The 144,179-nt window shown below is 40.6% G+C and overlaps 1 protein-coding gene across 1 annotated transcript; it reads right to left on the bottom strand.

Moving 5' to 3' along the window:
* Nucleotides 1-27,732: 27,732 nt before the first annotated feature.
* Nucleotides 27,733-110,337, bottom strand: DLGAP2 (DLG associated protein 2). Its single transcript, XM_032216422.1, has 10 exons — nt 109,321-110,337; nt 100,544-100,755; nt 81,842-81,989; nt 77,031-77,250; nt 52,228-52,577; nt 48,589-48,674; nt 45,030-45,445; nt 36,263-36,354; nt 30,879-31,031; nt 27,733-27,951 (listed from the first exon to the last, which is right to left on the bottom strand). Exons 1-10 carry the CDS (start codon nt 110,320-110,322, stop codon nt 27,733-27,735), a joined length of 2,898 nt encoding a protein of 965 aa, XP_032072313.1. The 5' UTR covers nt 110,323-110,337.
* Between the last annotated feature and the right edge of the window lie 33,842 nt (nt 110,338-144,179).

The following is a 144,179-nucleotide window of genomic DNA, read 5'->3' as shown; positions in this document are numbered from 1 at the left end:
AGAACCAGTTTGCATAGCACACTGAAGAGGTCTGCGTGGGGCTGCAGTGGCTGCAAAGCACGGCATGAGGGGCAGAAGTCCCTGAGCCCAGTGGGGCAATGCAGCTCCAGCAGCCCTCGCTAGGGGTTCCCCTTCCTCTGCCCAGCCCTCCTTTGCTCCTTTGTATTGTATTTAATAGATTTATAGGCCGCCCAATCCCGGAGGACTTCGTCAAGAAGCGGCTTTTGGGGCTAATGGGGCTTGTGTTTCCAGCCCGACAGCCCCCGCTGCTTCTTGACCTCTATTGCAGTCCCGAGGAGCCGAGGAGAGCGCGAATGTTCTCGGTGCTCTGGGAAGCTGCGAAAGCGGCTGGGAGAAGCATGCGACTTGGTTTAGCCTCCCTGGACGTCGCACCAGCCCCAAGCGCACTGATCTCGGCATTTTTCGCATCGGGGCATGCTGCAAGAGGGAGGGAGTGAAGACCTTTTCCGTCCAGCGCAAAGGACTTCCCCGGACTTGCTTTGCTGAGCACGGGCAACAGGCCTACATCTCCACCACGAGCAATCTGGAAAAGGTCTTCACTCCCTCCCTCTTGCAGCATGCCCCAATGCGAAAATGCTGAGATCAGTGCACTTGGGGCTGCTGCTGTGACATCCAGGGAGGCTAAACCAAGCCGTGCGCCTCTCCCAGCCACTTTCGCGGCTTCCCAGAGCACTGAGAACCTTCGTGCTCTTCTCCGCGAACTCCTCAGCTCCTCGCGACTGCAATAGATGTCCAGATGCAGCGGGGGCTGTCGGGCTGGGAACCCAAGCCCCATTAGCCCCCAAAGCTGCTGCGCCAGCAAAGAGCTTACTTATCGCCTCGGCAGGCAGCAGAATTCTTAGCGGCATGGTGCAGATGGGCGGGGGGAGCGAGCGGATGAGTGGGGACCAGATGGGTGGTGCCCGGGGGTGAGCAAGCGAGGGGACGTTCCACTGCTGGAACCGGTTCTAAATGGCATGCTAGATTTGTGAAACCTATTCTAGCGAACCGGTTAGAACTGGCAGGAACCCACCCTGGTACAGGGTCTCCTTCTTGAGCAGGGGGTTGGACTAGAAAACCTCCAAGATCCCTTTTAAGAGCCAAGGTGGCGCAGTGGGTAGAGTGCAGTACTGTAGGCTACTTCAGATGACTGCTAGTTCGGCAGTTCGGCTGTTCAAATCTCACCGGCTCAGGGTTGACTCAGCCTTCCATCCTTCCGAGGTGGGTGAAATGAGGACCCGGATTATTGTTGGGGGCGATATGCTGACTCTGTAAACCGCTTAGAGAGGGCTGAAAGCCCTATGGAGCGGTATATAAGTCTAACTGCTATTGCTATTGCTATTCCAATTGTTATTCTGTCCTGTTTAATTTACCGTAACTATGGAGGAAGAAATTGAATTCCTGACTGCTCATTGTGGAGTACAACATTGAGTCCGTTGAGAAAACTATGGTTCAGTTGACTTGAGGAAGCATATTGCATAAATGCAAATGGAACCTAAGTGTTAATCCAATGCTATACCTCCCCCTCCCCCAACTGCCCCTCTTTAGCAGCCCAGGGATGGTAGTGGGGAAGACATCTTGCCAGTTGTCCTGGTCTGTAGGAACTTATAGAAAACGTCTTCGGCTGACTTGCCACACTAAAGCGTGCAATGTCCTGTTCCACACCCTGATCAAATCACCCCTGTTACAATTATAATATCCAGTCCGAAATCTTGGTACACGATGCGTTGTCGCTGGTGCAACTGGCTCAAATCCATGCAATTTCTGACACGCCACAATTAGAAGCTTTCCAGCTATGATGTTTCACGATCCACGCTTCTGGGTATTATGATCTAATCTACTCATCTTAACTCATGAAATGAAAACCTGACAAACATGTTTAGGGATCTGGTTTTGCAGATATACTTTGAGGATGTTTTCATTTTCATTTAAATCCTCCATGAACACTTGATGTGTGTAAGTACTTTGTACTTTTGCATGTAATGATAGTCTACTTACTACGTTTGCATAATGTTCAACCGTAGTATATCTGCCAGGGATTTATGAAAGCAAAAGAGGTAGTCTTAAGTATTGACCTAATTCTTAGTCAGTCCAGTCATTAATTGCAATATGTTTAGGTCATATCAAACCTAATGTATATCTAGTTCACTTAGTACAAAAATGCTTTGTACCAATGTTTTTAAAGTTATTTTACTAAATTCTCTTGAAAGTCTCCCAAAACATTGGGAGGATAATCTGGATTTTCAGTTTAATGAAATTTGTTGAAATAATGTGTGGCATAAACAATCTTTAAACTTTTAGCAAGCTCCTGGGTAATTGTAGCCCAGTCTCCAACCTACCTTTTTCAAGGAAAGTGGTTTGAGAAGGTAAAGAGCGTACAGCAGCAGCAAATGGAAGGATCCAGAAAATCTGGAAGGATCAGATAATCTGGATCCTTCAGAGAGGCTTCACTTCCAGGCATGAGGTGGAAATTGCTCTGCTCTTTCTTGCTGACCTAGGAGACAGGGCTGAGATTGGAGAAGTGTTGCCCTTCTAGTTATTTTGATAGCGTGATAAGTTTTATATACAAATATATTGTATTTTTTATACAGGTAGTCCTTGATTTACAACAATTCATTTAGTGACTGTTCAAAGTTACAGCGGAATTTAAAAAGATGATGTATGGCCATTTTTTTACACTTACCACCTTCGTGGCAGCCCCATGTTCATGTGATGGAAATTCATATGCTTGGGGGGGAGGTTGGGGTGGAACCTGGGCCAGTCCTGGAGTCTGGGGAAAGCTTTGATGAGGGCTCTGGTTTGGAGGCAGAGATGGGGCCAAAACTGTATGCCAGTTATCAGCTGCCTTCAAACATCAGTGAGGCAGAAGAACAGCTGGAGCCTGTTCCCAGTGTGCTCATGCACAGAGTTGCCAGACAAAGGGAAGAGCTAAAGAACAAGGGTCGACTTGGGAGTAAGGCCACAGGTGGACAATGAATGGCCCCTCCCAGAGGAAATAAAAGAGGAGCGAAAGGGGAGTGGAGTTTGCAGGAGATAATTAGTTTGATTAATTGGTTCGCGACTCTCAGAGACTCCTTGCCAAGTTTTGCAGATCTCGGCCTGGCAGCTGTCCAAGCCAGATAAGGTCTGTGACTGTAAATCCTCCCTTGAAAGACTTTGCTGGATGTGGATGAGCAGAATTCATAGTAAATTAATAAAAGGGGGTTTTGTCGGGACCAGGCGTTTGCTTCATACTCTTGGGATGCCTAGGTCAGAAGAAGGACATATATGGTGGCATTCTGCAAAAATATTGTGGATTGGGCTTGGGTTGAAATGTATTTAAATCTGGGTTCTGTCGTGTTCATTGGGCCTGTGCAAAGGGCTTTGATGTGCCTCCCTGAAGCCCTTTATGCCGTGCAGGGCATGGTGTAGGGGAAAAGGTGGCGCAGTTGCCTTTAGTGGAGCTCTCCATGTGGTCTTGCAGTTTCCTCCAGCATCCGGGAGAGCCAGGAGAGGAGGCACCGAAGCTTCTTCCAAATTTTGCAAATGCTAGAAAAGGCAACGGGCCACTTGCCTTCACTCTTAGAAGCAAGGGAGCTTGTGAAGCAGCTTTTCTTAGCTCAGGGTTCCCAACCTTGGAAACTTCAAAACCCCTGGGCACCAACCGCTGGAATTTTCTAGCCACCATGGGAAATTCTAGGAGTTGAAATCCAGGGGTCTTGAGGTTGCCGAGATTGGGAAATCCTTACTCTTTGTCCACGCACCGGTTGGGAGATCTCCCCAGCTCCTATGTTTGAGTGATTGGGGTTCTGCATAATCTATAATCTGTGGAATATGTAGAACAGTGTTTCTCAACGTTGGCGACTTTAAGTCCTGTGGACTTCAACTCCCAAAACCGTTTGAAGTAACAACAGTGCTGAAAAAAAAATGACTTATGACTGTTTTTCACAACTATGACCATTGCAACGTGTGATCAGAATCCAGATGCTTGGCAACTGGCATGTACTTAGGATGGTTGCAGTGTCTCATATGATCATCTATTGCAGTGTTTCTCAACCTTGGCGACTTTAAGTCCTGTGGACTTCAACTCCCAGAATCCCCCAGCCAGCGCAGCTGCGCTGGCTGGGGGATTCTGGGAGTTGAAGTCCACAGGACTTAAAGTCGCCAAGGTTGAGAAACACTGATGTAGAACCTGAGTGGATCTAGCCAAAGGTCACTTATGTGGCCGGCCACAATTCAATCAGCCGTGGCTTAACACGGTGTGTACTTGGTCCGCTGGTGATAATGAAATCAACGTGTTCTTGGGCAGGTAGGGAAGAATTTAAACCTTTAGAGAATATGAATAGATCTTTTAGCAGAGAGCAGCAAATATTTAGTGAGCGCTAGAAGCAAGTTGGCAGCTAAGAATATTTTCAATATTGTATTTGTGGTTAGGCTTCAAGAGGAAGTTGGCAACAAAAGGCAGCTGAAACTGTGGTTTCATATGAAGTGACTACAAGTTAGCGAGTCACTTCTATTTTACATTTTTGTCCTTTTATAATGGATTTGTAACCAATCACATGTATAACCGTGTGTACATAAGCTAGTCTTTCCTTGCCGTTTGATTATAAATATAGCTTTTTTTCCTGGGTATTAAGCTCTGACCTGTGAAATCGTATAGAGCAGGTCCATGTCTGTGTGTGTGTGTGTGTGTCCTGACTTTGCAAACCAATAACAAAGTTTTTGGGCAGGAAGTACCCATTTGTGTAGTTTGAATAGTGTATGCAATGGGACTCATCTTGACAAGGGAAATAAGAATCGTAGGTTGCAGATGGGGTAGAACTGGAGTCCCCTCTTATCAGTGGTGGGTTTCAAAAATTGTTCGAACCTACTCTGTGGGTGTGGCCTCTTTTGTGGGAGTGGCTTGCCGCCCATGTGACCAGATGGGAGTGGCTTGCCGCCCATGTGACCGGATGGGAGTGGCTTGCTGCCCATGTGACCAGATGGGAGTGGCTTGCCGCCCATGTGACCGGATATGAAGATGCCGACGACACTTGTCAGAACCACCTTAAATTATCTCACACACAGCACTGGCATGCATAAGAATAGGATGTAAACTTGTTTTTCAAAAGGCATCTTTGGTTTGCGTCAAAACAACTTCAACACACGCAATGTTCTGATTGCACCACAAACACAGTAGTCATCCTTACCTTTCACAGAGGCACTGAGTTTTATAAATAGGAGCATGATAGTGTAGAATCATCATCTCCAAGGACCAGTGGTGGGTTTCAAAAAAATTTTGGGAACCTCTTCTGTAGGTCTGGCCTGCTTTCCGGGTCCACTGGTGGAACCTCTTTATAGCAATAGCAGTAGACTTATATACCGCTTCATAGGCCTTTCAGGCCTCTCTAAGCGGTTTACAGAGAGTCAGCATATTGCCCCCAACAACAATCCGGGTCCTCATTTTACCCACCTCGGAAGGATGGAAGGCTGAGTCAACCCTGAGCCGGTGAGATTTGAACCGCTGACCTGCTGATCTAGCAGTAGCCTGCAGTGCTGCATTTAACCACTGCACCACCTTGGCTCTTCCAACCGGTTCGGTAGATTTGACGAACCGGTTCTACCGAATAGGTGCGAACTGGTAGGAACCGACCTCTGCCTCTTATGGATGTTTGTCCAACAATTGTGGCTTCGGATGATTGTGGCTGTCTTAGTTACAGTGATGACAGGAGGTGTACGGCCAAAGGAAAACCCCAGCTTCCTCATGAGTAAGCTACAACTAATTCTTTTGCCTGCAGGCACTTACGCTCAGGAGTTGTAGCTCTTCTGCTGAAGAGAAGGGAGGTGTGGAAGTGGGAGAAGATGGCAGATACCAGAGTAGAAAGAAGAACGAAGAGTCAGAGCTTAAGAAACTTCTTGGGAAGGAAGGAGGGAAGGAAGGAGAGAAGGAGAGAAGAAAAGAAGGAAAGGGAGGAGGAAGTGAAGGAGGGAAGGAAGGAGGGAGGGAAGGAAGGAGGGTAGGAAGGAGGGAAGGAAGGAGAGAAGGAGAGAAGAAAGGAGGGAAGGAAGGAGGGAAGGAAGGAGAGAAGGAGAGAAGAAAGGGAAGGAAGGAGGGAATGAAGGAGAGAAGAAAGGGGGGAAGGAAGGAGGGAAGGAAGGAGGAAAGGAATGAGAGAAGGAGAGAAGAAAGGAGGGAAGGAAGGAGGGAAGGAAGGAGGGAAGGAGAGAAGGAGAGAAGAAAGGTGGGAGGGAAGGGGGAAGGAGGGAGGGAAGGAAGGAGGGAAGGAAGGAGAGAAGGAGAGAAGAAGGGAGGGAAGGAAGGAGGGAAGGAAGGAAGAAGAAGTAGGATTGTTGTAAAATAAGATGGGTTTATGGGATGGTAAGAAAGCAACTTCAATTATATTGTCAACTGTAGGGGAGAAAAATTGTTACAAGTACATATTATTAATAACAGTTATGAGATCATATAATTGTGAATGTATATATGAGAAATAAAAATTAATTTTTTTTTAAAAAAATAAGAAACTTCTTGGATGAGAAGCAAAATGTCTTCAAGGAAAAGAAAGTCCAGTTGCCTTTTCAAAAACCACCAAGGGACCCCCTTAGTGGGGAGGTAACAGCATTCCATGCACTTGCGCCGTTTAGTCATCCCGGCCACGTGACCACGGAGACGCCTTTGGACAGCACTGGCTCTTCGGCTTTGAAATGGAGATGAGCATCGCCCCCTAGAGTCGGGAAGGACTAGGATTCCCGTGCGGGGGAATCTTTACCTTAAATGGAGTGGAATTCCAGACACTTTCCGGATGAGAGAGAAGTTCCCTGAAGATGGGCTCCAACACGAGTTTGGAAGTTCAGAAGACCCCGGGGACCGACCCCGATTGGTTCCTGCAACATTATCCTGGGATGGGTATATTCGCTATCATTTGCGGAACTGCAGAGTCTAGGAAGGGCCGGAGTCTTCTCAAAGCAAGGAAGGCATGGCCAGTTTGCCCGTTTAGCTGAGGCTGGGAGCCTCTTGGGGCTGCTGGCGTGTCGAAGCTATCGAGCCTCAAATTCCCGCTGCATGTCCCATTTTCCTCCCTAAATTTGAATATTTTCTGTTGGAGAATTTTTCTTTTGCATTCTTTGTTTTGGATGCTTATTCTCCAAGGAGGCTGCTTGGGTTTTAACCCTGGAGCTTAAGCGTCTGGGAAGAACAAACTGCAGCTGGCTTTCTACAACTTTGGAGTTCAGTAATTGTTTGCTGTTGCTCACTGGTCAGCTTCTCTGTCTACAAGGGACTTTGCTACACTGGTGCCAGCAGTGGGATACAGAAGAAGCCTAATTAGTGGCCCATCCACTAAAAGAGCCAAGGTGGCGCAGTGGTTAGGGTGCAGCACTGCAGGCCACTTCAGCTGACTGCTATCTGCAGTTCAGCGGTTCAAATCTCACCGGCTCAAGGTTGACTCAGCCTTCCATCCTTCCGAGGTGGGTGAAATGAGGACCCAGACTATGGGGGGCGATATGCTGACTCTGTAAACTGCTTAGAGAGGGCTGAAAGCCCTGTGAAGCGGTATATAAGTCTAACTGCTATTGCTATTGCTATTCACAAAGTGTGCAATGCAACTGATCCATGGAAAGCAGACCAGCGAGAATTCCTCAGGGTGGTAAAGTAAAATTTTGTGTTTTAGATAAAAGTAAAGGTTCCCCTCAAACATATGTGCTCATTGTTCCTGACTCTAGGGGGCAGCACTCATCTCCATTTCTAAGCCAAAGAGCCAGCGGTGTCCGAAGACGTCTCCATGGTCATGTAGCCGGTATGACTAAACGCCAGAGGCTCATGGAACGCTGTTACCTTCCCACCAAAGGTGGTCCCTATTTTTCTACTTGCATTTTTTTACGTGCTTTCAAACTGCTAGGTTGGCAGAAGCTGGGACAAGTAACGGGAGCTCACTCCGTTACACAGTGCTAGGGATTCGAACTGCCAAACTGCTGACCTTCTGATCGACAAACTCAGTGTCTTAGCTACTGAGCCACTATGTCTCTGTGTTATAGATACAGTAGAACTATGTCCTAAAACTCCAACTTACTCTAAGTTGGTTCCGCAGCAGCCACTTGCTATCAAGCCTTGAAGTGTATTCAGGCCACTTTGATTTTTCCACTGCTTCACAGCTTGCAAACAGAGCGGGGGAAGGAAGGGAGAGATCGGGATGTGTATTCCAGATGACAAAAAAGAAACGGTCTCATGGGTCCCAAGGACATTTTAATCAGTGTTCACCAAATCTTTCCACAACAACAAGTGACCCACCTAATTGGGCAATGTGACCTATACTGATGGGGGGAGGATCCTATACTTTAATTATACCGAATTGCCTGGGAATTCCCCAGACCTGGTTTTGCTTTCATTCTGTGCTGAAATGATACACTCGATAAAGTTTTGCACTAAGAGATTGGATCACCTCAATGGTTCTTGGTTGCTTGGCTTCGTCATTTGGCATTTGAGAAAGACAGAAAAGATACAGAACGACAGAGCTGGAAGGGACCTTGGAGCAGGGGTGAAATTCAGCCGGTTGTGACAGGTTCTGAGAACCAGTGGCAGAAATTATGAGTAGTTCAGGGAACCAGCAAATGCCACCTCTGGCTGGTCCCAGAGTGGGGTGGGAATGGGGATTTTGCAGTACCCTTACCCTGGACTGGGGTGGGAATGGGGATTTTGCAATATCTTTCCCCTGGAGTGGCGTAAGAATGGGGGTTTTATAGTAACCTGCCCCTGGAGTGGGGAGAGAATGGAGATTTTGCAGTATCCTTCCCCTGCCACGCCCACCAAGCCACACCCACAGAACCAGTAGTAAAAAAATATATGAATTTCACCACTGCCTTGGTGGTCTTGTAATCCTATTCTCCCCTAGTCTTTCTTTTCTCTCTACTGTTACTCACAACATATGTTTGCTGTTCTATTTTCTGTTACTCGCAACAAGAGGCTTACAGGGTCAAAACTCAGATCTCCTCAAAAGTCCAGCGAAGGCTTTTAGCCAAGGCAGAGTTTCATAAGATGGTAGAAGGGTTCAACCAGGCATTCGCCTTCGAAGCCAAAGTGAGGTAGAAGAGTTACAACCGAGGAAGACTAGAAGAAAACGTGGTGTTCAAGCATTAAGAACTTCCTTAGACTGGGCTGTGGGTGACTCAAATTCATTGAAGGAGAACGCATTGAATGATTATTCAGTGGGGAACGAACACTAAAAAACCAAAATGAAACATATTTAATAAAAAAAAGAACACATTACTTCATCTTTCCAAATAACAAACATTTCCATGTGTTAATTGTTCCCTAAACACATTTTATTTGTCTTCCTCTTGGATGCAGTGATGGTATCAAACCCACTCAATTTAAACCACTCTGGTTAATAAGGAAACAAAGAGTTTATTATGGTAACAGCCATGAAGGATTTTCTAGCTAAACCAGCTTGTCCGTAGACAGGGATTCGTGAATCATTTGTCTAGGAACAGCAGGATGGGATCCAGAATAGAATTTTATGCTTAGAACAACTTCTGGATTCTCCTCTTGAAAAAAGGCTGAACTAAAAAATTTGAGGCGTGTAATGGTGTATTACTATACAATATTATGATGGAAATGGCTGCAAATTGTAACCAGGTCTACATTTCGGGCCAAAAATAAGTTGGTTTTTTTAAAAAATAAATAAATAAATTGCTATATATGTATACTTCTCCGTTTTTTTAAAAAAAGGAGGATATATGTTAAAATTAAAGATGTTTATTGAAGTGAAATTAGCAATACCATCAACATAAAATGGAGCCCGTTCAGAGGCTGAAATCCACCAAGTAAATGAGATGAAGAGTGTGGAAGAGAGGAGAGAGGCAAGAGGAAGAAGAGAGGGTTAGAAGAGAGGGCGGAGGCGGGAAGAGAGGGAGAGAAAGAAGGAGTGGAAAGGGGAGGTAGGAGGAGGAGAGAGGAAGGGGAAGTAGAGAAGAGAAGGATGACAGCGGGGAAGAAAGGAGATAGGGAGGAGGAGGGGAGAGGGAGAAGAAAGTGATGGATAGGTATATGGTACATGGAGAGCAGAAGAGCCAATGCTAGTTCTTGGGGTGTTTGATGGTAAAACGAATTGACATAATATTTAATAATACAAAATAGTGTTGGTTATGTAACGGAATACATGTGGTTATTTGTATGAAAATGAAAAAAATAAATAACTTTATTACCCCCAAAAAAAGGCTGATTTGGGGGTCTCTGATGCTGACTGTTGGCCTGGTAGGGCAGAGGGGTGAAAATAATTTCCACACTTATGCAAAAAATGAGAGTGGGATCTGATTCTGGGTGGAATTTTGCATTTGTTTATCTTTTTCTTATTAGAATAATTCTACAGCTGAAGCGATGCTGCAAAAATCCAGATGTTCACTAGGTGGCAACAGGAAGTTAGATGTTTCTATACAGGTAGTCCTCAACTTACAACCACAGTTGGGCCCAAAATTTCTGTTGCTAAGTGAGACATTCGTTAAGCGAATTTTGCCCCATTTTACGACTTCTCTTGCCACAGTGAAATGAATCACTGCAGTAACGTGGGTGTTAAAAGAATCTGGCTTCCGCATTGACTTTGCTTGCCGGAAGGTCAGAAAAGGCAATCACATGGACGTTATAAATATGAGGCAGTTGCCAAGCGTCTGAAGTTTGATTACAGGGCCATGGAGATGCTGCAATGGTTATAAGTGTGAAAAATGATCTTAAGTTATTATATTTTTTAGAGTATAAGACGCACCGGAGTATAAGATGCACCAAGATTTTGAAGAGGCAAATTAAAAAAAAAAAGTTTTTGCACTCTGCAGATCTCCCCAAAATGGCCCATTTTTCACAAAAATGGGCCCGTTTTTTTGTCAAAAAAGGGCATGCATAGCCTTTAGGAGGTTTATAGAATGCTCCTGGGGGCTCATGGGCGCAAAACTGAGCAAAAAACAGCCCATTTTTGCTCATTTTTGTCCTCCCCAGCCCCCCAGGAGCACCCTGGAAGCCTCCTAAAGGCTATGCACGGCCATTTTTGCAAAGGGGCGGGGTTTGGGAGGCCAAAAATGCTGTATTCGGTGTATAAGATACACGCAGATTTTCACCCTCTTTTTGGAAGGAAAAAGGTGCGTCTTATATTTTGAAAAATACGGTACTTTTTTCAGTGCACTTCAAACAATCGCTAAATGAACTGTTGTAAGTCGAGAACTACCTGCAACCTGTTGTAGTAACCCTATCTGTAGGCCTGTTCCTGACTTCCTTTTTTTAATGAAATGACTAATCATGTTGTTTCACTACAATAGCAATTATCTCTACTTAATAAGGATTAATTTCATCCGCTTTTGCTACCCTTCCCCTCAACATTGGCTTAATGAGCTTGCTGATTGTTGCCTCACCCTGTATGTACACAATGGAATGTTTGCTCTGATCATTTCTCACATTTGTAGAGTAATTGAGCCCAGAGTGTCATACCTTCGCTGCTAGGCTTGTGACTATAAATTACATGAATAATTTAAAAAATCTGACAAATGTCTCTGCAAAAAATCTTAAAACAGCTCTTGAAGTTTCTCCAAGAACAAATAAGTGATCTGTAGTATTTGTAATTGTCTCCAAGACACAATGAATTCTTGTATACTTGATGCACAACAAGAACTTTAAGTAGCCTTGGCTGGCATTCTTTTGACATGACTGATGACATAGAAAGATCCCAATGCCATCTGCTGTTCCTGGTGTCCATCGGGGCCTGATTATTTCTCTCCACACAATGAGAATTCAAAGAAATCAAGTGCTAAAAATATAGTAAATCAAGTTGGGGGAAAGGTGGGATTAGTCCCCAAGAACAATTTAAATTATTTAAAATTAGATGTGGCCTTAATAGGCTCATTCCTTTCCCCCATATCTCCGGAAATATACCGTAATAATTAAGCTTTTAAAAAAAATCCAGAATATGCCATGACTAAGACTTGGGAAAGTTTTCAAATGAGTGGGATTGTAACGATTCATATTCTCTTATAAATAAACCAGATGTAACTTCTATTTAGGGAAAAAGCAGGAGAGCTCCCCGGTGAAGCTCTGCATAACACATGCCCAGCCATCCTATGGTTTCCTTACCAGTAAATGGTGCATCATTCTGAAACAGGATAAGATATTATAAGAAAATAAATAAAATATAGCCACATCTCTCTTACCTTCGTACGCTTACAAACTGTTCTTGTTTTTGGCCATGATCAGGTTCATTGTGCCTTTTGTTGTTGATGTTCTCTCTCTCTCCCTCCCTCCCTCCCTCCCTCCCTTTCCCTCCCTCTCTCTCTCCCTCCCTCCCTCCCTCTTTTTCATCCAAAGCCTCCTCGCCACTTTTCTTGGTTTTCCCTTTCCTCTTGATTTACTTACATTTCTTCCCTATATTCTATTTACTTTGCCATTTGATTTTGATTCTCTTTATATGACCCTCTCCACAGCCATGTTTGTCTTCAGTCCGTATTTATTCCTTATCTACTTATTCTCTACTCTCGTGTTACTCTACGTACTTCTGAAGCGAGTCGTCCCCAATGCATTCGATTTACTTTTATGCTTTCTTGCGATGCTGAACTCTCAGGCTTTAACTGAGAGGCCCTGAGCCCCAACCCCTCCAAGGCAGAAAGCCTGTCACTCTGTCTCAGCCCTAGGAAGCGGGCAATGGCAAACCACCCCCAAAATCTTGCCAAGAAAATTGCAGGGACTCGCCCGGGCAGTCGTCAGGAGTCCACAATGGCTCAAAGGCATATCAGAAAATAAATAATGCTGTTATTCCAAGCTAATTTTTGTTTTTTTTTCATGGTGTTCAGGGGGGGGGTCAGAACAGGTAGGTAGGTATTGAGAGAGGGGGGGAGAGGGAGAAGGAGAGGAAGAAATAAATAGATAGATAAATAAATAGATAGATGAATAGATAAATAGATAAATAAGGTAGATATATAGATAAATATGGTAGATAAATAGATATGCAAATTTAACTATTTGCCTGCCACTTATGTATAACTTCCAATAGTTCACTCCATTTTTCCTATCTTGGTCTTGGATTCATTTCCCTTTTGGGGAAATCGCATCATAAAATCTACCTAACATTTGTGGAATCATTCAAGTTCACAGTCACCCCAAAGAACAGGAATTCCTCCTTTAATGGCCATGAGGGGATCGTTCAAACTTGCAATGTTACTGAATGGGTGGTAGTTCCGATTGGTTCTCGAAGTCCCAGCTGTCAGGTGTCCTGCAGTCATATAATCTCCATTTGAGATCTTCCCTGCCAGCTTCCCACCATCAATGGTAACTGGGGACTGCTGGAAGTGCTGTTGATAAGTGGCCTGGTAATGCGACGTCATATGTTACCACCACATTGCTTAATGATGGAAAATACAGCCCTCATTACCATTATTAAGCAAGAAGCATCTGTAAATGCACATTCATGTCCCCAACTGAGGCACCACAACATCACCACAAATTGTATTCGGCCATAAGTACAATGGGCAGGCAGAGGAACATTCTTCATTTCTTCTTGCACATTTGTGAAACATCCTGTGTTCACAAATACTTCCCCCCATCATTTACTATATGCTGTTATTTACATGCTCAGCAACCCATTTCAACCATATGAGTAGAACCCATTCCATAATTCTATTCAAATCTACTGGCTTTATTGGAAGCTTTTTCTGAATCAACAAGCACAAGGAGATTCTCTATGACGCTTCCCTACTATTCTCGTTGAACAAAAAGTGGGTCTGCGTCAGTGGTGAAATTCAAATTTTTTACTACCTGTTCTGTGGGCATGGTGTGGCTTGGTGGGCGTGGCTTGGTGGGCGAGGCAGGGGAAGGATACTGCAAAATCCCCATTTCCCCCCAATCAGCTGGGAGTCAGGAGGCAGAGAATAGATGGGGCAGGGCCAGCCAGAGGTGGCATTTGCTGGTTCTCCGAACTACTCAAAATTTCCGCTACCGGTTCTTTAGAACCTGTCATTACCTGCTGGATTTCACCCCTGGTCTGCGTGTCTCCTGCTCAGCATAACCAGCTTTGTATTTACCAGATTTTTCTCTATCCTAACCCTTTAGGACAGGGGTAGTCAACCTTTTTATCTCTGTTAGTAGTAAAATGTTCTAACCGCCCACCGGTTCCACAGAAATGGTGATTTATAAAGTAGGGAAGTAACTTTACTTTATACAATTTATAAAGCAGAGTTACAGCAAACTCCTCCCGCCCACCGTGAAAGCTGGAACGGCCACTAGAGGGCGGTAGGGACCAGGTTGACTCCCACTGACTTAGGAACTTTCCGAAAAGCGGGGAAATCAAAACCCATCTGTATTTCAGGAGCTCCCTCTGGTGGCCGCTGCTTTGAACTTCAGGTTGGAGCCTGCAGCATATCTGCTTTTTTTAAAAAAAAGATTGGTTTCCAAGCAAAAAGCTGATTTATGCACATTTCCTCTCTGCAGATGGCTACAAATTGGAAAACACTCAGGCACCATAAGCACGGCTTATTTCTAGTGGTAGCGATATCATTTTAACTATTGTACCCTCCACAATTGTATGGATATCATTTTGGATCCTAGCCTTCTTGTTTGATGGCGTTTTCTTGTGACTCAGCTGTTTTGCTATCTGAAATGCTCTCAGAGCTAAAATAAGCATTGCCGGAGAAAATGCAGTAGGGAAACCTATATATTTTCCATACGGATTGCCTGAATGGTCTTACTATATGCAGAAAAAAGGAAGAGAGGATTTGCTGAGCTAGATATCTGGATTCATAATATTCCCTATTATATAATAAATGGAGGAGGAGGATGTTCTAACCGAGGCTTCCCAAGAGCATGAAGCAAATTCCTTGTTCTGACAAAAAACCCTTTTATTAATTTACTGTGAATTCTGCTCATTCGCATCCAGCAAAGTCTTCCAAGAGAAGATTTACAGTCACAGACCTTATCTGTCTTGGAGAGCTGCCAGGCCGATATCTGCAGAACTTGGCAAGGAGGCTCAGAGAGTCAGGAACCAATGAAGCGAACTGTCTCCTGCTAACTCCACTCCCCTTTCGCTCCACTTTTATTCCCTCTGGGAGGGGCCATTCATCATCCACCCGTGGCCTTACTCCCAAGTCGACCCTTGTTCCTTAGCTGTTCCTTTCATCTGGCAACTCTGTGTATGCACACCCAGGCTGTTCCTCTGCCTCACTGATGTCTGACTTCGAAGGCAGCTGATAACTGTCGGGCAGCCCTGGCCCCCTCTCTGCCTCCAACGCAGAGCCCTCATCAGAGCCTTCCCCAGACTCCAGGACTGGCCCCTCTTCCTCCCCAACCTCCTCACTGTCTGAATCTGCTGCCAGGAGGAGGAGGAGGAGGAGGAGGAGGAGGAGGAGGAGGAGGGGGAGGGGGAGGAGGAGGAGGAGGAGGAGGAGGAAGAGGAGGAGGAGGAGGAGGAGGAGGAGGAGGAAGAATATCTGCAACACCTTAAAGAAATTGGGCAGGCGAAGTTTACTACATCATGTCCATTTCTCAAATTTTATCAGAAAGAAACCTTACTTTGAAACGGGGAGACAATCTGGTCTGGAGATACAAAGACAAAGGCAATTTCGTGATGCTGTGTCAGATAAAGATGGCAGCTGTTCATGGGGTTTGTTTGGGCCAGTTAGGGAGATGGGAGCCAAAGAACGAACCTCGCCCTTTCTTCCTCCTGTCATTGGAAATCTCAAACTGCAAGAGGCCTTGGAGAAAAATCAAAGTGGGAAACACCAGGTGTAACGGTGTCTCTTCCCTGGATCCTCTTTCCTGAGATTTCTTTCCACTTCCAATCAACAAACCCTGAACCGTGGATCAGCAGGGGAATTGCAAGGAAGGGCTTTCCCGTGGGAGGGTCTTGCAGGGGAGAACTCAGGGTGATCAGCTGATCTTCTCTGATCAGCTGAGTTCGGACTTGGATCGTTTGTTTGTTTGTTAAACAAATTTCTGTAGCTGCCCAACGTGCACTTATATGACTTCAGATGCCTACAAAAATTTTAAAATTCCACCATACAATTAAAAAAAAAACATTTTAAAAAGTCCAGCTCCCCCCACAAGAGCAACAAAATCAAATCAGTCTCTATTTGTGGTGCCCAGGTCTTCTGATAAAACCCTGCTTTTAGGACCTTTCAGAAAAGCAACAGGGCAGGAGCCAGCCATTCGTTGTTGTTGTTGGTGGGGTTGATTTTTTTTCCATTAAGAAGGAGCCACCACTAACAAGGCCCCTTTTTGTGGTCCCATCAGGTAACAATCCTTAATATATTTGCAATCTATAACGTGCCCTGTCTTCCGATTCTGATGGGCTGGAGGAATGTAATAAGGGAGGAGTGGTCCAGCCATGAAATCCTCTTACCTTCGCTACCGGTTTGGAACTGGGAGTGCTCGTGCGCGGAACTTCTGCACATGCGCAGAGGGTTTGTGATGATGTCTGGGCAGGTGGGCGGAGCCTCCTGCCACTGCCACTACTGGTTCACCCGAACCGAGGCGAACCGACAGAATGCCACCTCTGGAGGGGTCCTTTAAACAGCTTGGCCCCCAAGCTATGATGCCCTCAGAAATATATTTTCACTCTGTTTTAAACGATTGCTTGTATTTTTTCCCCCAAACTTGGTGAGAATGGACCTAATTTTCCTTCCAATGCTACCAGGGACATTGTTATGAATAAAAAGTGTTTCATGTCTCATTTTAATGCCTGCGGGTAATCTATCTTTGAAATGAAATAGGGTGTTAGGCTGTGGTCCTAAAACTACGTTTCAGTGAAAAGTCTCAACAAAACTAATACTTAGCTACGTAGGCTATTTTAGTTTAAAGGCTCTGTGGAATTACTATGATGATGTGACAATTTGAACCCAATCATTACATGTCGTAAAAGATTTTGCGGTGTATTCATTGGCCCCCTTTTTAAAACAATTGTCTAAACTATACTTTGCCGTTTAGAGCAGGGCACGAGGGCAGTTGCAGGAGGAATTGATTGAAACATGTGTGTTCTGATCAGCCGTTAGCCTACCGCCTTGTACATAAGCCACAGATTGCGCTCATCAAAGGTAGAGGGAGGGCAAGCACTGAGACCAGACGGTATTAGACACCCCCCCCCCCCCCACGAACTGTCCAGGACAACTGCTGCTTTTCAAGCCACCCAGAGCTCTCCATGGTGCTGAATTAGAGTGAGGGAAGACTCTGGGTCTATTTAGAAAGAACTCCATGCCTGGAAAATTTGTAGCTGAATGACAGGTTTTGTTGGGCTGACTGAAGGGTAAAGGCTATTCAAACAAGGAACTTTATTTTACAAAACAACAACCCCAAACCTTAAAGGTTTTCAACAGTAAAAGTACATCTAAAACGAACATAATTTTCTTCCCCTTCCTACTTTCCTTACTGTGGTGGAATGTAGTCTGGATCCCCAGGAGGGTGGGGCAGTGTTCCAGAGGAGCAAGATACAGCAAAGTGTAAAAGAGGCTCAAAACAGCCCCTAGAATCATGATGGCCGACCTATGGCATGTGTGCCAGAAGTGGCACACAGAGCCATCTCTCCAGGCACGCCAGCTGTCGACCGTTACTTTTCTGGGTTCTGTCATGCACATGCATGCCAGCCAGCTGATCTTCACGCATGCGAGACCGCTGGAAACTGGAAGAGCAGCTCCCTGGTGCGCATGTGCACACCAGGAAGCTGAGCTTCTGGTTTCTGGCACGCACATGCGCTCTGGCCAGCTGGTCTTCATGTGCACATGCTTGCTAGAAACTGGAAAACTAGGGGACCAGTGTGCATGCGCATGCTGGAAACTGGAAGCTCATCTGGGGAACTGCTCTTACAGTTTCTGGCACTCCTGTGTGTGCGCACAAGGGAGCTACTCTTCTGGTTTCTGGCACTGCCCCGCTGATGCCCCCATGTTTTGGCACTTGGTGCCAAAAAGGTTCGCCAACACTTCCCTAGAAGTTCTCGGGATATTTCTTTATTGATGCTAGTAGTTTGTTTCACTTCAGCAAGATTTCTGTCTGTAGGTCAGGAACACAAAAGAAGAACACTGCTTTGGAGTAACTCAAGTGTGTTTCCAGGAAATGTGCTTGGGTGAAGCACTTGTTTAGCTCGAAACCACACTGTGCTCCTCAAATAATAATCATCACCTTCTTCTCCTCCTTCTTGTTCTTCTTTTTCTATATATGTGCATGTGTGCGTGTGCGTGCGTGCAGATGACTTACCCTCCAGAGAAAAATACTGTGGCGGTAAGACCCCCCTAACATCCCTCACGGTATGTGCTCTGTTAAGATACAACCTGTTGTGCCATATGCCATACTGGCTTCTACTGTTCAGCACAGAGGAGTTGCCAGGGTGATGGCTTCACAGTACTCCACAGGGTAAGGGCGAAAGTCCAACATTAGAAATTACGTTTGGTCCAGACATGTCCCCCATAATACCCAGGCAACGTTGGGTTATCGGCTAGTAAGACAATAATAATGAACGTGGTTATTGACCAAAGAAAAATGTCCATAATTAATGGGCTACAAATATCCTGTCTCCCTCACTCATATTTGACACATAAGTTGCATAAATCACGTACCTCCCTTTGTGTATGCACAAGAAGAGTGTTCCAGTCCACCAGAGGGGTTGTGGATGTGCAGGAGCATTTGCGAAGCACCTCTTTTCAAACTGTTGAAGCAGCTACTGTACATCCCCCCCCCCCCTTTACATAAATTTGGCTACTATGGAAACCGTTCCCAGCAGGGTCTGCCTGTGTGGGCTTGCAGAGTTAATTTTCTCTATATTTCCCCAAATACAACTGATGAAATGTTCCTAGTTTTATGGGGTGGCGACTAATTCTGCTTTATTTTCTGTTTGTGTTCAAATGTATGTTAAGTGGCCTGACTGTGCTCTTTGCTAAAGGCGCACACTACAAAGTGGTTTGTGCCAATGCTCCAGTGAGATATCGTCGTTCCACTGAATGAAATCGCTAAATTGATTATAGGTATTGTATTTCTTTGATGGGTCCTTTTGATGGGTCCCTACTTCTTGACTTGTATTTGTTTAGTGACCTTTCAAAGTGACAAGGGCGCTGAAAAAGGTGGCTTGCATCCTCACTTACGACCGTTGCTGCATCCCCATGGTCACGTGACCAAAATCCGTCTTTGCAAACGTAATAAAGGTATTAAATTGTTGCAAAAGCTTGCATCAGCCATCTGACGGAAAAGCCGCGGGTCATCTCAGAAATTCCTCCCGCAAGCTGCTTTTTAGCCTGCTACCAAAGAAATAAAAATCCTGTATCTCCCATGTAATTATACTATAAAAATAATCTATATTCATATTCAACCATAGGCTCCAGCGTCTTTTTGCTTACAAGAATACAACTATTTTGTTGTGTCCTTGTCTGTCCAAAGGAAAATGATAGGTAGGGATACTAAGGGTATCCTGTGAGACAAGGGATGGAGGAAATAAAGTTTCGGCACATAAAAACACTTCTTAGTTAACCGCTTGTGTGGCCATTTTGCCAATGTCCAGCTCTCTTGACGGATGTTTTTTTGAGCGTTCCTACAGTACTTTAATTGCCCCCAAAGTTTAGGAAGCCTAAATTTAAGTTCCCAAAAGATTAGGAAGTTTTACTTTACAGGAAATTTTCCAATTTAAAAACAGTCTTTCTTAACCTAGAAGGAACCCACAAGCAAATTAAACAAAAGTTTACGCATATATCTATCTATCTATCTATCTATCTATCTATCTATCTATCTATCTATCTATCTATCTATCTATCTATCTATCTACCTACCATCTATCTATCTCTATCTCTATCTCTATCTCTATCATCTATCTATCTATCTATCTATCTATCTATCTATCTATCTATCTATCTATCTATCTATCATCTATCTATCTCTATATCATCTATCTATCTATCTCTATCTATCTATCTATCTATCTATCTATCTATCTATCTATCTATCATCTATCTATCTCTATATCATCTATCTATCTCTATCTATCTATCTATCTATCTATCTATCTATCTATCTATCTATCTATCTGCACAGGTAGTCCTCGACGTACGACCATAATTGAGCCCAAAATGTATGTTGCTAAGTGAGACATTTGTTAAGCGAGCTTTGCCCCATTTTGAGACTTTCCAGCTTAATATTTGTTAAGTGAGCCACTGCAGGTGTTAACGTCAGTAACGTGATCATTAAGCTGACTTTGCTTGTCAGAAAGATCGCGAAAGGTGATCACGTGACCTCAGAACACGGCAGCCATCATACATGCGGATCAGTTGTCAAGCGTCCGAATGACGACCGGAGAGGCGCCGCAGAAGTGGTGCAATGGTCATAAGTCAGTTTTTCCAGTGCTGTTGTAACTTTGAACGGTCTAGTTTTGATAAAACTAGAACAGTGTTTCTCAACCTTGGCAACTTGAAGATGTCCGGACTTCAACTCCCAGAATTCCCCAGCCAGCATTCGCTGGCTGGGGAATTCTGGGAGTTGAAGTCCTGACATCTTCAAGTTGCCAAGGTTGAGAAACACTGAACTAGAAGAAGGAGATTTAATAACATTTCTTCCAAGCTACGGCTGCTGTAGCCTCTCCATGATCCCATGATTGCCCCTTGGCAACCAAGTCTGCTTTTATGACAGTTGCGGTGTCCCGCGGCCAAGTGATCACGCATTGGCCCTCGTAGCCAGCTTCCAACAAGCAGTCCATGGGGAAGCCTATGGGAAATCGCAACCACGTGATGCTGCCCTTAATGAACAGTGGTGTTTCATACACGAAGTGGAACTCATAAATCTACGACTTCTAGTCTCACTTTAGGCACGAAAGCCGGCTGGGTGACTTTGGGGCACTCACTCTCTCCCACCCTACCCCACCTCACAGGGTTGTTTTGTGGGGGAAATGGGGGGAAGGAATACTAGATTATGTTCAACACCTTGAGGTTGTTTACAAGAGTAATTAAAGTGAGATTAAAAATAAATAAAGCAATAAATCAGGCCTGGATGTTTCCTTTTACTCCACTGTTTAACAAGTGTGGTTGGTGAGAACTACCTGTGCTCTGCCATCTAATGGTGATCCGGTATATTGCAGCCTTGGTACGATTACTCCTTATGATGTTCCAATTCTGATGTATTCTCAATGTTAATGATGGAAAAAGCCAGTTATGTCAAAAAATTTAATTGCAGAATTATTTACAGAATATGGTCATAAACAATACAGGAACCAATTAAAAGAGGCAGCTTCATAAAAGAGCCATGGGAGGATGGGGAAGTACATCTGTTGTTGTTTTTTCTTCTTCTTCTTACAATTAGCCGAGAAAAGATAATGAAAAAAATAAACCCCAGGAATAAAACAATTGGCAAAGAAGTTTCAAATAAACAACATTTTTTTTTTGTTAAATGAGATATTACCGAGAAGCAAGAAATTATTGTAATGAAACATTGCACTGTATATTCTGTATAGATATCCGGCATGCCTACCAAACAGAACGGCTCAAAAGAACCATAAAAGCATGAGAAAAGAGAATTACATAAAATAGTTTTTCTAGTAGTGTAGATTTATACAGATGACAAATATTTGGCACTCAGTTTGTCCTCATTGTTAGCATAATGCCGTGTGTGTGTGTGTATAAATCTTTAACCATAAATTAAATAACTATTTTCCTGTTTCTAACATTCCTTGAAATTCTATAAGAGGAATATGATTTGATTTGATTTAATTGCCAGGCCACCTTGGATATTTTGGTGCATCATTCAATAAGTGAACCCCTGTTTATTCCTGCACAGAAGAAGCTGTACTATAATAAGAGTGACTTTTTGATTTATAGGAAAGAACAGTTCCAGTCTAGTAGTATTTGCATGGATTTTAGAGAGTTTTTTTGAAAGCAATCCACTGTGATCCTTTAAAAAAAAAAGTAATAAATGCATATAACGGAGGAGATAATGCAGATATCTTGAGCCCTTAGAAAGTGAAAGGGTGACAAATAACCAAAGTTCAGGGGTAAATTAATTTGCAGATGCGAATGTACATCTCACAGATAATTGTACATTGGGAAAGGGAAGAAAGATGGATAGGACAGAGAATGCAAAATTTCAATAAGGGCTTCATCCACATTTGTCATTAAGCATTGAGTACATTTTGCAGAGCAGGGAAAACGCTCGGTTAAAAAAAGAGCAGTTTTTATAGATTCAAATTTATATTCAGACCAACCCTGCTGTGATTATAGTTCGGTTGGAAGGAAAAAAATGGCTGTGATAGACTCCTAGCTAGTCTTGGCTGATTTCTTTCTTTCCCTCTTTTTATTTCATACTCAGTATGAAGCCATTTGATTATGAAAAGCTTTTTTTATATTACTCACACATCTATTGTATCAGCCGTCTTAAAAAACATGATTAGGAAAAGGATGCAGAAAATAAAGCAAAAGGAGCTAAGTTTATCTTTGGGGCTTTTGCCAGTGCAATGCTTTCTCCCTTAATTAGTTTTTTTCATTCTATAGTTTAGAACTTAATTTTATATAAATATTCATGCACTGTACAGGGCCAGGAAGATGCAAGCAAAATGTGATCAACATTTCAGAACTCCGTATCTTATTCAGAAAGAGAACTATGCATGGAACGGATACCCTAATTTCTTTTTCTGATTACATCATCTAGCTGATAAATCTTCCGTAGAAGCCCTTGTGAGTAAATGGAGCACAGACTTCTAGGGCTGCCCCATAATTAAAATGTACAAAAGGAATGAATGTGAGAAACGGAATTAATATATAAATGATGCAAATATTAGCAGCGTACATGAGGCGCTGCTAATTAGAGAAACCTGCATGATGATATAATTCCCAGGTGCTAAGAGACTCCAGTTGCAGTTGTGCAAATGCAAAACTAGTGCAAAACATTTTTTTTTAGAGAAATGGAATTCCTAACAGTCCTATTCCTCCAGCATCTTAACTGGATCAGGAGGGAGGGCTGTTGTTGGGTTATGGAAATACCAACAATATTTTGTCTTCTGCAGGGTTAAACCTCACATGATTGGTTATGTCATATGTCATCTTTATCCCACCAATTGGCCCATTTTGCCTAACTAATCTTCTGGTGAAAAAGAGCCAGGAGGATGTAACAGTGGAGAGGAGAAGACTCACTGATCAGCCCTACCAGTACAGGAATCAACGGTCGAAGGCAGCACCTGAGTTATATCTCCTGCTGCTTGCTTGGCCAGTGGAGAAGGAAGGCTGCCTGCATCAGGAGATCCACCGGAGGGTAGCAAAGTAAGAATTTAGTGGTGATCTGTACTTTTACAGCCCAGATTAAACAAGTTTGTTGAAACTAAGAAATTAAGGAAAGATTAAGGAAAGATACCATTATTATTTTCTTAAAGGGGGGAAATCTACTCTAAGCCAATCTTATCTCAACTTGTTTTGAATATCCACTGTCAATATCCATTTGTGCAGGGATGAACAATTCTGCAGGAAGAAGAGCTCGGGCAGGGGAAGAAACGAACCAGAATAACATAAGCATCAGTTGACTTCTAAGAAACAGACAGTTCAGAATTTTTAGCGGATGACAACATACAACTGACCATGTTTGGGCCTTGAAGCCCAGCCGGGGCCACCCTAGTTAGCAGTTAGGGGGGGACTCCTCCAGAGAAGCAGAGCGCTAGGTTAAACTGGAAAGACTTGCATCGTTTTTGCATCGTTCTTAAGAAAACTGCAAGTATCATGTTCACTTTGAAGCCTCCTTTACATTTCTAGAAGAGGGGAATCTTTGACTAGATGTGTGGCTTCTGGAATACACTTGATACCAATCTTAAGTGCTTGTGTGTGACAGTGTGTATAATAACAAAGCAAATTCCTGTCTTTCAAAATGCTTTCGATGAATGTTTTATATAAAAACCATGTCTTTTTTTCTGAATTCAACATATATGTGCTGTAAGTAAAGTAGGTAAGAGGAAAAATTAGTTTGTTGATAAGAAGCTAAAAGCTACCAAATACCATTTAATGATATTTTCATCTTTGCATATTATTCCAAGAAAGTCCTTTCGGATAAATTATGTAGTAAAATCGCAATGTACATACAAAATATTTTATTGTAATTGGCTATTATTTTGTCTATTGTTATTAGAATTAGAGCATTTTATTTCCCAAACTCGTTAACTCTGCTGTGTCTTGAAACAGGAATATAGTCATATTTGAAATGGAAGTAATTAGTTTTCAATGGTCCTGCAATATACAGTTGTATTTTATACTGTTGAAAGAGTCTTTAAATCAAAAGCACTGCAAGTCATTCTCCAATATATTACTTTTCACATTCATTCTAGACAGGGCCGAATGACTTGTGACACACGTAATAGAAACACTAATTTTTATCTCCCTCTCCCAAATTAAAAATATAATACATAAGAAGCATGGCTTATTATTTGCCATTATTGTTTTAATCTTTCCTATATAAAAGAGATTAAATATATTGCACTTAAAAACTCAACTTGTGAACAGGTAACATTTCATTGGAATGGGCAGAAGGCATCTGGTTTACATTTTAAAGATTTTTCTTTGGAACAGAAGTGGAACCAACGGGGGACATTCAGTGGCAAAGGCATTCCTTCAACATATTCCCATCACTGCCTCAGCAACATACAATTTAGCCTAGAACTTTCAAAAGAGCCAAATTTACCCTTCGTACATTTTGCCTTCCTTTTCAATGAGAGTATGCTTTTAAAAATGATTTTATGGGGGGGAAAACCCCCAAAAGAACTTTAGACTATTTTGAATAACATTTTGTTTGTCCCGGAAGTGAATTTTTCCTTTGGGAACCTCTCTTAATTTTTTAGGGAAAGGATAAAACTATGTTATATTAATTGTATGTAAATTAGATATACACATTTTTTTTTAAAAAAAATATTTGCTGGAGCTGTGGGTGTTTATATGTGCTTTTTCAATCTAGCATATACACTTTTTGTTGTCCTCATTGCTGGTACACTAACATACATTGCAAATAGGAGAAACCGAATATTGAATACAGAAGCACCTAACTGTGCAATCACTAATTACAGCTCCAGCAAAAACAGTTTAAAATTTAATGAAATTTTTGTGCAAACAATATTGGAGGGCATTGATGTGCAAATACGGTGAGCTGTTCTAAGCTTTCAATTTCATAGCTAGGAACTTTTTTTTTTATCTCTGGGTATGTGCTATGGTTGTGAATCAAATGCAGATCATTTTATCACCATCAGTCCCTTATCTACATAAGGGAAGGAAGGAAGAAAAGCACATGTGATTTGGCAATATTTATAAAATAAAATAAAATGAAATAAAAACATAGCAGCATAATAGGGATGTAGCAGAAGGAGAGAAAGATATATTTCAAATCTGCTGTCTCAAAGAAATGCACATTTTATTCATTTATTTCCATGTAGTTATTTCTAATTAACAGCTCCATTTGAAATAAAGTTATTTTTAAAGATGCCTTATCCCTGCAGATATTCTTGCATTTAAAACAAAACTATAAGCAGCATTGATATTGTACCCTACCCCAAAATCAATTTATTTCCAAGTGCAGAAATTATTTTAATACTCTGTGGATGGGAATATCTTAATCATCACAGACTAATAGTTCAGGAATATTAATATTTCATTATTATTGTTATCATTGTTGTCTTTCTTTCTTTCTTTCTTTCTTTCTTTCTTTCTTTCTTTCTTTCTTTCTTTCTTTCTGCTGTACATTCCTCATGGGTTTTTATTTGTTTATTTATTTTTTTGCTTCCAAATGCAATTTAAGGCTATTTGGTAAATTCTACATAAGAGATCAGGCTCAATTTACACTGTTCCCTCCTTCTCAAACATTCAACTCTAAAGATTTGTATCTTGAAGCTAAACATGCTTATATCAGCTTTGCCCTAAAACAGAATGCATGCTTAACAAAATATATTGGAAGAAGGGGGGATGAGGGATGGGAACCCTTATGTCTTCTCTGCTTCCTCCAACAGCAATCTCCAACATCTGCACTTGAGATACATTAGGACTAAACTTCCCCATCGTTTGTGCAATTCTTATATAACACTGCTATTGTTCATGCAAACTAGCATGATGGGAGATGTAGTTCAACATCTGCGGAGGGCACCTGGTTGGAGATTGCTGTTAAAATGTCTTGCGTTTTTCAGTCATGTGACAAGCTGAAGGGCTCGCAAAGTACATATTTAAAGTGCTCACCAAGGTGAAGAATCAAAGTGCTGTAGGCTAGTTTAAATAGCGGTTCTGTCTATGGCTAAATACATTTTGCTTAACAGACTGATAACAGAAACTTGACTCTGTTCTAATATTTTGTATGACTCTGAATTCTGACTTCAGTAGCGGCGGGATATGGTTGTTTTTTTTGTATCTTCACCTGAAAAGATTCAAAAACTTGGATCACAGCCTTTGAGAAGGCAAAAACAATGACGCATCGCTCTCAGAATTTGTTAAACTTCTGTGTAATTTCTAGCTTTTGCTGTGATGTTGATCAAGAGCTTAGAAACATGCTACCTTTCTTACATTCTACTGCTAGAAGCCACATGTCTTTTAAAACATGTTCTTTATGTCCGAAACAATCAAGAAACTTTTTCTTATCTTTAATTCATACTGCATAGGGAAAAAAAATCCTGGAAAAAAAAATACAAATGTAAACCACAGTTCACCTTTTTTTTTTAAACCTGAAGATTACCATTGAAACTGAGATATACTTACCACTCACATTCACATTTCTTAAACTGGTTACAACATCACAACTGGTATTTTAAACAAGCAAACTTTTTGTGTGTTTTGTTTTGAAAGGATACCCTGGAAACTCAATTGACCTAGCATTTTGAAACCTCAAATATTACGCGTAGCATCGCTTTTCAAATTTAAGTTAAAAAAAAAAAGTGTTCACAAATGAAAGAAGTACAACATAAAAGAACTGCTTAAAATGTAATGAATGTTCTCAAAGAGTAAATAGAGCTTTCACATCTTGCTACAGATGATCGAAATTCTTAAGGCTTTCCTTTGTTCCTCTTTCTTCAAGTTCCTTTGCGTTTTTCCCTTCGGATTTCTTTCGGGGAGAGATTTTTCCCCCATGGGAAATGATTCCTATGCTTCTCTGTTCGGGATGAACGTTGGGAGTTTTCATGGCTGGATATTTCTGTTCATCTCCAAAAACTCAAGTGTGAGAGGGGAGGAGAGACCCGGTGCGTGTCCGGAGTAACCAAGAGAAGCAGAATTGCCGAGCACGAGGGGCAGGAAATTCTAATCGGGTTCAAGGCAAAGAAACTGAAGTGGGAAGGGATAGGGGAAGGAGGAGAGAAATGGATTCTTTCTTGTCTTGCACTTTCCATTTGTAGCACCTTCTACTTGAATTAGCTAATGCCTCTGGTGAATGGAGAGATGCACCCAATTCAAAGTTTGTGTTTTTGTTTTCTTATTCCTAGTTATCGCATCATTTATAAAAATATAAATAACCAAAAAAGTAAGCTGGGTTCCATCTCAAGAGGTGTTTCCTGTTGTCCTCTGAGAACGTAATTTTTATAAGTAAGGTCTCAACAAGCCCTATGCGTTGGAGCTGACTGGTGTAGTCCGATCCTAACAATACAAAAAAGAAAAGAGCAGGGAGGATTCTTGCAACGGGCTCAGCAAATTCTGAGGACACAAACCGCATCCTGTTGCGTGTCTGGCACAAAGGAGACAACCGCAACAGGGCAGGGAGGGGGAAAAGAGCAGGGGAGGGGAGACCAGCTGTACAAGGACTTGCCTGGTTCCGTCCTTTGTTTAAAAAAGAGGAAGAGACGATGCAGCATCTGGGTCTTTCTAAAGCCTCGTCTGGGCTTCTGGAATATAGATCTCAATGCTGTCTGCACGCTCCGTAGCAGAGTTTTGCCGGAAAGAGGCTGCCCGCTTAGCAGCCATGAGGCGCCTTCGAGCTTCTTGGCGCTGTCGGTCGGGCAGATCCAGAGACTTCTCTCGGGTGATGGGGAATTTTCCTTTAGGGGGCTTCTTTGGTACAGGCGGAGGAACCTTTCTCTCTTCCTAAGAGGCAGGGGAGGAAAAAAGACATGAGGCACGAAAGGGAGGGAGCCCGAAGAAGGTACAGCAGGGGCCTCCTTCATTGACGTTCCCTGTGAGGCGTCCACGGTGGCCACTAACCAACGTTAGCTGAGTTCATGAGGACGAGGGACAAAAATGAGCATTGCCACACAGGTTCTGCCCCCCCCCCCATGGATTTATGTGCGACGCTGAGACCTGTCATGGTCTCTGTTTCATCATGTTGATATTATCGTGGTTTTTTGGTCTGCATTGCCCTGCAGGTTGGAGCATTCTCTCTTTCGTTTGCAACCATCACATATGTTTTCTTATTTCTGTTCCAAATATGCATTAGGTCTGTGATGGTGAACCTATGGCATGCGTCCCACAGGTGGCACGGGGAGCCCTATTGGGTGCACACCAGCTGTCAGCTCCGGCGCACATGCGCGCATCGGCCAGCTGGTTTTCCCCATTTCTGGAGGGCCAGGGTAGGCCATTTTTACCTTCCCCAGCCTCCAGAGGCCTTCCTGAAGCTTGGGAAGAACGAAAAAGGGCCCTAACGGGAGAACTGGAAGTTCAGTTGCTGCGCGGGCAGAGCGGAGTGTTGCTGTAAGGGCGGCATGCCAGCAGCAGCAGGCTGGGTAGCTCGCTTGTCCGCAGTTCTGCTGGCTGGCATGGCTGGCTGACTGGACACTGCCCGGAGTGCGAGGCTGCCCGGAGGAGCTGCCGCTGCCTCTGCAAAGTGCCGGTAAAGGTTGGCCCAAAATGGGGGGGGGGCATGTATGGTAGGTGTGCGCATGCGTTTGGGGGGGAGGTTCATGGGGGGTGCACACATGCGCAGGGGCTGCGTATTGCATTATGGGTGCTGGCATGCGGGAGTTTTGGTGTGTCCGTGTGCGCTTAATTTTGGCACAGAAGAAGCAAAAGGTTAGCCACCACTGCATTAGGTATTAATGGACCATTAATTAATTAATGGTAGTAATGGAAGTTCAGAAAAGAATTTTATTAATCTCCCCCCCTCCCCTGCATCTGTCTGTCTGTCTGTGTCTGTCAGTCAGTCAGTCATATCTAACTATCATCTCTATGTTTTTCCCTCCCTCCCTCCGTCCTTCCCCCCTCCCCTCCCTTCATGTAGGAGAAAGACTATTCCATAGAGCAGATGCTCCGACAGAAGAGGCCCACTTCCTATGTCCCATTAGGTGCCATTGTTTCTGGGAATGAATTTGTATCATGCTGTTTCTACTAGATCCAGGACCAGCAGAGATAAAGAAACAGGTGGCCTCCTTGTACTCCCTACCAGTCAACAGAATGGAGCACTTTTTATTTAGCCCCACCGAAATAACTAAATCCATCTGACCAGAGTGGATGCAGCTAGAAATACAAATTTGAAGTATTTAACTTTCATGGAAGAGAAAACTAAATTTTAAACTCTCACACTGAATTTCAACGTGGCTAATATTTAACTGGCTTTATTAAGAATTCTCAGCCTTAGAGGTGAAGTGAAAACCGTACAAAGACAAGTTTTATATACTAATGTGTTTCTTCACTATAAATGAGGTAGCAGCTGTCTGAACAGTTCCCTGCTCCTCCTTTACTGAAATCCTGGCCAGGCTGTTGACTGAGCAAGTATTCTGAGAGGAGCTAATAAGACTGTGTTCTTTTTAATATTCAGGATTCATTTTGCTTCGCATAGGGAGATTGTTTTAACTTAAACTAACAACGAGCTGACAATTCTCCAAATTAAATTACAGTAATAGTCAAAATGTTGCAAAATCATCAAGCATTAGCCAAGATCTTATGAGATGGTTCTGAAAAATATGCATCTCAACATGAAATCAAGATGACAATATAAGAACTCGTGAAAATTCTGCAGTTTAGCGGGATTTCAGGGCATAATTGGACCAGGTAATTTTACCAAAGATATGGTTAATCCTTAGTACTTACTTTTCACATTATATTTCTAATCTTGGTCTCAGAAACTCCAAATATTCTATCCAATAGCAATTATATACCACTTCACAGTGTTTTACTACCCTCTCTAAGTGGTTTACAGAGTCAGCATATTGTCCCCAATAATCTGAGTCCTAATTTTTCTGATCTTGGAAGGATGGAAGGCTGAGTCAACTGTGAGCTGATGAGAATCGAACTGCCAAACTGCTGGCAGTCAGCAAAATGATCACTGATCCCTCCTGTGGGCAACCCGTGGCAACCGCAGGTCAGTGGGGCTACAGCTGATCTGATCTTGCTGGAACTTTTGATATTGCCAATGATATTATTTTACAGAACCATTTCTGGGGATTTGGCGTTATTTTGCAGTCACTTGCCTGCTTTTTGAAAGAGGAGTCCCAGTCAATAGTAGCGCCTTCGTCCTCTCTATTACAGGGTGGCCCAAGGTTGAAAATTATTTCATATCTATGGTAAGCTTTTGTGTAAGGCCACCGTCTGTCAAAAGGCCAAGTATCATCAGGATACAGGTGATAGTTGTATATGTTGTTCCTGAGCTAAAGAGGAGATGAGGTGAAGTCTTATCTCAGTGCCAGAAAATTGGGATTAATTTGCCTTGGGAAATAGTTAAGCCATGAGAAGAGCCAGCCTGTGGGTTCGATTGTTAAAGCTGTTCCTTGAAATACTGAGTTGAAAGGGTATGTGTGTCTCTATTGTTTTTTAATAGTTGTATTTTAATATGGTTTTTAAAATTATTTTCTAAGCTGCTTTGGTCTGAGTAGTACATACATTCTAGAGGAAGGAAGGAAGGAAGGAAGGAAGGAAGGACTTCACTGTGGTATTATGTATGCCAGCATGCCAAGAAATACCTGCCATGGTCCTTGCTGTGTTCCCTGAACTTTTGGAGAGTCTTGTCCAACAATGATTTCACAAGAAAAATAATTTCAGGCTTAGAAATCTAAGAAATGCACCTCAAGGAACTAGCTTACCTTTTTTTCGGGCGATTCTATTATTTTCCATTCATTCAGTTTCATCTGATGCAGTTCATCAAACTTCATACTGACGTCTTCAATTGAGAGTTGTAACAAGTCCCAGAATCCTGCCAGGTCCTGTGAAGTTGGTCGGGGCATAGCACTGGGATCCTGCCACGTTCAACAAACAAAGAAAAAAAAACCCAAGCGTCATTTGTTTGAAAACTCGGGTGTAGAACATATTTGGCATTATATAAATGGTCAAATGTTGGATGGAAGACTCAAGCCATCAACGTTCGGCTCCTTGCTGAATGCAGACGTTCAGATTAAAACATACCAAATACTTTACTTTTTGCTTGAAAACATCCAGGAAAGGGAGACTTCTCTCAACCTCACTTGGTAGTTTGGCTGTGGAATTAGCCTTAACATTACAAAGTTTGTTCTACAAACGTAACTTAAATCCGTTATTCTGTGGCCTTGGGTTGTTAGAATCCCTTCGGTCCTTGGCAAGAACTCTCATAACCTTTATCAAGATAAGGAAAGCGATTGGTGAATTTCTCCTGAACTTCACTTCACCTCCCATTGATGATTGCCTGCCTTAAATAAGTTTAAGCTCCTATAGGTTAGAAGGTACAGAAGTCCTCTGTTTACGACCTCTGAGTTTGGCTATTTCGGAACAAAGGTCTGGCATTTTGTTGAAACAATCTGTAGCACAACGACCTAATTTTTCAGCCTAGTTGTTTCCTTAAATGAAGCGTGCCTTATCTGCTTTTGTCCACAAGAGGGCGGTCTCGTGCTGCTGAACTGAAGGTATCTCTAACGTCATGTCTGGCTCCAGACTAATACAATTTTCTCAAAAAGGCAAAAGCAGTAAGAGAGACGCTTCATCTTGAGGCATCCTTAAATGTAATCTTACTCAGGAAGTTATGTATCTTAAAATAATAATAATAATTACAGCAGACCGAAATAAACGGATTATGTCCAGAGGAAGACAGCTAACAGAAAGGGCCTGGATCATATTAGCACAGTGTTTTTCAACCTTGGCGACTTTAAGTCCTGCGGATTTCAACTCCCAGAATCCCCCAGCCAGCCAGCTGGCTGGGGGATTCTGGGAGTTGAAGTCCGCAGGACTTAAAGTCACCAAGGTTGAGAAACACTGTGTTAGCACATCTGTATTGACTTACACAGCGCTTTGACCCCGGATCTCATTACAATGGCAGCATTAATCTCTAGTAGCATGTAGAAAAATCTTGTTTCGTCAAAATATGATATGAAAGGTACTTAGTCCATCTTTCCCTAGCCAGCAACCTCAAGGCATGATGGGTTTCAAAGACATCACTTGTCACTCTAACTGGAATAATGGGATTTGCACATGCCTAGAGGTCATCAGGGAGACACGCTTCAGAGGTGTGTCAGATATGCATTTGCATGTGAACATACAGTATATCTGTGCTAGCATTACAAATTTGTGAATGGAAGGAGGTTCGGCAATTTATCATTAACGCAGCATTGACATTAGTGGATGGTAATAAATGCAAGCGTTAGGTTAGGCCCAGTTTTTGATTTCTTAAAGAGCAAAGCTTGGCCATTGGTCTGCATTTGGGGGTTTTGGGGGGCTTTCCCCCCCCCTTAATTTGCTCTGGATTCTTTTAGAACCTCCCCCAGATTCAGAACAGGCATTTAATATACAGTGCTGCTGTTTAATATACAAATCGATTTTGATCAGTTTTGGGATTCCTTTATTTATTTATTAAATTTATTAGCGACATTTATTATTATTTTTTTGGTCTTGTTCTATGAATGCAACTCAGGATAATATGTTCTATAATTCTATTAAATGGGCTAAAGATACCACGTTTGGAATTGCCTAGAGATTTATAGAACACCCTTCATATGAATCCACAGGCAAGTGTCGACTGGCAACCACGCGGAGGAGAGCCTTCTCGGTAGTAGCTCCGACCCTTTGGAACGATCTCCCCGTGGAGATTCGCACCCTCACCACCCTCCAGACCTTCCGCACAGCCCTCAAGGCCTGGCTATCCCGCCAGGCCTGGGGATAAAGATTCTAATCCGTCCCCACCCGAATGATGAATGAATGTTGTGCTCTATTTTACTTATGTATTGTCTCATGTATTCCCCTCCCTATAAATTGTAAGCCGCCCTGAGTCCCCTCAGGGAAAAGGGCGGCCTATAAATAATAAACAAATCAAATCAAATCAAATTAAGCCTCTACAACTTGGACTGTGTCCCACACTCTCCTCCTTTGGACAAGTTCAAAAAAGTTGGGTTCTGTGTTTCTTTTTCCAAAGGCCTGGTTTCAAGGGAATTATGGTTAAATGAAACATGTGAGCCTCAGCTTATTCAAGAATGATTCATCATCTACCTAAAAGGAGTTGAAATGTTTATGTTGACTGTCTATAACAATCTGGACGAATAACTTCTATCATTTACATTTTCCTTAACTCCTTGAACTTCTGAATAGTAGTTGACGCAGGTCTGTGGCAGCCCTGGGCCTTTTCTGTGTTTTAAAGGTAAATGCATGTATGTGTTATCATGATGTATCTTCACATCCTCCATCTGAGACTCCTCTTGGCTATTACCAGCCTTAGATAGCAGTAGCATTTAGCAACAACAGTAGCATTTAGACTTATACACAGCATCTTTTGGGCGGGTTGCAGCGTCAGCATATCGCTCCCAACGACCTAGGTCCTCATTTTACTGACCTCGGAAGGATGTAAGGCCAAGTCAACCTCAAGCCCGTCGAGATCGAACCTCAGGCTGTTGGCATCGTTTGCCTGCAATACTGAACTTTAACCACTGTGCCACTGGGGGAGGTAGCACAACTCACAACCACATCTCATTACCCCAAATGATCCCCCTGTGCATTTCCACCCTTTCTGTTGTTGTTTTTAAATGCTAATCCTATTCCTTTTATTTAGGAGCTCAAGGCAGCCTTCACACGGCTTCCGCCACTATTTTTGTTCAGAAGACCAAGAGTCTTGTGAGGTCTGTTGAACTGAAAAAGAGTAATTGGCTCAGAGTCAACTCAGTGAGTTGGGTTACTACTACTACTACTATGTGACTTAACAACACTGGACAAGCTTGCAGACATTTCATCACCCAACCAGAGAACTTTATCAGTGCTACTGAGTGTGGGATTCACTCCCTTTTTGTATGCAGTACTATGCCCTGCCAGTGTTGGTAGACCTGTGGTTCAAAGCACTTTACAATTCTAATGTGTGTGGAAAACTTACAGTTTCCACTGGTCTTTTTAGGTCAGTAGTGAAGAATGTGCACAGAAAAAATGTGGAGAAGCAAAAAGAAAGGGTTAAATCCAGTTATGAAAGCTTTGCTTTCATAAAAAGTGCCTCTAATTGTATGGATATTTTGATACTCTCAGTGGATGTGGAGGAACTCCCTGGGATACCCTAAGGCTTAGCAGCTACAAGGAGCTGTAATGAGGAAAAAGTGAAACCAGGTATGATTTCAACCTGCCCTAAAGCCACCCAACTGTCCTTGTATCCTGACTTTGGAGCCAGGCCTTGTGTTCTGCTGTTATGACGCACATATAATCACTTGTGGACCCAGGTCGTTGGGGGCAATGGGCTGACTCTGTAAACTGCTTAGAGAGGGCTGGAAAGCAATGTGGAGAGGCATAGAAGTGCTACTGCCATTGCTTCTCCCCACCCCTGACAGGTGTGGGAGAAAAGAAGGATGGGGAGAAGGAGACACAAGGACAACCTGTCACAGGAGCCCATCATGTTAATTCTAGGAATCAAAACCCAGCAATTGTAACTAAAGACGATGTCCAGTTGCATTTCACATATCTATGTTTCCTTGAAACCTTGGTTTGGTTTAATCTTTCTGGATAGCAAATTTCAAATAGACATAGACAGAAAAAAAACGCTTTCTCATGCTGGTAAAGGTTAAATTGCAAATATTACTGAATGATTGATTTTAAATAAGACAGACTTGTAGGTCACATCCTCTAATGCCCCCTCAAAATTTTATTTAGTTCTAGGGAAAAAAAGAAAAACAAATGAGAAAGTAACGTTGTTCTTTGCTGGCAATATTGACCAGCAGAAGCCTTCCTCATATCTAATTTAGCAGTGAAACAAAGCTAATTGTAAAACGTATTGTGGGCATTTAGTTTGGACAGTAGAACATTTGATTAATTCTTGTAGTTTGTCAGCTTTTTAGATTAGCAGTATTGGCTCCTGATTATCACAGTCCATGGGAATTTGGTATTTATGCCGGGGGAATAAAGTTACTGATTGAAGCCAAGAGAATGCACAACTAGTTCTCATTTCCAAAATGATTTTGGTTATTAAAATAATTAGTGATATCATCAACAACATAATGCAATATAAAATTACAATACAATAAACATACACAAAAATTATTGTAGATGTGCATTTACCCACCTGCTAATATCCCTTGAGATCTCATTCTTTGCTTACAGTTTTTAACTACAAAGTTATTGCCTCTGACTAAAGTTTAAAACAATAGCAATGGATTTCCAGAGTTTCAAAGGTAGGCAAAAGCAGACTTTATATACAAGGAGCCTTTTGGTCAAGGAATGGGAATTCTTGTTCCTCTCCTTTGAACAATAACTTTCAAAATCCCCTTGGTCCAGTATATTCCCCAGTATAGTCTTTGCGCTGGAAAGAATGGGGAATCTATTGCAGGATGGATAGATGAATAAGATAGATTACTATTTTTAATATTTTATAGACCCAAACAATCTGTTTTGGGTTGACTGTATTGCAAGACAAAAATTGATAGAGCTTTATAAAATAATCTTCGATGCCCCCTGAGTCCTTAAACGGTTTTGGAGAAATTATGATTTATTCAATGTACTGAAGATTCACGCTCCACCATTCTGGGTGAAATTCCTGATTCCTTTTATTTTGATAGAACACATTTTCAAACACAGTATTTATAAAATAATGGAGTGCTTTTTAAAGATCAGTTCCTAAGTCGTGCCCTCACAAGGTGATTTCTAATATAAAAATGTATATTATCAAATACAAAAAAGATACCAAACATTATTTCAATGCAATCTTATTGCAATCCTTCTCACTTTATGCCCAGACCAAGACATTAATGCAGACCATGCTGAGTTGCCATGAATTCCCAGATGATTTTGAAATGCTCATTGGAAAATTGGAGCCTTCCTCTTTAAAGCTCCGGCAATAGTTTCTGCACAGCAGGATAAAGAAATAATGAAGCTTCTATGCACAAGTTATGTGTGCAATTGTCTGCTTAGCAGATGTGGAATTAAATGTCCTCTGACGGAAATTAATCTCCAGATGAATAATAAAATAGTAGCATTTAAAGTTTGAAGAAAAATAATAACTAACTTCAGTTATACTATGCAATGTTTAAAAATGTGAACTTACCAAATTCTGTTGACAAAGCCAATAGAATTGCTGGAATTTTTGTGACATTAGCAACTGTGCACTTCCTACAGCACTTCGAATCTTACCTAGAACTGAAGATGAAGGGTAAATATTAATTTAGATCTGAAGCTAGGAAACAACCAATATATTTGTATAGCCAAGGCATAATCTAGGGGGAAAAAACATTATTCTTGCTCTGGTTATGAATTCAATTAAGTGTGCAGGCTTTTCAAACTGTATTCAAGAAAGAAAATCAGAGATCAGCTCATCTTAAACAATATTGGAAAAAGCCACACGAGAAGCTTTATACACTGTATACTGTTTCATCCCCTCAGAAAATAATGTAAAAATCCTGGCTGTATTGAGTAAAATCCCTATTCTCTGCAGATCTATTTTTTATGGAAGATCCAGGTGTTTCTGTCACTAACCTGTCAAGTTCAGTGTTTACCAGATATTCATGTTTTGTGCTGACTTTAAAAAAAACCTACTACCTACAAAATATAACTGTCCCAGTGTAGAGAGAAGGATGGGCAAAACTCTACCAAAGTCAATAACAGCTTTCCTCCTAACTCTGATCCACTGGATCCTTAATAGGTTCCTAGATTTGTTTTAGCCCAGTGGATTCTACTTGTTGTGTCACACACAGGATATCTAGCTTAAAGTAGTTTAAACATTTGCAGGGATAGTATGGACCACATTTTTATATTCCAGAAACTAGTCTTTAAAACTAAGAAAACCTGCTGAATTTTTCTAGATAATTGTTATTTATACATCAATTTAATACGCAGATATTAAGAAAACAGTGGAATAAAGAATTAGAGGTTTGGATATTGTCTAGAAAAGGGGGAATGTCTTAATTTGTATAGCAAGCGTGCCCATGGACCTCAAATTATAATTTATACAGCAACAAAAAATATTTAGAATTAGAATTCATTGGACTCCGTTATGTTTTTATTAAAAAAGAAGGACTGTCAGAAACAGCATTTTGTTGGAGAGGCAATAGGAATAACCCTTTTTTAAAAAACATGTCTCTACAATGTCTCATACTTATCACATTTTGGGAGAAAACAGTGGAATATGTAAATATAAATGTGAGACAAAAGGTAAAACTTTCAGAGGATAATATTCCCTTGAATTATATACCTGGCACATTAAATTACACAATTGGACATAGTAAATGGATTCTCCCTGCCTTTATTATGGGCAAAAGACGGATATTGCACCATTGGAAAGATACACGCATGGCCCCACTTATTAAAAGACCTGATAGAACTTGCCTCTTCCGAGCGGATTGACGATATCCCTGGACTTTGTATACATAGATATAATGAATACAGAATACAGTAGGCTAAAAACAAATATATGTTATGTATTAGAAATATATACATACTTGAATAATATTTTTGTTAGACAAGTATATATAGAATTGTAACTATTATTAGAATGGCACATATTTTCTTTGTTCTTAGTCATCTGTCATTTTTTTGTTAAAACACTTTTATGTCTTCAGTATATTGCCATCCCCATTATATTTGGGTTTTGCTCTTTTTTTCCTTATTAATTAAAAAGCAAAACAGATAATTAAATATGCCAGAAATTAGTAAAGTGACAGGGGAGAGTAGAAGGTGATTAAAGGTCTAAAACTTACACTTACATTTAACAGGACTGTTTATGGCTTTGCATTTCAGTGATTTCTTATCTGTTCATCACTGGAAATGATACTTGGATGTCAAATGATTACTGAGACAACCGGCAAAATGGATGCGCTGGGATGACCGTTGCACAGTTGCACAGGAGAAGAACATTGAGAATCCATTTTTCCTATTCTTATGCCACATTTTGAGATCTTGTTATATATTCAATTTATCGCTTATTTTCAAAAGAATTATTCTCAGAAGTGTTTTTTAAAAAGATATGTTTGCCCAAATCTAATTAAATTAATTAATTGTATGTTAAAATTAACATATAATTAATTTTGAAAGATGACTTATGCAATACATGATGTTTGAGTTGTGGGTGTGCAGACAGATACACATGTATGTAGAATACGCCGTTCTTTATCACTGAGCACCTAGCTTCAATATTAATTATGGACAAAAAAATAATCTAAAAACTTATAATAGTTTTGCAAACTGTACAACAATCACCAAAGCAAGGGAAGTCCATTGTTCTTCAACCAATAGCAACCCTTCTTCTCCCATTCCTTTTCACTTTTGCCACAGGTTGGTAAAAAGAAACATATCCAGCAAAGGTCTAAACAATTTCTATTTGGAACCTAAATTTTCCCCATGTTGTTGGGAACCCCACACTGTAAAATCATGTTTCCTGTCCCATATAGCTGAATAACAGCTAATGCTACTGTACTATGAAGATGTGGGTTGGTGTTGTTGTTGTTTGCAAACTTTCAAAGCCCCTCTCCTTGTGCAATAATCAGCCTCACATTTCTATGTAACCGGTCCAGAGAATGAATTACAAAAATATACTACTGGTGACACAAACGTTTCATATATGTCTTCTCCATTCATACATTATTAAGAGAAGAGCGATCCCATAACTTTGACAAAAATTGGATGTTATCCATGAATGGCTATTCCTTACAGTTAATCGTTCACAAAGAACATTATAGGGGGGGGGGGCAATCACCATCATGTCTGTGGAAATCTAACACCTCCTTTCATGGTGTAAAAAGGATACTTTACGAGCGCCATCAACACCATCACTAAGATTGTTGGTCCGAAGGTATGAATTGCTGATACTTTGAGACTGGTATTTTCACTATCCCAGGTATACATTACAAGCACGCATCTTTTAATCAAAGGGCTACAGGTTGGCCATGTTCTGTAAAAGCAACCTGACACACCCATTGAATCTGCAGTGGGGAATAATGAAGCACTATTGTCGGGGGCTATATATAAGCAGCAGCTTCAAAAGTATTCTCTTGAAACAGCACACATGAAAAAGTTAATTAACTGCACGTTGCAGATGTATAATTAATAGGGGTACATGGACACAAGTCCTGGAATCCCACTGGCATGGATCTTAATGAAATTTGCACTCACAAAAAACTGCTGACTTTCAAGATGCATCTCTGCTTTGACGACTGCAAACGTTTATTGGGAGGAAAAAAATCACAGAGAAGAACAAGAAGCAGAACCGAACTACAGTATTTGATAAATCGCTACCTCAGAATTACAGGGTTCTAGCTGACATTTTCGTCGAAAATGCGTTAAGAGTGTGACATGGTTCTATATACCATGACTTAATTTTCTAACAACTTATTTCGTAAAATTTCTAAATAGATTCACCACAAATAGCAAAATGACAAGGTTCTATCTGCACTGTGGCATGAAAACCCAGAACTACGGGGTTCTATTTGCAGCAGCCAATAGCCATGCTTGGCTGCACCCATGTGACAGAGCAAGGATGGAGTCTGCAGCGCTTAGCGTTGCCTCTGTTTCTGGACATGTCCATTCCAAAATAATGTCTCTCTTCCACGATACGGAAGCAAGTTCAGATTTATTTGAACCAAGTGGGTCGAGTATGTTCCAGAAACCAAGATGGCCAATTGGACATGGAACTTTTAATTGAAAACGAGTGAGTAGTCTGTGCTTTAAGTCTATACACCATTCACTAACGCTATTGCAATGCAGGCCCGGAACAACTGTGTTATATATATACATACATACATACATACATACATACATACATACATACATATTATGATAAAGGAGGAGAACTTTGTGGCTTAGTGGTTAACACATCTGCCTAATATGTAATACAGCCCAGGTTCGAATCCCAGTAAGGGTATGGCTATCTGATGAGAGCTAAATAGCTTGAAATAGATCTATACTAGTCTCCCTTTATTTATTTATCAGCACAAATATAACAAATGTAACACAAAGGCAACAGTAAAAAATATTGGGTTTCTTTCTGTCTGGATGGTCTCTTGTGAAGAGCCGAAGGACAGAGAATGGAAGTAGTGATCTTCCTCCCATATTTGGGCATACCGGGGGTTGTAACTTTAAATAGATACCTTTCACCCTGGCTTGGCTGATAACGGATCAGAGCCTGTGGCCTAATGGCTAAGACGTCTGCCTAACATGTAATATAGCCCAAGTTCAAATCCCAGTAAGGGTATGGCTAGCTGATGAGAGCTAAATAGCTTGAAATAGATCTATACTAGTCTCCCTTTATTTATTTATCAGCACAAATATAACAAATGTAACACAAAGGCAACAGTAAAAAATATTGGGTTTCTTTCTGTCTGGATGGTCTCTTGTGAAGAGCCGAAGAACAGAGAATGGAAGTAGTGATCTTCCTCCCATATTTGGGCATACCGGGGGTTGTAACTTTAAATAGATACCTTTCACCCTGGCTTGGCTGATAACGGATCAGAGCCTGTGGCCTAATGGCTAAGACGTCTGCCTAACATGTAATATAGCCCAAGTTCAAATCCCAGTAAGGGTATGGCTAGCTGATGAGAGCTAAATAGCTTGAAATAGATCTATACTAGTCTCCCTTTATTTATTTATCAGCACAGGCCTTAAAGGGGCACTGAGTGAGAAACTCTGCTTTTTGGTAATGCCACTTTAAATGGATGGCCCCCATATAAGAAATGTAAATAAAGGTTCCTAAATTTTGTTTGGTGTTAAATGTCAAAAATGCAAAAGTAAGATGGTGTCTTTGAGTTGACATTAATAAGTAAATATTTTATTTTATTCCAGGCAAGAAATGGAGGATGTTGCCAATCCTCCTACGTCTACTGAGGATCACGTAAACACTGACACACCAGTAGCAACATCGGAAAAAGTTATGAGGAAGAGACATAGATGACCCAGAACTTGGAAGCCAATATTAGGGGGAAAAAATGTCAGAGGGGGGGAAGAATATGTAGACATGGGAAAACTGTACCTGCTAAAAACAATTAAGTCATGGCAAGGACTGAGAAATATGCAGAGTTGCAAATTTGCTTGCTTTACAGCAGTGACAACTGAGGAACGTGAAGCAATATTTAGAGCCTACAATGCTATGAGCCCTAATGAAAAGTTACATTACATTGGAAAAAGTACACGCAGGGAATCAGTGCATCGTCCCACACCAAAAACAAAACCTTCTAGGAGCAAATTCAGTTTTTTCTACCACATGTACATAGGAAATGCAGCAATTGGTGTTTGCAAGGGTTTTTATCTAGGAACATTGGCAAATCAGTCAAAAGCCAGTGTACAACTAGCATAGCCGGAAAGATTTAGTAAGCAGACAGACAAGAGGGGGAAGCACCCTGGTTAGCAATTCTTTGCTACAGACAAACAGACCGTAATTGAGCATATTAATTCATTTCCGAGGGTGGAGTCACGTTAATGTCTTGCTAAAAGAACTGAAAAAGAGTTCCTCGCATCTTCATTGAATGTAAGACTCATGTACGGGCTGTATAAAGGAAAAATAGCGGAACAGGAACTGAACCAGTCAAACACCATCCAACTGTATTCAACAATGAATTTAACCTGGCGTTCCACGTACCCAAAAAACCATCTCTGTGGCCTTTGCGAGGAGCATAAAACTGCCTCTTCAATTGGGCAGGTAGAAGAGATGCTACAAGAGAAATGTGATTTGCATATCCAACAGAAGAATTTAATGAGAGATCACAGACCGGAGAAAGAGGAGACAAAACTAGATATGTTTGGACATGGAGAATGTCATCTCTTTTCCAAAATCTGGTACAAGCAGTTTTTTTTACAAGCATAAACTTAACTTGTACAATATGACTACTCACACATCATATACAGGACAAGGGTACTGTGCCATTTGGATGGAATTAATCGGGGGACGCGCTGGAAACGATATAGCTAGTGCTGTGGTGCAAATTTTGGAAAATGTAGTGCAAGATCAACCACATTTAGCGCATCTAACATTAGGGAGTGGCAGCTGCATTCCACAAAATAGGGACTTTCGCATGTCTTTTGCAATAACAGATTTTCTTTGGAATCGTCCAAACATTGAAAGCATTGAAATGGAGTTGTCTGTACCAGGCCCCTCTTGCATTCAAGAAGTGGATAATATGCAGAGCATAACTGAACGTGCTATGAATTCTTTCCACCAGTTTCTTTCCTAAGATTGCTGAAAGAAGCCAAGCGACGCCAGCCATTCAAAACCATCCAGAGGAAGCCCACCTATTTTAAAAATTGCTCCATGTGTCCAAAGCAGTTTTCAGCACACTAGTGTGCCGTATGCTAAAGTATCACAACTAATATTCACCCAGATCCATTCAACAGTAAGGTTCAAGACGACCTTCGCTGTGGATGATTGGGACACGGTCCCCCTCCGTGCCTTTGAAAAGAAGACAAGGCGTGTTTGCGGGAAACCTGCTTCCCCAACAGCGCCTGCCGCATCTGTTACATTCCCTCTGCCTAAGACAGGCGAAAGATCTATACCATCTGAAGAGAAACCAGAGTATAAACTCTAAGACACAGTTACAGGTACACACAGTAACCAAAGCAAAACACGATGACATAGAAAGTATGTTCAAATGGATGCTAAAGTCGATAATGACTATTACTGCACCATTTTGAAGAAACTGTTATGCAAAACTTTGGCTAAATAGTAATTCTCCGTATTAAGACATATGCATTTACATTCTTACTGAACCTTCAAATAGTAATTTACAAGCATTTTATGGTCACAAAAACAAATCTGAGTTAATATCAAGTTGAATTCAGTGCTTTTTTCAAAAATTTTTTTATTGAACTTTGTAATTCTCATTTTTATGGTGAAACTTAGTGTGACAAGGTTCTATTTGATTTTCGGAGCCTCCCGTATGACCCCAAGATGAGTCGCCATCGGCCTCATTTTTTTTTTCTTGCATGCACTATTTGTTGGTAGGCTCACATACCAATTTTTATTCCTTCTACATACAATGGGGTAACCAGTACAATTTTTAAAATGTTTAAGACTCTTTTCCCAGCAAATGGTCGCGATGCACGTAGAACCCTGTAATTCTGAGGTAGCGAAATGCCATCCAGTTATATCTCGAAGAACTAAATTAACAGGCACACAAGTACGGACATTTCAAATGCACAAATTTTCCTACAAAATCCACTAAGCACCCAATTTGACCATATAATGGCATCTGACTTGAGCCGCCTGAAGGTTATAACATCTGCTCCCGAAGGTGCATTCACCTTGTTCATCTGTTGATTGACACGCTTTTCAAATTGTGACAAATTCTAAAGTTTGTTATAGCAAATAAACAGAACAACAATGTTGGTGCTAGCCAACAAAAGATGCCAACAAAAATTGTCATTTCGCATAATGTTATTACCCTACCACAAATACACACATTATATGTGATGAAAAAGCATGGAAGAGAGTGTTCACTGGAAGATTGAATAAGCTTACATGGGTTGACACACTGCCCCAATGTCTTTCCTTGCTGAAGTGACCGCCATTTCTTTAAGCATATTTTTGTATGTACATTATATTTAGGCTACAGTTGGTAATGAGCCCAACTGAACATAATAGTGTTCGGTATTCAGTAACACTTATGCATGGGATATCTTTGCAAAAAAGAAAAGAATTCGTATCCCTCAAGATGGCCTTTTATACTGGGGACCTGGACCACACCCATTCTGCCAGAATGTAGGGGGTGGGCAGAAATGATTGGGGACACAAATGTATCTTAGATATCCAGGTCATAAGCCAAACAGAGCTTTATAGGTAAAAATCAGCACCTTGAATTCCACTCTGAAGCTGACTGGCAGCCAATACAGCTGGTGCAGCAGTGGTGACACATGGGCACACCAAGAGGCATCTGCTACTGGTTGCACATCTGCTTTCTGAACCAGCCACAGCTTCTAGGTGGTCTTTGAGGGCACATTACACTAATGCAATCATGAGGTGATCAGCGCATGAGTAACCTATCTGGATTGGAAAATTATGATTGGTGGACAACAATTTTATTCAGAATTACTATTAAGCAGTGTACGAAAAGCTAGCAAGCCTTTAATAAGAACTTAGAAATAATAGAATCCATAAAATATGTTAAGCTTTGAAACGATATATATTTCTACTGGGCTTTTGGCGTTAATTTGATCTATTTTTCTTTAAAGCCAGCAATATATAATGAAGGCAAGAGTCAAATACTTCCTAATCTAATTCTTCCTCTCTCCAAAAGCTTCGTGTATTGTCTTTTATGTCTGGAATCCCACCTGAACTCTCTTTCATACCTGGAAGTCCGTACTTACAAGGAAACATATTCATGGGATTTTATATAGAAACGTCGGAGTTTCGGCTTTTACAAGCAAAGGAAGTCCACTAGGGAAGTCCCTCTGCAGCGCAGTGGCAGAGCGCATGGTCCTTCAAAATTTCCCCATGGATGGGAGAGAGGGTGGGGGGGAAGGCGAAAGGGAAGGGGGGGAGCGGATCTGGAGAGAGGAGTGGTAGAGGGGGAGGGGAGGTAGGGTAGAGGGGGATGATGGAGGGAAGATAGAAAGTTGGAGGGTGGTGGAAGAAAGGTGTATGGGGAATGGAAGAGGTATATTGGGCTTTCATTTTCTGGGGCATTGTTGACAAGAGAAATTGATGCAATTATTGTTTAATACTGTATGGTGCATACATGTGAGTGTATGAAAATGAAAAATAAAAAATATATATAGAAAAAAAATGCCCCCATTTTGTCCAACTCCCAAAATGCAATGTGATAACAGACTCACTACAGAAATGAATAGATTAAAAACTATAAGATAAGAATAAGCAGTGAAAGATATGTTCTTACTTTCTTCAGAAAGATCATTTTCTTCTGCTTCTCTCTCCATCTCTTTGCACCATCCTTCCATCCTTTTCGTCTCGGTGTGTAGCAGCTTCATAAACCATGACCCGTCCCGTCGACACGGAGACATCCGTCCTGTTTCAATGGTGTCCATGGATGGTTCCAACCAAGGCTCAGGTGGTGGGAGATTGGAGGTGTCAACCTGGGTCCTGTAATCTTCTCTATAACTAAAGAGGCCTTGTGTCCGCACAGTTCTTACTGCACCATACTGAGTGGGAGTACTTGGCTCTGAATGCCGCTGGAAAGACCCCCCAAACTGAAGTCCCTTGTCCTCCATCGTTATGTGTCCAGGAAACCCTTCGAGTTCTAAATCGGCTTGAACAGCTGCCGTTACACTGTTTGAGCGCTTAAATCGTCCATGGCTGGAGTAAAATGGAAAAACAACACAATATACGATCCATACATTGACAATATTCTATTTATGAAAAGAAAGCACCATCTATACTCTACTATTTTCAGGGTTTTAAGAAAAGCTTTAGAAATATTAATAACAATGGATGTAAAGATTGAAACGCACCACATGAATGGGCTGCAGTCTTTATAGGATAAATGGTTATTAATGGCCCAAAGCAAGATACGAATCAATATTACTCAAACTTCATTTGGAAAGCAAACGTTGATTTATTCTCGCAGTAGATGTTAGAAGTGTTTTGTAAATGCTACAGTGACGCATTATCACTAAACTAAACAGAAATAAATGAGTTAAAAAACATGTGGTTTAAAACACAGGGTGCAGATGATGGGGGTTTGAGAAAAGATTGTCATTGTTGTTTTGGAAACAATAGGTATCTGTGAGCACATGGCTATATCTGTGTGTTTCTCAACTTTGACAAATTGAAGATATGTGGACTTCAATTCTCAGAATTCCCAGCACGAAGTTGAAATCCACAGATCTTCAAGTTGCCAAGGCTGAGAAATTCTGATCTTATGGGATGTAATGTAGTGAGGAGATGAATTCCCAGGAGGGAGGGAGTGAATTCCAGAGGAGTAAGAAGCAATTCATCCTAGATATTATCTGTGAGCAAAAGAGGGTGAAAACAGCCTCTTCTTCCTAGAGCAGTGTTTCTCAACCTTGGCCACTTGTAGTTGTAGTTGTAGTTGTAGTTGCGTTTATTTATAGGCCGCCCTTTTCCCTGAGGGGACTCAGGGCGGCTAACAACTTATGGGAGGGGAAGACGTACAATAACATAAAAATACAGTATGTAGTTAAGATCAAACAACATTCATTCAACATTCGGGCGGGGGCAAACTATGGTCTTTACCCCCAGGCCTGGCGGGATAGCCAGATCTTGAGGGCTGTGCGGAAGGTCTGAAGGGTAGTGAGGGTACGAATCTCCACGGGGAGCTCGTTCCAGAGGGTCGGAGCTGCTACAGAAAAGGCTCTCCTCCGCGTAGTTGCCAGCCGGCACTGGCTGGCAGATGGCACTCGGAGGAGGCCTAATCTGTGGGATCTTATGGGTCGAGAGGAGGTAATTGGCAGGAGGCGGTCTCCCAAGTACGCAGATCCACTACCATGAAGGGCTTTATAGGTAGTAAGAAGCACCTTGAAGCGCACACAGAGGTCAACAGGTAGCCAGTGCAGCTCGCGGAGGATAGGTGTTATGTGGGCAAACCGAGGTGCACCCACGATCACTCGTGCGGCCGCATTCTGGACTAGCTGAAGCCGCCGGATGCTCTTCAAGGGCAGCCCCATGTAGAGCACGTTGCAGTATTCCAGCCTAGAGGTCACGAGGGCGCGAGTGACTGTTGTGAGAGCCTCCCGATTCAGGTAGGGTCGCAACTGGCGCACCAGGCGAACCTGGGCAAATGCCCCCCTGGTCACAGCCGACAGGTGGTGATCAAAGGTCAGCTGTGGATCCAGGAGGACTCCCAAGTTGCGAACCCTGTCTGAGGGGTGTAAATTTTGGCCCCCCAGCCTGAGCGTTGGAACACTAACCAAATTTTTGGGAGGGAAACACAACAGCCACTCGGTCTTTTCTGGGTTGAGTACAAGCTTGTTAGCCCGCATCCAGTCCCTAACGGCTTCAAGACCCCGGCTCATCACGTCCACCGCTTCATTGAGTCATTCACTTGAAGATGTCTGGACTTCAACTCCCAGAATTCCCCAGCCAGCGAATGGGAGTTGAAGTCCAGACATCTTCAAGTAGCCATGGTTGAGAAACACTGTCCTAGGTGTGAAGGTTGAGGGTTTATTTTATTTATATGCTGCCCTATTCTCTGAGGGACTCTGTGCGGCTCACAAACCCAAGGGTGGGGGTAAGCACGAAGGAAATACAACAAAGAAGGTACAAGGGAATTTAAAAGACAATCAACAGCCACACGGTTCGAGAGGGGAAGGGAACTCATCAACCCCAGGCCTGCCGGCACAGCCAGGTTTTAACGGCTTTACGGAAAGCCTGGAGAGAGGTGAGGGTCCGGATCTCTGCGGGGAGCTCGTTCGAGCATATTGTAGATGAGTCCTCAGTCTGGTGTCATAGATCCACTCCCAGACTCCTCTCCAGGTGCAAGTTCAGAGGAGGTGAGTTTGGGTCTGCAGAGGAAAGCGTCGAGCTGGATTGGGGCTCAGGATTGGGGCTCAGAGAGGGCTAGCCTGATGGAGCAGCCTCAGTTGGGTTGATCAGACTAGGACAGGCTGAGGCTGAGAGAGGCGAACCACGGCTGCAGCGAGTTAGCCGGGTGAGGACCGAGAGCAGCTGCCGCCCCTTAGCAATGAAGAGGAGGTGGAGTCCACACTTCCTCCTGATCCAGGATCATGTAGATCAGAGAGGAGACGGGCAATACGCCAGTCAGCTAGGTCATCTACCCCGCCTCTCATGAATTGGCTGCATCGGCATCTGGGGTGGCGCAGTGGTTAGGGTGCAGCACTGCAGGCCACTTCAGCTGACTGTTGTCTGCAGTTCAGCAGTTCTAATCTCACCGGCTCAAGGTTGAGTCAGCCTTCCATCCTTCCGAGGTGGGTAAAATGAGGACCCGGATTGTTGTTGGGGGCAATATATGCTGACTCTGTAAACCGCTTAGAGAGGGCTGAAAGCCCTATGAAGCGGTATACAAGTCTAACTGCTATTGCTATTGCTACTTAACCCCGTCCTAAAGACTTGAATGCTGCTGGAGCAATATGCCCAGTTCTGTGCCTTGTGTGCTCGTGCTACGTGTCCTAGCATGTTTGATTCCTGGATTGCTTTCCTGGGCTTTGTGTGTGCCCTTTGGACTCAGTTATCCAGCGACTCTTGATGTGCTGACCTTGGAATCCAGACCTGCACATCAGGGCTGCTTTCCAAGGACTTGTTGGGGTGGTGGTGGTGTTGAATAACACCTATATAACTCTTGCCACATGTGCATGTGGATGTGTGTAGGAAGCAGGGCAGCATATCTGGTAAGATTTTTGTCTACAAGTGGAACAATAAAGAACTCCGCTTGGAAGAATTACCATGCGCCATTCTTGGTTTCGAGTCTGACATCTATACGTTGAGCAGACAAAAACACATACAGAAATGGCCCAACCTACCGTTTATCATCTTCCACTTGCACTCCAACCGAATGATACTCCCGTAAGCTTTTGCTGTCGTTATCTGAATCGGTTGCTGCTTCCACCTAGTTCAAGTCAAAGGAGAAACGTTTTGAAGTGAACATGGCAGTTGGAGATCATTTCTACTCACAGCGATTATGACTGTATGGCTATGCTGATGGGAAAAAACCCAAAACCTATCAGCTAGCCCATCCCTTTGCCTTTCCAGGAAAGGCATGGCAGTGCAGGAGAATTAGCAATGTTCGTGTTTAGTCGTATATCTTTTGAATGGGGAAGAGCAGCAACCAGAGCATTTGTGGCAGAACAGAGATGAGGCCTCTGAGAATGTTTTTGCAGCTTGCACAAAGCAAATTGCTACACAAACACTATAAACAGGATACATTTGGCATTTTATGAAATATTTTGGTCAGAGACCATAATTGCAAACAAACTAAAGCATTTGACTAACATCCATAGCAATGATTTCTGTAATAAACACATAAAGGATAAGGTACGATATGCAGCCATTAACTAATAAATCCCAAGGATTTCAGAATGCATGTATCTTTTCCCCATGTGATCCAAAATGTTTGGCCCTCTTTATATTTTATGTGCCCACTGTGGAAAACAGTAGCAGAATCTGGCGTCCATGTGCTAAGTATGAAGTGGGTTTTAAACAAAATGTAACATTAAACTAAAATGAATATTTGATGAGGGGAAAATCATCTGAATTATAGCGCTCCAGATATTTCTGGTCAGGGGAAATATTTGAAAGTGAAATAATATTTGATTTCAAATACTGAAGATGGCAATAGCTCAGCTAAGCCAATCTGTTAAAAGACAGCAGTTGATTTTAAACCTGCTGATGTCAAAAAGGCTAAAATGAAGAATGGCACAACTGGCTTATTGGTTTACATTAAGCTGCATTCCTTCATATTACCGCTGGTTTACAAATGATATAAAACTGCTTTATAAATCAAATAACGTCTAAAATAAACAATCCCACTGTGAATGAAAATACGGATGTACTGCAAAATTAGTGCATAGTCATCTAATAAGCGTGCTTGCTGTGTCTTTAATCAAGTCAATATGGAAATAAAGTCCTCAGATGTTCTAAATGCAGGTTTGACTAGAGAACCGAAAAAGGTTTATGAAACACATGATTTGTGCATTGTAAACAAGATCCTGCTACTTGTGTTTTTGGCAGCCATAACAGTTCTATCTTTTCTTCCACAGATTGCACGACTGCTGAGGGTTTGCCAGTGGCCACATAAATGATTTACTTGTAAACAAATAAATTTGGCTGATTTTGTGCTTCCAGTTTTATGGGCTATATAGCCTCAGTGGGATTTGCTGAAGAAATGGCTGCAGGAAGTCTTTATCTTACTCAGCTTAATTTTTTTTTTAAAGGAGACTGTACCTTTGACAAATAATGCTTGTCATTTACTGCACTTGAAAGTAAAGAATAAAGAATGAATGCCAAACGCCTTGTTGCCATAGAGATTTGTTGGGTGTTTGTGAAAATTGCTAGGCAAATATATGATAGGATTCTGTACCTACTCAATTCCAAATCAGTGAATACAAAGATGCTGTTCTCGAAAAAAGGCATTACAGGGAAGAAGGGAAAGAGATAGTTGAATGATGGAATGAGAATGTTATGATTAATTGTACAGAAAATAGGTGAATCAAAGCATTTGATATGATCACAGCTTTGGACCCAGCTCTATACACAATAGATGTAGAAAACCCCTTCACACTTTCTGACGGAACAGATTCAATAGGAAACCCAAAGTAGCGGACAATCTTCTATGCCTTTCATTATCATTTACTAAAGCTGCAATCTCACTGCAGTATACTGCAGTGTGAATTGTTTCACCCCTGTGTTTAATTACTGCGTAAGCCTATAGGGAATAGATGACCTGAACATTTTGCACTTATGCTAAACTGCATCCTTTCCATTAGGCTGCAGCAAAGCCATTGGACAAAGGGAAATAGATGGCCCTTTCTCCAAGCCCCATGGCATTTCATAGGCCTTTGAGCCCAATGGCTCAGAGATGCAGAAATGATTTTGGAAGAGTTCTTTTAAATGAGACATATCTAATTAAGAAACGCTTCATGGTATCTAATTAATTCAGCATTATTATGAATGGAATAGTTTTTTTTATTTAAAGGGAACAGTAATTCCATCCTGCTGCCATATTGCCAGGAAGGAAAAGGTGAAAAATGCAGCAGAACTGAACCTAATTAGGGACGGTGCCCACACAACATCCAAGATTACCTTTAACTGCTTCTGAGAATCCTCATCCCTTAAATAGAATGTAAATTAAATTTAAATTAATTGTTGGTCCTTCCAAGAGCTTTTCAGCATCAGAGAATGGAAAGTTTATTATGATGTATGAACTTACTCATTACAGCCTAGGACTATGATTTTATGTGCAACAAACATTATGGCTCAATCCAGCTATTATTGTGAAGCATTAACAGGGGTGTCAGTGGAGTGCGGTGTCAGAAAAGTTAAGATGGCAGGTGTGATCAAAGCCCCGCCCTCTTTGATGCGCAACACATATCTAGAAAAGTGGCAAGGCTTGAAACTATGAAGACTTGCGCACTATCTTGGCATTTTGGGACTCCCAAATCCATGGAAACCCCATGGTTTCATGAATTAACACATCTCCTCAGATGCAATGATTTTTTTATTAAAATAAAAATAAACAGTGCTGTTCCAATAAATGGGTTAGTTGAAGCAGTGGGCTTTATAACTAGCTTAAAACTGATTATTCTGACCAATGAGGCATCTCTTCCATGGTGTTTATTGCCAGGAATTCTTCTTTCTATTTCTTATCACCAAATGTAAAGGTGATTTTAGAAATACCCGTGTGTTTCTAAAATAGAAGTATAGGCAGGTTCTGCGGAACCTCAAGATTTGTATAAGTTGTGTTGCGGGTCAGACCTATAGGCATGCTTTAGCTTTTATTGATAATTTCTGTTGTAGTATGTGCTTAGAAATACTTCTTATTCCACTAGTGGCATAACGTCAGAGGAAGGCCAAAGGAAAAACTGTTACTAGTCCTATATTCTTTATAAGCAGGCTTTCTAATAGCGGAGTGTTTCTCAACCTTGGCGACTTGAAGTCCACAGGACTTAAAGTCGCCAAGGTTGAGAAACACTGTAATAGCGTCAAACTCACTCTTATATATTAGTCTCCATTGCTATGTAATTAAAAGACAGCCGTGAAGGAAAAATAGGGTAGCACAAAGCAGAAGGGAGGAAGGAAGAAATATCTGACTACAGTTTGACAGTTGCACAGCCGCAATTTCATGCTCTCTCCAGGGAAAGAGAGAAAGATGAACATGCCGTTCACTTGTGACTGAGCAGGATAATTTTCATCTGCAGCCTTAGTGGCAGCTACCCTGCTCAGAGATACATTCATTCATTTTATTTCCGGGCACTGCACACTGGCTCAACTCTGCTCTGCGTGCTCATGTAGCCAGGATGTGAATTGTAATTAATGATAATCGCTGCACACAGGGATTGTTGTTCGGGTTATTAGGGGGCCTCTGGGCTGAATGATTCATCTGATGTTCTTTATGGAGCTCAGGGGAGCAGCTCATCCCAGAACGGTTGTTAAAGACGGGCTACCTGGATCCCTATAGAGGAGCGCCGACTCTTCAAGAACTCCTCGGCCTTGGTCACCAGGATGGCCTTGTCGCTCGTCCTCACGGAGCTGATCTGGCCGTCCGACTTGTGGCGCTGTGCAGCTGCCGTTTCCATGGCCAGATTCATAGCCTTGTTGCTGTCCAGACTGTCGGTGGAGTTGTACATCCTGAGGCCATCCTGAGGCCACGGGGAAATCCCCTGAGTCCGGCTGTCCTGATAGGCGTCCTGGGTGGATTCTGTGCTGCTCTGGGCCGTAACCGAAATGAGGGGCTTTGAGGTGGTTCGCGGGGGTACAGGCGGAGGGGTCTTTTTGTAACTTGTATAAGTTACAGCTGGGAAAGGAATGCAGAGAAGGAGAGAAAACAGGGTTAGTAAAAGCGAAAACGAAGGCGTCAAACTTGACTCAACTACTTAAAAACTAGAGGCCCTTCTTTAATATATGCATCCACGGGTCCCCTCAGAATTAGCATAAAATTTCCCTCGAATAAAGAACAGGTTGCTATAGCAACACATTCATTGCATTTCAAACCCCAAGTAACAATGGTGGGGAGCATCCTCAGCCAGTAACAAGCTAAAGGAGATTCCCTCCCGCCCCATTGCCTATACATAGGGGGCGGGGGGGGGTGCTAATCTACTTTAGCTTGTTAATGGCTGAGGCAGCATTTCTTCTTATGCTATGAAATGATCTGCTGTCCTAGTAAAGAAGCCATTTTCAGGACCCTTCCCTGTTTTTAATTATCCCATTCAGGCAGAATAAGGTGGCTGTAGAAGATTGTAGGAGATCATACAATGATTACAGTCAAATCTTGCACAGCTCCAGTAACATTTCTCATTTTGCAAGGAAAAGGAAAGAAAGTCAAATTCAACTTTTCTCCCTCAGGTCTAATAATTTCTCTTCCCCTCACAAAGTTTACAAGGATTCACTAACAGCCAGCGGATGGGTCTGCTGAAGGCTGGTTATGCAAAGCTGCAAAGCAATGGGGTGTGTGTGTGTGTCTGTTCCCCCCGCCCCCCAGGGAGGAATTTGCACTTTCTAGGAATTCCTGTTAAGTGGAAAGACATGCAGCCGTGTCACATGAATATAGAGGTAGTTGGCAGTTGAGCCCTTTGGGGATTTTTGGACTTCCCAAATAGGGTTAGTCGAGTGCTGCCTTCTTAAAAAGCCTCACAATGCATATCTATTGCTACTGTCCTTATTCAGAAGAGGCCTGTTGCCCTTTCCTTCCAACCGAGTCATAACCGTATATTGCCTAATCAATAACCCAGGACAAGACTTCTGACTGTAGCTTTATTGAGGGGAAATAATGTCAGGGAATTGCGCAAGAGGTGTCCAAATGAAGCCAGAGAGACGCTGACGCGAATATGTAGTTTTATATAAATAAATATATATTGACATCTACATTACAGCAAGCAAGAGGGTCAGGCAAACAGGAGCATCCTGAGGTAAATCTCAGCACCCGGGGCAAGAGGAAAACTCCCCCTTTTTCTCCACATCCGCAGCAACCAATCACAGCACAGATTGCCTCAGGCGGGAGCCAGCACTCTCTAACCAATCAGCCGTAACTATGTCTTCTGGCTCATCATACAACCCGCTACTAAATGTAAATATCTTAACCAATAAACCAGAGTTTATTATAATGCAGATAGTCTCCAAATTATGACCATAATTTGGACCAGAACTTCTATTGCTAAGTGCGGCAGTAGTTAAATAAGTCACAACAGATTTTATGATTTTATGTCAAGCAAATCATTAAGTGAGTCACAGGGTTGTTATGTGAACCCATCTTCCTCCATTGATTTTGCTTGTTGGAAGCTGGCTGGGAAGATCATGCGACCCCTTGAACATCGCCACCATTGAAAAAACATAGTTGGTTGTCAAGCACCCCAATTTTGATCATGTGACTGTGGGGATGCTATGATAGTTGTTAAATACAAGGACTGGACATAAGTCACTTTTTTCAGTGCCAAACAGTCAATAAACAAATATTCATAAGTTCAGGACTCCATCTAGAAAACCGAAAGTTACAGGGCAAAATGGGGCTAATATACCTCCCCCCCCCCATTAGATGGCAGGGAGAATTGACCCTACAGTAGTCAAATGCATAGTTTTTCAAGCCAATTCTTCTGATATTGAAGGGGGAAAAATAAGCTAGAAATGCGTCTTCAGTAAAAGGTCTTCTATGATAGGACAGACAGAACCTGCATGTTCCTGTTTTACCTGCACAAAATGGAATTGTACCCAAACAAAATTAGGAGCAAAATGGAAGTGAGTGATATCGAGACCATCTTCTGCCACACACCTCCCTTAGACCAATAAGATCGCACAGGATGGACCTTCTCCGGGTTCCTTCAGTGGGACAATGCCGGCTGGCAACACCTAGGAGTAGGGCCTTCTCTGTTGCCGCTCTGGCCCTATGGAATGAGCTGCCCCCAGAGATCCGGGCCCTCCCCACTCTCATGGCCTTTCACAAAGCCATTAAAAGACCGAGTGGCTGTTGTGTTTTCCTCCCAAAAATTCGGCTAACGTTCCATCAATCAGGCTGGGGGGGCAAAATTTATACCCCTCAGACAGGGTCCACAACTTGGGAGTCCTCCTGGACCCACAGCTGAGTTTTGACCATCATTTGTCAGCTGTGACCAGGGGGGCATTTGCCCAGGTTCGCCTGGTGCGCCAGTTGCGGCCCTACCTGAACCGGGAGGCCCTCACAACAGTCACTCGAGCCCTTGTGATCTCTAGGCTGGAATACTGCAATGTGCTCTACATGGGGCTGCCCTTGAAGAGCATCCGGCGACTTCAGCTAGTCCAGAACGTGGCCGCGCGAGTGATCATGGGCGCACCACGGTTCGCCCACATAACACCGATCCTCCGTGAGCTGCGCTGGCTACCTGTTGATCGTCGGGTGCACTTCAAGGTCCTACTTACCACCTATAAAGCGCTCCATGGTAGTGGATCTGGATATCTGAGAGACCGCCTTCTGCCAATTACCTCCCTGCGTCCCATCAGATCGCACAGGGTAGGCCTCCTCCGAATTCCATCCGCCAGTCAGTGCCGACTGGCGACTACGCGGAGGAGAGCCTTCTCAGTTGCAGCTCCGACGCTATGGAACAACCTCCCCGTGGAGATCCGTACCCTCACCACAGTCCAGGCCTTCCGCACAGCCCTCAAGATCTGGCTATCCCGTCAGGCCTGGGGATAGGATTTACTCTCACCCCGCCCGAATGTTGAGTGAATGTTGTGTTTTATGGTTAATTTTTTTTACTCACGTTTTTCTTTTATGTCTTGTCTTGCACTCCCTTCCCCCATTGTTGTAAGCCGCCCTGAGTCCCCTCAGGGAAAAGGGCGGCCTATAAATTTTCAATAAATCTACAAATCTACAAATCTACAAAACCTGGCTTTTCCGTCAGGCCTGGGGCTGTTGACCCCTTGATTGAGGTCCAGCCCCCTTTCGATTGGGTGTTTGTTGTGTTCCTTTTTAACTTGGTTGTGTCCCATTGTTTTTAAAAATCCTTTTTATTTTATTTTTTTTCATTTCTGTAAGCTGCCCGGAGTCCCTCAGGATTGGGCGGCATAGAAATTCAATAAATGAAATGAAATGAAATATAGAATTATTTCAGACATTGTTAATCAGCGGTCCCCAATCTTTTGGCACCAGGGACCAGTTCCGTGGAGAGAGGTTTTCCCATGGACCGGAGGGTGTGTGCTTTTGTGTGTTGCCTGCATCCCACAGATGGGGCTTCACTTCTTTGTGTGGACCAGTTTCCGACATGCTATGTTGTTAATGGCTATTTAGATGCTAGAGCAGTGTTTCTCAACCTTGGCGACTTTAAGTCCTGTGGACTTCAACTCCCAGAATTCCCCAGCCAGCTAGAGAATGGCTCTGCCTATGAAGTCTTCAGGAGTTGAGCTCTATCTGAATGAGCCTTTAGGTAGTTGATAGTATTACAAGATAATCCAGGATGAAAGCACAGCAGACGCCTGGTTTCAATAAAGATTTCTATTATTAAAAATTTCCGTCAAGCTGTTCTTTGTCACCAAAGAAAACTCTTGGGAGAAGGAAGGGGAACCTCAGAAGAAACTACGGTGATGTTCCACCTGAAAAACAATATAATGATAACTCATCTAACTTCCTTTCAACGGTGAGAGAGACATTGCCTTTGATTACTTAAATGATTTACTAAGAATACGTATCTATTGTTACTGCAAGAGCTATAAGTATATTAACAATAGGTGAATGTAGCCATTAAGCAGTCTACTGAATTAAAGAGTAGTTGGAGCATGTTTCTGGCCTCTCCTTAATCTTGTGAATGGTACTCTAAGGGTAGCAGAAATCAGGCTTTTTCAACAAGCAAGGAGCTGAACATGGAGTTAGAAAATCCTGTTTTTCTTGTGATGGTCCAACCAATATACTACAATCACATTACACTTGAATAAAAGATTGAAACAGGCTACTTATTATGTCCAATTTTCAATTTTAACCTTTCAGGCTATCAGAGGGACTGGTGGTGTCATGATCTTACACAGATGTTAACTTCTGTAAAACAAGGTTGTTCTTTTTTTGAATCCCCACTTGAATAAGCCCACTTCTTTATATTCCTCTAAAGGGATTCTTCCTATGTGACCCCCAAAACTGTGCAACTGTTTTAGAATTTTGCTTGGTTTTTGTCCCCTCCCCTTATCCTCTTCCATTTAAAAAAAAAAGGTGTGAAGCTACAACTTTTGGATTCAGCACTTGGAAATAATATTTTATATCATCATTGTTGCTCTAAGCTTTATATATGTAATTATTATCATATATTATAGTTTCTATCTCTACTTTGATTTATTCAACACAAATCAGAATGTGTGATTTTTTTTCTTCAACATTGATACCAATTATTATTTTTAACAGGCAAATGTTTGGTGGAAAGAAGGATTCTCTCTCTCACTGCATGAGCCCCCAATCTGGATTAGGCTCCTTGAATTTTTACTTGAATAAAGATAATACATATTCTGTATTTTCAAAAATTGTGTGGCTTCCTTTTGCTCCACTTCTGCTTTTGGGAACCATAAATGAAAATAGCAGAATCAAAAGAAAGAACATTTCATTCATACCACAATTCCTTGCTAACCTCTTTTTTTTTAATTTCATCTATGAAAGATATGGAGGATCAATTAGGAATCTGAAACCTTTGCATGTTGCCTGAAGACCTTCAAATAGGTCCAACCTACTTCTTGGTCACTCAACTAATACAATCTATCCACAAAATAAACTATTTTTCTTTCATTAAAAAACCAGTCTGAATCAATATGCATTTACTTTAAACAACCCCAGAGTTCAGTTTTATTCAGTTTTTAAACAGTGCAATTTTATACATATAAATTTTCTTTGTAGGAACAATGCTATAGCCTTCTCTGTTGCTGTCTTGAATATCCCAGCTCCTTTGTTGAAATTCTAGGAAGGAACAAAAAGCACAGTTATTTACCTAGACACAATTGTTTTAATACAATGTGTATGAAAGAGTGAAGAACATTTAAACAAAAGCTTGCCAATTTTAAGTTAGCTTAAGATACAAAATTTGGTTAAGTAAGCTACCAAATGTTCAGTTTAAAAGAATTATATTACATAATCATGTTGAGTTCAACATGGGTTCACATTAGATGAATTCATGTAATCTATTGTGCTACAGTTGTGTAAGATCAGAAAAAAATAACACTTACAGTGATTCTTGAGAGGTGTCCACTATGCTGACAACAATCTTCTTCCTGGACTGGAACTGGCTAGTTCAGGAAGGGAAAGGCAACTGAAATTGAAGCTGGATAATTTGATATTAAAGAATATCTGGCAGATCCTAAACAGAGGTAGCTGACTTCTAATATGTTTGATGGGGGAGAACAGCTTCAGAAGTGGCCACCTCCAGTCCAGTGCTCTCTGGCATTGTATTACAGGTCCCATAATAGACAGACCACATAGCCATTGACCCTGCTTGCTGGAGATAACGTAAGGTGTCAGTGATGTCATGTCCCTTCATCCAACTTTGCAGGGTTAGGTTGAAGGGCTACAGAAGACCAAGAATACCATACTTTCCAAATAACGTTTGTATTACGGTAGTGATAATTCCGAAAGTAAACGTAATATGCACTAAGAATCATTTGCAGGAGTCCTTTTAACTCTGCACACCATGTTATGGGGCCACAAAATCTGATAGACTATTCTTGTACTTGTAGCACACAGCATAAATATCTTCCCTGTGTTTAATTTCTGTTTGGTAAAGCTGGTGTGGAAAGAATTAGAATACTTGTCTCAAGTTTTATGCATATATTCTTTAAACCAGGAATTATAGTACATTGAATATATCAAAGAGCATATGAATGAGATGGGAAATCTCTGGGACAGCACTTTTAATTGGAATGTTAGTCATGTGAAGGTCACATTCATGAACGTGTCAAAGGCACACAGTGCAGGATCCTTCCATAAATTCCATCTCGTTTGAAAATATGAGCTACCTATGAATCAATAGCCTAAGTGGAAAATATCTAGGCTGAAGGAGATAAAATTTCACTTGAATTTCACTTATTCTCCATTGCTGGAAAGACATGAAAACATATTGCATTTTCTGTGTAACAAATCTCATTCATCAAAGATGCACTCGTGCCTTGCCTTCAAAATATTACAGCCCTGTGATAGACGAAATAAAGGAAGAATCCTTCATGAGGCTAGATCTGATCTAAAGATCTTTGTATGTCAGCCAGAACATATTTTTCCTGGACTCAAGATTAACCGTCAACAACCAATTTTAAATTAACTCTTCCTTTTCTTAGCAAGTATGAATGAAAAGTGAAAAACCCATGGAAAAGTTCATAGCATCTTGGAATATATATCTTCAAAGATACTATATAAGTTTATTACTCGTCACAAAAATAAAGGAGTAAGAAAATCAAGTCCAAACTCAATGAAAGTCTGAGTTGCTACCCTCATTTAATCAATTATAGAATTCAGCATATTCTGGAAGAAAAAAATGATGGGAACATTTTTTGTGTTCTGTTTAGAACAGATTTAGGACATTCCATGCTCTAAATTTACCTCTTTTCTTTAAAAATCATAATCAATTTTGAATTATGACAGTTTAATTTCATATTTCATTTTCTAAGTTAAATAATAGCCCTATTTAAGAATTGGGTTGGGGTTGTCCTATTCTCGTGTTCCATTGAGACATTTCAATTTTTAAACAAAAATGCAGCAGTCATTGACCTTCACAATCTGATGTTTATTAACAGAATGAAAAGGGTAGAAGGACCATCAAATATGTTGTTTTTCCTTCTTCCTAGCAACTGGGCTTCTCATTCCGTGTGGCCTGCAGCATCTCTACCGTTTGAGCTTTCAGCGAATGATGATGGGAGAAGCTCCTTGTTCCTCAACCAGTTTCCCACAGAGCCTGCAGTCCATTGTTCTTTGTTAAAAACTAGTTTTCAATTCACAATATACACTTTTTCAACACAAGAGGCAATGCCTTAGAAAAGAATCTGTACAAATGCTTGAGAGCTGCAACAGGCTTTGTGCAACATGATAAAGAATGTAGTTGGAATATGGGCAAGACCAAAAGCAGATATGAAAATTCCTCAAGTCACCTCAAGGCTGGATTACTGCAACACGCTCTACATGGGTCTACCCTTAAAAAGCGTTCGGAGACTGCAACTAGTCCAGAATGCAGCTGCGCGAGCGATATGGGGTGTACCTAGATACAGCCATGTTACACCTATCCTCCGCGAGCTTCACTGGCTACCATTTGGTCTCCGGACGCAATTCAAGGTGTTGGTTATTACCTTTAAAGCCCTACATGGCTTAGGACCAGGATACCTGCGAGACCGCCTACTGCCACACTCCTCCCAACGGCCGGTAAGATCCCACAGGGTTGGCCTCCTTCGGATGCCGTCAGCCAGACAATGTCGGCTGGCGGCTCCCCGGAGGAGGGCCTTCTCTGTGGCTGCCCCGACCCTGTGGAATGAACTACCCCCAGAAATCCGGACCTCACCCACTCTCATGGCCTTCAGGAAAGCTGTCAAGACCTGGCTTGTTGACCTCATTGTTGAGGTCCGGCCCCAATTGAAATGAATGTATTTGTGTCATTTTAACTTGTCTTATTTTATTTTTACTTTCTTTTATTTTCTTTCTCTTCCCTTCTGTAAGCCGCCCGGAGTTCTTTGGGATTGGGCGGCCTATAAATAAAATCAAACTTACAAACAAACTTACAACTCAGACCCACAATTGGCTTCTCCACTCAAACCCATCACCTTGAGGTCACCACCTTAACTTACAAAAGATGACAACTGCAAAACCCTGAAGGGCAGGAAGCCACATCTCCTCTCCAATGGATCTGAAGTGTTTTCTGGTAATCCCTAGCTAAATTTGCTCACTTTCTAGGGACAAAAGACAGATCTCTCTAAAAAAGAAACCAGTTTTTTCTTTTCAATTTGTGGCCACCTTTGATGATTTACTGACTATTTTTCTGTTGAACAAACTTCACCTCTGCTTCAAGAAATTGTCCTGTTCTCTTTGGAAAACCTGCCTTAGATTGAACCAGAATTTTGTCAGGCACAAGAAACCAGTATCACTTGTGAAGAGTCTCAAACAGAAACTTTATTGTTAGTCACCTATGTTACAAGAATCTTGCCAGACTGGCTATATTCCCTTGAGTATGGTCAGACGAGGTCTCAAGATTTCTAGAGGAGGTCAGGTTTCTGTCGCTTTCTCCAGGGCAAGGACTCTAAACCTGATCTCTTTACACCTCCCTCCAGTCTAGCTAGAGATTCCACTGTATTTTCTAATGATCTATTTTGGGTGTGGTGGTAAGACAGCATCTGAAAACTTTGCAAAGCATTTTGCCCCATAGGAATCATATTGTACCCTCCCCCCACCCCAACTATCCTCAAACAGGCACATTTTCCAGCCTTTTATTCCCTAGTAAGGTGGTGTGTGTGTGTGTGTGTGTGTGTGTGTGTGTGTGTAAGAATAACGAAAGGGACGTTCCTTGCTGCCCATGGAATGCTCTTTCTGCAAACCTATCGGAAGGAGAGGCTTGATTAAGCAAGTTGGAAAAAGAGAAGGAAGCCCAGGCTACTCAATTTAGCAGCCATTGAGCAGTTTAGCATGCCCAAGCTTCTCTTGGCAGATTTTGGGTATGATTTAAATGACAAACTGGGATTGCAGAGGCACCAACCCAACTAATTTTAGTCAAGAAGATACTGAATTGAGCCAAAAGGAATTTGTACATGACTGATTACTACAGTACTGGGAAATAATTTTGTCTCACATACTAAGCAGAACTTGGGGTGGGATGGAAGAGTATGTGAAATTCAACCAGCTACATGGTAATTGATAATTTAATTTGAAAGATGAGATGCAATTTGTTGAGGGAACAGGGCCTTACGATATCTCTGCAATGCTGTTCTTTGCCAATAAATCACCGACTAATTGAAAAAGTAAATATATAATTAGAGAGAGGAAATGAGGGACTGTTCAGCCACTTAATTGCTGATAACAAGGTCAAATTACCATCAGGATTACCATGGTAATAGACAGTATGAGGCTTTTGATTTCCATTTGTGTTTTTTAATATACATGTCCAAAATATGACTAATTCTAGCCCTCCCGATAAACTTCCCAACTGCACCTTAGGTAGAACTATAGTATCTGTGTCTTTGCTTCATTCTTTTGAATAGAATTCAACAATTATACCGGCATAAATTATCCACACTATGAATAAATGTTTAATTCCTTATAATTTATTTTTCTTTAAATAGATTAAACTGTGTTGAAGAAGAACAGCATTGTTGCGTTGTTTATTCACAATTTTCCTTGAAAGTAGTATTGTTGACTGAAATAAAACTACAGACTCCACTCATTCCAAAAAGAAAGAAAAATAATGCAGACCAGATAAATTTCTGTTCCTGGTAAATATTTCACTGTTGAGTCACTCACTGGTTTTATAAAACACACCGTGACATTTGAAAAGCTCAGGGATTTGCCGTAACTTGATGGTCTCCTTCAGTGGTCAACTCACCTCATTTGTCTTACTCTGTAACTGCCACAGGAGACAGGGTGACCAATGCAAGAAGACATGACTGGGATACGCAGTGAATTGAAAACACAGCAGAAGGTGTAAGAGATGGGAAAACAAGAAGAGTCAGAAATAGAAATGGAAAATTCGCACTGTTCGCACAACCCAGCTTCACCCCACAGTGTTTCTGGCAAACCTGAATCAGCTATCATAGTTCGAGCCCTGGCCTGTAATGTTTGCCCCCTTCCTTCTACAAGCGAGTTATGTTGTGGCCTATAAGGAGCAGAACGTTTGTGCTCGATTCCAGCTGTTTTTAACATTGTTTGGAATTTATAATTGGTAAACTCCATTCCATTATCAGTAAATACAGTAATAGCCTTGGCTTTCATCTTTCTTTACGCAAACTTCAGCCAATTAAAGAAATGCTGAAATGTTTCTGTTTTGCTTTTCATTAAGTAACAGAAACCGTATCGGGAATAATGGTCCATGATACTCAAAACATAACAGGCACCTCCCAAACTGGGTTTCATAGGTCCAATTAAATCAGCAAAAACAACCTCCAGAGGTTCCTCTGTTTTAAAACCATTCAGTCTGTTTGCTGGAGTAACTTTGCTTTTCTCCTGATTGCAAACATTGCAGTTTAAATATTTTCCGCAGGGTTTTATTTTTACTCCCTCTGCCAACTTAACAGTTTGTTGCAGCAACTTGAAATTAATGTGCCCCATGCGTCTATGAAGTAAATGTATACATTCGTCATGGAGTTTAACATTATGATAAGCTGTGTTAGCCATCTGGCCATCCGGTATAACATACAAACCGTTTTTTAAAGTAGCAGTAACTCTGTTACCCTTCTTTTCAATAATACAGGTACTGTATGTCCCCTAAAGGTTACCACATAGCCAACGTTAACCAGAGCCCTACCCAATAGTAAGTTGACTTTCAGGTTAGGTACATATAACATTGGTAACTGCTCATTTAGAAATGAACAATGTGTTACCTTCACCATCCGCCTTCACCTTCCATCCATTTGCCAAACATACATGTTCCTTGCTCGTGGTCATTTTTACAAACCTTTTTCTATCTCTAGCAATGCACTGTGATGCTCCACTATCAACAACCCACGAATCATGGTTTACAGGTGCATTGCTAGACATAGCCAAAGTAGACTTAGCTAAGTTGACATTAGCATTTTTTCTAACTCTTCTGGCATTCTGTTGTTTTGCCTTTGTACAGAATCTAGCTATATGTCCCTTAGCCCAACAAGAGAAACATTTTCGAACAGTATAGGCAGTAGAAGGTGACTCCTCATGTTGTGGTGGTTTCTCTCTCAGTTGTCCTCTTTCCATCCTTCTTCTTGACTCTTCCAACAGTCGTGCAGTTAGGTCAGTCAATGTTAGTTTATTTCGGGTTAGGACTTCAAGAGAAGATACAAAAACACCATAACTCTCATCCAGTGAGGAGAGTATGATATAAACTTGATGTTGCTCAGAAAAAAATTAGTTCTTTTTCATGTACCTTCTGAAAAAACCCTTTCGTAAAGTTTAAATGAGCTAACATATCTCCACCTTTCAGAAGATGTGCCCTAAACAGTTTGCGTGTGAGATATATGTGTGCACCTACAGTGTCACGTACATAAACCCTCTTCAAATTCTCCCAACATCTTGCAGCAAAATTTTCTCCACGAATATGTACTAAGTGTGGGTCATTCAGTTTTAGACCAATTATACACAATTCCCGTTCGTTGCATCGCTGAAAATCCGCTATCTTCTTGGCATCATCATCGTTATCTGGATTCCAAGCAGTTACATCCGGTGGATTCTGTACAACATCCCATAAACCTTCCCTACGCAGGAGTAGACTGCACTTCATAGACCAGGAAACATAGTTTGTTCCATCCAACCGGGTTATCATCGATAGGCTTGTTGATGGGTCGCACACCATCTTCTCCAGGATAGTAACAAGCACTGTATCAACACCAACTCTCCTTTGGCTACGTCTGGTATAACCTGGACCCATAACCAGTGTTAGGTAAGCTCCCCGTTGGGAGAGTGAGTGTGTTCAGAGAAGTGTTGTGAGAGTAGTGTTGGAGAACACACAAACCAGCATATAACCCAACCGTTAGATTATATTCCTAACATACGTGGACCTCTTCTGAGCCACCAGGGCCAAAAGAGGTTTTTTCTTATAGCTGTAACATTTTAAGGCACTCTTAGAATAACAGAATACCAGAGTTAGAAGGCACCTTGAAGGTCTTCTAGTCCAACCCTCTGCTCGAGCAGGAGACACAATAACATTCCAAACAAGTGGTTGTCCAAGCTCTTCTTAAAAACCTCCAGTGTTGGGGCACCCACAACTTCTGGAGGCAAGCTGTTCCACTGGTTAATTTTTCTAATTGTCAGGAAATTTCTCATTTCTCGCTTGGATTTCTCCTTCATTAGTTTCCATCCATTGGTTCTTGTCCTGCCTTCAGGTGCTTTGGAGAATAGGTTGACTCCCTCTTCTTTATGGCAGCCCTTTAGATATTGGAACACCACTACGGTATATTGTCACCTCTAATCCTTCTTCTCATTAAATCAGACATATCGAATTCCTCTGCATGATCCAAAGAGAAGGGAAGAGGAGAGGAGGCAGGATGGCAGATAAGTGAAGCAGGCTGTGTCAGTTTGCTGTTCCAGGCAAATGGAATTAAGACTGAAGGCACTTTTATTTTAACTTTTATGGAATGGATGAGGGCAGAAATCAGGTAGCTCCTCTTTTCTCCATCATTGATAGTGCTGCTCTGAGGCATCCTCTATTTTCTTTCTCCTCCCATCCTAATCTTAATAATGTCCTAAGCCCCCCCTGAAGACTCTTCCATATCCCAGCGTAATCAGTGTCCTTTTGCAAAAGCCACACGTCATGCAAACCTCCACTTGGACACTTGCATTGCATCTAGAAAGCTTTGAGCTACACAGAGGCCAATGGATGACACACAAAAGGTTCTATTTTAGTTCTGTTAATTAGCAATAAATTATAGTGTATCAAGTAGCTGAAGTCTTGAAGACAGTGAAGTACTGACAGCAGATTGCTTTCTCCCATTTTCTAGACAATCTTTCCTGCTGTCAGATAGGAAGCAGAATTTAGTGTTCAGTGCACTAAAAACTGGAACAATTTAAGCATCTGTAAACATTGTGCCAGATATACTTGCTGCATTTCTGCAGGGGCTGAAGTGTCAGAGCCCTGGCAGCCTTCCTGTAATTAAGCAGACTTCAAATGTGAGTCATAACAGCAGAGGTCAAGGCTTGTGTTCATTTTATTAATGTTTGTATCATGGAAGTATTTAATGGGTAATCATCATGATGTGAGCAATTTTAATAGCAGCTATCCAGTTAAGATGTGTGTGTGTGTGTCTGTGTGTGCGCGCATTTACAACAAAATAAAGCCATGTATTAATTCCACCTATTAAGTAACAAGGCTTTCTAGTGGGAGGCATGTGAATTTTATTTTCAAAAGTAGAGAAGAAATGCACAAGTTCCCATGCATTAAAAATCAGCATTTAAATAGTGGATATTCCTCGTGCATTCTGAATGTTCATTTGCTTGTCAAATATTAAAATATTAGTATCTAGCAACTAATTGCAGTATCAGATATATGGCAGTTAATATTGGGCAGTATTTGATAGTGTGCTACAGATTAGCATTTGAGAACACTGAAAGCTGACACTAATCATACATCATAGTGATTTTCATCCACTTGGCCTTCAAAAACATTTTCCACATTCATTTATGCGCCTGCCATAAAGCTTTTCCTTGTGTGTCATGGAAGCCTGTGGATTGCAAAGGATTATGGATGCATGCTCCATTCATCCTTGTTGCTACACATATGGCAGGGGATGATCAGTGGCACTACAGATTCTTCATTCAGGGACAGCTCTCCATAAATACCACGAAAGGATCCTTGAGAAGCTTCCAGGGCATTGGAAGGTAGGCAGTTTAATCCATCATTCATATTTGAAGTTGCCAGAGAATAATACTTAAGGCTTAACAGTAATTTAAAATTTTACACATAATAGTATTTTTAATCTGACAAATTTGATAATGTGTAATTATAACAGTATTTGATTTGCAACAGCATGTTTCACTTGGAAAGCCTGCCAAAGGAATGACAAACTGCCAAATGCATCTAAAGTTCTTCAGCATTTGGGATGTTGAAATAATATGTTCTAAGAAAAGTAAGAGGGCGGCCAGATGTATATATGAATGGCACTCATATCTATATTCCAGGAAAGGAGGATAAAACAATGATAGCAATAAGAATCACACTTAAACTTGTATACCACTCCACGGTGCTTTACAGCTTCTCTAAGCGGCATAGAGAATCAGCATATTGCACCCCCCCTCCCCACAATCTGGCTTCTCATTTTACCAACCTCTGAAGGATGGAAGGCTGAGTCAACCTTGAGTCGGTCAAGATCGAACTCATGACAGGGGCACAGTCAGCCTGCAATACTACATTCTAACCACTATTGTGCCATAGACATATGCACAAGTAACAGATGATATAGCAATAGCAATAGCAGTGAGACTTATATACCGCTTCATAGGGCTTTCAGCCCTCTGTAAGTGGTTTACAGAGTCAGCATATCGCCCCACAGTCTGGGTCCTCATTTCACCCACCTCGGAAGGATGGAAGGCTGAGTCAACCTTGAGCCGGTTGAGATTTGAACCGCTGAACTGCAGATAACAGTCAGCTGAAGTGGCCTGCAGTACTGCACCCCTAACCACTGCGCCACCTCGGCAAGAAGCTGAGTTTCTTAAATTTCTCTGTTTACTTGCCCGTCTATTAGAAGTGCCTCACATGAGTCTGGCAACATAATACTTGATGCACCATTAAAAGTCTGATAAAAGAGATGCATCTTGATACGGTTTTTAAAACTACTCCCTCCTTCCTCACCCACCCTGTTTTATTCGTCGTCTCAATGTTGTATTTCCCCTTTCCCTGGTTTTCTGTGAGCCGCCCTGAGTCCCCTCAGGGAAAAGGGCGGCCTACAAATGCAAATAAAACCTCTAAACCTCTATTCATGGGGTCTTAGTCCTACCCAACTGGATTAATTTGTTCTCCATAGTAACAGCAATTAGACAGACAACACTTGTAAAAAATCTATTTGGTTTGCATTTAAAAACTGAAAGTGACGTATTCCTCCCCTAAAAGAGGGGAGGGGCTTAAATTGCATTAGAGTTGTATCAGTTATGCACAGGAAGCCTTCAACTTACAACAGGTTGTTTAGTGTCTGTTCAAAGTTACAACAGCACTGAAAAAAGTGACTTATGCCTGTTTTTCACCTCCTATGACTGTTGCACAGGGATGGGTTCTGACTGCTGCCATTGCCAGTTTGCTCAGGGATGCGCCCTGCATGCGTGATGCGCAGTACATGGGCATGCACAGTACTGAAAAAAAGCAAGATGGCAGTGTCTATGGTGCCACCGATAGAACCGGTTCGGGGGCGTGGCAGGCTGAGTTACTACCTACTCGGTCGAACTGGTCCAAACCAGTAGGAACCCACCTCTGCTGTTGCAGCATCTACAAGGTCAGGTGATCAAACTTTGGATGCTTGGCAACTGGTTCATATTTATGACCGTTGCTGTGTACCAAGGTCATGCGATCCCCATTTGCAACTTTCTGACAAGCATAATCAATGGGGAAGCCAGGTTCATTTAACAACTAAGTTTTTGCAATGATTCACTTAACAACTTTGGCAAGAAAAGTTATAAAATGGGGCACTCAACAAAAGTCTCACTTAGCAACATAAATTTTGGGCTCAACTGTAGTTGTAAGTCGAGGACTCCTTGTACTTCATAAATTTCAGGGCGTACAGATGAGCGCTACGTAATTATTCCTATTAGCAAATAGGACAGATTGAAAAACTGTAAGTTGGGAGTGACTGCATTTGAATGTTGACAATATTTAGGGTCCAAGTGCCAGATAATCAGCACATTCCGTATCAGCAGACTAATAAATCATAGATGGGAATTTGTCAAGATTCTGCACCATCCTGCTCCAATTATTTTTTGTGACCTCATGAAGATGCGCTATTATCGCTGATGCCTTGGCAACGTGCTATAATTTGCTTCTCAAATAATTCTGAAGTTAATATGAGAAGATTTTATTATCGGCACGGTAGTATACTTCTTCCTGCTGTGTGATCATTTTTGAATCAATTGGATTTTAAAATGTGAGCGGAAGTTGTAATTATATTCATAGAAATGTGTTGAGAGCTGCTGTCCGTGAGCGAAGTCTCGCTCAGGCTCTTAAAGCTGTTCTTTGCCATTCCCCTGCAGTAGTTATATCAAGAGAACTTCCCCAGCGATGGAGCCTCCCCACCTCCCTTATGGGATTGGCAAGATGGCTGATTAAGACCAATCTGCGTCAATTCAACAGAACATGACCTTAAATAGTGTCCCAAAGTCTGCCACAGACTTGATCAACCTCAAGAGCAGAAAGGGCTTCCTCCCCTTTAGCTACAGCCAGAATTGTCAAGGCTCCTCCCTTAAAAAAAACATGGCCTCCAAGCCCTATTCCAGTGAGGGCTAACCTTTGTGTTCTCGCATGCCTAAAGTGCACCCATAATGCAATGCACGACCCCCACGCAATACCTGCGCATCCATACCCCCCACCTCCCCGTGCATGCACATGTGACCTCCCCCACCCCATTTTGGGCCTAGTAGACCTCCCTGCATCCTTCTGGGAGCAAAAACCCTCATGCGCTCCCCTGCATATGTATGTGCACTCCCCCTGTGCATGCGGGGTAGGGCTGAGCTGGGGCGACGGCTTGCGTACCCACAGAAAGGGCTCTGCATGCCACTTGTGGCACATGGGCCATAGGTTCCCCATCTCGGCCCTATTCCATGAATCCAGCCAATGCCTCAGGCTCTTGTCCTCATTCCCAGGGTCAAACTGAATGGATCAGAAGCTGAGTTTTTTCACCTGGAGACATTCCTTTTCACAACCTGCCAGGATTTTTAGGCTGTCCTATACGGCATATTTATTTTCTCTTCTGTGAAGAAGCTCAATGGTGCAATTTATTTTTGATTTAGAATGAAATTTCTGGGGTCTATACTGGGAATTAAGAACCTTTCAGGTTGGTTCCCCTCCCCCCCCCCAACTGCATGGCCTTCAGATGTGTTAAACTGGAACAGCAGGACTATAACTCAAAGGTGCAAAGTTGCAGAAACCTCTTTTAGCTGAAGTGGGCTTCTCTCCTCCAATGCATTTCTCAATAAACCATTTACTCCCCCAACTCTGGGTTACAATAACAATGATACGTATTTCTCCTGTCTTTCTGAAATCACTCCTGATTAACATGATGATCTGCTTTACCTCGAATGTATAAAGTGAGAGTCTTAAAGATTCCAAACTAAATTTGTTTTAAGGTTAGCACCTGGTGTTATGATTACTTAAACAAAGCAAAAAATAACCAACATGATCTCAGGTCAAGATAACATCACGTTGGGAACATATTATTCCATCTTGTAAAATTCCATAATGTTGTTTTAGATTTTTTTAAAAAAAATTTAATAACCTTAAATTATTCTGTTTTTAATGCTCACTTTTATTGATTAATTGTACACTGCTCAGAGCCCCCGTCTGGGGGATATGGGTGGTTAAGAACTGTGAAATATAAATAAAGAAACAAACAAATATTCCTTTATATAACAATGGGCAGCATTTTTTAGTTGAAAGCCACATCTCTCTTTTGTTAAAAAAAAAAAAGTCTTTAGAACAGTGTTTCTCAACCTTGGCGACTTTAAGTCCTGTGGACTTCAACTCCCAGAATCCCCCAGCTGGCTGGGGAATTCTGGGAGTTGAAGTCCGCAGGACTTAAAGTTGCCAAGGTTGAGAAACACTGCTTTAGAACTATATATGGATAACATTATTGGAGACACGAATGAACATTATATTTGGGGGGGGGGTATGTCTAAAAATGAGTGTGTTAAGCCATAGGTGAATTCATTGGGCAGCCCACATAGTGTGGAATGTGGAATGACCTTAGGAGGCAGAAGGAAGAGATACAGACAAGGGGATGGGCAGATAAAAGGCAGCTGGATGCCCAGCAGGAATGTGAATGCAGCCAGAGGTTCAGAAAAGACCTTCTCTACTTTCCTAGGGGGTCAAGGGCTGGGGGAGTGGGAGGGAGAAACGTACTTACAGATTTGCAAGATGCTGTTCATATAATCTTACTATCGAGTAAAATGAGCTCATTCGGCCATGTCTCCTGCCTGGTCTGCCAACACACGGCAGCCCCATATTTATGCTACCCATTCCACATTAAGCTCAACAAGGGTCACCTGAGATCTTTTTGCCTTAGAACAGATTCAAAGTTGTTCACATGGGGTCAAAAAATCAACAATATACCTTCTTCTTCTTGTGCCATATCCGTCATCGGACATTGGTGATCACTACACCTACAATCTACAATCACTACACTACACCTACCACCATGCAATCCAAGTCTTGATCCTTTTTTAAACGTGCTGTGAGAGACTTACATGGTTATAGCTGCAATCTTGATTTTCAGCCTCTCCCTGCTGACACCCCCTCAATACATTGCAGTTCTTTTTAATATTATAAATACAAATAAGATCCGTGTTCCATTGGTATGAAGTAGTGTGCCCTGCTTTAATTGCATGACTGGATTTAGAAGGTTTTAAATTATTATTTATTTGCAAAGAGGAAAAAGGCCGCTAATAAACACTATAACAAAAGGCTCTATTCAGATCATCAGTTCAGATGAATTGGTCACTCGGCTGATCAATTCATGAAATTAACATTTGTCAATTGATTTGTTTGGAATGAAAGAAAACAATACCTATTCATAGGTTACACGACGTATGCATTTTCAGAGAAAGCTTATAAAATAATTATCATCAAATATCAACAGTATAAACCAACAAAGCTAATTAGAACAGCATGTTTATTATGTTTATAGGGTAAACAACAAAGACAACAAAACTGAACTCTTGAGTTAATTAAAGAGAAGAGGATAGGCTTTAGAAGTGCACAAGGAAGGAGTCAGGGAACTTGGTTGAGGAAGAGAATTCATCGATCAGGAGCCAAGAGAGAATTGTTTGTTGATATTGTAGGAGGTAACTTGATCTTCAAAATTGTCCTAAACTTTATTCTTTTTGAAATTTTTAGCTTTCTTCCCTTTGACTTTTTTTTTCTTTCTTGGCAATTTCCATCATTTGTTGGGATGCCCATTTTGGGTTTTTTTGGTTAATTTTTGGCAGTTGTTTTTACCTTAACAACTTTTTAAAGCTCATTCCATAATTCCTCTGGTTCTCTATCAGCACGATGCCGGATTTCAAAGTGATTCCAGATGTTATCCTTGAAAATGGTGGTTATATGTTCAAGACCATATTGTGGAAATTGACCTGCTTTCTACTTCTTTTTTTTAAGCACACCACGGGACTTGCACATGCGCAATTTTTCATCTGTTCCATAGTCAGCATCTGACCATCTCTTTAACGCTATAATTGAGCTTCTCCACCTAATTTTAGCAATAATATAGTCAATTTGATTTCTGTATACTCCATCTGGTGATGCCCATATATAAAGGCATCATTTTGGTCGCTTGAAGAGTGTTAGCCCGTAAGAAATCACTGGAGTGGCAGAAATTGATACGTCGGTTTCTTGCTTCATTTCGTACAATCCAATTACATTTTCCACCCTCGTGTTTCCAACTTTGGTATTCCAGTCTCCAATCAAAAGCAGCTCATCTTGCTTCCATGTTCTATCAATTTCAACAACCTTCTCTTCTGCATCAGTGGTTGGGACATAAACCTAAATGATCTATCATATTAAAGATGTGTCCATGAATGGTAATCAATATTGTTTGGGAATTAGATTACAACTTGCATTGTAGCAAGTACTCTTCTTGATCTAGTTTTCCTAATTATAAAAGCAACGCCATCCCTTCTTTGTTCTTCAGGTCGTGAGTAATAAACAGTGTAATCTTCTGATCCCACTCCATCTCCATCTGCCGATGCCTAACGTATCAATGTGCAGTCCTTTCATCTTCCACTGTGTTAACCTTTCCAGTGTTCATTCTTCTTATTTCTACCATAATTCTATCTTTGCAGCTTTGAATTTTATTTTTCTGTATGGCACCATCACCAACTAGACCCACAAAGGCTTTTATTTCGCCACAACACAAACATCAGATTCCCCAGCTCTTCCTCAGTAGCACGTTGAGTATCATCTGACCTGATGGACCCATCATACAACACTGTAATATCAATAATTTTTTTTAATTAATGTCGTTTTCTTGGTAAAAAAAATGCAGAGTGGCTAACCTTCTGCCATACAGTATGAATTGATCATTGTGGTTACTAAATGATCATCTGCCTCTGGCATCTTCCTACATCACTGTTTCCCACTATAGGGGCCTGCTTGCTCTTGCTCAGCAGCTGGGAGGGACACACTCGAATGACCCTGCTGGAATATTCCCTTGGCACATACGCTCCTGATGTTCATTGCTCAACTCTCTCAGGGACACACACACACACACACACACACACACACACACACACACACACACACCATCCTGAGGCAGCACAGCACGATTTAGGGAAGGGAGGGTGAATATGTCAAACAGCTATCAAATCTATTGAACTAAAAGTAAAGATTCTAATTTGATCCTATTCCAGTTTTCAAAAGTGTTTGATACTGACCTTATTGCTTCCCTACAATAAAAATATGTAGCACAGCTCTAGAATATGGAAAGTTGTAAGAAAGTTATCTACACTGGCTTGCAGTAAGCCTCCTGCAAGGACCACAGGCTGGATCGGGAAAGGGTTGTTTTGCAAATTCTGTCCTAGGAGAGGACAGGAGAAGAGGAGAGGAGAGAGGAGAAGGAGAGGAGAAGAAAGGAGAAGGAGAGGAAAGAGGAGAAGGACAGGAGAAGAAAGGAGAAGGAGAGGAGAGGAGAAGAGGAGAGAGGAGAAGGAGAGGAGAAGAGGAGAGAGGAGAGGAGAGGCTAATGAAGTAAAACAATTGAATAAAGTCTATATGAATTACCGTATGTAAAGGTCTCCAATATCTGAAGCTACTCTGAATTTCAATATAAATTATGCATTAGGTACTAGACTATTATATTTCTACTTCATCCTTAAGTAGAAAAAGTTCTGATATAGGTATTAGGATTTGGCTTCAGCTGTTCTCCCAGTATCTTCCAAGAATTTTGAGCTCAAAATCTTTATTAATCATATAATCTGGTACAAACATTTTGACGCCTTGCAACTGTATTGGAACACAGCTCCCATAATTGCAATCAGCATGGCCCAGCTAACTGGGGATTATGGGAGGTATACCCAATACATCAAGAGAGAGCATCTGCCAAACATGTCTTATGGTAGAACATGCTGTAGGTCAACTTAGAAGCAATTAGAACATGGAGAATCAATACTTTGAAATAAATGTGTGTAGTGTACACGTCCTCTAATTTTCCCCCTCACTGATAAAGCCTTGGGAGGTATTCGGGTGCTAATTAATTTTAAGAAACAAAAGTCATATAGACTGAACTATAATTTCCAAAGGTCACTAAGAAATATGATAACAAACATGAATCATGCAGAACGAGAAAGGAAACTTTAAACTCTAGAATAAAAACTTTTGAAATACTATTTGTATTCATTTATAGAGAAGACCATTGAGAGGAGTGAATCTAAGAGCTGTAATACACTGAGATTCAAGGAAAAGTTGAAAGGGGAAGATAAGCGACTTTGAAGAAGAATTGGTACTACTTTCTGTTCATGCTTGCCCCCGAAGCTTCCCTTCATCGACTTGCCCAATTGACGTGAGCCTGATTTCAGAGGTCTTATGATAAGGAAAATTGATAAGCTCCAAAATAAAGGCCAACCGTCCTCAAGGGACAACTTGTTGCAATTGAGAATAACTGTGCGGTTTAGAAACCATTGCTCTGGGAAAGACGGAGCCTCATCATTTTTAGCTTCTCCACTGACTTTCCTCTACTTTCCTTTCACCTTTCTTTGCCCTCAAACTTCTTATTTGCATTAGGATGGAAATAATAATAATACATGTGTTCATACGATTCAAAATCCACATCCGCTGGCTTGAATTAAATGAAGAAGAAAGTTAATTCAGGCCAGCTGGATATCTGGATATCAAGTCTTATCGGTATTTTAAGTTAATGTTGTTTTAAGTAAAAACACGTTTTACCCACAGGAGCCTGTAGCTTGATCTGGATGTCTGCAGCCTGGCCATGTTTGATTAACAGAGAGAATGGCGTTTTAAAGGCTTTAGTGATCCTTTAACCAAACTGTTAAGAAACAACTTTTGACTCTGGCAGGTGTGGCAGGCTTTGGGTTGAAGGAGTCGAGAGAACCTCTTAGGGGAAGCCTTCGTTAACCCAGAGCTCCCAAAGCTGCTGAAAAATTAGTGGTATGGCAGCATTTATGATGTCTGCAATTGTCTTGTAATTGTGTGCAGATTATATCCAAGATTACTGCATGGTGCATCAGAGGGATTAAACAATGAAAAATTATGTCCCTGCAGAATCCCCTGGTGAGTAATCAGAGTGGAGATAGAGGGAGGGAGGGAGAATGCTGAGATTCACCTGGGCTCTAAGCTTGAGCATAACACAATTCTCTTTAAAAATAATTAATAAGCTATAAACATATACAAAAACCTTAATATAAATGTCATGACCATGATTATATATGTACTTCCTCTTCAACAGGGTGCTTTCAAATTTCTTTGTGTTACAATAGCAGAATTGGAAGGGACCTTGGAGGTCTTCTAGTCCAACCCCATGCATAGGCAAGAAACCCTATACCGTTCCAGACAAATGGCTATCCAACATCTTCTTAAAGACTTCCAGTGTTGGGGCATTCACAACTTCTGGAGGCAACTTCTGTTCCACTGATTAATTGTTCTAACTGTCAGGAAGTTTCTCCTCAGTTCTAAGTTGCTTCTCTCCTTGATTAGTTTCCACCCATTGCAATAGCAGTTAGCAATAGCAGTTAAACTTATATACCGCTTCATAGGGCTTTCAGCCCTCTCTAAGCGGTTTACAGAGTCAGCATATCACCCCCACAGTCTGGGTCCTCATTTCACCCACCTCGGAAGGATGGAAGGCTGAGTCAACCCTGAGCCGGTGAGATTTGAACAGCCGAACTGCTGAACTGCAGTCAGCTGAAGTAGCCTGCAGTGCTGCATTTAACCACTGCGCCACCTCGGCTCTTGTTCTACCCTCAGGTGCCTTGGAGAATAGTTTGACTCCCTCTTCTTTGTGGCAACCGCTGAGATATTGGAACACTGCTATCCTGTCTCCCCTGGTCCTTCTTTCCATTAAACTAGACAGACCCAGTTCCTGCAACTGTTCCTCATTGTTTTAGCCTCCAGTCCCCTAATCATCTTTGTTGCTCTTCTCCACACTCTTTCTAGAGTCTCCACATCTTTTCTACATCGTGGTGACCAAAACTGAATGCCGTATTCCAAGTGTGGCCTTACCAAGGCATTGTAAAGTGGTATTAACACTTCACGTGATCTTGATTCTCTCCCTCTGTTGATGCAGCCTAGAACTGTGTTGGCTTTTTTGGCAGCTGCTGCACACGGCTGGCTCATATTTAAATGGTTGTCCACTAGGACTCCAAGATCCCTCTCACAGTTGAGCAAGGTACCACCTATACTATACCTGTGCATTTTTGTTTTTCTTGCCTAAATGTAGAACCTTACTTTTTTTCACCATTGAATTTCATTTTATTAGATGTTCTTGGCTTAGAGCAGGAACTGCTATTTCTTTCCGTCCTTCCCTTCCACTCCTTCTGCCACTTTCTCCATCAATACCTAAGCAGCCTTATGAATCACGAGAGAGCAAAGCAGCTGGTATCATTCCAGTCTCCTCCGGACTCCTGGTTTATTACGGTTCCAGGGATAAAAGACACGAGCAGGGTTTGAAACCTACCATGGAGCTGAGAAAGCTCAGGCTTAAAAGATCGCACACAGTCCCAGCTATCTAAAATTAAATATAAATTGATTTATAAAATCAGAATGCCAACCTCAACCAACATACAATGTAAAAAGAATACCGTAAAAGTATGCAAAATATAAAATCATATCAAAGCTAAAATAATTTCTTTTTGCTCATCACTGAGTTGAGATGCACATGCAGCTTTCAATTGATTCATCCATCCTCTTTTGTGTTGCCATCATTTTAGATGGAAGACTTTTGATTATAAAGTATAGCAAGAAGACTCCACAGTGCTTTCCAGCCCTCTCTAAGTGGTTTTCAGAATCAGCCTTTGCCCCCAACAATCTGGGTCCTCATTTTACCAACCTCGGGAGGATGGAAGACCGAGTCAACCTTGAACCAATCAGGATTGAACTGCTGGCAGTTGGAAGAGTTAGCCTGCAATTCTGCATTCTAACAAGAAGGAAGGAAGGAAGGAAGGAAGGAAGGAAGGAAGGAAGGAAGGAAGGAAGGAAGGAAGGAATAGCAATAGCACAGACTTATACACAATGCTTTCCAGCCCTCTCTAAGTGGTTTTCAGAATCAGCCTTTGCCCCCAACAATCTGGGTCCTCATTTTACCAACTTCGGGAGGATGGAAGGCTGAGTCAACCTTGAGCTGGTCAGAATCGAACTGCCAAAATGCTGGCAATCGGCAGTCAGCAGAATTAGCCTGCAATACTGCATTCTAACTACTGCGCCACCCTGGCTCTTATATTAAACATACAAAGAAGAATACTCACCCGTTGTTGACCTGATTGTTGAGGTGATGTTAGAAGATGCCATTGAAGGGAGACATTCGTCATCTTGAGAGTAACCCGCTTGAATGGCGCGCAGGTAACTGTGGCTTCTGGTTCGGAAGCAACCTGGCAAGCCGAGGGCATCCATGGCCTGAGCTTCAACTTCACTAAACACTGATTCACAAACAGATTCAAATTGCCCATTGACCTCTGCTTCACTCATCTAGATAAACAACAACATTGCATTTGGTGTGGTTTTTTTCCCCCACTGGCTTTGCAGAAATGCATCACGCTTCAATACGCTATCAGAGCTCAAAAAGACTTTATTTCAATATAATTAATGCAACAACCCCATTTACCCGCTCCACTCCCTCCTCAAGATTGTTTATAATGCAGCCGGAGACATCAACCTAATTGAAATTAGCTTTCCTTTTGCTATAATCTGAGAGCTAAATAGACTATCTTTTAATTCCGGTGTTAGCCTGGAAGAACATTTTCAGACATTGGTTTTTAATTGCATTACATTACATTACATTAAACAAGCAGGAAGAATGTCCTAAAGCTGAGGCACTCGAATTGTTGCCTTAATTTTTGTCCACCTATATTCCCTTTGCCACTACCTTGCTTTTCTCAAGGAATCATCCTGAAAAGAAATCAGAAATATAACTAAAGTACCCCTTTCTCAAATCTTAAACAAGTAAACAGTTTTAGGAAAAATGGCAAAATAATTCCTCAACTCTTCATATTTAGAAGTTACAGCAACACGTTTCCATTCTCGTGACAACATAGCAGTGAGTTCTGGTTCCTTTAGTTCATTGTGTGAACTAGGAGAGCTGATTAGTCCCCAAACAGGCCACTAATTTGTTCAAACTATAATTAGTTAGCTAACTCTGACCTGGAACCAATTTGATCTTCATGTGGTTGGGCTAATCATTTCCTCAAATTTGGATGTAATAGGAAATTATTCTGTATTTTAAACTACACGGTGAGATTTTATTCCCTGGTGCAGAAGAGATAAGGGACAACTGTGACTAAGTGAAGTTTCCCCAGACCATAAATGGAAAATTTTGTCTTCTGTTACATTTGACCAGGAAAGTATGTATTCCAGCTGTCATTTCTTTCAGATAGTTCAACGGTCAATCCAATAAATGCTCTTTATTCTGTACCTTACAAATGGGAGTGAAACTCAAATATATCTAAGGAGCAACGTTAGACATCAGCAAAGCTGAACACCACCAAGAACCATCTGATGGAGCCAGACTTTTCTAGAAATGAATTTAAAATAAGCCCCTTTTAAGAGTTCTGACTGAATTGCATCCTACTACTTGGAGAGCAGTACATGTTACAACATCAGATGCAAAGGGCAAAAGGAGGAACTACAAGAACTACGAATTAGTACAACAGAAATTGCTTCCATGCCATACAGGTTCTCTCTTGGTACTGCATTTAATGATGTCAGTAAGGTCAGGTAGGGAGAAATATGAGGAGAACCAAAGCATACTGCTTTTCTTATATTATTATTATTATTTTAAATATTTCAAAAAATGCCTCTTTCAGGGAAATCCTAGGCCAGGGCAGGGCACTTGTGATAACCTAGATATTTTGAGCAACATTTCCATCAAATACGGCTGCTGGATGTAAAATTCAGCAACATCTAAAGAGATTTGGATCTCCCACTTCTTCTCTCGACCGTAGCCCAAATGGCAGCTCTGCCCAACAGCAGTTTTAGCTGCTGCCACTTTGCTCCTCATCCCAGTAATATTGCTAGAACAATGCCAATATGGAAAACGAGGGATACAAAACATGAATTGTATTGTTAATTAAATAATTTCAGTGATGTGTGTCTACCCCCACAGAATATGTACATGGTCATGCTCCATAGGTACACCTCCACCATGAATTTGGTCTGAAAAGAATTATTTTCAGTGCTTGCAATTGTTATTTCAATCCTTCCATAGGGACTCAGGCGGCATAAAAATTTGATAAATAAATACATTCTAACCATATTAAAGGCACTCTGGAAAGACCAACATTCTTATTTTGAATTGTTTGATATAAACAAAGAAAGATTTGTTAAGAAAGAAAGATGGACTTGCACAATTTTAAGTATGATAAGGAGGAATGCCTTATTGCCTTATTTGCAAACCCAATTTTGCTAGCAGAAAGGATCTTTGTTTTCTGTTGAAGGGGAGAGCAAAAGTAGCATATGACCCTCTTCTGCAGTATAGATGCATGTTTTATTATGGAGGTACAAAGAATGCGTAAGATGGAGAACATCTGAGGAAGAACAGTTTCCATCAAACCTGCATGAGCCTCAGCTGGTATTTTCCTTTGGTCTTCTGCAGGAATGGTAGAAGATAAACCTAGCAAATCCCAAACGTGGACATAGCCTTTCTCTTGTCATACCAGAGGATGTTGGGAACGGCCTTGAAGCACAGGAGGAAGAGTCGCTACCAAGGCAAGAGTCAGATAAGCAGGGCTTGAGCAGCGGCTAAGAAAATACCTTGAGAAAACCTCTCAGACAAACCCGTGTCTAGTTCTCATGAAGGCACAGTGAGGGAGGGGCAACTACATTCAGACTTGCAAGATTCTATTACTATAGTTGTTGCACTCAAAGTAGTCGTGATCTACAGGGTCTTGGTTTCCTAGTCTGATCTACATTGTAGATCTGACACTAGCCTTATTTTTTAAAACAGAACCATGGGCAAGTGAGGAATGTAGATTGTAGCCAGTGGGAGTGGCTATAATTGAAATATTATAGAACATGAATTATCAGGCTGTTCTTCCTTTTCCTCTGACATTTAATAATACCAAATTGTTAAGGGCACTTGTGATTCATCAATTGATTCCTGCTCCAATTCCTTATGACTCTGTCTTACAAAGAACAATCAAAGCATCAAAATTACAGCAAAAGAGAACCTAGAGAAAATCAGTTAAAAAAAAAACCCCAACTGAAACATTCCAGTGTATCTTTCCTACATCCTGGGGGGAAATGGCCAGGTTTCAAGAGCTTCTTTAAACAGGGCCAGGATGGGGTGAACAAATCTTGAATAAATCTTGGATAAATAAGTGGAGGGCAGAAGGAAGTAGCCCTTCTATGCAGCATAAGGTTTTAGAACGGTGCTGGCTACATTTTCTGTTTAGCCTTGCAAAAGAAAGGAGGAAGAGGTGATGCTGGATTGCCAGCAGCCAGTCCGCTCTGTTATTTTATGGCTCTGCAAACCAGCTCTGAATATATTTGCAGCAATGAAAACTGTAATCTCTACACCATCAGTAGCTGCGGGGACTCTGGTACAAGAGTGCCATAAGATGAGTAAGAATCCTTCTCTGCCAAGCTGCTCAGATTTTCCTAACTGTAGCTATTTCAACTATTAAGCCTGTTACAGTAATGGTGGGCGATCACAACTGGACCTGTTGGAATTCACTGCTGGAATTCAGCTATAAGAGCTCCCAAGAATGTGATTGAATGAATTAAAAAATATTTTAAAAAGGTAAAAGATAGAGGTTGCTCCTGTCCAGTTATGTCTGACTGCGGGGGTGGTGGAGGTGTGTGGTCATCTCCGTTTCTTAACCAAGGGAGCCAACATTGTCCAAAGACCTTTCTGTGATCAAATGGCCAGCATGACTATAAGCCAAGGCAAACAGACTGCAGTTGCTTTTCCACTGAAGTGGTACCTATTTATCTACTCGCGTTTGCATACTTTAGAACTGCTAGGTTGGTAGGAGCTGAGGCAAGAATTGGAACTCGCTCAGTTATGTGGTACCTGGATCTTGAACTGGTAACCTTCCGGTCAACAGCCCAGTGTTTTAACCACTAGGCCCTACAAAAAAGGAAAATTCTTGCTCCGATTTACTTTTTGTACCTAAATATGAAAGGGATACCAAAACCACACGCATAAAAATTTTACATTAAGTGGCTTTGGATTGCAGAGACTTGTCTTATAGAATGCAATTCTCTTGAGAGCCAAACAAGGACTGGAGGAATATGGCTGGCCTCCCTGGATGAGAAAGATCTTTCTAATGTCTTATGGATCTAGGAACAAAGTCAATGGATGTGGTTTATGCCTGCAAAGGTATCATGAATCCACTTTAGTGTGTGGTTTCCTTTAAAAGGTGACAAATTACACCACTGAATCTATATGGATTATTTCCAAAAATTATCTACCCAATATTGGGGTAGATTTTAGACAACATGGTTGCAAAACTGGGGCTCTGAAAATACATATGGCCCACAGGTCTATCATTCCCTTTAAGTTTCCAATTCAGCTTTTTCTTATAGTTAACAAAAAAAAAAAACAACCTTGTTTATTTATTTGTGATTTTGTAGATATGTGCAGGTATCAATGAGTGCAATCTAATTATTATTATACTTATAATATATTGCAATAATATATTACTGTTAGTGCAATGCAAGCACTGACTTAAGGATGTATTAACTCAGTGGGTTATTTTGCATATATGGTATCAAAGAACGAAAGTATTTGCCATACAGTATACAATAAGGGAGCAGATAATTGGTATCTACAAATTACTTTTTTCACTTATGAACTGTTCTTGTTAGGTGTATGCGTAAAACCATTGAAAACTACTATTGACAAACGTCAGGGTGTAAGCAGCCCGAGACTCTTCTGGTTTCCATTACAAAATCTTATTAAATTGCACATAAACAAAGCTTTCAGTTTAGGAAAATAACCAGTATAAATGATTGATGATAAGCCAGGGATAGGTGGTCGAACTCCTGAATTTGTTCTTTAGAAACCCTATAATTATTAATATTATTATTGTAAAACGCATAAGAGGAAAAACAATCCAACCTGGCTAACGCAGCTGGCCTGACTGAGTGTGCTGACTGCTCTCATATAGCTCTGATTCCTTGATCGAAACTTGGGGGAATTGTAGTTTGCCGAAGGATCCAGGCTTTGGCCGCCAGGCACTTCACTTGTAGCTTGCAGATAGCTCTGACTATTAAAGAAAGATAGAAACAAAGTTGGAAAAAACTATGACAGAAACATTCCTGAAAGAAAGAGCTGAAAAGTGTTCTATATAACGCATCTTCATCAAGAAAATAAAGTGGGCATTTGCAGACACGGCACTGACAATTGTCCCAATGGAAAAAGAACATTAGACGGATTTGGCCTCTTCTGTTGCTAGGTAAAGTTTTGGCCCTGTCAGTACTAACCATCTGGTCAAAATAGGACACGTATTAGATCAGCCCTACCTAAATTCTACTATAAACTCTAATAGCATAACAAGGACTTAAGAATTCTGAAACAGCCAGATCAGTGAAGCTCTTTGGAAACCTGCTGAACTCTATTTCAGGGAATACTCAGAATTTAGGCTTAGAACAAATCTTCCCCAAGCTTAACAGCCCCAAAGGTCACTTCTCCCTATGTGTTTCTGAAGTACATAACATTCAGTTTATGTTAAACGATTTAACAATTCTGCAATAATAACCTATAACAGCAATAACTGATGATGGCATATATGGCCCCTTGCTGGTAATTCGAATTTATTCTGCAAGCCAGATAACACGAACGGCTCCCTCCAAAATATGACCCGCCAGTTAGGTCTTTCTTTCTTTATGCTTAGCCCTTGAGATCTTTGTTTTCTCTCGGCTTCGTTATTATATTCCATTTCAAAAAGCGTTGATCATTTTGTGTGCAGAAGAGCCTCTGCTACACTGAAAACACTGTTTAATTTGTGCTCGATCCTCTCATTCATCTGCAGTGGAGCCCCCTGGGACGGCTGTGCTGCCCATTTCATTAAGAAAGATGTCTCAGGCCCAGGGCTGATGCTTACAGCAATCCCAGAGGATGGCTTCCTGTAAACTAATTTAAGCAGCACATACTTTAAATCCAATATAGATTTGCTGTGCTTGAAAAAGTTAAGTTTTAACTTTTGCCACCCTTAAACAGCTAGCATGTAACTCTGGGTTTAATTAACACATCTCTGGCGTAATAGAAAAAAACAATACATTGAGAACATTTGCGTCTGAAGCAGCATGTAAGGGAGAGTAAGCCAATAAGTAAATACTTTCCCTACTAAATATTACCTCGATACTAAATAATTCTAGGAAATAATTACCTAAAAGTACCGGTATTTATTAGGAAATTGTCTGGTAATTATTATTCTTAATTTCATAAAAAATGTAGAGGGTCCAGTTCACACAGAAACTTACCAGTAGAAATAGCAAACTTAGCAAAAGCTAATTGGAGAACAAAAGAGTAAAAGCCCCCCCCCCCCCCCCCCCGAGGTCTAATAATCTTTTAGAGGGCGTTCTTGTCAATGGAAGAATTAAGTGTCAAAATGCTTCTGGCTCTCCTGCTGACATCCATCTGACCTAAAACTGTTAAACCTTGGCAGAACTTCTTATTGTATTTTTTGAATGTCAGCAGTCGGTATAAAAGACCTTTTCCTCTGAATGGAACATACTAACATGTTCAGTTAAAAATGCCTTTAGACACCTAGAAAATTTTAAAGAACATTGGGAAAAAGAAAAATACTTAAGTAACACATACAACCGAATGACAACTACAACAAATGGTTTTATAACTTTCTACCCTTTTATTTAATCCTAGCATTTCCATGTTCAATTCATTACTAAAGCATATGATGTGTGCTGCAAATATTTATGGAAAACGTCTCTGAAATTCAATATATTATACTTAAAAACAACTTTCACGACTGAAATAAATTTGCCTGGAAGAGTTGAACCCTATTAAAACCATACATTCTCTTCGGCACATAATAGGAATAAGAATGAAAGAGAAACTAATGGCACATCGCTGAATTCGATAGTGAATGGCATTTGGTAGAAAAAATTAGCTAAATATGTCAGAGAAACAAATTATCAAATCTGGCATTGAAACATACCACATGCTAGTCATGTAAACTAAGAGCTGCAATACGTTTACCAAGGCAACATGTCTTGATAAAATTATTTATTTTTATAATGTACACTTGACACCTATTGTAGTGCTACCGCTAATACATGCTGAGTTAAACATTAGTGTGAATTATTCAAATAAAATTAAATTGTCTCAGTTTATCCTCAGGCATTGCTTAACATTATTAATGTTAGCTTGGATTATACTCTCATTATATCCATTTATTTGGTAGGTTTGCAAAATCTTGAATAGTAAATAAGTCCTCTGGGCTTAAATGCACAACATAAATAAAGTGCAATCTGATCTACTCAAGATAAGATACAGGAGTTAGTGGACTGTTGCAATATGCATAGAACTATATGAAAAAGTAAATAGGAAAGATGCTTTACTGGGAAAGGAAGCTACCAGGGAGTCACTTAGCATAGTATATAGTGAAGTGGTAAAAACAATAAACATAGAGATTGGGTTTTATAAGAAAAACTCTTGCCAGATTCTTAAATGACTCTTACCTAAAGAAACGTCAAGGATTTGGTAAATAATGTCATGTTTCCAGAAGGATAATAGACTGCAAAGAGGACAATCAGCAAAGAACAGAGAAATTTGCTTAGAAGTCCTCTATTGCAAAGGGATAAACTGTCCCCCCTTTGAGCCTAAAAGAGGGTGACATGATAGCAGTGTTCCAATACTGGAAAGGGGGCTCAACCTTGATGGAGCCGAGGTGGTGCCACTTCAGCTGACTGCTATCTGCAGTTCAGCGGTTCAAATCTCACCGGCTCAAGGTTGACTCAGCCTTCCATCCTTCCGAGGTGGATGAAATGAGGACCCAGACTGTGGGGGCGATATGCTGACTCTGTAAACCACTTAGAGAGGGCTGAAAGCCCTATGAAGCGGTATATAAGTCTAACTGCTATTGCTATTCTCCAGAGCAATAGAAGGCAGGACAAGAAGCAATGGATGGAAACTGAATAAAGAGAGGAGCAACCTAGAACTAAGGAGAAATTTTCTGACAGTAAGAAAAATGAATCAGTGGAAGGGCTTGCTGTCAGAAGTTGTGGGTGCTTCAAATACTGGAGGCTTTTAAGAAGTGACTGGACAACCATTTGTCTAAAATGGCACAGGATCTCCTGCTTGAGTAGGGACTTGGACTAGAAGGCCTCCAATTTCCCTTCCGTCTCTTTTATTATGTGGGTTGTAATAATATTTGGAGCAAAGGGCTCATTTTTATAAGAGGTGAATCAACGTGGCTCCAGGAGTATAAGGATCATCAAAATCTTAGTCATTTATTCATTTATTTGGCCATTTATTTAGCCATTTCTTAGTCATCAAAATGCAATGATGTTAAATTGGAACATATGATTACGCACATCCTAACAATGATTTAAGCATGTTGCCATTAACGCCTGGGAACCAAATTAAGCTTTCCTAAATGTTTAAATGCTTTCTTTGAAATGCTAATTGTTCTGCACACTAGAAAGAAGAAATGAGGCATCTCAAGATACTGAAGCAAATGGTAGTATGAGAAGAAGGGATTTTTATCTATTAATCCCTGGGAGACATTTTGGGACAAGCGAGGCTTAGCAAACATTATTTTTCAGCCTTTATTGCATTTGTATATAGTAGAGAGAGATAGATAGGAGGAGCATCTGAAGAGCAGTGGTGTGGAATAGTCATGCTTTCTGACAAAAAACGATCTTGGAGTCTGAGTAAGTACACATGCCGGGAACATCAGTCCTATGATGTTCTCTGGACTGAGTTTGATTCTGTAAATCCTGACCACATAGATAAGGCCCTCTGAACTGTGACTCTGGCTATCTGTTTGTTCTGTCCATGCTCCTTCTAGGTGGCCAAGGCAGCCCAAGAAATGGCCTGTGATTGGTTTGTGACTGAGCTCCTTGAAAAGAATTCCTCTGGCCTTGAAGGAGAAAGGGGTATGATCCCTTTTCAAGAGGCCATCATCACTAGGCCCTTTCACCCCGATTTCCCTTTGTAGTTGAAGGGAAAGTATTTTAACAGCAGCTGCCAAAGGTTTTGGAGAAGATGGATTATCTGGATCCATTCCAAACAGATCTTGGGCCAGGATACAAGATCAAAATAGCATTGCTAATTACCTTTGATGGAGCTGGGATGGAGATGATGCATCCAACATTGTGTTCATTGATCTCAATATTTTCCATATACCATCAACTATGGTATCCTTGTGGACTTGAGGCACAGCTCAGGAGTTGTGGGTATTGTGCTACAGTGCATGGCCTTCTTCTCCTGATTGGTTCTGATCAGTGTTGCTAAGGATGGAGATGAAGTAAAACCTACAGCTCTCCATTGGAGGGGGATAGTATCTCAGGACTGGACTTTCTCACTCCTCTTGTTTAACAACTACATCCAACTACTAGGTGAGATCTGTCAATCTGGGGTCCAGTTGATGATATTCAATTGTGTAAAACTTCAGCCTGTGCACGTGAACCTGTCAATGCACGAAAGTTATGTCCGAAGGCTCTTTGGGTTAGGATGGAGAAAAACAGAATCAGGCTCAAACCTGAGACTCAAAGGGATTGCACTTCCCTATTTTAGACGAGATTATAATTTAAGGGTCCTCCTGAATCTGTAATTATTTAAATTGCAGCTTGGCTAGGAAGGCGTTTGCACAAGCCCTCCTCATAGGCAGTTGTGCCTTTTCTGCAGCTTGGAGGTTCTTCAGAAGGTCACTCACACCCTACTCACCTCATGACTGGACTATTGCAATGTGATCCACATGGGGCTATCCTTGAAGATCAGCCGGGAGCTACAACAGGGGCCAAAAGCAGAGGTGCAGATAGTAATGGATGTTTCTTACTACAGGACGATTGGACAGAATAGTACATTCTAGAGGGTTTTTAAAAAAATGAAATATTATCATGCAGAGGAGATATACTTTCTCTCTTGCCGCTGCCACCCTCTGGAATAGCAACCCTCTTAGAGACACATATGGTTCTCATCCTTTAAATGTTTTTTATGTCTGCGAAGATTTGACTCTGTTGTCAGGCCTGGGGTTACAGTACTTGTGAAGACACTGGTGATTTTTAGTTTTTTGTATGGCTAGTTTGGGTGATGATGTTTTTATATTATGTACAATATTCTTTTAAAATTATAAGCTGCTCAGAATGTTTTGGAGTTGGATAGCCTTGAAATCGAATAAATGAATGAATGAATGAATGAATGAATGAATGAATGAATGAATGTTAACCTGTCCTTGTCCGTACGTATCTGTGTGTGTGTGTGTGTGTGTATGTATGTATGTATGTATGTATGTATGTATGTATGTATGTATGTATGATAACCTCTGTTTTAACCTAAAGATCCCAGAATATTAGTATTCAAACACATACATGTGCCACTGCTAAACTGAATTCTGGGGAATACTAAGGAGCATCTTTCAGAAAAAAACATACCAAAAAGATAAAGGTGAAAATTAGGGATGTGCAGCACTTTAGATGAAATGCCAGAAATGTGCTTCCAGGGGTTCTGGCATGTATGTTGCATTTATTGACAACACTTTAAAGAAGCCACTTACATATAAATAGAACATTGTGAAGTAGAAAATTACTGACATTTGTTTTCAGAGAGGTAAATTTCAGAGAGTAAATGAGATAAATTTCAAAAAGAAATTAAAAGTTAAATAAAATTTGAGTTTAGTTTAGAAGTGCTTTCTATAATCTTTGAGTTTTGTCAAATATACAATAATAAGCTCTCTGTTGGAATACGTGCTGCAGTTTGGAAAGATACTACCCGATCTAAGTGGCTACCAGCACAGTTAACCAGCCTCATCATGGAAGTTATAACTGAAAAGAAAGTTTTCTCAGCAAAGGATGACAATGAAAAGGAAGCCCACCTCCTCCACAAAAGAAATATCAGCATTTAGAACAAGTCTTGCTAAAGAAGAGCTTTTGCAAAGATAAATCCTATTCTCACTAACCTTGAAGAGTTCTTTGCCAGTGTCAACAAGCATGTAGATAGGGATGATCCAGAAGATATAGCTTACTTGAACTTTCAATAGGCTTTGACAAAACCCCTCACCAAAGATTCCTGAGCAAAGTTAGCAGTCATGTGATAAGAAGAAGCTCTCTTATGGATCGGTAACTGGTTAAAGAACAAAAAGCAGAGAGTAGGAATAAATGGATGTTTCTCTCCATCTGAGATGCAAAGATCAATATTGGGATTAGTGCTGTTGGTGTTTTTCATACATGATCTGGAGTCAGAAGTGAGCACTGAGATGACCAAGTTGGGGATGCTAAATTATTCAGGGTGGTTGGAATTAAAAAAAGGGAACAATAATGAATTCCATAAGTGGACATATTCAAACAGAGAGAACAGATATTAAGAAGATGAGTCAGGATAATGCATATGGGGACACAATATTCTACCTCCACCTACAGGCTGATGGGATCGGGAATGATAATGGACTGACTAAAATAGAACTGTAGAGTTGTCATGGAAAGCTTAATGAGAATACCAGTCCATCTGTATCATTATGATGAAGCCCAATATCTTGATGTGGCTTTTAGGAAGGAAACTGAAAATAAAGCTGCCAATCTTGTAATGCACTGTGATTCCGCGATAATTTGTGCCTTTTCATTCAGAAAATACAATTCAGAGGGGGGGGGGGAATGATAAGAGATGTATAAAATTACCCATCATATGGATAAAACAGAATTAGAATTCTTTTTTCCTCCTCCTCTGATAACTAGACTCATCAATGAAACTGAGTGATGGAAGAGATATAAAAAGGGAGCATTTATTTAATTAGCACATAGTTAGATAAAAAAACTTTACTGGTCTTATTACCACCAACTATAATGTTATCAAATGGGATTAGGCTACCAATCATTAACAGACTTAATGGCTATATATTAAAACAGTGTTTCTCAACGTTGGCAACTTGAAGATGTCCGGACTTCAACTCCCAGAATTCCCCAGCCAGCATTCGCTGGATGGGGAATTCTGGGAGTTGAAGTCCGGACATCTTCAAGTTGCCAATGTTGAGAAACACTGTATTAAAAGCATTATGCCTCTCAGTGCCACCTGCATAGGCACATGAGAGTCACTGCAGTAAACTGATTAAGATAGGAATATTACAGTCAACCTTCTGCCATGGAAACTCACTGGAAGATTCTAGGTGAGTCATTCTCAGATCACCCTTCTTGGCAGGGTGGTTGTTATGAGTATAAAATGAAGGAATAATCCCAATTAAGATACCTTGAACTGATGGAGAAAAGGTAAGATATAAACTTTATATCTATGTAATCTCATCAACAACAATATCTTCATCATGAAGTTTCTTGCTAACATTGCAACAAGACATCAAACTTAACTAACCTTTCCCTTTTATACTTCCTTATGTTTGCAATATGATGCACTCACAGGTCATTTGCTTTCCCAGATGTTCCAGGTTCAGCTTTAAGTGAATAAGCTATGTTAATATGATCAGAATCACTAGGTGACTCTCTGGGAAACATCTGTACTATTGGAAGATGAAGGACGGATTATTTAGGCATTTAGAGCCATCTGAGAGAAGGTGGGTTTCTGTTTAGATTCCAGGGTTCATCTCAAAAGACAGATTAATTCTCAATTGACTTATGTCTTTAAAAATATCCTTTTACAGTTTAGAATATTCTTTTTATTCCAAATTAGTTCCATTAATTATATTAGTATCAAAGTATCAAATAACAGAGGCTGCTGCAGGTAGGCATCAGAAGTCAACACTTACTTGAGGGCGGGCAAGGATAGTTGATGCGCAAAATATACATTGCAACGCTTATTGCAAAGCCTCTCAACTATCAAACGACAACCCGGTCTTCACGTGGTGCCCCCCGTTCCCACCAATCGGGCTCTGTCGACCCTTGGGACTGGCGTCCCCTTGGGTATATCCAGCCGAAACAGCTTCCATGGATCGCCGTATCCATTACAGTGGCGTCAAATTTCCATGGAAGTCGCCTATACCCACGATGGGTGAAGAAGCGTCAAGTACAAGTACAAGTACAACACTTACTTGAAAGCACAAAAAAGTGCAGTATGTAAATACAAGAACAAATGGAGAATTTTAAGAAATATAAACACTGATTTGCTTTTCTCTAATTACTAAATGCATTCATACCTTCTGCTTTTTTTAAAAAGCAATGCTATGAAAGCCCAAAAATTGGGAGTTCTCTGTTCTGCAAATTCAAATCTCTAAAAAAAATCATCAACATTTGATAAACCGATGAAACAATAGAGAATAAATTTGGCTGCTATGTTTGGATAATGCAGTTAAGATTGAATATTAGGAATTGTAGAGAGTTGACCCTAACTGTGGTTTTAAAGGTCAATGCTAACTTAATCTCATGGCTTTTTCCTCAATCTCTCTAAAAACTTCTCCATCACCAGCAAACTCTATCTATATATTGTGTCCTATCTAGTTTATTCTGTTTATGCAAAATGTAAGTCAGTAGTAGACATTCCTCACTAAGACGGATTGCTGACTGTAACTACAGCATCTCATTCTAACTTCTCTTTTCACCAAAAGCATCTTAAATTAGGATACATTTACACACCATTTATCTTTTATATATAATATTCTCAAACTCTGGGGCTGTTTATGTGATTTTCAGAATTGGAATCATAGATTCCAACATCATAGCCTACCACAATTTTAAAATGAATCTGAAAACACATTTGGCTCTTTCTCAAGGGGAGGAAGAATAAGCAGAAATATTATCAAGTATTTCTGGGCTTCAGTTTACATTCATGCTTATCTGTGCTACAGCTGGCTTTTTGCTTCCCAAAGCCTTAATACATAGACAATATATTCTGAACATCTGTATCACTGAAAGCGAAGAAGGTAAAACGTCTCTCTGCAGAAAGAGAAATCCACTTTGGAAACTGCCCTTACCTGGAAAGCCAATCTAAACGTGATGTTGTCAACCAATCAAGAAAAAGAGACTGACAACAGCTGTGAAAGAGTTTGCCAATTGGGACAGAAATAATTGGACAAGAAGCCTTTTGCTTCTTCAAGGAACAGCATGAAATGCAACTTCAAAGAGTCATTGTTGAGCAACCATTGTCAGAAAAAAAGGATTTATGGATAACCAACCTGGCTGTCAAATACATTTGGGCTTGTTAAATACCATCTCCCTAAAACATCAAGCATTTCATAATAGAATTTTCCAAATGATGCATCACTGATTTGTGTTTTTAATGTCAACAGTAGATGAAGTATAGCTAGTTCTTTGGCTTCTGTTAATTAATAACATTTTTGCTCACATATTTGTAAGAGGCCAATGTTGGGAACTTAATAAACAATGATGGAAAAGCTTATGGGCAATCCTGAAACATTTTATTCACTTCCAGTAATTCGCTCAACACTATCAAACTATTCACTAGAGCTGCATTACTATTACTATTAGTCTTCTCATCATTCCTATCACCCATCTCCTCCCACTTATGACTGCAGGACTGTAACTTTGTTGCTTGTATCCTTACGATTTATATTGATATTGTTTCCTGATTGTTTATTTGTACCCTATGACTATCATTAAGTGTTGTACCTTATGATTCTTGATGAATGTATCTTTTCTTTTATGTACATTGAGAGCATCTGCACCAAAGACAAATTCCTTGTATGTCCAATCACACTTGGCCAATAAAGAATTCTATGCTATTCTATTCTATTCTATTTCTATGAACGTTATTCTAGCAAATTCTTATACCCCAAATATAGAGATGAGATTTATTAGTTTTACAGCATGTATACTTGGAAAATCAAATAATTTTGAAAGGAACATTATTGTGGAAGGAGTCTTTAAATGGTATACTCTTTCCAAAAGTGGATCAAAGATGACACTGCTGTCAGAATAAGGTACAAATAAATCTAATTCATTTTCTCTTGACTCTAATTTGATTTATATTTGGAAACAAAGCATCCCAGAGTGAGTTAATTTTTTTTAAATTTAATAGACGTAGGTTTTAATGTAAGGTTAATATTTAGTTTGTTTGCTGCTTCTTTTTTTTAGGAATAAGATGGTTAATACTGGAGGTGAATTAACCGTATTATTTATGCGGCAGGTGAACAATTTTTTTACTTAATAGTCAGGGACTGTTGAGAGAGAGTAAAAAGAGATATTTAGGTGTTTTAATATGACTACCTAGTTCGTAGCCTTGCCTTGATGTAAGACACACTGTGTGTCTCATCAAGGTATATAAGGTAAGGCTCAGAGGTGGGTTCTGGCCAGCGTTACTGCCGGTGCGCTTGTGTGCACGCTGAATGTGCGCTTTGTACGCATACACAGTTCAATAAAAATTGTTCTGCGCAGGTCCAGAACTCAAAAAAAAGATGGCGGTGGTGACCGCAGTGACGGCGGCGACTGGTAATTGGTTTGGAGGCATGTCCAGCCTGGGCCGCTGCCGGTTCTGCCACCCAGGCTTACATGCCACTACCGGTTTGGCTGAACCAGGCCGAACCGGTAGGAACCCACCTCTGGTAAGGCTGCCATAAAAGGGCTTTTGAGGCTATAAATGCTAATCAAGCTAGGAGAAACAAGGAGGGAAATTTTTTAAGGATTCACCTTCTCTTCATTAATATAATGGGAGTAAAACTAATATATGTCAAAGGGTTTTATAGGCAGGCTGAATTTCAAGCTCTGGAAATAAATTTCTTTAACATCTCTTAGAATTCAAATTTAGACTAAAGAAGGTACAGCCTCCTGATTTATATATTTAAAATGCACCTGATTGTGTAAACATTAGCAATTTTGTCAACAAAATCAAATTAAAAAACACTTAAAATTTCCCACTGGAATTTAAATGCCTTTCATATCATTGAACGCATGTCATTTTAGAAGCACGTTAAGAATGGAAAAATCACCTAGCTTGATGGACACACTTATAAGCACTTGTTATGTCTGAAATATAGTTTAGCTCCTTTTCTTGTTCTTTTTAATAAGTTCTCGTTGGGAAAGTGATCTTAGAGGTTTAGCATTTTAATTTTAATTAATAATATTTCTTAAGGCCATGAGAGAATTGAGTTCCTATTCTCCTATCAAGCTACAGAATTATAGAATCAGGATATCAACATTCTGTCTTGTACGGTTAATTCTATTTAATAATTCTATTGTTACTCAATAGGTCTGAATAGATCTTCATCTAAATAGGAGGGAGACGGGGAACCCCCTGCAGGGTAAGGCTGAGGAATATAGTCAGTTCTTGGCGGACAAAGTTGCTCGGTTTCGATCGGAACTGGACTCCACCCCCGCAGATCCAGCCGGGACACAGGGGAATAACTTGGTAGACCATCTCTGGGTTGAGTTTCAGGATGTTGCCTCTGGGGATGTGGACAAGGCTATGCGAGCTGTGAGTTCCTCCACCTGCATACTGGACCCGTGTCCCTCTTGGCTGACTACCAACAGCAGAGAGGTGACACGAGGCTGGATCCAGGCGGTTGTTACCGCCTCTCTTCGGGAGGGACACCTCCCCACCGCGCTTAAGGCGGCGGTGGTGAGGCCCCTCCTGAAGAAACCGTCTTTGGATCCAGCAGTTCTTAACAACTATCGTCCAGTCTCCAACCTCCCCTTTCTGGGGAAGGTTGTTGAGAAGGTGGTGGCCTTACAGCTTCAGCGTACCTTGGAGGAAGCTAACTATCTTGACCCCTTCCAGTCTGGCTTCAGGCCCGGTTACAGCACTGAAACCGCTTTGGTCGCATTGACCGATGATCTCTGGAGAGCCAGAGATGGAGGCCACGCGTCCATCCTGGTTCTCCTCGACCTCTCAGTGGCTTTCGATACCATCGACCATGGTATCCTTCTGCGACGACTGCGGGAGGTGGGGGTGGGCGGCACTGTTCTACAGTGGTTCTCCTCCTACCTCTCGGACAGGTCGCAGTCGGTGTTGGTGGGGAGGGAGAGATCGTCCCCGAGGCCCCTAACCTATGGGGTGCCGCAGGGCTCGGTTCTGTCCCCCCTACTATTTAACATATACATGAAACCGCTGGGCGAGATTATTCGGAGGCACGGGATTAAGTACCATCAATATGCGGACGATACGCAGTTGTATCTGTCCGCCCCGTGCCAACTCAATGAAGCGGTGGACGTGATGAACCGGGGCCTTGAGGCTGTTAAAGACTGGATGAGAGCTAACAAACTGGTACTCAACCCGGAAAAGACCGAGTGGCTGTTGTGTTTTCCTCCCAAAAATTTGGCTAATGTTCCAACAATCAGGCTGGGGGGGCAAAATTTACACCCCTCAGACAGGGTCCGCAACTTGGGAGTCCTCCTGGATTCACAGCTGAGTTTTGAGCATCACTTGTCGGCTGTGACCAGGGGGGCATTTGCCCAGGTTCGCCTGGTACGCCAGTTGCGGCCCTACCTGAACCGGGAGGCTCTCACAACAGTCACTCGAGCCCTTGTGACCTCTAGGCTGGAATACTGCAATGTGCTCTACATGGGGCTGCCCTTGAAGAGCATCCGACGACTTCAGCTAGTTCAGAACGCGGCCGCGCGAGTGATTATGGGCGCACCACGGTTCGCCCATATAACACCAATCCTCCGTGAGCTGCGCTGGCTACCTGTTGATCGTCGGGTGCACTTCAAGGTCCTACTTACCACCTATAAAGCGCTCCATGGTAGTGGATCTGACTATTTGAGAGACCGCCTCCTGCCAATTAGCTCCCTGCGTCCCATCAGATCGCACAGAGTAGGCCTCCTCCGAATTCCATCCGCCAGTCAGTGCCGACTGGCGACTACGCGGAGGAGAGCCTTCTCAGTTGCAGCTCCGACATTATGGAACACCCTCCCCGTGGAGATCCGTACCCTCACCACAGTCCAGGCCTTCCGCACAGCCCTGAAGACCTGGCTATCCCGTCAGGCCTGGGGATAGGATTACTCTCACCCCGCCCGAATGTTGAATGAATGTTGTGTTTTTATGGATAATTTTCTTTTATTCACGATTTTTTTTTTTTTTTTTTTCCTTTAAGTCTTGTCTTGCACCCCCTTCCCCTCATTATTGTAAGCCGCCCTGAGTCCCTCCAGGGAAAAGGGCGGCATATAAATTCTTAATAAAATCTAAAAAAAAAAAAATCATGCTTGTAAAACACACAGCAGATTTTATTAAATGAACTTTTACAATACTGGCCTCCCTTTTGGTTTTAAACATTCATAAAGCATTTGCTAGTTTAGTCTAGAAAGGAGGCCCACACTTCCAGGGAGGGAGATTTTACCAGGGGTGGGTTCCAGCCAGCACTACTGCCGGTTTGCTCATGTCCGCGCTTGATGCACACTGCACGTTTATGCGCAGTGCAATAAATTGTTCTGCACATGCTGAACCCGTCCAAACTGGAAGGAACCCACCACTAGCTTTTACTTGTATCTTAAAAAAATTGATGTGAAAATACACAGGTCACACCTGGGTGTACACTAATTCAGAAAGAACCGTTCTTAAAAAAAGACAGAAGATCATGCTATTTCCCTTGCCATATCTATTTTACAACCATTGTGTGGCAGAGGTGATCTGTTTTCATCCACAAAGCAAGGGATAGGTGGAAAAGTGTACATCACAAAGAAAAGTTGTTCACATTAAGCATTTTCTATTTCATCTAATTCATGTAAACTGTATTGGAACGATTTAATACTTTCAAATTCATTCAAAACTACTTTGGGTTTGAATGTAAGAAAAATAAGTCCTCTCTTTTCTGCCCAGCCATGCTATTCAATCCAAAGCTTAAAATTCTGGCTTTCTCAGAAATACAGCTCAAATAATCTTCATTTAAGTACCTGGATATTATATGATAAAAGAAGGGAGTCAATTAGTTTGTAGAAATTACAATCCACTCTTGAAGCAAGCAAAGAAAAAATCATTAAATGGCAAAGATTAAAGTTATCTTTGCTTGAGAGAACACCTTCGATTAACGTAATGATTTTGCCCTGTTTTCTTTTCTTATTCTATACTTTCTGGCTCTCTTCTTGGATTGCAGACAGTGAAAATTTCTGTTAGAAAAATTTTTATTAACAAGGCCAGGTTAGATTTTCAAACTGGCCAAAAGTAAAGGAAATGTAAGGAGCTGAGAGGATCTTTCACTCTTCAGGTGTTCTGTACTTAATGAACTATACATGAGCTATCTGCTATATACCAACTATGATTCTTTTTTTTAAAAAAACCCAACCCCCACCCCAAGCAAAGTCCCTTCTTACCCCTATGAATGTTATGCGCCTCCCTCCATCTCGGGTCCTCTGCCAGAGGTTTGGGAGTTTGCAGGATTTGTGCAATATCTTAGCGGTTCCTAGCACTGCTCTCTTCTGGACAGAAAGCTCTGATATTGTCCTTGTTGGAGCCACTCACCCAGAGTAGGAGTCGTAGCCTCGAGTGGCTCCTATCACCGTTGGGTCCCCTTTTCCCTTTACTAACCCTTGTTCAAGTTCTGTTATAGTCAATGTTCAACCTAAGCCCTGTAAAACCACAAGATATTATCCACAGTGTTCCACTTATGGACCTAGCGTTTGGCAATGTCTCTGCAACTGAAGAGTGCTCTGATTGCCAGACTGAAGTCATTAACCCTGGACTGGAAACCAAGTTCCACGCAGTCTTTAGCATCACCTGACTCTTTGGCTATCTCTGGGAAACTTTAGGATTGCTCCTTTTTCTGCATGGCGCATGCACGCATACATACAGATCTTAGGAAGATCAAAGGGAATGTCATATAGAAAGAAAGAATTGTACAATCCAGCAGATGCCATTAATGTTTGGTTCTTTCTTCATTTACTATCAGGCCTTTTCTAGGGAAACATAAGAACACAACAAGAAATAGTTTGGAAGGGAAATCTGCAGCTGAAAAGCAGTGGCTGAGAATACTTCTCTGCGTAGCCTTTTCAATAGTAGAATCTCAAGAGAACAGACTTGAGCAGTCTAAGAGCAGCATCTGGTCTTTAACATTTCAAAGCCAAATACAGTACTAAGAATTATGAGTTATCATAACTGCTGTTATGGGCTGCAACTAGAATGCTGCAAAGCAGATTCAACTCAAGTGTTCCCATCAGAATGAAAGTTACTACATTCTCCATTTTACAAACTATCTTTCGGAGCAGCTGCATGAAGAGTACTGACCCATTAAAATTTAAGGGATGAAGATGTTGGCTCAAGTTGCTATTTTACTAGGTCACCTAGACCTGAATTGTAAATATCCAGGGTAGCAACAACTGGCAGCAAAGAGCTATTGGAAATCCTAGCTATTCAATGCACTCTTGTGACCATCTGAAGTTTTGCAATTTTGGGCTAATATAGTCGGTCAGATTTTGAGTCCAATAAAATGAACTATTAGATTAACACAGATGTATCACCTATTTTCCTTAAAATCAATGAAACTTTTAACAGGGAGGCATGCAAACAACTGAATACCATACATTGAGACTCGGTTAAAAGATTACATTTAAATTTGCCCTGTGTTCACTTTATTGACATTTCTATTTTTCAAAGAATTACAACCTTTTTCATTGTACCAATGTCTCTTTAGAGACCAAATGATTAATAAAAATTTTCAAGGTAAAACGTACAACTAATAATTTTGAAAAATTAAGCACCTTCACATTTTGTTTTGTAAGGAAGGATGTATTAATTAATGCATTCTGTGCCAATTTTATTCCCCAAGGCATTTGGAGAAAATAATAATTTGGAAAAATATGCTAAGCTTTTTCAACAAGTTAGTTCATTCTTCTCCGCCACACTCTTCCCTGAAGGGACCAATGTCGATTCATGCACTTCTTATGAGGATTACTTTTTGCCACAATTGTTTTGGCCAACACAAGCATTTGAGGCCTTGGAAAGGCTTTGTAAAGGTATTTGTGAAGATGGGGAGCTGAAAAGGAGACTGGCACAGACCATGGAAGACTTCATTAAAGTCCATTCTGGAGGAATGTGGCTGGTGGCCAATGAGCAGATGATCCATTTATGCTGAGGGGTGCATAGAAATGGGCTATTCATGATTTCCCCAGCCAGCTGCCTTGGAGATTATGCAGGCAATAGGTGGGCAGGTGATGCTTGATAATTGGATTCAGATTTCTTCAGCATCAAAAAATTTGACGTTATTTAGAAAGAGTGGCCGATAATTCCTACCTCCTGAAAACACATAGTTGAGGACCTCATTTCCCTTCATCCCTTCTCCTGAATTTAATGCTCCTTCACCAATTACCTGGTCAACTCCCTAAAGTTCCTCTTCATTAAAAAACGAAAATAAGGGGTTTAAAAGATAAATTTGAGGATTGCAAGTAACAGACACAGCTCCTCAACCACCTGTCTGCCACCAGCTCATGATCAGCAGATTTACAGCTTGTCCTACATTTGAGTTCTACACACACATGTAAAAGACAGTCAAACAGCAAAAACTTGATTCGAGAATATAGCTGGAGAAGCAATGCAGCCTGGCACTTTCAGACAACGTAACATTTTATTGTAGCAGCAGTAATCTGATTTCTTAGACTATGATAACTTACTTGCTGTGCTAGGTAATGTAATTCTCAAAATGCCACGCATGGGATATTACTTCAATTCAGACACTTTTCCTTTTTCCTGTTAATATTTTGACTTTTGTAAAACTTAAAACTGCAAACCTGTAACACACTTCTTCCCTGCAGTTGACTGAGCTCCTTTGATGCTATTGTTACATGAATATCGGACTTCTTTGTGGTAAATTGATTCACAATTTTCAAATTGGTAATTATTTTTCCTGTTGACGACCCTGTCTTGGATGTTCAAAGGAACTGCACAATTTATCTTCTCCAAACAGACAGGTTTTTTCCTCATTAGCAGACTAACAGCATTGCCTAATTTGACTAATATTTGTTTCATTTAAAATGGCAGTCTTCAAAAAAAAAAATGCCTCAGAAGTTGATTTCAGTGGATGTATGAATACCTTCCATTCATCCCAGCTTCTCCTTGAACAATGAATAACTTTATCTCTTCAGTAAAGTCTATGGTTTTTAAATGTCAAGGATGATACAGAAATACAGTGGCTGACAGGGGCTTCCTGGGCTATGAAAGGCAGAGATCCGAAGGCTTTTGATGGTATTCCCCAGTGAGCAGCTAAGAAATGGAAGGACCTTTCCAAGGCAAAGCTAAAAGAAGAATCTCTAAGTATTTGGCAAGCTTCTTTGTGGGAGGGCTGGACTTGTAAATACATTTTTGATTTTTCCTTCTTAAAAGACACAAAGTTGTATCAGTCTGCACACTATGAGACAGACCACATTTACCTTCCATTTAAAAGGTGCGATTAACTCTGAGGGAAAGAAATTGTAACTGGAGAGCCATCTCTCCATTTCGCCTTGTAAAAATATATACCATGTCTATTTTGCCTTTCAACTGAAGTTGAAAAACAATGATGAAAGCTTAAGAAGCGTGTTAAGATTGTATATTTCCTCTTCTCCTAGTCAAGGAAACCCTCATAGCAAAGAGAGGATTTCCTTCACTTGCATTCTCAGCAACCAGTTGACCAACTTAATTGGGTTTGTTGCTTCATCTAACTTTCAAATGTCTTACAGAATAAATATTCTGACTCTATTCCGAGACAAAGACAAAGGATGTTCAGTCAGGGCCTTGGGAGAGGCTTAAAACTCTCCTTGTCAAAGGACTGTCCTCTATGATGTAAGCAAGAAGCTGATGGAGATATGGGGTCTCAAAGCAACAAAAGATTCATTGTGAACCCCGTATCTATGGTTTGATACATGAGTGCATAGACACCTGATGTGAAAGATTCCGTCCCTCAGGAATCTCTCTCTTAGCTTCCTTACTAATCACTCTCTAGTACTTCACTCTTGGCCCCTCTTAGGGTCTTATGTCCTGTCAGCCAATCTATTTTTGGACACCTGAAAAATAGTAGATCTGTTTTCAGAAAATTCCCAACTGATGGAAGCCAAGCATGGAGCGTCTCTATGGTTGCAACCTATAATTAGGCAACTGAAAGGTGCGTAAACCCTAAGCATCCATCCACGCTTTATATCCCTTTAAGAAGAATGAACAAGAGAGGGTATCAATCACTCCCTTTCTGTAACTCGTTCTGAATTAAAACCGCATGGACAGCACTGGTGACTGGCCTCATTATTGAGAGAGAATGGCGTTTGGCAGTAAGGCTGCCACACTTTCCCGCCAATTCAAAGAACGGTAGATAGTATTTTAACATAGTCAGATGGCTATGCCCTCATCTCTTTATATTTTTTAAAGTACTCCAAACTAACTGATCAACATTCAGGTGTTTTATACTTTGAATAGGGACTAGACCAGTGTTTCTCAACCTTGGCAACTTGAAGATGTCCGGACTTCAACTCCCAGAATTCCCCAGCCAGCGAATGCTGTAAGCGATTGTAAGCGAATGCTGGCTGGGGAATTCTGGGAGTTGAAGTCCGGACATCTTCAAGTTGCCAAGGTTGAGAAACACTGGTCTAGACATTCATCCTTTGCCTTAGGAACGCAATGGCTAGTTGTTACAGAGTAAGAAATTATTTTTTCGCCAGCAATAAAAAGCATCAGCTTAATCTGAGGAAGTGTATATCCAACCAACATTATTTTTAGAACATTATCAGCTGAAGTAGAAGATGAAGAAATAGTAGAAATAAAATAGGAAAAAAAGCTTTGAGAAAAAAGGCTTACTTCTGGTGATCACCAAGGGCTCTTTGTCCAATAGATTTTAACAAGGATTCCGGATGGGCTGATATCTTTGGTGATGTTTTGGGACTAGTGTCAGAATCTCCACTTTCCTCGTCTCCCATGGCTTTAATATAACTTCCACTTCTCATCCTTCTGCAGGGAATCTCCTCGTCTTTACCATCAGCAGGGTAACCTCCCCATTCATCTTGAGGTACCTGGGACAGGTATTACAACAAGCACAAAACAGAAATAAACCTGACATTGCTGTGGGGCCCTTTAAACAACCTGTTGCAAATAACAACTAAGTACTCGTTACCAAAAGGTTAGATTTGACTTCAGCTATTAACTAAGTACAAAATTCCAGGAATATTTGATGGGGTAAAATGCAGACGATTGTTTAGCAAATCATGATGTGGTATGGTGGGGTAATCTATACTGCTTGCTCTGCAGTTTGTGGTGTACCACTGTTTGTTTAATACTTATCAATGAAAGCACAATTAGCCACAAGACATAAACCTTGATTTATAAACAGCAATTACTAGGTTCACCCAACACAAATCAAAATCAAACATACAGTCAAAGTGAGTGAGGAAAAACTATCACCCTGATTCTTCAAACGCCTTAAGAGAGGACAATTTCTGATCAAATTAAAACTGAGATAGGCAACAACTGTTGTTATCTATCTATCTTAAAATCATTTGATAACTAGAAGTACCTGCTAAAGAATGGGGTATGATGTTAGTTCTACACAACAGGCTGAAAAAAGAAGACCAACTTGTGATAGAAACTTCTGAAATGCCTGACTGATTTAGCAGAAACCCAAATAAGCCTGATGTATTAGCTCCGGAAATCTAAATTTGCAACCTGGTAATCAAATGAAAACATTTATATCATTCAGGTAATAACACCTCCAAATAAATTGAAGTTTTATAACAGAATATCAAACATTGCTAAATATACCATGGACCTATATTGTTATATACAACACTTTGTCCATGCATATAACTAATGCTTAATTGTTCCAAGTTAGCTTTTGACTCTGAATTTTGGCAAGTCCTTAATCCAATACTTAGTTGTAGTCTCTAACTGCTTCTGGCCTCAGTTAAACACTTGTTCTTGCTGGCTGTTTTCTAATATGCATACCCGCCCCCACACACACATACTATATACACACAGTTATATAACTATTACTAAAATCAGTGGTTACAAAACCCAGCTATAGAATTATGAAAGCAGTTACAATATTAGTATGAATAACAATATAATCCTAGATTCAGGAAAACAGTGAAAAGGGACAAAAAAGACAAAATTAAAAAAATCTTTACATGGCTTTATATTATCCAGCCTTCAGTGCTATTGTTTCATAATTATGGCATTTCTTTGTCCTGTCTTACTGTTTAATTCATAAGCAGGATGTTTTGGACATGGAACATAGAGGAGAAGGCTCACATTCAGTCTTGGAGATATATATACAGCACAGGTTCGATTCCCAGTAAGGGTATGGCTAGCTGATGAGAGCTAAATAGCTTGAAATAGATCTATACTAGTCTCCCTTTATTTATTTATCAGCACAAATACAACATATATATGTATAACATACGCATGCAAAAAAACCATACACTTAAAACTTTTGTAGCCGCTGTTGAAAATTTTGTATTTTTGATTTTTAATATAGAAGGAAGCTCAGAAACACCTTCACTTTATGCTTTCAGAGGCTGTGTTTGCACTGCACAAGTGGAATGTTGTGTGTTTGGGTAAATGAGCCTAATTTCCCCTCTCCTCCGTGTATTAAATATTTCCTGTTGTAAATGAGACATAAGAGGCGACTTGGGGTAATGGTCAAGGCCTTTGGGAGACTTTTCTAGTCCCGCCTTAGGCATGAAGCCAGGCAGGTTACCTTAGGCCAGTCACTCTCTTGGCCCTGGGAAGGAGGCAACGGGAAACTACTGATGGGGGGAAAAAAAAACTTTGCCAAGAAAACTGCTGGGACTCATTGTAAGAGACACCAGGAGTCAAGAGGGACTTGAAGCAAACACTCCTGTCCGGAAAAAAAAAATAGTTATATACAATGATGTCTGTTTGTTTATTGGGGCTTATACGCAGAGCATTCTATATACCCTTCTGGTAATAAAAGGGCTAAAATTCAAAAATAGCATAATTAAAAAAAAAACCCTACACTGACAAGAAGTAATGAAAAAGTTATTAAGAAGTAACCTAAAGCCACCACTGAGAGCAAAAATAACGAAATGCAAGGCATTTAACCTACCGTTCATTAGATCCTTTCCCAGAGCTTGCAGAAAAAACCCAAGTTACAACATGGTCAGAACCTACAATATCACTTGACAAGATATTATTGTGATTTAAGCAAAGAAAACAGCTGAGAAGGAAGGAAGGCAGAAGAAGCAGGACTGATGTTGCAGATTAATTGAGACAATTATTTTATAGCATCCTACTTTTCTACAAAGGCTCCTCCTAAAAAACATACATTCTTCCCTTGATCTTCCTTAAAACGGCCTTTCTACAAAGCCTTTGTTTCCTAATTGCTGGAACCGTTTCCCCTTTGAGAGTTTTCTCTTCCTGGGTCAACTGTTCTATCCATGAGAAGATACATAGAGGCAGTCCTTGACTCATGACCACAACTGAATCCAAGATTTCCATTGCTAATATGGCAGTTGTTAAGTGAGTTTTGCCCCATTTTATGACCACGGTTATTAAGTGAATCACTGCAGCTGTTAAGTTAGTAACGTGATTGTAAAGTGAATCTGGCTTCCCCTTTGACTTCGCTTGTCCGAAATTCTCAAAAGGTGACCATGTGACCAGGGGACACTGCAATCATCCTAAAAACAGGCAGTTGCTCAGTGCCTGGATTTTGATCACATGACCACGGGGATGCTGCAACACTGCAAAGTTTGAAAAAACAGAGTCACTTTTTTCAATGCCTTTGCAAATTTGAACAAATGGTTGTAAGTCAAGAACTACCTGTACATGGAGGAAACAATATGGAACAATATTCTGGTCCAGGACGCGGCTGCGCGAGCGATTGTGGGTGTACCTCGATACACCCACGTTACACCTATCCTCCGCGAGCTGCACTGGCTTCCAATCGGTCTCTGGATACGCTTCAAGGTGCTAGTTATTACTTATAAAGCCCTTCATGGTATTGGACCTGGGTACTTGAGAGACCGCCTGCTGCCAATTACCTCCCAAAGACCCGTTAGATCACACAGGGCCGGCCGCCTCTGGGTTCCATCCACCAGCCAATGCCATCTGGCTACGACCCAGGGGAGGGCCTTCTCTGTTGCAGCTCCGGCCCTCTGGAACGAACTCCCCGCGGAGATTCGGACCCTCACCTCTCTCCCTGCTTTCCGAAAAGCCGTTAAAACCTGGCTGTGTCGGCAGGCCTGGGGTTGATGAGCTCCTCTCCCCTCTCGACAGGTGTAGTTGTTGGTCATTTTAATATGTGTATTTTGTACTTGTATGTTTCCCCTTCCCGTTTAAGTTGTTCGCTGCCCTGAGTCCCTTTTAGGGAATAGGGCGGCATATAAATAAAATAGAACTTAAACATAAACTTAAACTTAAAAAAGCAAAATAATACAAAAATGTCAGAGAAGCCATTTCACCAATCGTTATTTTATGGAGGACTCATACGAAACATTCAGAACTGTGTTTTATAACACTCTTACTGGAAGGAGTGTGTGAAGAGGGGCGGGGGGGGGGAGGAGCAGATGATGAGAAAGAAATGGAATAGCTTTAAAAAGTGTGAATTGCTTGACATGTACACCAAGTGTTTGATAAAACAAGAATTCCAGATGTGACCCGCCTTTCACTCGATGAAATGTTATGGCTTCCACTGATTTTACTGGTTTCTGTTCTTGATAATTATATACTGCAGCGTCTGTCTGTGGACTCTGGCACAGGATGGAGATGGCTAAAATACAGCTGTGCTGATATATTTAGAAACTCCTTGATTTCTAGCGTGCTCTCTCCTGAACCAAAAAGCAAGGTTACCTAAAATGACAGGATTGCGAGTTAACGTCTACAGGTGAATTCTAAAGTCAGTGAGAACGGAAAAGAAAGTCAAGGGAAAAAGGGGGAGGGAAGTCATGAGGAAATTTGCCAGTTTGCAAAACAAATCACATCCTCATGTTATCCTACTTATCTCAGAACAGAGGTGGACAGATGCAGAAAGTCTGCCTCTATTTCTTTTGACAAGATACAAGGGGGGGGGGAGATTATCCAATTAAAACAACAACAAAAATTGTCGCAAGCCAAAGTAACATCTTATACTAATAGAGTGAGATGTAGAATAGGCTTCTTACAACCTGATTAAAAGCTGATCAGAGTCTGCTTTGAACGTTGAACCGAAAGCGGGAAAAATACAGTGGAAATGCCCTCAAGGCCTAATAGGGGGAAGAGGAGCGTCCTTTCTACAGAGCTTTCATTTGGAAAGCATGAAAAAGAATTCTTTAAAGTGAAATTTCAATTTAGCTCTTAAAGATGTATCATTTTAGTTTGTAGCTTTTCCTCTATAGCTTCATTCTGATCACTTGTTCCAGAAATGGAAATAAAAATCACAGCTTCTCTCAAATCCTGGTTCTCTGTTTCATATAGCCAGTTGCACAGGGAAGCATTTTCATACAATACAACACAATACAATGCAATACAATACAATAGCAGAGTTGGAAGGGACCTTGGAGTTCTTCTAGTCCAACCCCTGCCTAGGCAGGAAACCCTATACCATTCCAGACAAATGGCTATCCAACATCTTCTTAAAGACTTCCAGTGTTGGGGCATTCACAACTTCTGTTCCACTGATTAATTGTTCTATTTCCTGTCAGGAAATTTCTCCTCAGATCTAAGTTGTTTCTCTCCTTGATTAGTTTCCACCCATTCCACCCATTGCTTCTTGTTCTACCCTCAGGTGCTTTGGAGAATAGTTTGACTCCCTCTTCTCTGTGGCAACCCCTGAGATATTGGAAGACTGCTATCCTGTCTCCCCTAGTCCTTCTTTCTATTAAACTAGACATACCCAGTTCCTCATTGTTTTAGCCTCCAGTCCCCTAATCCTCTTTGTTGCTCTTCTCTGCACTCTTTCTAGAGTCTCTATATCTTTTCTACATTGTGATGACCAAAACTGAATGCCGTATTCCAAGTGTGGCCACACCAAGACATTATAAAGTGGTATTAACATTTCACGTGATCTTCATTCTATCCCTCTGTTTATGCAGCCTAGAACGGTGTTGGCTTTTTTGGCAGCTGCTGCACACGGCTGGCTCCTATTTAAATGGTTGTCCACTAGGACTCCAAGATCCCTCTCACAGTTATTACTATTGAGCAAGGTACCACCTATACTGTACCTGTGCATTTCGTTTTTCTTGCCTAAATGTAGAACCTTACCCTTTTCACCCTTGAATTTCATTTTATTAGATAGTGCTCAATGTTCAAGTTTGTCAAGATTCTTCTGTATCTTAAGCCTGTCTTCTGGAGTGTGGGCTATTCCTGCCAGCTTGATATTATCTATAAATTTGATGAGTTCCCCATTTATTCCCACATCCAAATCATTGATGAAGATGTTGAAGAGTACTGGGCCTAAAACAGAGCCTTGGGGTCCCCCACTGCATACTTCCCTCCATGTAGATGCAGTTCCATTGAGGACTACACGTTGAGTGCGGTTGGTCAGCCAGTTATGAATCCATCTGGTGGTGATGCTGTCCAACCCACATTCTTCTACTTTATCCAGTAGTAGGTTATGGTCTACCTTATCAAATGCCTTACTGAAGTCCAAGTAAACTATATCGACGGCATTCCTCTGGTCCACTAATTTTGTCACTTTGACAAAGAATGCAATATGATTAGTCTGGCATGATCTGTTTTTGACAAACCATGTTTGCTTTTGGCTATTACTTTATTTATTTCTAGGTGTTCGCTAGTTGATTATCTTTTCCAAAATCTTTCCCGGTATTGCAATCAGGCTGATAGGTCTATAGTTTCCTGGATCTATTTTTTCCCTTTTTTTGAAGATGGGAACCACATCAGCTCTTTTCCAGTCCTCTGGTAGTTCCCCAGTGCTCCAGGATCTCTGAAAAATATAGTCCAGTGGTTCTGAGATCTCGTCTGCCCGTTCCTTCAGAATGCTAGGGTGTAATCCATCCGGTCCTGGTGATTTGAACTCATCTAGGATAGACAGGTGCTCACTTACCATTTTCTTCCCTATTTCAATTTGTGCTCCTAATCTGATTTTTGTGGTGCTGTTTTAGATAGGTTGGACTGTTTTATCCCTTTGTGTAAAGACAGACGCAATTTGGATTTATTCTCTGTGTCATTTCAATTGGTAGTAAAGCCCCATATGTACGCACAGGAAATTGTCAAAATGCTTTTGCTGCTTGTTCAAATAGTTACTGAACCCTGAATTTTCCATCTGTGGAGTTTGTATCTGCTCAGAGTCAGTACTCTAATGCCTTATTATAAATGTTGATATTTTTAGAAGCCTTTTCTTGAATTAGATAGTTAATCCTTGTACACACATTGCTTAATGCATCAAGCAATTTTTATATTTTAAATTTAGAGCCTGGCAGAAGATTTACCTGAATCAGTATGGCTGCATTCTTTATTTGCAAGTGTGGGGCTAATTACCAGCTGTATTCTATAGGTAATTTATGTCTGCATGCCATCTCTGTATGCATTAATTCTACATTTTCATGCAATATGCATTTACCCTGTGTTCAGAATTTTTGGTCCTGCTGAGAAGCAAACGAGATTCAGAAGAACTCTAGGAAAATAGTTTTTGTTTCTTCACAAGAATTTCAGTCACCATCTTCCCAACAAGGTATGGAAATGTGTTTAAAGACCATGGGAGACTGCATGTTATTCTATCCCAAATTTCCCCACAACAGGTCTCTGATCTTGCTAATTCGTTTGGTGCACAATCAAGTTTCTCTTCTTTTTCTTTCTCAATTAGTCTTGAAAAGCCACCCAACCAAGCAAAATATCTCCAGGTGGTCTACTCAAATAATTCTGCTTGTTTCTTGCCATTCCAGAAGGCCTTGCAAACCTGCTTGTTTTCCCTGGTCTTGGGCTAGAGTGGATACACTCCCCTCCCCCCCCCATTACATGTATTTAGATGGATGGATGGATGGATGGATGGATGTTAGGTAGGTAGCAGTGGTAGGTTGCAGGTGGTACGCCCTGGTATGGGCGTACTGGAGCCTGCCTGGAGTACCAGGTACTGTTCCGGTATGGTGCTCCGGAGGGCCCGCCCGCCCAAGCTCTTTACCTGTTCTTTAAAGCCTTTGGCATTTCCACGCAGGCACATGGCATGTACAGTGCCTGTATGACACTCCGCTGAGCAGCTGGAACATCGCGGAGCCTTGCTGAAGCGTTGCTGGCAGCTACGGTGTACATACCGATTGGAACGGGATCCAGAACCCACCACTGGTAGGTAGGTAGGTAGGTAGGTAGGTAGGTAGGTAGGTAGGTAGGTAGGTAGATAGATAGATAGATAGATAGATAGATAGATAGATAGATAGATAGATGGATGGATGGATGGATGGATGGATGGATGGATGGATGGATGGATGGATGAAGGATGGATTCCATTGTCTGGGTGGGCATTATTTTGTTTACTTATATAGTCTTGTCTATTTTTCATATTGTCTTGTATTGTGAGCCTTCCAGAATCATTTTGGACTGGGTGGTGCCTAAATGAATTAAATAAAGGGATCTTGCATGCTGCAAAGCAAAGCATTAACCCCCAGAATCATCCTTCTGCAAGAGCTCTTAGAGTTGATACATGCCAATTCAAAAGTCTTTCAAGACCTGCAGCAACTGCTACCCCATGATGCTCTCCCATCAGGCTGAGGCAGGGAGCATTTGGGGAACTTATTGGGAAATAAGCTAGCTATCAGCTGAGAAGAACAAGAGTTAGGAATGGGGGCTGTCTGAAGTAGCTGCCAAGGGGGAAACGGAGCCTTTCACTCCAGGTGATCTGCTGCAAGTGTCAGTTAAAGTGTGAGCCACTGGTTCACACTTCCCACCAAGTCAAAAACAAATTGCAACTTGAGCTCTGATTCCAAAGTCTCCGTTACTCATTCTCTCCTAATCTCTACTGCAACCAGTACATTTATCTTTTATCTTTCTATTTTTATTTATTTGTGTCTAAAAAATAGAAAAACAGGATAAAAGTTGAAAGTCGATTTTTCCAATCTTTCTCTTTTTTAAAGAAATAGTATTATTTGTTATACGCGCATTGCATGAATGAGGTGAAGCCAATCAGTATCTTTCAAAGTTAGCCCTGCATGGTTGGTGGCCAGAGCGGAGAGAAAATACACACAGACAACGCCCGAGGATACTCAGGCTCCATTCAGAGTCCTCGGTGAAAAGGAGGACGTTTGTGTCCCATTTGGTTAGCGTGTAATTAAAGACCAGGAATAGGACCTGTGCCCCCCCCCCCTCCTCACTGCTATCTTATGCAAGTGTTGTTAATGAGAAGAAGGAAGCTCAGTGAAGGTATCTGAGCTACTTCTGAGAAGAGGTTAAGGCCATAAAAGATTGATGAGACTATGATGGTTATGTTTCACTTTCACCTAAAGTTTGTTATGGATGACTCAAATAAAACTGCAGTTTGTGAGATCTGCTTCGTATTTTATTTCTAAGTGTAGATGAACCTTGGGGGATCCAAAAAGTATGGGAAAGGACGCCTGTTAGAAAACTGCCTTGCAAATGTTAAAAAAAAAGGCATATTGCTCCTCAATTAAGGGTGTTAGCCACACTTCAACACTTACCTGAAGGTAATGGCAGGGTCTCAGGGGGGCCTTAATTTCCTGATGGACTAGAGGCTTGTCTAGGTTGAGAGAGGACTTCCGATAAGCTTCTTTAGCTTGGCTCACTGTGAGGGTCGACCAAGAGCTCCGTTTCATGTACTTGCCGTCGGGGGTCATTGCAAGACCTTCGCAAGCCGAACATTTCACATCGTTGTTACTTTTGGACGTCTTTAATGAGAGATCCCCAAAATGTCCCTGAAGAGCCTCAGGATAGCAATGAGAGATATGGTCCACGTGGTGCCTGTTCACCACACTGGGTGTTCGGTAGGTGCTGTCACTGTCCAAGTTGTCATCAGAGCTCCACCAGCTGCTCATTCCACTTTTATGCTTACCTTCGGGCTTCCGTTCTTTGCTTTTGCTCCTTTTGCTGTGTTTGGAGTGATGCCCATGATGATGGTCGTCACCTCGGCCGTCTCCCTTGGCCCCGTTGACGTTGCTCTTGGAAGAGCCTTCCAAAGAATGCGACTTTGTGAACAGTTTTTGGACCGAATGAACGAGGTGACGTATTCTACCTGGGCTTTCACTGCGTTGTTCCGCTGCTGTTGATGTCCTTTGGTACTGCAGAGTGTGAAAGCCGTCCCTCTGGAGAGGAAGCTGTTTCTCAAATTGATCCAGCAAATTTGCCGGGATCCGGTTAACCTTAGGGTTTGCGTGAGACATGGTGCAATCGTCCCGAGTATCGTAATGTGAGGTGTAGTGCATTCTGGGGAAAGTGCTACTGGACATATGATCACCCATAACCATGGGCATCATCATACATTCTGAATGGATGGAGCTTCGTGGTGAGCAGCGATGGTGATCCACTGGGCAACTCTCAGTTGGGCTGAGAAGATACGATTGCCTGGACTCCTGGCCATGATGAAGATGGTCGTGGCTGTGTTCACAATCTTCAGGGGATGCCAAACCACAAGTATGCGCAGAACATAATTGTGATTGATTACGACTGCCAGATAATCCTTTCATGTTCCTTGAAACAGGAGAATATCTTTCCTCACTGAAGGACTGCTGAGTTGGAGACCATGAGTACGGCTGATCTGTTAGGGGGTGGATAGAGATATATCAGTCAGCTAGGACCAGCATAAGGTATATTTCAACTAATAATAGAAACTAAAGTTTAACAATAACTCTAAACACATAATTCAAATATTTCACTGATGGTTAAATATTATGATAATGGTTATTTAACCGTATGATTATGGTGATTTAATATTAGTGCTAGAATACTTTAATGTTGTGATAGTTAAATATTAGCTCTTACATTTATTATTTAATGTTTTAGATTTGGATGGCTATTTAACTAAAATTACTCTGGGCCGCTTATATGGTTAAAATACAAATAATAATAATGAAAAGGGATATGTATGCCCAGACAAAATCATTTCAATGTGTGAAAGAAGAAAAAGAAAAACCACAGCTGCTGGATAGTGGAAGCAGGATGGTATAACTGTCTTTATGTCCTTTATGTCAACAAGAGCCAAGGTGGCGCAGTGGTTAAATGCAGCACTGCAGGCTACTGCTAGATCAGCAGGTCAGCGGTTCAAATCTCACCGGCTCAGGGTTGACTCAGCCTTCCATCCTTCCGAGGTGGGTAAAATGAGGACCCAGATTGTTGTTGGGGGCAATATGCTGACTCTCTGTAAACCGCTTAGAGAGGGCTGGAAGCCCTATGAAGCGGTATATAAGTCTACTGCTATTGCTATTGCTTTCATCTGATTCAATAGGATCTTTCTCACATTCATTCCTTTGGTCTTATTGCCAAATATTCAATATTTTAATCTACAATTAGATTTCGTCTTGATAATTGCTTCAAACAGTTTATATGTTTTTGTTTCATTCTGTATGGGACAAAATCTCGGGAGGCTATCAAAAGATGGAAGATCTTTTCCCCCCTGAGATCTGGCAGGCTCCAAGCCCCTTAGCCTTCCAGAAACCCCCTTTTTTAAAAAAGTTTTTCATTTTTATCATCTTATATATAGTTACAAATATACATATTATTATTATTTATCTTTATCACTTTTACATATTTGTTTTTCCATCTAAAAGGTTAAAATATACATTCTGGTTTGCTTTGCTTACCATCCCATACACCTATTTTGTATTATCACCACCCTAATTTTTCTTTTCTTTTCACCCTCCCTCCCTTCTCTACTTCCTTCCTTCCTCCTCTCCTTTCCCTTTCCTTCTTCCCTTGCCTCTCCCTTACCCCTCTCTTCCTCTCCCCCTCCTACCCTCTCTCCTTCTCTTTCTCTCCCTTTCCTCCTTCCTCTCCTTTCCTCTTCCTTCCTTTTCTCCCCTTTCCTCCCTTCTCCTTTCCTCCTCTCTTCCTTTTACTGTTGTGGTTCTCTCTTTTCAACTCTCACCTGGTGTATTTTCAGGATGGTATTCCCACAAACCCTGCTAGAATTTTATGCTTATCCTTTCCTATTCCCTTTTCTTCACTATCATGTCCTAACTATTATTCTTTTTACTCTATATCTCATTCTTGAACATATACTTATATATTAACACTTCCTTTTCTATCCAGAAACCTTGAAGATCTGGCTGGTTGGGGTTGAGTGAGAAGGGGGTCCAGTAAATGTGTCTGGGGATGTGCCACTTTGTGGGGTGGGGGCTCCAAAAACTTTTGTGATTCTTTGTAAAGTAGCCCACCACCATAGTGACACGAGAGAGGCAGTTCTAGAAGTCTAATATATAAACAAACAAATAAATGGCTCAATCCTGAGTCCTCTGTGTCTATTGCTATAGAAGTGATCATCAATTTACAACAATTGTTTAGTGAACATTTGAAGTTACAACAGCATTGAAAAAAGTGACTTATGACCATTTCTTACACTTACGACCATTGCAGCAACCTCCGGGTCAAATTTCAGACACATGGCAATTAGCATGTATTTATGATGGTTGCCGTGTCCCAGAGACATGGGTTCACCTTTTGCAATTTCCTGGCAAACAAAGTCAAGGGGGAAGCCAGATCACCTTCATTCAACCATGTTACTAACAACTGCAGTGGTCTACTTAACAATTGTGGAAAGAATGGTGATCAAGTGGGTCACCAGATGGGACAAACCTCACTTAACCATTGTCTTGCTTAGCAACAGAAGTGTTAGGCTCAATTGTGGTCACAAGTTGAGGACCACATGTACAATGTCATGGGTGATACTTTTGTTTTCACCTATTGGGAAAAAAGAACATTGGAAGATCTAACTGGTCAGGGACAGATTGTCATGAAGATGATCTGCATAGTTGCTAAGAGTTGACCCCACATTCATGGCAAATAATAAAGAAGAGGAGGAGGAGGAGGAGGAGGAGGAGGAGGAGGAGGAGGAGGAAGAGGAGGAGGAGGAGGAGGAAACAAGATGGAGGAAGAACTAGAACTGCATAAACCACAATCTCAAATCCTTAAAGGATTAGACTCTGATGAATTTCATTCATTTCTCTAATTTAATTAGTTCTATTCATGTCAGTTAATTTTTTTTAAAAAATAAAGATGAATCAATCAACTATTTAAATGTCGATACTTTTTCTGAAAGATTCCGGAGGAGGAGGAGGAGGAGGAGGAAGAGGAGGAGGAGGAGGAAGAGGAGGAGGAGGAGGGAGAAGAGGAGGAGGAGGAGGAGGAGGAGGAGGAGGAGGAGGAGGAGGAGGAAGAGGAGGAAGAGGAGAAATTGGAGTCGGCTCAAGTCCTGAAAGGTATTTCTATCATTACACAACAAATATCCAGCTTCTTATCAATTACAGTTAGGTAGCAATCTTATTACTGTCAACGGTTATTATTATCCATGTTGAGCCCAATGAAATAGGATAGTTCTAGGATGTTGTATATGTATTATATCTATTCTTGTACTCTTGCTTGTTAAGGCAGAAATATACCGGCAGAGCTGCAGATTCTGCTAAATTTGTTCATGGTTTCCATGCTAAATTATGTCTAATAAACAAAGAAGGGGATTCAAATTAAGTGTCTCATAGAACACCATTGTGTTAATAGCTTGATGAATTCTTTGCTCAATGTTATTGAAGCCCTTGCAGCTGGGAAATTTTTGCAAACAAATCAAAGGAATAGAAGAGAAGAGTTAGATTTAGGTATTCAGAACCCTCAAATTCAGTTTACCACTTTTTCAAAAGCAGATGAGCATCTGAGCGGTTAAGAGAAGCTCTTTTCAGCATCAGCCGTACATTACCCTAATTATGCTTTATGCTAGTTTCTTTTTAAAAAAAATTTTTAAAAAACATTTGCTCTGGAAAACATAGTTATTGAAAGTTACCACTCACGCACAATACAAATGAGTACTCGATTTCAAGGGAAATTGAAGGCCTGCAATGCTGCCCTTGTCGTTTTATCATGTCAATGGTTTGATGTTGAAATATCTTCTGACCGAATGCATATAATTTGATATGAAAGATGGTACCAGCTGCTGAGCTACAGTGGAAATGCCAACCAACTTTGGAAGACATTCAAAGGGGACATAAGTTGCTAAACTGCAATTGGATCCTTTTCACAAGTTTGAGTTTGGAAGGAGCTCTAGATCAGCGTTTTTCAACCTTGGCAACTTGAAGATGTCTGGACTTCAACTCCCAGAATTCCCCAGCCAGCGAATGCTGGCTGGGGAATTCTGGGAGTTGAAGTCCAGACATCTTCAAGTTGCCAAGGTTGAAAAACGCTGCTCTAGATAGTGCAATGACAGAAAGCAGAACAGGAGTCTTTCAGGGGTCTTTCCTTGGGCAAAGCAAAATTACAACTTGAGCTTTTCATAAATGTAGGGACCTTGGTTGAAATGAAAACGATGACGATGTGAGTTCTTTTTAAAAGAAAGAGAACTTGATTCCTCTGGTTTAGTTGTACCCTTAATTCAGAAAAGAAATGCCATTAAATATAATGCTGGAAAAGGCTGCCCTTCCTTCACCCAAATTTCTTAAAGGACCATGGAGGAATTTGAATCTCCCACCCTCCAGAAGAATTCTGTTCCTCCCGCTGCCTTCCTACGGCTTCTCCTTCCAAGGAACAACTACTATTTCAACTTTCTTTTTTCCAAGCCTGCAACACAAACTGGTTTCTCATGAGAGTATAGTGAGAAGATCTAGGGGGAGATGAGGAGCAGCAGCAGTGAACTTCTGGACTGGTATGTGGGGAAAAGATCCATTCTTCAGTGTCCTTCCCCAATTTCTATGAAAGTGAACCCTCCTTCCCATTAAAATGTCCTTGCATCCCAATGTTTATGGTTTATAACACTTTTTTTCCAGGTGATTAAAAGCTAGCAGACTTCATTGCTAAATCACAATATCTATCTAAAAATGGATTGCATGAAAAGCCCCTTAATCATCAGTCTATGCAAAGTTGAAGTTGCATTGAGTCTTTCCCCCCCAAAATTTAGGGATGTTTCTGTTCACATATTCTTCACTGCTCCACCCCCCCCCCCAACCCTCAAAAGCCTGGAAATGCCTGTGAAGATCTGGATGCAGAACAGGAATGATTGCCAAAGTCCAATGACATAATTTGGGACTATGAGCCTACAAATCAAAACGACACACTTGGATTAGCCATGTACGAAGCGATCAAATTAGTACTGGACAGCACCAGCTATTAAAGAAAGCAAAAATGGAGGAAGAGGCATCACAAAACCCAAACTGGCATAGTTATTAACACTCATGAAATGGTTTTCAAGCTCCTGAACATCAAAGGATTCTAAAGAGTGATAGAGACCATCAGAAGACAGGTCTCCCCCCCCCCCCCGCCTCTGCTCATTGTTCTCAGCATTGGAAAACTGAAAACAGTGTTTTCTTTCTGTCAATGCTGCCCTGGCTTTGTGTATGTTGGGCAATGGAAGGAAGAAGCCAAATAAAGGGCATGGATGAGGAGGAAGTAGAATGGAATGGAGTAGAACAGAACAGAATATTTTATTGTCGCTTTGAATGTAATTAATCGCCATACATTAAAATGAAATTATGTTGCATATATCTCTCATAGGGTATCCATCTCTAATATAAACAAGATAAATATGAGTAAAATGTTATGTCAAGGCTAGGGAAAGAAAAGACTCCAGCATGGATGGACATGGGATAGCATCATCAGACAAAAATGATAATACCAACAGTCAATTTTGAATGGAGACTTGGAAGGTGTGCTCTTGCCATTGAAATATTCACACACACAAAGAAGTATAAAGTTGGTAAAGCGATTTGCATTAAAAAGCCTACATTAGGAAAGTTGCATAGAAAATTGTGGCAACTGCTGAAAGCTGCCAACAACAGTAAATATTTAAATATTTATTTCCACATTTAAAAAAACAAGTGTTGCAAAACGGAATCTCTGTGAAAAACAGTGACATGGACAAAATGAAACACATTTAAATTCATTTGCACATCCCTTCTTCACACAGAAACACCTCAAGGCAGAAATTCTGTTTTTCTTCAAGTGACCCACTGAGTTTCCCTTGGCTTTGCCTTTATGTGCTGTTGGTTAACCAGAATAATTGCCTTCTCTTTGGGATAGGGATCCACTTGAAGATGGATCAGCACCGATCCTTTGGCATTCAGAAAAAAACTACTAAGAGCTGCTGTTCTGGGAAGCCTTTGGAGATTGATTGTGCGGTGGCTGCCCTCACCCAGGCAGGCTATCCGTTACTTGGATTATTTCCCTTGCTGCATCAGTAGCTAGAAAATAGACTAGGAGTGGCTTTAAGGATTTGATTGTTTTTTTTAAAAAAATCCTGAAAATGGGTTTTAACTCTGAAATGTCTAGGAAGTTTCAGCCCCCAGATTACACTGCATTCATTCTTCTAAGACTGGTGTTCACGGATCTTACATCCTTCCTATCAGTTGATGCCTCTGGCTGAGGAGAAGGGAGTTTTCTGCTGAGCCAACAACTTTTTAAAATTTGGTTTTTATTATTTAAAATATTTGTGACTTGACTTTCTGGACAAAGCACAACCTAGTGTCATGAACTACCATGCAGTCAAACATCAACACATTAACACATAATAAAAGCATCATCACATTGAAGTAGCCACAAAAGGGAACCAAAATTAGGCATTTAAATTACTTAGAAACAGGTGATAAAACTTATTTTTGGTAAGTAGCAAGTTCCTATGTCAAAGGAATATTTTTTTCTTTCAGTCTCATTTCTGGCTTCCCATGTACCTGCAATCTGACTCACGCTCATAGGATTAGCTCCAGCCAAAGCTATGCGCCTAATGCTGATTGGCTCCCAAACTCCCTTTCTGTTATTGCCTTTTCAACCACAATATCTTCACACTGGCAAGCTCTGCATTGGAGGCCCCAGCTTGGCTGCTGAATGCTTAACATTTAGCACATTTTCTTCCTGCTCCTAAGCCAGCTAATAAATAATTTGGAAGCATGAAGACTATCCTATATATTATATATAACAAATTATCAAACAGAGAATGGAGTATACCTGTTCTGATTACATTAGACATTGTGTTTATTTTGCTTATGGCAGGCAGGCCCAGCCTTGTGCTTTCCAGATATTTTTGGAATATCAGATACATAATTGTACGGCCAATTGTGTTGATGCTCTATTTCAAAACAACCGAAGGGCACCAGGGTGTCTGCCTTGGCGCTGGAGTATTCCTTTCAGAAAGATTTTCCTATTAAGAGCTTTTCTAGCATCGTATACATAGAAGGAAACTTTTAAGCCAATGGGCAAATCCCTGTATTCTAGTAGAGGGATCTGAACTAAAGCTTCCTTGAAAGATGGCTGCTTGGTCCCTATTTAAACATATCCAGTAAAGGGAACCATTACTGCAGATCAGTGAGGTCTACCTTTTTGCCATTGTGTGCCAAAAGCGAGGGGAGCGCAGGGGGCTTGTGCATGGCTTGAACACCCATAATTATAACTGCATGACACCCCCCCCCACATGCATGTGCACATGATCCCCACCCTCCCCCCGCTTTTGACACGCGATGGACCCATTTTTCGCCCTCCTCAGGCTCCAGAGGTTTTCTAGGGGCCTAGGAAGGGCAAAAACAGCTTCCCCTCCCCCCGGAGGGAGAAAAACAGCGCAACGCACAAACTGGAAGTCCATTTATGAATTTCCGGGTTGCAAGATGGGCTGTTTTTTGTTCTCCGGAGGCTTCAGGGAAATGGCCCAAAATGAATGTTGAACTCAGCTTGCCAGTGCGCACATGCATGTTGGAGCTGACAGGGCAACGCTATGCCATAGGTCGCCATCACGGCCCTAGATGTTTAATTCAACTACTGTATTCAATTTATGTTACTGACCACCAACTGGAATCTACCATCCTATTGTATTCCATCCTATTGTACTTACATCTTGAAATTTGTGTATATAGAAAGGCATAAATGTATGAAATAAAGGGGAAACTCTGACTCTTTCATACCTGTGCATTGACATGAAAGGGTCAGAGTTGGCATCGCAATGCTGCTTTTGTTATTTTGATATGGACATCTCTGCCCATATACATTAGCAGGCCCCAACTTGACCTTCAGAGATTGGTAGCTCCTTCAGGTACAAATATTTAAATTCACACATGGACAATGCCCTCCTTCTATACATAATATAGGTTATGTCATATCCAGGGTTACTTGGGAAGGTCCACGAATGCTCGTTTTAATCTGTTCGTAAAACCAAGATGTTTGGATGGAATTCAAGACATCTACAATGTCACAGGCATACATACCATGCCTTCCTTAACAAAGATCCCAGAATGTGATCTTTCATTTTTGCATTTATATTTGGATCACATCCTTTGACCTGTTGATGATGTCTTGCAAGTTTTTTAAGTGCTAGTTTTAATGCGTTGTTTATTGATATTCTTTTCTGCAAATTATGATACGTTGATTCTTGGGACACACATTTGAAAGAGCAAGAAATGTTTCTAGAAAGGCAACACTAACTGCTCCCAGTGCTTCTCATTAAAATGCCAGTATTTTCACTCTAAAATCTTTCTTTTATAGTATTATGTACATTGTGCTATAACAATAGGTAGTAGAAGTGGTGAATGCTGAAAGACAGATTTTAAACCCATTGACTTTCAACTAGCTTTCCTTAGTAATGCATGTAAGATATCTAAAATAACTTGCTAGCCCAATGAAAGGTTCATTGACAAAGTTACTTTTTCACATCAGGAAATCTTCAGCTATCCCGAGGCATCCTGCCTTTCTTAGAACGTTTACTCCATATCATGTCTTCACAACCTCAGACATCCACAGTCACTTATCCTATGAATGTTTGAAACATGACTCCAAAAATCTCTAGCAGTCGGTATTTCACACGGCTTGATTTTCAGTTGCTTTTCAGTTTCTTAACATGGGTGAAAGAACAGCGAAAAAGAAGCTGTACTTGAGATGATTTCAATTACTATGGATAGCTATGATTGTGAGCCTTGGTGGCACAGTGGTTAGAGTGTACTATTTCAGGCTACTTCTGCTGACTGCCGCCTGCATGCAATTTGGCAGTTCAAATCTCACCAGGCTCAAGGTTGACTCGGCCTCCCATCCTTCCAAGGTGGGTAAAATGAGGACCCAGATTGTTGGGGGCAAGAGGCCAACTCTGTAAACTGCTAGGAGAGGGCTGTAAAGCCCAGTGAAGCAGTATATAAGTCATTGCTATTGCTATTGTAAGTGTGAAAAATGGTCATGTCACATTTTCAGTGATGTTGTAACTTCGAATGGTTACTAAATGAACTGTTATAAGTCGAGGGCTACCTGCAATTTTTAAAAAAAGGTATCCAGTCAACTCTAGGGGGTGTGTGTGTTCATCTCTGTTACTTAGCTGAGGGACCCAGTATTGTCTAAACACATTTATGGTGTTATGCAGCCAGCACGACATCACACCGCAGCGCAGAGCATGTGGACAAACACGGAACGCTATTAACCCTCTAATTGTGATGCAACTTATTTTTTATCTACCCACATTTTCATGCTTTCAAGCTGTTAGGTGGAGAGGAGCTGGGGCAAGAACAGGAGCTTGTCCCATCCTACAACACTCGGGTCTTGAACTTGGGCTGATAAACCCAGCCTCCTAATCACTGAACCATCGTGCCCCCTTCAAAAAGGTAGAAGAATCCCAATTAGAGTGTTAACATTGATAGTGATGTTCCTGGCTAACTGAAATCAGATAAAACCAGCTGGAAATTCTGAGGCCGTTCAAAACAAGTGTGCAATTAGAAACTGAACGTTAAAACCAATCTATCTCTCAATGGACGGAGAACATTCACAGCACAAACTAATTGCACCCCCAGGGACTGAATGAAGTATTCCTATTTAATATACCCATATGTTAAATATTTTCTTAATAACTGTAATCTTGATTACAAATGTATTGGAGGCCAACGCAACCTGGCTAATCGTACGTATCTAGTATTTCAACTGATGAATAACAAAAGAATAGTTCTTTAAATATGATTTCACTGCTGTAAAAAAAAGTAGCAAGGGAATTATTCCAGAAATTCCTCCCTAAGCCTTTACATGGTTTTAATTTGGGGGCAGTTTTGAAATGGAAACCAATCCAAGACTTGAATGAATGAATGTTTCCCTATTTATACCCACCAATCCTCAGCTTTGACCTATTATCCAGATCTCTGTAGGCCTTTACCAAACTAACTCCTTACCCTCCAACCAAGTAATGCAGCCAAGCTCACAGCCCCAAGGACCCTGTAGAAGGACCTTCCTTATGATCAAATGGCTCAAACTGTTTTCCCCTCCCATTGACTTTCACATTAAGAAAGCAAGGCAATCCTTTTCTCTTTGCAATATATGCTGTGCAAGCCTTATGTCCGTACGAGACAGTTTATTCTGCAATTTAACTCATCTACATCTTTATTCAGGGTGCTCTCAGATGGAGAATGACACCAAGGCCTAAAAATAGCCATGCCATAGATGAAGATGTTTCCTTCAAACAGAGTCCTTCACTTTAGAGGGAAGGAGCGTGTTTTGAATGCCTGTTTAGAAAATCTCTCCTTTTTGTGAGAGGTGGAATCATGATGGAAATTATATATTTCTGCCGATGTAAATACATATCCTCAAATGAGAGCAAGGGCAGGCTTTTACTGGTATACCATACATTTTATTTATGGAGACATGTGTTCTGTAACAAGCAACTCTCATTTGCACCTAGAATGTCTTTTTACCAAGTTTCAATGCCAGCAATCTACCACGTAAAAAAAAAAAACCTGCCTGGTCATCCTTTCTATTTTTGTTTTCTTCCATTCAATCATATCACATTTTCAGAGCCTGCTTGGACAAATCCCTGCGGGTTGCTTGGTAAAAATTTTCAGAAGTGGTTTGCCAATGACTCCTTCCTAGGACTGAGATAAAGTAACCAGCCCAAGGTCACCCAGCTGTTTTTTTAGCCCACTGCCTTAATCACTACAGCAAAATGGCCTTTCCATACCCAAAAATAAAAATGTGATTTGCATCAGTGGTGAGTTGCCCATTTTTTCCCTACCGCTTCAGGTGGCTGCGACACTTCTGCGCATGCACAGAAGCATCTGGACGGGTGAGCAGAGCCTCCTGCCACTGCTACTACCGGGAGCAACCCTACTACCGATCTGGGTAGACCCTACCACCAATCTGGTACTCGGTAGTAGTACCAATCCCTACTACCGATTTGGGCTGAACTGGGAGCAACCCACCTCTGATCTGCATATCAGATCAGAAGAAGCCGAGGTGGCGCAGTGGTTAGAGTGCAGTACTGCAGCCACTTCAGCTGACTGCTAAGCTGCAGTTCGGCGGTTCAAATCTCAATGGTTCAAGGTTGACTCAGCCTTCCATCCTTCTGAGGTGGGTGAAATGAGGACCCAGACTGTGGGGGCGATATGCTGACTCTGTAAACCGCTTAGAGAGGGCTGAAAGCCCTAGGAAGCGGTATATAAGTCTAACTGCTATTGCTATTGCTATATCAATGTTCCCAAAATTATTAAACAACTTCTTCGCAAATATCTATGGTAGCCAAGATATCTCAAAAGACAGTGCACCTGGTGCAGGTTATTCAGTCCCTAAGTGTTACATGTTTGGTAGTTTCATATTTATTTGTTAAATTTATTAAATTTATATGCCACCCATCTCACTGAAAATATGAGAAAGTATCAGTAGAAGACCACAGGCTTTTACAGTTCTCAATTCCCCCGAGTTTAGTAAAGCCAGTATGAAATGTAACAAGACCGTACATAATCCTTGCTCTGGCTAGGTGACTTCCCTATTTAAAACTGTAAGTTTGAATACATCAGGAAAAAAAAAAAGAAATTTGAGTAAAGCTTTTTTTTAAAAATTCCTGCACGGACCATCAGATTCAGGAATTAAATGAAGATTCATAGTCTCCATATTTTATGTTCTGTTTTGAAATCCAACAATCGACATGCGATGATTATGAATCTGAAAGATGCAATTTGCACTGTAGTCTACAGGAAGTTGGCATACAAAAAAAAGGACAAAACGCTCCCTTCAAATGACAAAGTTACTAGGCATTAGTCTACAAAGCTAACTGCACTTCATGCTACGAGACATTTAACTACAGAAGAAATGTTACCTTTTCAAACAGGAGGCCCCCAAACTCCATTTTTACATGAAAAATTGGATTCCATAGAATACAACAAAATCTGTGAAAGTAATAATAATACTTAATGCTTGGCACTTTGGATAGTGACTAGCAATTTTTAACACACTACATCTAAACATTTCATTAATTTATATTTCAACACTAAGAAATGGAGAGTGGATGGTTTTTTTCCTCATTGTTGTCTGGTTCAGATATAACATTAAACTATAGTTGAATATTTAGGCTGTACACATTTTCCTTTCCTCTGATGTGTGGAGGTGAAGGAAATTTATTTATATATATATATATATATATATATATATATATATATATATATATATATATATATATATATATATATATATATATATATATATATATATATATATATATAAAGTAAACCAGAGGTCACCAGAATTCATTTTTTAAATTATGGATTTTGTAAATTTGCCAACATCAAACCAAAATTCCAGGTTTACTTAATTCCAAAATTAAATTCTACGTATTATTTTTTTAAATAAAAAAAGCCACTTAGTTCACAAGATTCTGGAAACAGCCAATTTTTCCCCAGTACTCATTGATATAAAATTAGATGTAAGTGCTTCTAATGTCCCCCACAAGCTAGGAGAGAATGTACAAGCTAAAGCAACAGTTTATAATTATGTCTGAACTAGTACAAAAATGTTAAGGAAAAACTGAGTTATTGGATGTCAGAAGCAAAATTGTGCAAGACTTTTCATGTTCTCTCTAGCAAATAATTTAATCTTAGTATATCTAACAATTAAATAAAAATAGTTCTGTTCTGTAGTCTTTAGCCTCCAACTTGACCCCTCTGGATGGTCCCAGGGAGGATGGAAATGACGAGCTCTCTTGTCTGGAGAATTTGGAACTTATGATTCCAATAAATCTGGGTATTATCAGATGTGGAAACCCGTGTTTGACTGTTTGTTGTCCTAATAGTGGCATTCCCAAATGTTTTAAAGATGTGTTATTTCCAAATAAAAGAAAGAGAAAATGTCTTTCCTTCAGAATTATTTTACAGAAATCTTTTGAAAACTCATGTGGGGGTTCTGAATATGTTCAAGTTTTAATACGATGTTTTGATATAATTGCCAATTTGCTGGATACAGCTTCATGCTTTGTTTGTTTTCACAGGAACATAGTAACTGAAAATTGTACAGCCTTTGTGTGAAATCCTGGGAATTGTTACTTGAACAACAGCAGTTTTTTGAATGGACAAGCCCCGTTCATAAATGCTGTGATATTTCAAATAATTTGATTTCTGATGTTACATATATCACGGGCAGTTTTGTTGGCAGTTCTGTCCTGCTATGAATGCTAATACAGTTACGGCATGTTTTTCCTAGGAAAGCTTCAGATGCCTTATTTGGAAAACCTTCTTATGCTAAGAGTGGGATCAGATCTAGTTAGGTTTATAATATATAAAACATGCTAGGGAGTGAAAGAAATACAACAACAAGAAGAAAATGTATAAAAATAAATACAGAATGTGACAATCCAAATAATGGAACAATTAAAGGTTGGTTTAAATGGCTCTGTGTGGTTAACACACCAAACCAGACCATTGCTGATTTAATCATGGGGTGCTGAGTTAGCCTTTTTGTGTAAGCTTTAGGGATGCTTTAATTCACAGGAGTGAACAAGGTTTATGCATGCTATTGCTTAACTTCTAGAATACCAAAGTTGGAAGGGGCCTTGTTATCCAAGCCCCTGCTCAAGCAGAAAGTATTATAGCATGTCAGACAAATGGTTCTCCAAACTCTTCTTAAAAACCTTCAGGATTGGAGCACCCAAAACTTCTGGAGGCAATTCATTCCCCCGATTAATTGTTGTCAGGAAATTTCTTCTTCGCTCTAGGTGAGATCTCTCCTTGACTAGTTTCCATGTGCTTTTGCCCAGTTCCTAAGATGAGGGGAACTACACTGCCATATAGCCAACATTTACCACACTTTCAAGAATGAGACTGGGCAGAGTGCTATAAACCTAACCTGCAAAACTACTCTGCAATTTAATGCAGAGTGATTTTAGGAGAGCCATTGATGAGTTCCACAATGGGCTTTTCCCTCCCACTCATGACAGCCTACTGGAAAGATCATCCCTCCTGTTTTCCTGACCACACGGCTGGGTAGGAATTCAATCTGTAAATTGTATTATTGATTTAGAGACTCTACATTTTACTGCGTGCTTCTTCTGATAGGACTGTCAATCTCTTGATTAATCTGAATGACCTCTCGGTGGCAGGATCTATGAAATCATTTCATAAGACTATTCGTCTCCTGCCTGAAAAAATTGGAAGAGAAAATTTAAAAGGCAAACAGAGAATCCTAAATTATAGCGCTCTTAATGTTGTAATACTTTGGAGCGTTTCCCCTGTGAAGACAACCTCCTCTATGAATTACTGTTGATTAGACAAATGGTCTTTTTCCTCTCCCTACCACAATTCCACATGTATGTAAGAGAGAGACAGAGAGGGGGAGAGGAAGGTGAGGAAGAGAGACTTTCCCCATCTCATGATCTCAGCACATGTGAACACAGACCCACAAACAGACGCATAAGAAACCCTAGCTGATGTATCTATGCCATTGTGCCACAGCAAGAAGAATATGAAAGTGAGCCCGATGGTAACAGAAAATGAATTCTGGGTGGAGGTGAATTCTGTACCGACTAATACAACCTCACCAATTGTTAAGTAGCAGTCTTTCTGTCCAGAGAAAGAAACGCTACAAATTTATAAAAACGACAGTTTTAAGAAGAAGAAAATCAAATTAAGTCAAGGCATCCAGGAATATTGAAATTTATCTGTAAAACAGCCTGCTGTTCCACTGTAAAAGCAACCAACAGCCTACTACAGGATAAGTAATAGTTCTTAATAGCATGGGACTCATGAACAAGACGGACACGACAAAACAGTGAAGATAGCATGGATGAAGTTTATCTTAAAAAAACACCACACCACAACCCAAATCATTCGAGTGAGCTAAAAAGTTCAGTTCCAAATGATGTAGAATATCGATGTTCACACCAATTTTACTAGTGCGAAGGGCAAGATCACTTCTGTGATACTGATCGCTGTTTACTTATGATATAAAACACAGGAAAAAAACTTAACCCTAAACATATTTAACAGGGGGAAAAAATCTTCCCTGAAGTTTAGTAAATTGTACTATTTAAAAAAAACAGTCTACTATAATCTCTCCCCCCCCCGTTTTTGTGGATGTAGGTCAGTGGTGGGTTTCAAAATTGTTTAGAACCTCTTCTGTAGGTGGCCTGCTTTGTGGGAGTGGCTTGCCAGCCATGTGACTGGGTGGGAGTGGTTTGGCAGCCATGTGACCAAGTGGGAGTGGCTTGGCAGTCATGTGACTGGGTGGGCATGGCCAACTTGTAAAATGTGCTGAAACTCACTTAACAATGCTCTTGCTTAGCAACCAAATTGTTGGCTCAGAAATTCTAGCATTTGAAGCACACAAGTCTTAAAGCTGTCAAGTTACAAGACCCTTGCACCCCTAACCCTTTAGGAACCACCCCCCCAGGTGTGTTCAAACTTGACAACTTTAAGAAAATTTAGATAGGACTCTTAGAGGCAGGTGGGGTGATTGATGAGCCAGCCAATCAGTGAGCGGCGGGCGGGGCAAGCATGGTGTGGACAGGCGGGGGGAGGGAGCTGGAACCGGTTCTAAATGGCACAGTAGATTTGTGGACCCTCTTCTATAGAAGAGGTTAGAACTGGCAGGAACCAACCCCTGGTGTAGGTTTGTGTGTGCATGTGTGTTTCTGTGTTTGTGTATGTGTACCTTTCAGCCAGTGTTGATACCTGGCGATTTCCTTGGCTAGTTCCTACAGTTTTCTTGGCAAAAAAAATCAGTTTTCCATTGCTTCCTTATTTCTAAGGCTAAGAGAGAATGACTGGCTCAAAAAAATCACACAACTGGCTTTGTGCCTAAGATGGGACTAGAACTTACAGTCACCTGGTTTCTAGACTGCTGCCTTAACCACGACACAAAAGCTTTCTTGATAGAGTTCTAAAACATAGCTTTTCTCTTTTCTTCAACTCCCCTTCCTAGAATACTGGCATAATTTTTCACTTTTTAAATTCTGTGGCTTGTTAGAATGCTCAGTCTTTACTAGACATTATTTGATTTGAGGGGGCAGATACCCTGAAGTTTTTCATTTAAGTTGGATTGTTTTGGAAATCATTCTGGTATCTCTCTTTTGTTTCCCAGGAGACCTGTTCAGCTGTTAGGAGAATGATTTCTATTACAAGCATTTTTTTCACATGCCATTTTTCTATTTATTTTTTATTTAAATTATAACTAAATAATTAATTAAACTACTATCTAATGTAGAAACACATGAACACTTCACGCCAATAATTTAAGCATCCTGAGTAGAACATGGACTTTGTTGCATGTGAAATTCTTAGATTTACATGAATTGATCAGCTGGAACACTTCCCGCACGGATTACAATGAAAGGAATTTAATTGTCCAATTGTGCTCCACTTCCATTTCCAGAAACCTTGTAGCGGTTGTTCCTGGTGGTTTGTGCCCATTAATAGTCTCTTCTGAAAGTTATTTAAAGGATTCTGACCAGATATTTGTGAAGTTTCCAAGAGCTGACCTAATTAATTCACGAGTCTCCAGACAAAGTTTTTAAAAAAACCATTCATTTATTAGGACTAACATCTTGGCACAGACGTCTGTGGAGCCGAAACTAAATCCCACTTAATGGCGTCTGAACGTTACCCCTGTGCCCCCTCCCCTCTGCCTGAAGTCATCAATCACATTCTCCAACAGGACATTAGGGCAGGGTTCTGGACATGCTCATTCACATCCCAGTTACAGAAATATGAGACTTTTTACTCTGGCCAAAAGTATGCATGATATTTTCCCCCCTTCTCAAGTTGATAGTAGTCATGGAAATGCTTTAGACGTTGAGAGCATTATTCAAGGACAAGTAGATTGGATGACAGCCCAGAAGCATAGACCTCAAAAGATCCCCCCACCAAACAACTGCAGACCCCAATCCTTTATTAAATTTCATCACAAATAGTCATCATTCCAGTTCATATAAACTTGTTATTCTGAGGATGACTAAACAGAAATTGAGAATAATTATATATGTATACTTTAAAAAAAACCCCTTCAAATAGCATATAATATATTGTGTGGAACTTAGTATGTTATAGTGTTATGTTTCATGGGAATCATATTTTTTATAAATAATACTGGACTTACAATATGACCCAAAGATTATATAGCTTGGATCCTTATGCATGTAAGTTTCTTTCTCTTTTATCTGTAGTTATTGGGAAAAAGTTAATTGATTAATCCTTTTGTAGATATGTAAAATTATCTTTCTATCCTGTGATCTAAGTGCTGAACTACAATATCCAACGTAATAATGCACATTTTATTCTTAAAGAAAACTTCCATATCCAAACATACACATTACAACATTTGACAAATAATAGCTACAAGTTCTTCCTTTATTAATTCTGACAATCTACTTTTGCAGTCACAAATTAGGGACGGGGGCATAAATCTGGATAAAAGAAGTCTGTAATAAGATTAAATTCCACAAGGAAATCAAAATTCTGGTTTTAAAACTTGAAAATTTTGAAAATTTTTGGAGACAACAGGGCGTACTTCCCTCTCCTCCCATTTTTGAAAAGGCAAGGACATCCATAGGAAAGTGAAAAAGCTGCAGTTGATGGCCAAGTAAAATGTATATTTTTACTATTTTGAGGGAAGGTGTCTTTCTGGATTATATTTGCATTGCATTATTAAAGCTAAATCCTTTTCAACTCAACTACTAATTAGGCATAACTGTGAATTTACAGTGCAGTTCTTGTGTGTTAAAAATGGTATATTTCTAACATGGGCAGAAGGGCTCTGAGGCTGAAAGTCAAAGAGATTTGGATGCATCCTTGGGGCCTTGAGATGCCCAACTCTGAACTACTGTCTACAAATCTTCCAGGGAGTAAAACCCAATTTTAAACCATGGAGACAATAGAATGAATGGCCACGTTGCCTCACAAGAATTAAAGAGAAGCCCTACTCTGCTCTATCTGGGCTAGTAGGACCGTTGGACTGCTATCTAGCTTCCATGCTATTTCTCAAAGAAACCATGCCTTCAGTGACTAACCAGACACTTCCTTATCAAATATCGACTGATGCTAAATGTCAGTAATTCACTTCACAGAAAATTGTTTTGTCAAGGAATTGCTGTATCTAGCCACAAAAGTAGATTTTGTGCAGAGGCTGAAAAATCCCCACTTCCTTTAACTCAGTGTTTGTCAACCTTGGCGACTTTAAGTCCTGTGGACTTCAACTCCCAGAATTCCCCAGCCAGCGAGAGCTGGCTGGGGGATTCTGGGAGTTGAAGTCCACAGGACTTAAAGTCGCCAAGGTTGACAAACACTGCTTTAACTATTTCATAAATACTGTAAAGCATTTCATGCTTATTTAATTGATAAGCATAAACGGAACACCACAATACTTGCTTAATTTTACTGGGTTTAAGCATGTCAAAATGGTTTTCAATTTTTGATTTCTATAGCTGCCATCTCAAGAAGTGATGGTATTATTACTTATCTCATATGCAATATTATGTATATAATCATTGGCTTCCCCTTTTGGTGAATTTAGTTGTGTTTTTCCAAAAGGACCATTTTAGATGTTCAAACTTGGAATGATGAGCTATTTCTTATTTAATAGTGAAGCACATATTTAATTGTTATGTTCCAAGCTTTAACAACAAGTCTTCTTTTTGGATCAGACTTCCATTTAGATGGTACAACAGACAAGTTAAATTATTATTTCAATTTTCCTTAAATGATTCCAGAGACTTTCTCACCTACTCACTGCAGAACTAATCATTATTTGAATCACAGTTATTTATAGACCTTGCATTACTTTAGTAGTATAGGCACATATTTCTATTTTCAAAGGAAACGGATGACTGCTGTTAGTTTCTGATATTCCTCAGTCACACGCAGGGTTTGTTCAAGAAACAGTAACATGAAAACTTCAACCAGAAAAGGGGTAAAAAGCCTAACTGAAATAATGGCAATTTAAAAAACAAGAGTCAATTCAGCTATATTTTCTATATAAACAGACATAAATTTTCTAACTCCAATATCTGTCTCTTTGACAAGCAATATGCCTCTTTCAGTTGAAGGCATTTAGATAAACGTAACATCTGTCAAAAGCCACAAAAGATTTAAGGAAAGTATGTACAATTTGTCTAGATATGCTAAATACGCTCAGTGTGTTAACCAGTCTCAAAAAAACATAACACTGTTTTTCTTTAGAAAAGATGTACTAGATGAAGATTCTTAATTTAAATATATCTTCTAAGTTCCTTTCACAGTTATGCATACATACTTTCAGGGCAAAAGGCAAATTAAATGAAGACTAGGCAGTATGATGTCAACACAGGTTCTATCTTGAAGCCCAAAAGAATCCCTGTCATTTTCCCTAACCCCCCCAGCTTCATTTATTAAATGATCCTTTAAATTTATAATAAAATATGGAAAGCTGGCATGTTCCCAAACAGAACCAGAACCATTATGATCATCTTTATTTACAAAAATATTCTCAGCTGTAAATGCGCCTATCCAGGAATTCCACAACCATAACAGCTGAACATGTGATACCTATGGTGGAATTATCAGCCTTTATTCCCAATGATTCCCTGGCACACATATGAGATTCTAAGTCTATTTAATTTATAACTGGAAAGTACTCGGTCTGCTGCTTGAAACTATTAAAACTGCGTATGACTAGATCAAAGTCATGTGCGTAAGAGAATTCTGCAACTTTAATGTACGGATTCACCACGTGTCCTTTGTTTTGAGGGGATGCAATGTTGGCTTGTTTTCAAGAAGAATTAGAGATCCTAGCTTGAAAAGTATAGTAAGAGGATTTTGAGGGGGTAAACTAGTCTTTGCTTGCACTCATGGCATACTCTTCAAAATGTCCCTTAGATGACTGGAATTGACCTCACCATGCTACATGTGTCATTGGTATAACTAAACTGAGAACCCGGTTTCCTTGTTCTCTATCTTACTAACAAACATGTTATTAAAACCTTAATACAGTGTTTCTTAACCATGGCAACTTGAAGATGTCTGGACTTCAACTCCCAGAATTCCCCAGCCAGCGAATGCTGGCTGGGGTATTCTGGGAGTTGAAGTCCGGACATCTTCAAGTTGCCATGGTTAAGAAACACTGCCTTAACAGAATGTGAGGGATGGTGGAGGTCTAATTGCTAGGGCCAATCCATTTGTTTATTTGATGGATAATGATTTGGAATGTAAGGCAAAGTCAATGATAAACAGTGTGAATTAATTAAATGAAATGAATGGGGAAGGTGGCCGTATTTAAATTGTGTGCCTGTAAAACTAAGAGAAAGGAAGTCAGAATAGATCTTAATGGACATGTTGATCTTGTGGGTTAAGAGCTAATGAATCAGAGCCCTGGATGTATACATTTAATTATGAACTAAAGTACTAAGTTATATGGCAAAAGATAAGATCTAAAGACAGCTCTGCAGCGTCTGATAGCAGATTCCTATAAGTGTGTGGTAACTGCGTGTTATGGCTCCAGTAAATTGTGTTAAGAGATAGAGAGAGGTTTCAGGGGAAATTGTGCAACGTTCGGACTTAATGAGCGCTGGGGAATAAACTCCATTCCATGACGTGAATGAAGAGACAAGAATGAGATGAGGGGTTAAGTGGCTGAGCCTTTTGAAGACTGAAGAATAAATAAGAATTATAAACAGTTTAGAAAACACCTGCTCCGAAAAAAGCATTTTAAAAAAAGTAGTTTACGTTTACATATATTTCTGCAAAGAAATGAATATAAACTTGCAATCATGACTGGTTGATAATGGAAGATTGAGAGAATTAGCGAAGGATACTAAGCTCAGTTCTTAAAGAGAGACAGACTGCTCTTTGGTAATATCAGGAGAGTATCTTGTATAAAACAGTAATAGAAAAAAAAACCCTATGAAATAAAAATAGAATGTCTGCAAAAAAGAGAAACTTTAAAACTTGTATGGTAAAAAATATTTTTTTAACATAGCGAATGAGAAATGAATACTGTATAACAAAACAGGCAGCAAACATACAATGTTATTTTAATGGAAGTAATACAATATTGTTTTGTAAGTGGCTGAAGTGACTGAAACAAAGACTCTCCACCAGAATGAATGGAGTTAAAAGTAATGGAGTGATTTGTGATAAAACTGAACTAAGGGAGTCTTGGAAAGAGGATCACAGAGATGTGTATGGGAATGATAATAATATGTCAAAAGGCAGCATTGCAACAAATGGCATAAACTTTAGTATCCACGAAGAAGTTGAAGAGCAGCTTGAAAAGGCTCAAATAGTATAACCAGAGGGATATGGAAAACGGGATGTGGTTTGCTGATGGAAAGGCAGTGGGACTCTTTAGCTTCTTGAACACACAGTGCGCTTATACCTGGCTGTTGGAAGAATGCGCTTATTGTTCCCCCGAGCAAAAGAGAACATGGAGGATTGGTTTGTTAAGAATGCTAGCAAGTGCCTGGCAACATTCTGCATGAAAAGACTGAAGAAATTACAATGAATTATAATGTTTTGCACAATATAGGGCTGAGGCCTGGTTGACGAAGGTGATACGAATAATACTATACCATAAAGCATGCATGAGAATAAACTGAATGCTTTGTAAATGGTTACCATTGAGCAGGAAGTAAGACAAAGGTGTCTAGTTGCTTGAGGTATCTATGGATAACAGAGCCGAGGTGGCGCAGTGGTTAAATGCAGCACTGCAGGCTACTTCAGCTGACTGCAGTTCTGCAGTTCGGCTGTTCAAATCTCACCGGCTCAGGGTTGACTCAGCCTTCCATCCTTCCGAGGTGGGTGAAATGAGGACCCAGACTGTGGGGGCGATATGCTGACTCTGTAAACCGCTTAGAGAGGGCTGAAAGCCCTATGAAGCGGTATGTAAGTCTAGCTGCTATTGCTATTGCTATTGCTATTGGATAACGTTATAAGGAATACTTCAGGCAACATCCTGAATTATGGATTTGGATAATGCCTGAGTTAAGTGGTAATTGTCTTTTCTTTGGAATGCCTTATTGCTTAACTTTTAAGGAAACAAGCAAATGAGTGACTGAACCAATCAAACTAGAGTTCTCGCTGGAGGCACAAATAATATTTTGGACACATTTGTGAAGGCTCAGTTCCCCTGAAAAGTCCATTTGCAGAAAAAGGATTCTCAGCAGCAAAATGAAGAGTTTCAATGACAATGGTAGTGGATCAGGGCTGGGTTTCGACCGGATCGCACCGGTCCCTGCGATCCGGTTGGTCGCCGAACCCGGAAGTAAGTAACTTCCGGGAACGGCGAAGCCCCCCCCCGCGCCCGCGCGCGCCCGCACACCCGCGCCCGCTCCTTACCCGGTTTTTTTGAATTTCGCGCTTCCACGCATGCGCAGAACGCCTGCGCGATCCTCCAGGAGCAGCTGGAGCATCGCGCAGACGCTAGTACGCATGCGCGCGCGCACGCGATGACGCGCACGTCACGTGTGTGCGTGCGGACGCTGCGTGCGTGCGCGCGCGCGCCGCGTGCGTGCGTGAGGACGCCGCCGGCCTCGTTCCAACCGATCCGGTTGGAACGGGGCGAGAAACCCACCCCTGTAGTGGATGCATCATTTGGGGACCTGAAGGACGAGGCTGGGGAAATTATATCGGTGTGATTGCTAAGAGTCAACACCAGCTTGACGACACATGATGTCTATCGCCTTTCCCCCTCGGCTTCAGTTATTATTCAGTTATTCAGTTATAGAGCCGAGGTGGCGCAGTGGTTAAATGCAGCACTGCAGGCTACTGCTAGATCAGCAGTTCAGCGGTTCAAATCTCACCGGCTCAGGGTTGACTCAGCCTTCCATCCTTCCGAGGTGGGTAAAATGAGGACCCGGATTGTTGGGGGCAATATGCTGACTCTCTGTAAACCGCTTAGAGAGGGCTGAAAGCCCTATGAAGCGGTATATAAGTCTACTGCTATTGCTATTGCTATTTGCCTTCAAAAGAATCCTACAAACGATCCTTTAAAATTAAGTTGTTGCCTTGCTAATCCAATCAATGCATTTTCAAGTTGCCTACTATTAATCCTCAATTGTTTTACAATTAAAATAAGTCAAAGTTTCTTGTACTTGTTTACACATCCTCATAGATTTTGTCTTCTTCCCTTCCCATTAGTTGTAAGGCAATTTGTTGGAATTTAATTTTGTGAATAGGAAAGACTGCAGGTTCTATGTGAAGCCTCCTTTAAATTATCTGAATGGTAGAAAAATCCAAATGATATACACAATTAATTTGGAAGACCTTATTGCTTAATTGGTAAACTGAAAAATTATCCTCCTCGAGGAACTGGGGATTGGTGACTTTTATTTGATTTAATGTGGGTCTGAAACTAGGAAAACAGAGGAAAAGAAAATATGCTTTCTAACCTGAGGAAGAGCAGTTTACCTGGCAGCTAATAAAAAGGTTTTGGCTCAATTTAGGTAGCACTTAAATGAAGAGCAAGAAAACCAAACTGAGTTACCCACAACTTAAAAAGCTCTCTTCCCCAATGCAATTGATAATTTGCAGATGAAGTTGAAAATTTGATTTAGAAACCTGAGGATATAAATCAGCAAAGAAGTATTTGTACATATTAAAAAATGGCTGAATGTATGGTAATTCATTCACACACAAGAACCATTTTTCATCGGGAAAACACTACTAGACAATTTGTTACTGATGTGACATTAAGTTTTAAAGTAAACAAAAATAATCAGGATGAGATGACCCACCTATTTAATTATTCATATAAATATGAATAACACTAAGGAAAGTCAGCCTAAAAATTATATATTAAATTATATTATATGTGAGCTTTTATTCATGCAGCTAGAGGATAAGCTTGACACTGAAGCTGCTTATTTTATGGATTTCTGTTTTTATTTAGCTTTGATAAGGATGGCTGACAAAGTCCATTTATTAGAAAGGTAAGATTGAATAGGGCATAAATATTGGACATGTTTGGGTAATGTTGAAAGAGATACCAAAGATTTGGAATTTATCAATATGTGAAAAAACTCTGGATCTTTCACGCATAAACCATCCTTAAAATATTGTTTTATCTTGCTGGAAAGATCTCTGAACTCAGGAGGAATTAGCACGCCAACAGATGCCAACGGACAAAAGTAATTGATTCGAAGATCAAGCAGAACTGGGCAGAGTATACTTCTATATTCTATACAGTATTTTCAGGTCTTTTGGCTGTAAATTAGAAATAGAAATATTATTATGGTTTGTCCACAGTCAGCCTGGTGTTTACTGGGATAGGTTGGTGCTGTCTGCAGGTGTTAAAGGCATCATCACAGGATGTGATCTTAGTAAAACTGCTTTTTGCAATTGACTGATGATGATTTTGTCAATGTCGACGGTGTTCAAGTGGTGATCCACTTGTTTTAGGATTGCACCTAGGGTGCCTATTACTATTGGCGCTATCTGTACTTTCTTTTCCCACAGTTGTTCTATTTCTATTTGGGGGTCTTTGTATTTTGTGATTTTCTCCAATTCTTTTTCTTCTGTTCTGAAATCTGCACTACTACTACTATTCTTCTTCTTCTTCTCCTCCTCCTCCTCCTCCTCCTCCTCCTCCTCGTATTTCTTGTAAAGGGTGTCAACATACAAGATACCTTAGAATATATTCCCTATTTATTCTTATCTAAACAGAGAAACAGAATTTTCAAGGAATGGCAAAGCATCGTTTTGTGCAGCAATCACATCTGATTTCCTGATGGCTTGTGATGTCAGAACCATGTGCTGTCCTTCCCTTTTCTTCCTGTATCATGTAAGGGAAATGGTCAGAGCCAAAAATGAGGATAATGTGATCTGGCGACACTGAAGCAGCTAAAACTTTCCCGAATTCCATTTCCTTGGGAATAATGGACTTCAGGATCCTACTCAGTCCATTTAAGGTACATTTGTTGATGATAATGTTTTCCTTCTGATGCACTGTTTCACTCAGTCAAAGGTTACAGACATGAGAGTTTTAGTAATATATAGACAGATTGAGGGAGACTGCACTGGAAAAAGATGAATGTGGGTTTTAAAACTGGATGAAGAAATACCAATAATTTGTGCTATATTGATACAGGTAATAGTACTCTGATAGCTAAAATTGTAAAGGGTCAGCAAGCTGTAGTAATGAAATTGAAAAAAATGGACCTAAAATTACATACAGATATAAAAAGACTAAATAAGTGACAATATAACATAAACCAGTCTCAGGATTGATAAGAAAGACACTGAAGTGGTTGATAGATTCTGGTGTTTTTTTTTTGGGGGGGGGGACTATTAAGTATAAAGAAACCAAGAAGTCAAGAAATATGCCATAGACCAAAACTTGGTGGACTAGCCACAAAGACCTTGAAAAATGAATTCAGATGCCATGATATGTCTGTGCTTGCAAAGATCAGAATCATGCAGAAAACAGTTTTTCCTATGACACATTATGGAAGTGAAAGTTCGACCTTGAAGGAGAAGAATAGAAAGGGTACCAATATGTTTGGATTTTGGTACTGGAGAAGATTCTTGAGAATACCATGGATAGCAAAGGAAACAAGGAAATGGATCCTAGAATAAATCAACCTAGAGTTCTCACTAGAGGCAGAAATAATATTTCACATACACTTGTTCTCTTGAAAAGGCCACTTGTTGAGAAAGGTGGAAAGGAAAAAAGAAAAGATCATCAGCAAAATGAATGGGCTCAATTGCAATGGTGAAGGGTGCACCATTTGGGGACCTGAAGGGGGCTGGAGAAAGTCTATGTGGTTGCTGAGAGTCGACACCAACTAGATTGCACATAATTAATCACACCTACAGCCTTTTCCTCTTGGCTTTAGTTATTTGTCTTCAAAATAATCCTACAAATAATCATTTAAAATTAAGATGCTGAGTTGCTAATCCATCCAGTGTAGTTTTTACATTGCTTACTCCTCCTCCTATTTTTACAATAGTTATCTTGCTGATAGCAATAGCAGTTAGACTTATATACCGCTTCATAGGGCTTTCAGCTTTCAGCCCTCTCTAAGCGGTTTACAGAGTCAGCATATTGCCCCCACAACAATCCTCATTTTACCCACCTCGGAAGGATGGAAGGCTGAGTCAACCCTGAGCCGGTGAGATTTGAACAGCTGAACTGCAGAACTGCAGTCAGCTGAAGTAGCCTGCAGTGCTACATTTAACCACTGTGCCACCTCGGCTCCACATACATTTTTTCTTCTTTCCTTCCCATTAGTGTAAGGCAATTTGTTAGAATTTAATTTTGTGAACAGAATAAATAGGAAAGTCTGCTAATTAAATTATTCATATTGGCAGGTTCTGTGTAAGAGCTCCTTTAAATTATCTGAATGTTAGAAAAAATCAAAACATTTTGCACAATTAGTTTGGGAAGAAATAAGTACGTAATAGTAGGTACTTTTAATTTGCACTGCAAATCCCTTTGTGAAAAATATTTGTGATGGAAAGAATATACAAATGCTTTAAATAAATTAACATGTAAATTTAATCATCATATGGTATATTAGAAATTCAATCATTTTGTTTTAAATAATGTTTACCTAGCGGTAATGTGCAGGTTAAACTAACATGTTTGTGAGTATAAAAGTGCTAAATTTATGCAGCGTTCTATAATTATTTCCCAACTTGTTATAAAATGGAAAACACCTGGAACAGTTCACTTTTCTTACAGGCTTCTAACTGTAAAAGAACAAAGAGGAAGGAGAATAAAACAGAATCAGTGTGAAATTATGTGTCCTCATTATTCATTCAAAGCAGAAGACCCAGTGTAAGTGTTCACTTAAGGATATAACTATCCAATTCAACACATTTATCAATTTCTATGAAACTGAAACATGATTGGCCAGGAAGCTAAGTAGTCACTATTGCCTTAACTGCATATTTTCCATGAACACAAGGTTGAAGGTGAAGAGAGTTTACGCCACGTGATTCTCTTTCACCTACTCTCCCTCCTCCCCGCCCAAATATCTACACAATGAGTGACAAAGATGACAGAAGGTGTTAACTAGAATCCTTGCTTGAGTAAATTATGGTCAAAAAACAGTATTTTATACATCATACATTTCTTTGGAATTGGTCCAGCCTAGATTAGGTATTTTTATATTCCACTGATTATAGTTAAAGGTTAAACACAGGGATACCTTTGTCTGAATAGAAACAATTAACCTTTTGGCTATTACAAATTGATTTTGCTTGAATGACAACATGTATCTGTCACAGACATGAAATTCCTTACCTCTCCCACCCACCCAAACCCCGTGTTTCTATTTCTTTTCAAATTCCTGGCTCTGGTTTTCTCTTCTGCTGAGTTACCTCCCTCCCTTCCTTTCACTTATCAAGTCCACGTGTACGATAAGTCGCCTTCTACCTTCCTTTTTTAGGTGGGAGGTCCGGCCTTACAAGGTGGGAAGTGGACAACTTGCTACGGGCAACTGGCAGTGGGACACATTTAACGCTTCTATTTCATGTTTAACCGAAATAAAACTTGCTTTCCCTTTTGCCCTTCATTTCCCTATCCTTCTGTCCCTCCTTTTCCCTCATTCTGTTCATTCCACCATTTCTTTGATGTTTTCCCTCTTGTCCCGCCTGCGCGGCAGTGGAGTTTTCTTGTGACGTATGCGACCGCAGCCGCGCAGCTTAGAGGGAACATTGCTGGGCAATATGAAAAATGTAGGGATCTTTCTGGTGACCTGGTTTCACTGTTGGGTCCCTACCTAAACTTCTGAATCTGATTTCTGGGTCTCTGGGTCCCTTCGCTTTTTGGTGTTAGGAACTCGATCAAGGAGAGTTCTGGAGTTCATGGTTTTGATAGGGCCCGTGGTTGGGGTGGGAAAGGTAATGGAGACCCTCTTATGCCCCTTTCAGAGCCTGAATCTGTGGGGGAAGATGAGCTGGAACAGGAGATGATAGAGATAAAGGGGGCGGTTCCGTTGGCTTTGGATACTTCATCTGTATGAGACGGGCCTTTGTTTTTTTTAAATTTTATTTCTTACTGTGGACATTTTAGCTGCATTGCTGTGGGGATATTTAATATTCTTATTAAACTGAATAAATTGTGGTGATGTTAAAATATTAATAAACAATTAACATATGTCTCTGTACACACACATACTGCATATACATACACATATATATGTATACAGTATATACATATAATATGTATTATATTTATACATGTATGCATTTCTATATATATATAACTGTGTGTGTGTGTGTGTGTGTGTGTGTGTATTTTACACATACCTACCACTCATGTATGTATGAGATAAAATAATTTTTCTTATGTCAATGTGTGAATTTTTTTTCTTGTATGAAAAGAGCCTAGATCACAAACTCAATACGTTCCAAAAATTTTAAATAAGGAAGTGCAGCCCTTAAAATGGACAGTTCGGTCACTCTCCTGAGATTTCCCAATGAACTTAATTCATCCAGACCTTTATAGAGATGCCACCTTGTTTTAAAGCTCTGTTTTTGAATGCTTTGAGTGCTTTTTCTGTGCCCAATACACACAGTGAGAAAAGCTGGAAGTGGTCATGGTGTAGAATGAATATAGGAGATAGGTGAGAAATACATGTTGATCATGAATCTGAAATTAAAATCCTATTCCATGTAATTATGAAATAAAACAAAAAGTGGATGTAATCACACAGTTGCTTTTAAACAGCTGAAGCATTAGGTGGCATATAATGATTGACCAAGACAAGTTTTGTTCAGCTAAAAAATATTGTTTGTACCTAGCTCTTCTTCTGGCGTGCCAGGAAAACTGATCCCCGTCTTGAGGAGGTCACCACTGTCTTCCTCTGAAAAGACAGAAAAAGGTCAAGAATATAGACATTTTCAAGACACAAGATTAGGGGATAATACACTTTTAAAAACCTGGTATTTCTTAAATAGTTTGACGGGGCATTCTGGGAGTTGAAGTCCATACATCTTAAAGTTGATGAGGTTGACAAAACAGTGTATTTTTTTTGTTTCAGTCTTCATTTTCCTACTTAAAACTGTGAAGGTTTTCCTAATATCCCTTCCTACAGAGGTGGGTTCCTACTGGTTTGGACCGGTTCGGCCAATAGGTATTAATTCGGCCAGCCACACCCCTGAACCGGTTCTATAGGCACTGCCGTAGGAGCCACCATATTGTTTTTTGCTTCTGCGCATGCGCAGAAGCATTTTTTCACCTACTGCACATCAAGTGCGCAAGCACCTAAAGCGCATCCTTGAGCAGGCAGTAGAAGAAGCCGGAACCCACCCCTGTCTTCCTAATATAGGTAGTCCTCAAATTATGACATACTGCTTAGCAATTGTTCGAAGTTACAACAAACCTCAAAAAAGTTATTTGTTATCTGGATGGCTGGTCCCCACCAGGGCAGTCACTCGGCAACTGGTCTACATTTAAGACCATTTGCAACACCCTACGGTCATGTGATTTTTCCCCCCTAAAAGAATAAAATGTATTCTTTTATTTACAGAACAATTTTTTTAAAAAAAATCATTACATTGAACTAACAGTCTGTTTTACCAGGATTTTTCATCATTTATAAGTTCCATAAAATAAAAAGATGCCCTTTTTTAGCTCTGATAATTTATATTTTTTCAATATATTGTAGATTATGAATATTCTTAGTCACCGAGGTCACAGATGTCTCAAAGGTGCTTTTTCAAAAGGAAACTGGACTTTCTTTGTTTCTCCTTGAAGATGTTTTGCTTCTCGCCCAAGAGAAGCTTCAAGAATGAGAAGTGAGATGTTTTCAAGGAGGAAAACAAAGAAGATCCAGTCACTGTGTGAAAAAGTACCTTTGGGATAATTTATTCTAGTATTATGATCTTCATATAATTTTATTTCAGTTGTAGTTTTAGCTGCAAATATAAAGAACTTTCTATAAGATTTAGATCCAGTGTTTCCATTTTTACAGATTATATATTCAAGATTCAAGTCATGATAATGAAATTTATTCTCAAACGTGATCTGTTGGTTTATGAGCCGTATAGTCTCCAAATAACATGACAACCTAGAGACATCAGATTGGGGAAGATTAGCCATCTAAATCTCTTTTTTCTTTCTTTTAGCAGCTAGTTTTTAATAATATGTAATAAGAACAAATGCTACTTCGTATAGATTTGATACTGGCTAAAACCTATTCTAAAGGTCTCAGCTAGCACCCTTAAGAAAGCAACAGTAGGGAAGATTGTGCCAAACTTGCCAAGTTGAAAAGTTTTCAGAGAAAAAGGTTTAACTTTTTCTATATAAAACTATTCAATTGACTGTGCACTATAAATTGTGTAACTACCTAGAAATCAGACTAACATGTTAAATATAGTGAATTTTCTAAGAAGTGACAGGTATGTGTATTTAAATAAAATCTATTTGGAGAGGCTCTGGACAATTACAATTAAATGCAAACACAAACCAGAGAGTTTCCATAGAGATGAGCCCATGTCCTTGTCTACATGTTAAACTGAGAAGAGTCCGAAGTTTATTTCCTCACGTGAATTATAACAATAACAGAAAATGCCATAAAATAAGTGAACTTTTAAAATGGTACTAAACTGAAGTAAAGGAAAAATAAAGTTGTTTTTTTAAAAGAATTGTCAAAATGCAAAGTGATTCCGGCCAAGTGCCATGAATTGACTATTTTAGCCTCTCTTCTCTCTTTTTAAAATGAGGACAAAAAGTAAATAAATTCATAGGGACCCTCTTCAACAAACATAATGAAGATTTCACAGTTCCTTAACAGAAACAATTGGTGAAAGGAAAACATATTTTATATTTATTGCAATAAAAATAGGCCTCGTTTCCCTTGGCCAACAAACGTATCAAATCCCATTCTGTTTAATGGATGATTGTGGTTAGTACTCGGAGGCTCCCAAAATGCAGACAAGCTTTTACTTAAGCCATTAAAATCAATTTTTAAAAAAAGAGAATCGTAACACTGAAAGGAAAAGTACAGCTGTGAGCTTTGTTGTAATGTAAGATTTAAATAAAAGGAATGGGTAATTTTACTGTTTTTTTCAGTAATTGTGCTTTTCACAGATCATTGCACACCAGAATGTTTTCCTATGATTCCTATTTGGACATTATTGTGATTATTTTTATCATGGACCCACAATAAACCAGAAGGATGAAGTATATTTTTCTCTCATTAAAAACAAAAACAAAAACACACCACAACTCCAGTGATCTATGGTCATCTGCACTATTTTTTTCTACATCACCCCTGTTAACTGCTGCAGAAGATCAGATTAACTCCAGAGACCACTATAAATAACTGTCTGCTTCTTTACTTCCCAAAAGTAAAATAGAAAGATGGGTTCTTTATTTTATTTTTTTACTTCCAAAGAGTGAAAATGTCGAGGTTATACCTTAGGGAACTCATTGTTGTAGTCAACTGTTAACCAAAAAAAGAAAAAGAAAAACCAGATTGGCTGGCTTTCAATCCATACCTAGAGTTACACATGGAAGTTTCCCACTAAGATTATTACCCTGCGGGGCCTTGGCGTTTTGTCCCAGAAAAAGCACGAAGGCCCTGGCTTTGGATTTGCTGATTACGACAAGACTTCAGTACAAAAAAGAGAAAAAGGCCTGCTTCAGGTCCAATGCAGTCCCTCTACGAATTTTTCAAAGGCTGGGTTTCCTCCCGCGAGCAGCTTAAAGAAACCGTTTCAATAGAAAGTCAAACAAGAGGCAAGAAAAAAATAGAGGAAAAATAGAATATGAGTCTCTGTCTCCATCTTCATGAAAGAGCCTTTGTGGCAAGCAAATGGATTTTCTAGAGCAGTGGTGGTTAATCTTTTTCGGATCATGTGCCAAAAGCAGGGGGAGAATCCGTTCCCGAACTTCTGGTTTGCAGATTGGGTGGTTTTTTGCCTCGGAAGGTGAAAAACGGCTGAAAAAGAAGGCCGAAGACAGCTGGCCACACGCGCATATGTGCTGGAGCTGACAGGACAACGCCTTGCGTGCCCTAACAAATGGCTCCGCGTGCCACCTGTGGAACACATGCCATAGGTTTGCCCTCACAGTTCTAGAGTCTATCCACACGAATCTTAGTCACAGTAACCCTTAGGCTGAAAAATTTAGCTTTAGATTAAAAAGAAATCAAGTCACATAGCTCCATTCAAATGCCGGTAAATCTATAGCATTCTAGCTCTCTATCGCTACATTCTTCTATTCTTCACCTCTGTGGCAGCTCTCAACATTTGGAAGATTTGTTCAGCTTTCATTCATGCTAAAGGCTCCAAATCGTTTCCAAGTTAAAAGATTTGCAAGGAAAGGCTCAAAAGACCTTCTGAGGCCTTTCATCTGCTTTGATTTTCAACCAAAGGGCAGATTGAGGAACTACCATTTTATCAAACAAAGGATCCCCTTTCTGCTCTTACATAGAACACCTGGAAGGCTGATGTGTAGCTCATGCAAAGGTCGGATTCTTGCAGACTAGACTAAGTCAGCTGGCCAAAAATCATGAAAAGAAGATTCTGTGCAAATGCATCTTATTCGTACAGGTAGTTCTTGACTTACAACCATTCATTTAAGGACGGTTCAAAATGAAAACGGCATGGAAAAGTGACTTTTGACCATTTTCACACTTGCACTGCAGCATCCCCGTGGTCAGCTGATTAAAAGTCGGACCACGTGTCAATTGGCCTGTATTTATGACTGTCGCGGTGTCCCCGGGGTCTGTGACCACCTTTTGTGAACTTCTAATAAGCAAAGTAAATGGGGAAGCCACTTAACAACCGTGTTATTCACTGAACAACTGCAGTGATTCATTTAACGACTGTGGCAAAGTTTGTAAAATGGGGCAAAACTCAATTAACAACTGTCTCACTTAGCAATAGAAATTTTGGACTTAAAAAATTACGCTTTGAGCTCAGTCTGACGGAAAAGAGAAGTGACAGGGAAAAAAGAGTCGCAAACAAGAAACTGGAGGGATAATATGGAATCTTGCATGTATCCGAACCTACAACCTAAATGCTGGAGATGTGATTGTGTTGATGCTACGTATTACCATATATGGTGGACTTGTAAAAAAGTTAAAGCATTTTGGATAAAAATATGGTGGATTATGCAAAATATTTTTAAAAAGAGGATAAAGTTTACCCCTCAATTATTCTTGTTAGGTATAACTACTGATTGTACTGTTATAGAGACTAACTTGATTTTGAACCTAATAACAGCAGCAAGACTGTTGGTGGCACAATACTGGAAGAAGGAAGATTTGCCTACTATTCAAGAATGGACATTGAAAGTCACAAACTTAGCAGAGATGGCTAAAATATCAGCATATCTTAAGGACCACTCAGATGAGAAATATAAACTGGAGTGGAGAAGTTGGATTGATTATATTCAAAATAAATACGGGACTAAGAAATTCCAGATATTTTATGATTGAAAAAGCGAGGAATGATATAATCTGTTTAGAGTTAGCCTAACAAAAGAGGAGTTAAAGCATAAATGAAAGATGATACTAACTTTCTTTTAGTTTATTTTACAATATGATTGTTAAAGATTTATACCCTGTATTTGCTCTGGGAAGTGGGGGGCGGGGAGGTTGGGGGGGATGGGTTTGGGTGGGGAGGGCAGGGGAGGGGAGGTAAATATTTGTAAAAGCTTTTTAAAATTTTCAATTAAAAAAAGATTTTATCAAGGAGTCTTTGAACATTTTGTTTTGTGGACTCTTCAAAACATATATCTTCAAAGGTTAGGTTTTCTTTGTAATGGTACTATAACAATATTTAGGGCTCTCTGCTCCACATGATTTGGTTCTGTTCAGTTACTGTTCTGTTTTGATTTCAATTCATTATAACAGTTAATACAAAGTTAGGGAAAATATAGAAATTAAAGATGTAAATGTGATGTTGAATTAGATTCTACTAATTCTTTTTTTAAAGGATTTTTTCCTTAACATAAAATGCAAATAGAATTAAAGACAATATGAAATACAAATAGTAATAAAGACAAATAAATAATGATAAATGGAAGAATAGGAAAGGAAAGGTAATAGAGTGAATAGAAAATTTTAAATTTTTAAAGAAATTTAAAAAATAAAAAAGCAGTGACTTCCATTCTTTTTCAATGCAGTAAGATACATAGTACAGTTGTAACATCAACTTTTTAGTTATGCCCAATAATAATTAACCATTTCAATATCAATAAACCCACTTAATTGTCAAAACCC

This window comes from Thamnophis elegans, chromosome 4, assembly GCF_009769535.1.
Source record: "Thamnophis elegans isolate rThaEle1 chromosome 4, rThaEle1.pri, whole genome shotgun sequence".
NCBI lineage: Eukaryota > Metazoa > Chordata > Lepidosauria > Squamata > Colubridae > Thamnophis > Thamnophis elegans.
The sequence above is the reverse complement of the archived record's forward strand: the minus strand, read 5'-3'. Positions and strand labels throughout refer to the sequence as shown.

Excerpts from the sequence above, each read along its gene's own strand:
- DLGAP2 (XM_032216422.1), bottom strand. The coding sequence starts at position 110,322 with ATGAAAGGATTATCTGGCAGTCGTAATCAATCACAATTATGTTCTGCG. Across the intron at positions 36,355-45,029 it reads AAATGATCTTTCTGAAGAAA|TTCTAGGTAAGATTCGAAGT; the intron begins GTAAGAACATAT and ends CTTCATCTTCAG. Across the intron at positions 31,032-36,262 it reads GGCTTTGTCAACAGAATTTG|GATCCCAGTGCTATGCCCCG; the intron begins GTAAGTTCACAT and ends TGAACGTGGCAG.